The 144,179-nt window shown below is 46.8% G+C and overlaps 1 protein-coding gene across 1 annotated transcript; it reads right to left on the reverse strand.

Annotated features, from left to right (window-relative positions):
• Positions 1 to 37,520: 37,520 nt before the first annotated feature.
• ST8SIA2 (ST8 alpha-N-acetyl-neuraminide alpha-2,8-sialyltransferase 2) lies at positions 37,521 to 105,291 on the reverse strand. The gene is made up of 6 exons (XM_086711480.1): positions 105,035 to 105,291; positions 71,883 to 71,945; positions 68,007 to 68,135; positions 63,851 to 64,108; positions 57,816 to 58,109; positions 37,521 to 42,004 (listed from the first exon to the last, which is right to left on the reverse strand). The coding sequence occupies exons 1-6, from the start codon at positions 105,130 to 105,132 to the stop codon at positions 41,719 to 41,721; spliced, it is 1,128 nt and encodes a 375-aa protein (XP_086567606.1). The 5' UTR covers positions 105,133 to 105,291; the 3' UTR covers positions 37,521 to 41,718.
• Between the last annotated feature and the right edge of the window lie 38,888 nt (positions 105,292 to 144,179).

Raw genomic sequence — 144,179 nt, forward strand, 5'->3', positions numbered from 1 at the left:
CCTAAGCAGCTAAGGCCAGGGAGTTCGATTTGGGCTGAGAAAGAGCGAAGTCTGGATCGGAAGGCCAGCTTTGGGTGGCAGGAGGAGGAGGACTTGCTCAGAATGCAAGGTCAAAGACAGTACCTTTGAATTGTCAGCATCTTGAAAAGGGAATTTTAAGTTGGGGTCCAGAAAGGGTTGTGGCCAAATCCTTGATAACGCCCTGCTACTGAGTGCTATGCCAGGAAAATCACCTCCTTAACTGCCTTGGCTTACTTTCCAGGCTTGAACTAGGTATATCCCTGGTCAATACACTTTAAGAGAGGTAGTGACAAGCTGGGGTTTTCAAGAGTAAGGTAAACAGGGGTCTGGATGTGTGCCATAGAAGGAGCTGGAGATATTTGCTCTGAGGACAAGATTCAGGGGGCCAAGGTAATTGTGCATATAGTGCAATACTATGTAAATAACTGGGGAAAGAATCCAGTCTTGCACAATTTTAATTAAATTTATTCTTAGATACTGTCTATATGTTGACATATGCTGTAAATTGCGTACTGTTCTAAATAGCTTCTTCTGAAAATTACATTTTGAACAGTTATTTTGCTGGTACATAGAAATGAAAAATATTTTTATATTTTGATTTCAAATCTGGTAACCTTAAACTATCATATTAATTCTAATTATCTATAGATGCTATGTATTCTACATACCTAATAGTATATTCTGCAAACAATGATAGCTTTGTTTCTTCCTTTCCAATCCTTATTTATTTTCTTGGAGAAAGAAAATTCCTTTTATTATTCTGGGTTTTTTTTTTTTTTTTGTTTTGTTTTGTTTTTTTGAGGCCTCAAGAGCAGAGGGTCAAGTTATTTATGCTTCTTAGTTCATGGTGAATGGTGAATTATCATAATTGATTCATGCAAAGCACCTCTCTTGCATTATTTATTTATTCACCATTTCTGATACTCCCACTGCCCTCCCCATACTCCAGGGACAATGGCTTCAGCATGTTTAATCTACATGGTTTCCTTTGTATGTATTTTGGAAGATGTTATTGTTTGGTGGGAATATACTTTTAGTTTACACAAATATGTTGTATTATATAGGTCATTAGGTTTCTTTCTTTTTATATTAAACGTTATATGAAGACTTAATCCATAGTTTCTAATTGCTTCATGGTAAATCTATCGTATTTTGCTTCTTCAGTTTCTCAGTAACGCATGCCCAGAAAACCTCTTTGCCACATAAATAGAGCTACAGCAAACATCTCTGTAAATATCTCCTTATAGACCTGTGTAAGAGCATATTTGGAATCCATAGGTGGGAATGGAATCATGGGCTCTTAATTTTTTTTAAGTTTATATACTTATTTTTTAAAGTTTATTTATTTTGAGAGAGAGAGAGAGAGCAAGCTCATGGGGGATGAGCAGAGAGCAAGGGAGACAGAATGAAGAAGGCTCCAGGCTCTGAGCAGTCAGCACAGAGCCCCATGCGGGGCTTGAACCCATGAACTGTGAGATCATGACTTGAGCTGAAGTTGACCATGCTACCGACTGAGCCACTCAGGTGTCCCAGTTTATTTATTTATTTTGAGAGAGAGAAAGTGCAAGTGTGGGAGGGGCAGAGAGATGGAGAAAGAGAGAAAATTCCAAGCAGGCTCTGCACACTGTTAGTGTAGAGCCTGACGTGGGGCTTGAACTCATGAACTGTGAGATCATGACCTGGGCCGAAGTTGGATGCCCAACTGACTGAAGCACCCAGGTGCCCTGCATATTCCTAATTTGATGAAGTCGTCTGCATGGGGCTTCAGAACCCCTCTTGCCAGTGGTGTATGGTGTTTCTGTGTCCTCATCTCCTCCAACACATGGCATGGGCCATCTTCCTAATTTTGCCAAGCTAATACATGAAAATGGATATTTCATTGTTATTTTCATTTTCATTTCTTATCCTAATAAGTTTGAGCATCTCTTCATATACTTTTTGGTTTTGGGGTTTCTTTGTAGTAAAATTCTTGTTTATATTTTCCTCATTTTTCTATTGGGTTTCTGTTCTTTTCCTGTTGATTTACACACATTCCTTGTATATTCTAGATATTATTCTCTTGTTGATTTTAGACATTGAAAAATTGTTGATTTTATCAACATGTTTGCCTTATGATTTATACTTTTGAAAATTTGTTTATAGGGTCCTTCCTTGCCCCCAAACCACAAGAATGTTATTGTGCATTTTCTTTGATCAATTTTATGTTCATACTACGTTTCATATTCAGGTCTTTGATCCATCAGAAGTCCTCTAGTAGTAGGTTTAAAATCAGATTTAATGATCCATTCTTTTCGAACTGATTCATGGTGACACCTTCGTCACATATTCAATTCCAATGCATGCACATGTGTGTGTACATAGGCATTTATATGTGTGTGTGTATGCATGTGGATGTATACATAAGGTTAGCCCAAATCTGTAGGTTTGAACTGAGCTCTTCATTCTCTTCTATTGGTCTACTTAACTATTTTTTCTCTACTATCAAAATGTTTTTTTGTTAATATGTGAGTATGTCTTTGTAGACTGTCTTATGTAAGCAAAGACCCTTTATTAACTGTACTTTTTTTTAGGTTTGTTTATTTTGAGAGAGAGAGTGAGTGGGGAGGGGCAGAAGGAGAGGGAGAGAATCCCAAGCACAGAGCCTGACACGGGGCTCAAACTCATGAGCCATAAGATCATGACCTGAGCTGAAATCAAGAGTTGGATGCTTAACCGACTGAGCCACCCAGGTGTCCCTTAACTAACTGTACTTTTAAAAAATGATTTACCTACTCACAAATCTTTATTTTTATATGTATGTTTTAAAGTAAATTTATTGAGTTCCTTAAAAAATCGAAACAGAATTTTGATTGCATAGGATTTATACATTACTGAGGGCAGACTGTAATTTTATAATATTAAGTAATATCATTCAAGAAAATGAAATGCAATATCTCTGCATTTAATTAATTTTGAATATTCTTTACTGAATTTTAAAGTTTCACCATAGATGTCTTGTGTGTTCTTGGTGAACCTTTTTCTTAGAAACTTTCTAGTTGTACTGATTTGGGAAATTATGTCTTCTTATTTTGAAGTATATTTTCTTTATGGTTAGAAGGGTCATGTAGAGAAAGTCTCAAGCTGATGAGTCTTATAGGTTATGTCTCTCTTCTGGGCTCTAATTAGATGCATGTCTCTATATTTCTTATTTTTTTCTTTCATACTTACCATCTGTTTTTCCATGTGTTGCCTTTTAGATAATTTATTCAGCTGTAACTTCCAGTTAATTAATTCTCTCTTCAGCAGTGTCTAAAGTGCTCCACCTCTGTAGTGTGTTTTTAGAAAAGAAAAATTTCCCCATGTTATCTTTTTTTTTTGAGAGAGAGAGAGAAAGAGAGAGAGAGAGGGGCAGGCAGAGAGGGAGAATCTCAAGCAGGCTCCATGCCCAGTGCCAAGCCCAGTGCAGGGCTTGATTTCACAACTGTGAGATCATGACCTAAGCCAGAATCAAGAGTCAGATGCTTAAACTACTGAGCCACCCAGGTGCCCCCATGTTATCTTGTTTTTTAAAGTCAGGTTTATTGAGATATAATTTATAGCCAGTAAAATTCACCATTTTTAGTAGTTTGATATGATCAGTTTTGACAAAATTATACAATAGTGGAATCATCACCACAATCAGTGCATAGAGCATTTCCATCCCCTCAAAAAGTTTCCTCAAGATCTTTCATATTCATTTCTGTCTGTCCTCTCCCAGGTCCTGGAAACCACTGGTTTATTTTCTTTTTTTATAGTTTTGCCTTTTCCAGAATGCCATCTAAATGGAATCATATAGCATATAGCCTTTCATGTTTGGCTTCTTTTACTCACTTAGCATGCTTTTGAGATTCATCCATGCATCAATAGTTCATTCTGTTTTATTCCTGAATAGTATCCCTTTGTATGGATGTACCATGATTTATTGATCCATTTTTTTCAATTGATAGAATTTGGGTGGTTTCAATTTTTTGGCTATTATGAATAAAAATGCTATGAATGCTTGCTTGTAGGTCTGTGTGTGGACGTTTGTTTCACTTATTATGGATAGTACCTAGGAGTAGGATTTCTGGATTGTAGAGTAAATGTATGTTTAGCTTTAAAAAACAGCTGAACATTTCCCAAAGCTTCCATACCATTTTGCATTCCTGCTGGCAATGTATGAGCATTTCAATTCCTCCACATCCAGTCTTTTTTAAGTTTAGCTGTTGTAGCAGGTGTGTGGTGTTTAGGTAATATATTTGCAATTTCAGTTACTATATTTTTTATTTCTAGAGGTTTTATTCATTTTTCTTCAAATCTGGTTAGTCATTTTTAGATATGCTTGTTTATTACCTGACTCTCCTTTACTTTTTTTATGTTTATTTTTGATAGAGAGAGAGAGCGAGCACAAGTGGGGGATGGGAAGAGAGAGGGAGACACAGAATCCGAAGCAGGCTCCAGGCTTTGAGCTGTCAGCACAGAACCCTATACGGGGCTTGGACTCAGGAATGGTGAGATCATGACCTGAGCTGAAGTCAGATGCTTAACCAACTGAGTCACCCAGGCATCCCTCTTCTCTACTTTTCAAAAACATATTAAACTTACTTTATATTCGGCGTCCAATAATCCCCTTAGCTACCATATTTTCAGGTCTCATTCTGCTGTTTTTTCAGCTGACTCTTATTCGTGATTTCTTGCTATAGATTGTGAATTCATATGATTTGGACCTTTATCTGAGGAAATGCTCTGAGAGCTGGGTTGAAGATGATGTTCCTCAGACAGGGAAGGCATCCCTTGCTGTCAGGTGCCTGGGAAATCACCAGCCCGGGACTGTTTGAACTGCATTCTCTCCTTGAGGTTCTTAAAATCAAGCAGGTGTTTTAATTCAGTCTGTGAACATGCACGAGTCAGATTTGGGATTACAGAGTCTCAGGGGAGATGTTTTTTCTTCTCTACTCACCACAGAGATTTGAGACAGGTCATTTTCCTTGCAGCTCTTGACGGGTGGGTTTCTTTCTAAATCATTCTAACACTAAGGGATGGCTTTTGGGGTCCCAGCTTTTTGTGGAGGGTGTCAAGTTTCACGCTCGCTCTACGTTGAGGGAGCTCTGAGCTTTGCTCTGCCATCAGGAAAGATGGGAAAGGAATGGAATTGGGCAGGCAACCAACCCTGTGTACTGTAAACAGTATCCTACATGAAAATCACATTAAACACAGCCCAAAGTGAGAAAAAGCAAGGGCCAAGGAGTAGGAACAAAATCCTTACAGACTTACCTGAAGGCACGGTGTGAGTTGCCTCTAGCACCTCACTCCTCTCCTTTTGCATAAAGACTCACACATCATTTTCTCCTTCTCGAGATGAGTTCTTCATAGCTTGCCAATAGAGGTCAACCAGCAAAGCATTTAATCCCCCTCATTTTTTTTTCTTTAAATATGACTAATGTATGGTGGAATAATAAGGTAGAAATTAACACACTCTAACTCAGATGTGAGAAAACATGTGGCACCATCAGTTACTGCCGATTCTAGAGGAGATTGAGGACGCTTGCACTGTAACAGTGCTCTGTAAGTAGGTTTGTATTGCTTTCTTTCTTGCTGCCTGATAAACTTGTTAGGATAAATTACTAAAAACAGAATTGCAGGCTCAAATGTATGCTGATTTTTTTTTAAACATTTATTTATTTTTGAGAGAGAGAGACAGAGCACGAGCGGGGGAGGGTCAGAGAGAGAGGGAGACACAGAATCCGAAACAGGCTCCAGGCTCCGAGCTGTCAGCACAGAGCCCGATGCAGGGCTCTAACTCACAGACCGCGAGATCATGACCTGAGCTGAAGTCGGCCGTTCAACTGACTGAGCCACCCAGGTGCCCCTGTATGCTGATTTTAAATTTGGAGAGGTATTACCTAATTTTTCCTCAGTTACTGTCTTACCAGCAGAGTATGAGCATTCCTTTTCCTCCATATGTTAGTCACACACCAAATAAAATTCAAAAAAATTTTACACAGTCTTGTAGTCTTGTAACAATGGTCATAAGTTAGTTCTAACTCTCATCTATAAATATCCAATCAAATTCTATGTTCAGCCTCTACTGGGCCAGTTTTTTCTTCTTTCAAGTGCTTTTCTCTATTCTCCATCTTTTCAAGATGGCATCTGGGTGTAGGCATAGGTGTTTGTGATTTCATGCTAGTATGCAGGCGACTGGTTCATGGAGGGTCCTTTTGTCATCGTCTGAATTCTTGATGGTCCTACCAGGGTTCTTGTGGGCCTTGCAGATATTCTCTTCACTTTCCATCTGTCCATGGCTTGGGCCATCTCCTTATCAATTTCTGCCTTCAGTGGCACCTTGCCCCTCACCACTGCACTCTCATGGCAGGCCTGCTGGCTTACAATGTTCTACTTCCTCCTGCTTTCCTCAGTGGTAAGCCAGGGTGAAAGTTCTGGCTGCTCTCTCACTGGGGAAAGACACTAATGTGTCCAACTTACACTCTTGGAGGCAAGGCAGCCCAGTACATAGTGGGTGTAAAAAAGACATCAATTTTCCTTCCCTTCTTTTTCTTCAGTAGGCAGTCACACGTCTGGCTCCGATAGTGGGTTAAAGGAAAGGAAATGGGTCCACTGCTCAGAGATAACCACTTCTCCCTTTCTGATATTTATCCACCTCCAGACATTTTTCTGTGACTACATATCTACTTTACGGTGTGGGTAGAGGGAACCTCCTTTCTCTGCTGTTTGTGGTTCCACATGGTAACACTTGGACTAGAGGAACACTCTAGCCTTTCTCTAATGCTTCACTTAGTCCTCTGAAGAGGAGGGGCTTGGAGATGCTGGGCCTGTAAAAGTCACTACCTCCACTTGCCTGAGACATGCAGAGAGCCCCCATTCTGCCTTGGGGCTCCCTACTGTGAGTCTTACAGGGACAGGATCTGGTCCTGCTGAGGGAGCCTGCTTTTGCCCAATGTTGCCAGTGATCCAGTCAGTGGTGGGGCTGTGTACTGGGAAGCCATAGTCAGTATTTCTCTCTCTCTCTCTCTCTTTCCCTTAATCCCCTATGGATGCATTAAATTGTTTCCATATTTTACTATTAAAACACAGGCTTTGTAAACATTCTTGTACGTATTTCTTTCCTACTTGTCTGATGAACTCGTTAGGATAAATTACTCAAAGCAGAATTGTAGGGTCAAATGTATGGTAATTTTAAATTTGGAGGGGTATTACCTAATTTTTCTAATTACTTAATTCTTTCGTCAGCAGTGTGGAGTTCCTTTTCCTCTGTACCCTCGCCAACACTGGCTGTAATTAATTAAAAAAAAAAAATCTTTGCTCATCTGCTAGCTGAAATATTGTTTTAATTTCCATTCGTTTTATTACTAGTGAGCTTGAACATCTTTTCCAATTTGTTTTTCTTCTTTAATTTGCTTGTGTGTGTTCTCTACAAATTTTTCCATTAGGGTGGTTTTTCTCCCCCTTCTTTGATTTGGAAGAGTTATTTTTGTGTTAGGGATCTCCATCCTTTGTTGATGGCAGATTAGAGTGGTGGCTGAGAGCTTGGGTTTTCGAGATCAAACTAAGATATTTAAATTCTGCTGTCACTTCATCTGTAAATTAGTCCATATTGGACAGGTAGAAAACATTAGTCTTTTCCTCTCAACCACACCCCTCCAGGGACAACTGGGAGAGATGGCATTGGTAGCAGCCAAGAGGGTTGGGTCTGTACATAATAGTGACAAATCCAGAGAAGGCAGGAAGCATAAAGAGAAGAATCAATGGAGGAAAATGGAAAGAGAGACGATTGAGGGGAGCAGCTCCACTCTGGGGTGTGGGGAAGATAGATGGGCCAAACAGTTTTTTAAAGAACGTTTTTCTGAGTGTTGTAACCTTTCCTTTGTAGACTCTGGTTCCTCCCCCTCCCTGAGCTTTTTAGTCAATAAAATTCTTTTCTTGAGCTTTGATACAGAGCTGTATTTCTTTAGTACTTAGCTCTATGTGACACTGGATTTAAGGAGAGCCAGAAGACTCATTTGACCAGGTTATTAACTGAGATGGGGCAAGTGAGGTGCATTTTGCAAACATTTTCCTTTATCTGTTCTTAGTCTTTGTACTGCGTATGACATTTTGCCATGAAGGAAAAAATTGTTTTCATTTTAAATATTTTAAAATACTATCTCCTAAACTTGTGTCAGTGATGATGTATTTGTCTGCAGGTGACAGAAGACACAATGCAGAGGAGCTTAAACTGTAATCAGGGGTATTGGTTAATGTAAAGGTAGGTCTAGCAATGGGGTGGGCTTCACATCAAGGACTCAGATCTTTCCACCTTTCAGAGTATCGATAACATCTTAAGGCTGATTTCTCTTGTTATTCTAGGACACCTAGAACTCTCCTCTTGTTTCGTGTTCAGGGCAGGAAAAAAGGAGAGAAAGTCTGACTTGCCCTGTGGCTCTATCTTAAGGAAGTTTTATTCCAAAAAACTTCTTTCAAACATCTCACTGTATCTCAGAAGGCATAGGTGACCTATCCCAGAAGCCATCATTGGCAAAAAGGAGGGGTATTATACTCTTGGCTTACATCAGGGGTTCTCAAAGCGTGGTCTCTAGAACAGCAACGTCAACCTTCCTTTGAAATAAAAGTTCTCAGGGCCTCACTGCAGGTCTACAGAATCAGAAATTCTCTGATTTAATAAGCCCTCCAGCTGGTTCAAATGCCCCCTCAGGCCTGAAACCCACTGGCTCAGGGCCCACCACTGGAGCTGAGTGGGTATGTCCCTTGAATCACATAGAGTAGTTAAGGGAGGGATGGACTCCTGAGTAAAGCTGAGATTCTGGGAGGCAGGAAGAGAGAAATGAAAGCTGGAGAGGTACCAGCAAAGGTCACTACATGGGACAAATGGCCCATAATTCAAACCCAGATGACCTTTTAAATGCAACTTGTTAAATACAAAAATTAAACAGCACCTGGGTGGCTCAGTCACTTAAGTGTCTGACTCTTGATTTCGGCTCAGGTCATGATCTCGCAGTTGTGAGATTGAGCCCTGCTTCGTGCTCCACACTGAGCATGGAGCCTGCTTGGGGTTCTCACTCTTCTTCTCTCTTTGCCCCTCCCCCGCTTATTCCCTCTCTCTCAAAAAAAAATAAAAAAATTAATACATGCACTTAGTAACGTTTTCTAGTTGTGGAAAGGTATAGGTGGGCATACTATACTCATGATTCTATACTTGCTTTTTTCATTCAGAATGCCAGGGAGATTGCTTTATGTCCATAGCCACGAATCTCAGTCTCTCTAAAAGCTGTATATCATTCCATTTCATGAATGTTCCATAATGTATTCCATCAGTCTCCTCTACCTTGAAGTTTTTTCTAATGTTTTGCTAATATAAACAAGGCCGCAGTGAACATCTACGTCCACACATCTTTGTTTGAGACCAGATATGTACAAGTGGAATTTCCAGCTCAAAGGGAGAGCCATTTAGAATTTTGATAGTTATTTGCAAATTATTCCCCATTGGAATGATACTAATTTGCACTGCCACCAAGAATGTATGAGACCCATTCTCCGCCAGCTCAAGGTAGTACCACACATCTAGATTTTTGCTTATTGGAGAAGCAAAAAATTATTATTTTAATGTACATCTTTTTGTCACCATTTAAATTGGCATATACTTATATATAAGGAAGGTTGGGTTAATTTTCCATATTTTCTTATGCTTAAAATGTAGTTTATCACCTTTCTCGAGGGGCCAGCCACACAGACATTCATATTTATATGGTTTCTGCAAGTTTCTGGCTTCAGTGTCATGCAAAGCAGGGTCTTCTGAACTCCATGATTTTGAAGTGACTTTCTAATAGAAAAGAGATTAAATAAAGCATTTCGGGAGTGATAAAGAAGGTCAGTGCTGTTCCATTTGCAAAACTCTGGCTTGTGGAGAACTTTTCAGGCATACATGTCTTAGGCGCAAGCAGGATTCTTTACTATCCAAATGCCTGGGTAAAAAAGCTTGTCAAACCTTCCATTGAGCAGGGACAGGCTGTGGCAAGTCTGAGCTTTCGGTGGAGACCTGAGTTCTCTGTCTGTAGGACGAGGTGTGTACAGTGTTGGCTCTGGTGGGATCCCCCCCAGGACACCCCCCCCCCCCCCCCCCGCTGTTGTTTGCTTCCCATTCCTGGTGCCTCGCTGGTCCTCTGCAGGTAGCTTTCAAATACCAGCTCCTCTGGGTCTTGTTAAAATACTTTATCAATGCCCATCTTTCTCTGCAGGGGTGACCTTTAACTCAGCTTTGCTGTCACTACCTGACTTGGATAACCTCCAAAGGAAGGTTGCCATGGCGATCCTGCATTCAGCTCAACCAAATCTGGCTTCTGTATCTTATTAAATGTTCCCTAAAAAGGAAATCACACAGAGACACGGGCGATGAGGGTCATTCACATGTAGCCATGATGTGCTCTCGCCTTGTCTCGCTCCCTGATTACCAGCCTCTCCTCCTCTGCCATGAATCCGGTCCCTGCCCTGCTTCTCCTTGCCCTAATCCCAGCTGTTGTGGTAAATGCTTACATTTTAGGGGGTGAAGGGGTGGGGGATAGTTAGGCAAATGTCAATTTGCCTTTTAGAAGCCATTTTTTGCAGCTCAATTCAAACATCACTGGCAAATGTCAGAAGTGGATGTATAATGAGGCCGTGTTGGAGACACTAATTGGACGGATCTCCTTTTTCCTCCTTTTTTTTTTTATTGTGTTTTTCTTCTTTTCCTGGGGACTCTGTTTTCACTGTGACTCTCATTAAATCTGAGGAGATAATCTCCTTTAAACTACAAGCTCGGTGCTTCTTGTAAAGGGAGAGGAGCTGGAATGCACAATGACTGCTGGGGACTTTCAAGAGGTTGTTTTGTATTCACCCCATGGTTAAAAGAAGAGGGGAGAAGGCAAAAAATATGTGACGCTCACAGAGTCTTCAGGAGGATAGATCAGGCTCTCAATCCCTTGCCAACAGTCAGTCTGGCGAAAGGGATGATTGGGCATCGGGGAAGATAAAGGTCGCTCCTGGAAAGGGCACGTGCTGCCATCAGTCTTCGGGTCCCCCTGCCTTTAGAAGCAGAGGCCCCACATCTGCTCTGAGAGGAGGGGAGGCCTGACCCTCTGGCCAGTGCAGAGACGAGGGGCTGGAGATGTGGGCAAACTCTGCTGGTCCTTACCTCCTCCCAGAGTGTCTTCCCCACCCTGACCCCCGTGTTAGTCTGCTATAGGCCTGCCATAATGAAATACCACAGACTGGGCAGCTTAAACATTTATTTCCTCACATTTCTGGAAGTGGGAAGTCTGAGATCAAGATGATGGTACAGTTGTTTCCTTCTGAGGCCTCTCTCCTTGGCTTGCAAATGGTTGTCTTCTTCTTGAGTCCTCACGTGGTCTCCCAAGTGAATATCTATGTCCTAATCACTCCATCTTATAAGGACACCAGTCAGATTAGATTGGGGCCCACCCATATGACCCCATTTTACCTCTTTGAAGATCCTATCTGTCTCCAAATACAGTTGCATTCTGACGTGCTCGGGGTTAAGACTTCCCCATAAGAACTTTGGTAGGACTCAGTTCAGTCCCAAATAGTCACCTGCTCCTGACCAGTCATCTTTACTGGGCTACCCTTGCCCCCATGCTGTGTTTCTTGAGGAGAATCGCCAGGATTCTGTTCAAGAAGCATGTCTCAAAAGCAAACCAGAAAACTGGTACAGTGTCTGGAACCTCATTTTTACTAGATGTTGGTTGCCATTATGATGAAATGCTAACAAAATTTGATGTTTAAATAATATAATGATCTGCGGTTAAAAATATAACAAAGCATAGGGGCACCTGGGTGGCTCAGTCGGTTAAGCGTCCGACTTCGGCTCAGGGCGTGATCTCACAGTCTGTGGGTTCAAGCCCCATGTCGGGCTCTGTGCTGTCAGCTCAGAGCCCGGAACCTGCTTCAGATTCTGTGTCTCCCTCTCTCTCTGCCCCTCTTCTGTGGTCTGTCTCTCTCTCTCTCTCTCTCAAAAATAAAATAAACATTAAAAAAATATAACAAAGCATAATGTTCCAATAAATAGGAGTTGTAGGTGAGGTCACTCATTACACTCTCTTTGGGCTCTCGGATCTCTCCTGTTGTACTCCACAGAGCCCTAATTAATACGTTGTGTACAGCATGATTATTGTTCATTCGTTTCTGGTGTTGGAAGCTCCATCCGGGCAAGAACTGTGACTGTTTTCTTCACTCTGTATCCTAACCACTTTACACGGCATGTACTTGAAAATAAATGGTTACGGGTACCTGGGTGGCTCAGTTGTTTGAGCGTCCGACTTCGGCTCAGGTCATGATCTCACAGTTTGTGAGTTCAAGCCCCATATCAGTCTCACTGCTGTCAAGCCTGTCAGCACAGAGCCTACTTTGGATGCTCCGTCCCCTTACTCTGCCCACCGCCCCCTTCCCCCTGCCTGCTTGCACTCTCCCCAAAATAAGTAAATATTAAAAATGCTAAAAAAATATGGTGAGTCTGGAATATTACTCAGCCATAAAAAAGGATGAAATCTTGCTATTTGCAATGACATGGATGGAGCTAGAGTGTATTATGCTAAGCAAAATAAGTCAGTCAGAGGAAGACAACTACCATATGATTTCACTTAACAGATGAACATATAGGAAGGGGGGAAGAGATAGAGGGAAACAAACCATAATAGACTCTTAACTATAGAGAACAAACTCAGGGTTGATGGAGGGAGGTGGGTGGAGACTGGGCTAGATGGGTATTAGGGAGGGCACTTGTTGTATGAGCACTGGGTAAGTGACGAATCACCGAATTCTAGTCCTGAAATATTGCACTGTATGTTAAATAACTAAAATTTAAATAAAAACTTGAAACAAATAAGCAAACTAAACGGTGAATAAGTAAGTTTATATGCATTCTTATTCCTCCCTCTGTTACAAAACAAATGGCCACAACTCAAGTGCTTTTCTGGTAAGTCAGTGTCCAGCACCCCCACCCCCACCCCATCTGGGAAATCTACCCACAAGTGCTGAAAGGGGGACCCTCCACCAGAGAGGGCTCCCCACCTCCTCCAGCTGCCTTGGCCCAGAGTTAACCACTGACTCTTCCCTTTGTCTTCTAAGAGATAAACACAAACATGGATCTGTTTTAAAAGCTTCACTTGAAGCTTGAAGGATTTGTATTAAAGAAAATAAAACCTTAGAAGTGGTCCTGGGGTTTCACTTCCTCAAAGTTTGTTACCTCCAGGTGTCAGACCTGCCTCCGGCTCCCTCCCATCTCCAGAGCAATCTATTTGCTGAGCCTCAGGCCTGTCCCCAGCTTGTGAGGCTTCTCCTTGCACAGCTGAGTCAATCTGGTGTTATCCACTTAGCCCCCTACCTCGTTCTGGAGCCTCCCCACCCCTGTGCCTGGGAAGGTCAGAGCTGGCATCAAAACTGTCTTCGGAGAGGTATCCCTCACCTTCTGTGAAGATTTCCTGTTAGGTTATCACACCTGGCGACCCACATCCCAATCATAGCATTGGCTTCTGCGTTGTTAAGCACTCCCCATTTCAGGACACTTACATGGAGACTTGGGTCTGCACCCTGGAAAATAGCCACTGTGGTGACTTTTCCCAACACCAGGCAGGTCCTGCCCCAAAGAAAAACCACAACTTCTGCCCAAAGCCACTAGAAATTAATGCTCCAGGTTTTGGCTTCTAGCTATCTGAGCCTCAGAGATATTGGGGTTCAGTGTCTGGGGCTCTGGTTTTGCAGGTCTCTTTACCCATAAATTAGGGCCAAGGTGGCACTCTAAGACATTAAGGGATAGTGGGTTGGCCCAGAAAGGCTCAGCTTTTAGCAAGGGGCAGTGGAGATGCCCAGGGGGGGTGTGCCTGGCACAGAAACCGCCTGGTCTCTGGCCCCGAATGCTTATCTGGGGGACTCAGAACGTGTCCCCGTGCAGAGTGAAGCCTGAGTGGAGTGGAGAAAAAGAGAGGGTCCCAGAGCCAGTCTTAGGTGGTCATTACCCTTCCCACCCCTTCTCTTAACTCTGCAGATACAGGACAAAATCGGGGCTCACTGGGTCAGTTCATAGAGACAGGTCTTCCCTGGGGTAGAGGTAGCCGGGGCTTATGCCCCTCCTCAGAGGAGGTGAGGAGGGGGTCTTGGAGAACCCCTCCCCGGCTCTGCCTGCCCAGGAAGAGGAGTAAGGAGATGGGCTGGAGGTGAAGCTGGTGATCATGACATTGGAATTGGCTGAACTCTCTTTGTCATTTGCTTTCACTGTGTTCCTGACCCTGTGCCGAAGGATTGCACACAAATGTTCTCATCCCATTCTTACAGGTGCCTTTGAGTTAACAGATAGAGAAATGGGAGACTCCAGGAGACCCAGATCACACTGCTAGCTTGAGGCATGGCCAGACTTTAAACCTTGATTCCCTGATTCCCAAACTGGCCCTGTCCAGGGCTCTGGCCCACAGGTTCTCACTACTCTCTCCTTTAGTGGGTAGAGACAGAACTCTCCTGAGCCAGTTTTGAGAAGCTCATACCTGAGAGGTGGAGACTGACAAATAAAAACGTCTTCAGTGCAACAGGAACCGCAGTCTCAATTCCCTGGGTCGTAGGAAGGACCCCAGGAGTCTTGGGGTGCCCATCCTGAGCACATGGTGTGCGTTGTGTCAGATGAAGGAACACGCCGGCTGCAAACATTCCAAGTTCCTTAGGAGCTGGCCACGTAAGTGGCCGGGAGCTCTGGGGGAAGGCCAGCGCCATCTGCACGGGGACATTCCTTCCATTCTAGTTTACAACCTGCCTCATCAGGAAGGGGTCCTGGGTCGTCCCCACCACGACCACAGGCATCCTTGTTTCCCATCCTCTCAGGCTTGGTTCACCTTCAAAAGAGGGTGGAAAACAGATCCCAGCCCGGGGCTGCTGCTGTGCGGCCACCTGGAAGGTGACAACATATTTAAAAAAAAAAATTTTTTTAATGTTTATTTTTGAGAGAGGGAGAGAAACAGAGCACAAGCAGAGGAGGGGCAGAGTGAGAGGGGGACACAGAATCCAAAGCAGGCTCTAGGCTCTGCGCTGTCAGCACAGAGCCTGACTCGGGGCTCAAACTCACGGACCGTGAGATTTTGTTGTGTTCTTGTCATTTAACAATCCCTGTCTTTGTCGTCCCTGCCCCACCTCGCTTACCTTGCAAACCGTGGTACCAAGTCACCTCAAAGTAGACAACATCAGTGGGGGCCCACAGGCAACTGCGTTCCAGGGGAGGCAAGAGCCCCAGGCAGCGAGCGTGTTCATGGGCACACCAGGGGTAGAGCCTGGAGGCTGGGTGACTGCCCCCAGCACCCCCTGGCCCCATGAAGAGCGAAATCATTTCCAGACCTTCCAACAGGCATAGAAGCAGGGCAGAGCTGGCCCCAAGGGCATTGAGGAGAGAGAGGGTCAAAGGGAATGTGGGCAGACATCTGGCAGTTGACAGCAAGGACCAGATGGTGACACCGCAGAGGTCCTCAGGATTTGGGGGCCATCACAGGGAGATGAGGACATTCTGAACTAAGTCAGATTTTCTCCCAGCCTTATGGAGTGATGGCTCCAAACAGAACTAAACCCGAGTTACGAGTTAGGGAAAGACAAGCAGGTCTCCTTATTTGCACACCGAGTGGGGGACCACAGTTCATGTCTGCCACCCATGTTGCCAGACTTAAAGGCCCTTTCTTCAGGGGGCAGGACTCTGGCCTTTTCTACAGACTGGATGTTGGAGAAGGAAGCAGGGGCTGGTCCTGAATTAGGGGAGGGGGATACAGCCTGTATAGGAAGAGGGTGAGTGCGGATGGGGAGGGGGCGCTTGGTGGGCGGATGCAATTTTGTGTCTTTGTCCCAGGGGAGGTGGGGAGGGGCAGAGGCCAGCGTCTCAGCATAACGTAAATTACCCAGACATGGCCACCACAAGGAGCTTTCTTTTGGAGGCAGGAGAAAGCTGGGAGCCTGTGCGTCAGGCTGCCTTCCTGGGCCTCCAGCTCTGCTCAGCATCTCCTACTTCTCGTGCGGCTTCTTTGCATTTACCGGCCCTGTGGTGGCATTTCCTGGATCAGCTGCTGACAAATAGCTTCTCAATGAATGCTCTGATGGGTGTGTTCTGTGATAGGGAAACCTGAAATAAATTGTGCTAAGCCTTACATTGGGTGTCAAAATGAGGAACGAGGAGGAACCAGAAAAAAAAAAAAACTCCACGATTTTCCAGTAAAAGAAATCTACATTTCATTTTCTCAGAATCCATTCTTTTAGAATGGATACCGGGGAGCTAAAACTGTCTTCTTTTAATTTCCTTATATCTTTCACTTGGATCTTGAAAACACCAGAAGACACATCACAAACCGATGCAGCGGCTTCTTCTGTGACCTCCTTCCTATCAAGCACCGAGCAAGGCACGGTCACCTTGCACATGATGCTTGGTCTGCTACCTGAGCGAGGGCTGCTCCAGACAGAGGGCTCAATAACACTCTCTCTTGGAAATGATGCAGGTGGGGACTCCCTTGAACTCCACCTTCTGTGATCATGTAGGATGATACGGTTCCCTTAATGCATGCAATTATGAAAATGGCTCTTGTTAACGACGAGCCTGGCTGCTTTCCACAACAATTCTGCTTCCTTGCAAAAAGCCAAGAGATGTGTCCATGGCTGGTCTGTCAGGACTCTTACAGGTAGAAGGTGAAAAATGGGTCTCCAACTACAGATTTCCAGCAGATTTCCAGATTTCCTTCTTTCAGAGAAGGAAGCCATGAGCCCCCCACTCGCTTTTCAAATGGAGGGGTTCTCTTTGCCGATTTCATCTGGAGGGGAAAAGGTCTCTGTTGCTGAAATAGGTTTGAAAACCATGTGACTAGGAAGCCCCGCATGGACAAAAGCCTTCACTCCATAGGGAAAGATTGAGTGTGGGGTTTTGGTTAACTTCAGCCTCAATCAGAAGTGTCTTTAAAAAAAATTTTTTTTAATGTTTTATTTATTTTTGAGAGAGAGAGGGAGAGAGAGAGACAGAGTGCAAGTGGGGGAGGGGCAGGGAGAGAGGGAGACACAGAATCTGAAACAGGCTCCAGGCTCTGAGCTGTCAGCACAGAGCCCGATGCGGGACTCGAATTTGTGGACTGCAAGATCATGACCTGAGCTGAAGCTGGATGCTTAGCCCACTGAGCCACCTGGGCACCCTGTTTTTTTTTAAACGTTTATTTTTGAGAGAAACTGCACAGGCAGGAGAGGGACAGGGAGAGAGAGAGGGAGAGGGGTAGAGAGAGAGGGGGACAGAGAGTCCCAGATGGGCTCTGTGCTGACAGCAGAGAGCCCAATTTGGGGCTTGAACTCTCAAACCCTTGAACCCTGAGACTGTGATATGAGCCAAAGTTGGATGCTTAACCGACTGAGTCACCCAGATGCCCCTTGATCAGAAGTGTTTTTTTTTTTTTTTAATTTTTTTTTTCAACGTTTTATTTATTTTTGGGACAGAGAGAGACAGCATGAACGGGGGAGGGGCAGAGAGAGAGGGAGACACAGAATCGGAAACAGGCTCCAGGCTCTGAGCCATCAGCCCAGAGCCCGACGCGGGGCTCTAACTCACGGACCGCGAGATCGTGACCTGGCTGAAGTCGGACGCTTAACCGACTGCGCCACCCAGGCGCCCCGAGAAGTGTTTTTTTTTAAAGGTAATTTTTTTAAATGTATATTTATTTTTGAGAGAGACACACACACACAGCATGAGCAGAGGAGTGCAGAGAGAGAGGGAGACACAGAATCCGAAGCAGGCTCCAGGCTCCAGGTCTGACAGCACAGAGCCGGAAGTGGGGCTTGAACTCATGAACCATGAGATCACAACCTGAGCTGAAGTCAGGTGCTTAACTGACTGAGCCACCCTTATATAAGGCGCCCCAGAAATGTCTCGATCGGAGTCGTATTACAGTGTTGAGGAAGCCAGTCCCGTCCAGGTGGGAATGACGCCATCGATGTTTTGTGTAGGCTTCTGCCCTGTACTGCTTTGACCAAGGACCATGACTAGGGAGCAGTTGATTTTCTTGTTAGCCCTGGTTTGAGTGAACTGGCACTTTAGGCATGCTGGGCTGTCCCATCACAAGATGCAGCAGCCCACGTGGGTGCTCACAGAGGATGCCACCCCACCTTTTCCTGTTTGATCCCAGCATAGGCTTGGGGCAGGAACACTGGTGTTCTTGGCCTGCCGTTCACTAACTCTGTGACGTTGGCAGCTACACTTTCTTCATCTGAAAAGTGGGGAGGACAGAACTTACGAAGTTCTTCTAAAACGGAATCAGATCATTCACATGTAACGCATAGCATGCTCTCTGGCACAGATCAGAGTTGAATTATCATCATCATCATCACCATCATCTCAGGAGTGGATGGCCTGTGGGTCAGTGACTGAGCATCACAGGGGCTGCAGGTGAGCCCTCTGGGACGTGAAATGTGTGACATGGAAGCACAGCGCAATTGTTCAAGGAAGAACTCCAAATTCTCTCTTGCTACATTTAGGAAGGGCAAGTCTGCCCACTGGTCCCTTGAGGATAAGCAGCCCATGGAGTTTTGCTGGAGGGGCATGAACAAGAAGACCCCATGATGCATTTTTGTTTACATTGAAGTAAAATTGGTATACAACATTATATAAATTTCAGGTGTACGACATTATAATTTGACATCAGTAATACTACAAAGTGGTCACCATTAAAAGTCTAGTTACTGTCCATCTGCTATGGACACTCACCACCTATTTCACTCCCACCCTCCCACCCCAGTCCCCTCTAGTAACCACCAATCTGTTCTCTGTCTCTATGAGTTTGAGTTATTTTGTTTGTTCATTTGTTTTGTTTTTTAGATTCCACATTTGAGTGATACCATACGATATCTGTCTTTCTCTATTGGACTTGTTTCACTCAGAATAATGCCCTCTAGGTCCATCCATATTGTTGCAAATGGCAAGATCTCATTCTTTTTTTTTTTGGCTGATTAGTATTCCATTGTATATATGAAATGTGTGTATACCACATCTTCTTTATCCGTGCATCCATTGATGGACATTGGGATTGTTACCATTTCTCCTGGATATTGTAAATAATGCTGCCATGAGTGGTGGTGCCTATATATTTTTGAATGAGTGTTTTTGTATTCTTTGGAGAAATACCCAGAAATGGAATAGCTGGATCATATTGTAGTTGTATTCTTAATTTTTTGAGGAATCTCCGTACTGTTTTTCATAGTGTCTGTACCAGTTTATATTCCCACCAGCACGTATGAGGGTTTCCTGTTCTCCACATCTTCTCCAACACTTGTTATTTCTTCTGTTGTTGACAGTAGCCATTGTAACCAGTGTAAGGTAATAACTCATTATGGTTTTGATATGCATTTCTGTAATAATTGATGATGTTAAATGTCTTTTCTTGTGGCTGTTGTATGTCTTCTTTGGAAAAATGCTTATTTAGGTTCTCTGCCCTTTTTGAAATTGGGTTGATTGTTATTGTTGTTGAGTTGTATGGGTTCTTTATGTATTTTGGATACATAATCCTTTGTCATATATATGACTTGCAAAAATTTTCTCCCATTCAGTAGATTGCCTTTTCATTTTGATGTTTTTTTTTTTCTCACTGTGCAGCTTTTTAATTGATGGAATCCCATTCACTTATTCTTGCTTTTGTTTCCCTTCTCTTTGGAGTCACATCTATAAAAATACCACTAAGACCAATGTTAAGGAACTTATTACCTATATTTTCTTCTAGGAATTTTATGGTTTTAGATTTTGCATTCAAATCTTGAATACATTTTTGAGTTTATTTTTGTGTATTGCATGCAATAATGATATAGTTTCATTCTTTTGTGTGTGGGTGCCCAGTTTTCCAAACATCATTTATTGAAAGACTGTCCTTTCTCCATTGTATATTCTTGGCTCCTTGTCATAAATTAATTGCTCATATATGTGTGGGTTTAATTCTGGGCTCTCAATTCTGTTGCATTGTTCCGTGTGTCTGTTTTGATTATTGTAGCACTGTTTTTTTAAAAAGTGCTTATTTATTTACTTTGAAAGTGAAAGGGAGAGAGAACACGTGTGTGTGTGTGACTATGGGCAGGGCAGAGAGGCAGGGAGAGAGAATCCCAAGCAGGCTCTGAGCTGTCAGCACGGACAGTCTCATGAATTGTGAGATCATGACCTGAGCCGAGGTCAAGAGTCAGATACTTCACCAACTGAGCCCAGGTGCCCCATTGATTATTATAGCTTTATAACATAGTTTGAAATCAGGGTGCATGATGCCTCCAGCTCTTTTCTTCTTTCTTAAGTTTGCCCTGCCTATTTGGGATCTTTTATGGTTCCATGCAAATTTTAGAATTATTTGTTCTAGTTCTGTGAAAAATGCCATTGGGATTTTGATAGGTATTGCACTGAATCTATAGACTTTTTTGGGGTAGTATGAACATTTATAACAATATTCTTCTAATATGTGAGCATGAAATATCTTTTCATTTATTTGTGTCTTCTTCAATTTCTTTATCAGTGTTTTATAGTTTTCAGTGTAGAGGTCTTTCACTCTCTTAGTTAAATTTGTTCCTAGGTATTTTATTCTTTTTGATGCAGTTGCAAATGGGATCGTTTTCTTAATTTCTCTTTCTGATAATTTGCTATTAGTGTACAGAAACTCAACAGATTTCTGTATGTTGATTTTGTTGTTTTTTAATAAAACATTTTTAAATTTTATTTTAGAGAGAGGGAGAGAGAGTGTGAGCAGGGCAGAGGGGCAGAGGGAAAGAGAGAGAATCTTATTAAGCAGGCTCATGCTCAGCATGGAGCCCCATGTGGGGCTCGATCCCATGATCCTGGGATCATGACCTGAGCCAAAATTGAGTCGCATGCTCGGCTGACTGAGCCAGATGCCCCCAGATGGGTCTTGTTCTTGCTTTTTTTTTTTTTTTTTTTTTTTTTTAAATCCATTCAGCCACTCTGTGTCTTTTGATTGGAGAGTTTAGTGTGTTTACATCTGAAGTGATTATTGATAAGTATGTGCTTATTGTCATTTTGTTAATTGTTTTCTGCTGTTTTTGTAGTTCTTTTCTCTTCCTTTCTTTTTCTCTTTCTTTTCCCCCCGTGGTTTGATGGCTTTCTTTAGTGTTATGCTTAGACCACTTTCTCATTTTCTTTTGTGTATTTAGTATAAATTTTTGCTTTGTGGTTACTGGGAGGTTCACATATAATTTCCTAAGTAAATAAAGGTCTGTTTTGATTTGATAGCAACTTAAATTTGATTGCATTATAAACTTGACATTGCCTCCCATTTTATATTTTTGATGTCACATTTCCCATCTTTTAATTTGTGCATCACTTTACTAATTATTATAGCTTTAGTTAATTTGACTATTTTTGTCTTTTAACCTTCATAGTTGCTTTATGAGTAATTGATCGTACTACCTTTACTATATATTTCCCTTTCCCTTTTCTGGTAAGATTTTTGCTTTCTTGTATTTTCTTATTATAAATTAGTGCCATTTTCTTTAGTCCCTTTACATTTCTTGTAAGGCTGGCTTAACGGTAATGAACTCCTTTAGCTTTTGCTTATTTGGAAAACTCTTAATAATCTCTTTTAATTCCTGAATGATAACCTTCCTGGGTAAAGAATTCTTAATTGGAAGTTTTATCCTTTTAGTACTCTGAATATGTCATGACAGTCTTTTCTGGTTTACAAAGTTTCTGCTTAAAAGTCTGTTGATAGCCTTATGTGATTTCCCTTCTATGTGGTAAGTTTTTCTTTCTGCTTTTAAGATTCTCTCTTTAACTTTTACCTTTTTAATTATAAAGTGTCTTGGTATGGCTCTTTTTAGATTCATCTTATTTGGAACTCTCTGGGATTCCTAGACCTGGGGTGTCTCCTTTAGGTAAGTTTTGGGCCATTTTTCTCAAATAAGTTTTCTGGCCCTTTCCCTCTCTCTTCTCGTTTTGGGACCCTTATAATACAAATATTATTTCATTTAGTACTGTCTCAAAAGTCCCTTGAATTATATTCATTTTTTAAAAGGGTTTTTTTTTTTTTTTTTTTTTTCCTGCTCGGTCTGGATGAGTTCTATTTCTTTGTCTTCCAGTTTGTTGATCTTATCTTTGGCCTCATCCAGTCTGTTGAAACCTTCTATTGTATTTGTTAGTTCAGTTATTGTATTTTCAGTTCTGTAACTTCTGTTTGGAACTTACTTATATTTTCTAGCTCTTTATTGATGGTCTACTTGGCTCATCCATTCTTTTCTCAAGTTCAGTGAGCATCTTTATAATCATTACTTTGACTCTTCCTCAGGTAGGTTGCTTAGTCCATTTCATTAATTTCTTTTTCCATTGTTTTGTCTTGGTCTTTCATTTGGAACATATTCCTCTGTCTGTTCATTTTGCCCGACTTTCTGAGTTTGTTTCTATGTGTTAGGCAAATCAACTACCTTTCCCAGTCTTGAAGGAGTGGTCTTGTGTAGGAGATGTCACATGGAGCCCAGAAACATAATCACCTCTGACTATTAGAGCTAGTCACTTAAAGGGTATCCCCTATGTGGGATGCACATGCCTGTCTGCTGTGGTGGGGCCACATCTGTGGCACAGAGGCAAGTAAGACTGGTACCTGCTTGGCTGTAGTGTGTAGTTGTGCTGTGGTGTAGGGACAGGAAGGGCTAGTAATTGGCCCATCTGTGACTTGCTGTTGCACTGGGCAGTGTTTTCAGCTGGGTAAGCCCACCACCTCTAGCATGTTGGGGAAATAGTTTCAAAATGGCATGTGCCAGTGCCATCATGGGCAAAATAGAATGAAGTTGCAAATATAGTGCCTTCCAGCGTCTCTGTCCCCAGAGGAAGTCCTAATAGTTTCCTGCCTCTTTGGCAGGTGATTTAAGGTTAATAAGTGGGTCTTTTTCACATATGGTATAGGTACTTTTCAAATTGATGTTTTGTGCTGAGTCCTAGGGTGAGTTCCTGTGCATGAGCCCTTTAAGACTGGGTTGTTTGTTCCCTACAGTTCTATGATTTCCCTGGACATAATCCCCAGTGTTTTTCAAAGCCTGCCATTTAGGGGGCTTGTTCCTCTTGTGCAGGATCTAAGGGTTGAGATGCCTGATGTGGAACATAAACCCATTACTCCTCAGGATTAGGTTCTATATTTTTGAGATCCCTCCCAATTGTGGATTGAAATGCCTGGGATGGTTCCCCCCCCCCCTTTTTTTTGTGATATAGTGTCTCTCTTTCTCCTACCTGTCTTGATGCTATCCTTTTTGTCCTTTGTTGTGGATCCTCTGTTTACTCAGTTTTCTGGTCTTTTTCAGAGGAAAGTATTCCATATGTAGCTGTACATTTATTGTGTCTGTGGGAAGGAGTGTGTTCAGGATCTTCCTACACTGCCATCTTGCACTCAACTCCCCATTAGGCAGTTTTTAAAAGAACATCTACTTGAATTCTCTCTCCCAACCTCATCTTAGGGAGTTGAAACAGGATCAGCTGTGCCTAGTGTTGTGAACTTGATGAAATCTGGCCTGTTACAGAAGCCAAAATGCTTAGTGCATTTCCTGGGGGGAAACAACACAAAATAACAGAGAGTGGCTTGAGAGAAGGAAAAAAAGCATTTATTCCTTCAAGGAGAATGTCAAACATTCAGTCCAAACACCCCCGTAACTAATTCATTACTTTACACCAAGCAGACATCTTTTAAATTAGGCGGAATACAAATGAGTCTTGTTTTGTGCCATTAATTTCAATGGTTTTACACAATATTTGAATCACTGGTTTTTCTTCTCCTTTGGAGGCAGACCAAGTCAGGCTGAATCTACTCGCATTAAAAGCCATTCATGGGACCCAGCCAGCCCCATCTTGCAGATGGAACGCCATATGTTTTGGCTTGCCCCCACATATGGAACAGTGATATTCAATCCAAGAATAGAATGCACTATTTCTCTACGTCTGCATTGTCGGTCACCTCTAACCCATAAGCACTTTCTGTTCTGGACAGAGGTAGGCAAGTTTATCTGGAAAAGATTCAGAAAGATGCTGAAAGTCTGAAGAGATGGCTTTTGTTTTCTCTGGCTCCTTCTAGACCCAAGACCTCAAATGCAATCAGTTCTAAGAGTTTAGTGCATCCATAATATGGCACTTGGAAGTATTCCATTTTTACTTTTCCAAGAATGTTAGGCCTTTTAACTTGAAAGCATAACATTTGACTTTTTGTTAAAGTCTGAAGACTATAAATAACGAGTTAGCTTGTTCTAGTCCTTTCAAACACATTTGAACTTAATTTGATGCTTCTTGGGGTGATCTCAGAATGGAAAAGCAGAAGTACTGTGGCTCAGGAGAGACTGGTAAATATGGCATCTAGATCATATCTACAACTAGAATAAGCCTTGAGTGTTTGGAGAAACTTGACAGGAGAGACAGAGTAAAGGTAGTAAGAAGGAAGGGCTCATTTTCCTGTTTACCCACGTTGCTGCTGACTAGCTGTGTGACTTTGAGCGAGTGCTGGGATTACGTTCCTCACCTATAAAATACGGGAATTAGGTAGAATTGGCAATAGCAAATGGATTTCATCTCTCATGGTATCTTGCACTGGTGGGTACTGGCTGAGGCTTAGTGTGCATGGTGGTGAGGTGAATTAGATGTTCGCTGTGAGCCTGGGGCCTGGAGGTGAGCATGGCCACCACTTACTTGGTTTAGAATTGAATGTCTCCAAGGTCCTTTCCAGCAATAACCTTTTGTAACTATGATTCAGTTTGTTCAACAATTGACCTTGAGGATCCTGGGCACCATTTGGAAACCTCTTAGTGACTGAAGAAGGCTGCTCGGACTTCTTCAAAGCATTCTCAAACATGAGGAATGCCTGTACACAAACCCCTATGTCCATCTGCCCATTGCTGTGAGGTTTTCCTGCCCAGACAGGGAATAGTTCCAACAACAGACCGTTTGATGTCATGGAAACACAGATGCAGCTACTCTGGAATTCTGATTTTAATGAGATTGTAAACCAGAAGCAAGGGTTAGATAGTGGAATCTCATCTTGTTTCAGATCCCCGAGGTGTGGCCCGTCTCTTCTGGTAGCTCTTTGGGTTCCAGTCAGCTATAATCATGGCCTTTGAGTTACCAAATGTCTATTTTCTGGGTCCTTGGAGATTGAGCTTTAAGAAATCTAGGCCCTGAGATTGCCTGACCCTGTAGAACAGGCTTTCAAGCAAGCTGCCTGAACCATTACCTGTAACGGTACATTAAAATGTGACTTTCTGGGACACGTGGGTGGCTCAGTTAAGTGTCCGACCTCAGCTCAGGTCATGATCTCACGGTTCGTGAGTTCGAGCCCCGTGACAGCTCAAAGCTTGGAGCCTGCTTCGGATTCTGTGTCTCCCTCTCTCTCTCTGCCTCTCCCCCACTCGCACTCTGTCTCTCTCTCTCAAAAATAAATAAATATTGAGAAGAATAAAAAAATAAATAAAATGTGACTTTCTATTTCTCTTTTCGCTGAGATGCCACAGGCCAGGAACATGACTCTCACATTCCAAAGCCAGGAGCTACACATCCACTCAGGACTTGCAAAAGGGCTGACCTAAATCCAGTGTCCTGATCCTTAGCCCATTGCCCATCTCAAGGCCCTATAATTGTGGAAAATGGCAATTGGAAAGAGGATATTTGGGGGTAGAGTTGGTAGGTGATATGACCCGCCCCATACCCCAATCCACACACCACAGGGGAGAGGAGGCAAAAGAAGTAAGAAAAGCCTCTGGAGGACCACCTGGAATGCTGCTCTTCCTTGGAATTGGGTGACACAGTGGACTGTGACCTGGTACATGTTGGAGTTATTGATTAAGGATTAGAGATGAAGTTATAGATTGAGGCACCAGAGCTGGGAGGATGGAGGCTGCTGGCAGGCAATGTTGTGAATTTTCTGTGAGTCCAATGGGTGTGAGGAGGAGATTTGGTCTGGAAACTTTGCCCAGGAGGTACAATTGGAAGGATGATGGACCCGATGCCTGGTGATCCTTGAATGCTCATGTGTTAGCACTGTGAACGAAAATAGCATTTGAAAACTCGTGTGTCAGTGTATGTGTATATGTGTGTGTGTTTGTGTTAGTCATGAGAGACTACACTTATGCTTTTCTTTTTTTAATTTGAAGATCTAATTGGCTTTGTTAAGTAATTTATGAATTGGGTAGTATACCATTCAGCAAGTAGAGGGGAGCTCCCATAGACTTAAGTTTGGAAACAATCTCCAGTTCTCAGCCACTTAACAGAACATACTTAGTGAAGGTTACTTTAGAACTCTGCTCTGCACTCAGTGTCCCTGCTTGAGGGAGTTTCCATCATTCTATTGTTGTTTCATCTGGGTCATGTTGTCTATTTGGGCACAGTACAGGAATAGTCAACCAGATGGCTGTGTGTGTGTGTGTGTGTGTGTGTGTGTGTGTTTGTGCTGGTTCTTATATGTCTTACTCCAGAAGTACTATGCCACTTCTGCCTAAAGTCAATTGGCCATATCTAGTTAGAATTAGGTTCTGCCTCACTGCAAGTGGGCTGGAAAATGTGGGAGAGCAGATGGAATGCTTGTTGACCAGCACTGCCTTTGCCACAAGCTTTTTAACTGTGGGCTCTTGTACAGTGATCTGGCTGGACCCCAGTGTTAATATCTTTCTGTATTTTTCTCTTGAGATAGATTCCAAAAGAAGTTCTTCTAATCTCTTACCTATAGAGTGACTCCCCATATCCAATGCTCTGGAAGGAGGAAGAAGGCTAAAATGGGGTTTGTGGAGGGGAAATCTCTACATTTCATATGCCCAGAATCACTCAGTCCCTCTGTCCTGTACCTTTGCCTGGTATCCCCGTTCTTTGGTTTTATCCTCTCCAGTGCTAGATTTGTGAGGAGCTGTCATCTAGTTTCCCAGAGGGCAGAGGGAATCAGAGGGTTTAATCACTACTGTAATGTGTCTTAACCATTTTTCCTGTTTTTAGCCTCATCTTCACCCCACATTCACAGGCACCTGGTGCCACCTTTCCTATGCCAGCTTACAACGTAGTCAGGTCAGTCTGTATTAATCCCTCTGCTTTTCATCTTCCAAATTTCTCGTTTTCTTTCCCATGATTTATGTGCCAGAAGATTTGCATCCTTTTTAAAAAAATTTTTTTAGTGTTTATTTATTTTTCAGAGAGAGAGAGAGAGAGAGAGAGAGAGAGAGCGAGCACGAGTGGGGGAGAGGCAGAGAGAGAGGGAGACACACAATCTGAAACAGGCTCCAGGCTTCGAGCTGTCTGCACAGAGCCCGATGTGGGGCTTGAACTCACGAACCATGAGATCATGACCTGAGCTGGAGTCAGACACTCAACCGATTGAGCCACCCAGGCGCCCGGATTTGTATCCTTTTTAAAAATCATTTTAGGGGTGCCTGGGTGGCGCAGTCGGTTAAATGTCCGACTTCAGCCAGGTCACGATCTCGCGGTCCGTGAGTTCGAGCCCCGCGTCGGGCTCTGGGCGGGTGGCTCAGAGCCTGGAGCCTGTTTCCGATTCTGTGTCTCCCTCTCTCTCTGCCCCTCCCCCGTTCATGCTCTGTCTCTCTCTGTCCCAAAAATAAATAAACGTTGAAAAAAAAAATAAAAAATAAAAAAAAATCATTTTAATAGGATTTCTAAAGTCAATAGAGGTAAATGGATGCTTTCAATCCCCATGTTTATGCAGAAGACCTGTTCTCACAATTTTTAGAAATCTCCCTTTCTTGTTAAATGACAATTCCTGGAATCTTACATACATCTTATCATTTAAAATTGTTTTTATTGGAACTTGGGACAGCCCTGTCCTACTCCCATTCAGGAAGCAAAACAGGGCACTTTACTCACCCTGCCTTCCTTCTCTGTAGCAAGAGTGGTAAGTAGGTATCTTAGCTTTGGAGTATTTTTGTAGATGACAAACCATAGTTAATTCAAAGGAGCTTGGTAGAGTAGGACCACTGAATGTGGAGAGAGAGTTTTCTTTTTCATTACCTGGAACACAAATTCATCCACCACATATGCCCTCAAGCCCTAAAACTGTTGTGCTGTGACTCTGGTACCATAAACCTTCAGGGTAGCATATTGTGGCTTTATCATGGGCTTTTTCAACTTGGAAGAAGCATAGTGTCTCTTAATGTTTTAAGAGTTTATTTAATGGTTTATGGAAAGCTTGATGAGAGCCCACTTTGTTCTCTTTATAGGGAGTTATAAAAGACCTTATTTCCAGAAACACATCGTAATTTATCTTTTTTTTTCTCTTGTAGAATATGGCAGAATGAAAGGAGATTTCAAGGGGAGGGGCGGTGTCTATGGGATACAGAGACACTATATTGAAGGTACAGCCTGAAATAGACTCTCCAGTAGAAATGGGTCATTGTTTGTGCTTTTCAAAGGGAGGATAAACACATGCTTTGTGCTTGGAGTTTGTTTAGAATATGGTTGAGACTCAGCTAATCAACTCTGCTTTTAAACCTACTCTGGGTACATATGAGTCATCCTGAGCCCATCCCCTATCTACAGATTTACATGTGAATATTTGATATGATCCGGTCCCCTGATGTACAGCTAAGGCCCTTCTGAGTTAAGCTCTGGTGGCAGCTGCCCTGTGTTCAGCATAGGAAACATGAGCTGGAATTATAGAGCCATCTAGGCCAGCTTCCTGTCACTGGCACATGCAGGAGGAAAAATTGGGTTTGAATCTAGTCTATGACTTAGTGCTTCCCTGGGAAGCCTCTTTATAATTCCATAATGGAAGTCCCATTGTCCTTAAAATTCTCTCTCATGATTGGCAAAGATAATGCCTGAGTCAAAAGTAGGCAGGGCTACCTTCTGTGCCCCAGCTCTTGAGAAAGGCTAGACCCCACATTGTGCATGCTGTTTTTAAATAGGCTGAGTTCAAAGTCACCATCTGTTGTAGACAGAAGTGTAGCTCGTGTCTCCCTTTGGAAATGCAAGCAGGGATGAGCTCTTTTGGCATCTGCGTTGTTGGGTGTGAGGTTGTAAGCACCAGCAAAGCGCCACCACTTAGCCATGTGTCTCTACGTCTTGACTCACCTTGCTCCTCCTCCTTTTCATCAGTCTTAGTGATTGTCATGTCAGCTTAGTACCTTAAATATTTTGGGAAAAGGTGCCACTTTGTAGAATGGGCTTCTCTTCCGTCCTCCACCACCACCTCCAGATATAATTCAGGGTAGGTCATCTTGTTAACTTCTCCTTTCTTTTTAACCAAGCAGGCAAATTTTGAGGCACCCCGCTATTTACCATGCCCCATTTATTCCTGCCATCCACCTCTTCCTGTTGTAGGTGGGGGCTCAGATTTAGGACCTTGTCACATATCCTTTATGCTCTCAGGCAGGGATAGGATAGCATGTCTCCTGGAGATTCTGGTTAGCTTGGTGGGATCCCGACTGATGACATCATTAGGTGCTGAGGCTGCTCCTCAGATCCAGGACAGGTCTTTTTTTCCTCCAGGGCTGAAGAAAAAAGTGCAGGATCCTGCTCACCCAGCTCAGTGATACTACTTTTATCCTTAGCTCCTCCTTTCTATCTGCTTGACTCCCACTGGTGAGAAGCTGGAGGCCCCTATGTTCCTTGAGAAAGAGCAGGAGGAAGCAGATCAGTGCCTCAGTGGTCTGCGTAGTTTACAGCACTCTTGGGAAACTGTAGCACTTTGGGTGGGCACCTGCTTGCCTTCTTTCCCTCTGGAATGGCAGAGACCATTATCCACAGATCAAGGGTCTCATGAATCCAGGTAACCTCACCTGGGGCAGCATTTCAATGTAGCGGGGAGGCCAGTGGCAAGGTTTATTCCCTTGGTGGCTTTCGTAAATTGGTGGGGATTGGCAGGAGTGTGGCAGTCCGCTGCCCGAACCTTCCCCTGCTCCTCGCTGCTGCCAAGGAGGGTGGAACCATCCAGAGGGCCAATCAAGAAAGTCAACATCCAACTACCAAAATCCTACTCATTCCTCAAGCCTCAGCTCATCTATCCTCCCCTCTGTGAAGCCTGCCCTGAATATCTCCAGTTGCTTGGACTGGCGTTTCCCTTGTATTTCATTCTGCCATTGGTTGTGCAGAACTGTCCTTCCCATCAGACCTGAGCTTCTGGGGGCAGGTTCTGTGTCTCCCACAGTGCCCAGAGAAAGCTAGTTCATTGCTGGCTCTCAGTGTGTCTGATGATGAATGAACAACTACAAGCAGACACAGGCACCACTTGGGGCCCTCTCCTTGCCCTGCTCCTACTGGTGAGCTCACTGGTGGGGGCCGTGTGCTGCGTATGTGGACTACACCCCCCAACTCCCAGAGCCGGAGGGTCACCAAGCTTCCAGGGTGTGAGGAGGTAGGATCCAGAGGGTCCCAGCCCCCACTGGGGTCCTGTGTCTGTAGAGGAAAGGAGTGTTGTCTTCACAGGCACGAAGACTCAGTCCCTAGGGCGTGTTTTAGAGTTCCACTGCCCCTCCGTAGTGAAGGTCATCAAAGAGAATGGACAAACAGGACAGGAAGGAGCTGACATGTGCGGGCTGGCAAACTGGCAACAAGGGGAACAGTCACTTACTGTAAGAATTCAAGCACTCCTCATTTGAGAGCTGCCCCTCCAAGGGCCCTTCTCTTTGGTGTGCCTTCCTGCCAGCCAGGTTCCTCCCTCCTCTCTTTCTGCTCTCCCTGGGCAATCTGCTCCTTCCCCTCACATGTACCCTTACAGTGCTGTGCTGTGTGTCTGCCCTCCCTCTGGCATGCCCAACACTGGACTGTGAGCCCCTCAGGAGTGAGCACGGGCTCTTCTTGTGCCCTGACACCCAGAGGAACTCCCCAGTGTTTCTTGAGTGGGTGAAAAGATGAATGAGTGAGTGATGCATGCATGCATGCATGCATGAATGAATGAGCAGACTCCACCTGCTGCATAGATTAGGGAGGGAGAGATACATAGAAGGAATTCTCCTTCTGAGTTAGATCCCAGCGCTGCCATACTAGCCATCTGACAGGCATGGGCCTTGGCTTTCTCATCCATAAAATGGGGATAGTACTATTGACCCCAGAGGGCAAAGTGCCCGATGCGGCAATGAACACACGGTAGATACTCAACAAATGGCAGGTCCTAAGACTACATGACTGGGGGGGGGGGGGTCGCAGGGACACAAAGGCACTTAGAGAAAGCCCTCTTCTGGTGTGCAGTGGGGAGGGAATTTAGGGATTCTGACTGGCATTCAAAACCCATGGTAATCTGCTGCACTACTATGATCCCAGCTGTGGCTGTCAGGTAGAGGAAGGCAGAGGAATGGACCTCTTTTGTTCAGGTATGGAAACCAAGGCTGGGGAGCCCATCTGTTGAGGAGCTGGAGAGAAGTGGTTTCAGGAAACTGGGAAGCATCGTTCATCCATTCATGCCAGGCCCTGCCACTCACTTCTGCAACAGCTAAGCAGACAGGCCGAGCCAGGCGGGGACCAAGCAGAACTCATCACAGGCTAGGCTTCACCCGAGTGGCCTGAGTGCCCTGGAGAAGGCCTCGCTGGCTTTGCGAGGTGGGGTGGGGGAGGGCTCAAGGTGCCTGGTCAGACTTAGTCACAAGGGCATCTAAGCCAAGCAAATTTTCATTTTCCCAGTTTGCTGATGGGGAAACACAGACAGGGGATGAAGTTGCTGGACCCAGCAGCTCAGACAGGACGCTGTGGAGGAAAGGTTGGGGCTGGGTCATCTGGGGTGCCCCAGTTCCCCAGTGCTGCAAAGCAGGTCTGGAGGTCCCTTGTGTGCTGTAACTCAGCCTCGTGTGAATGGTTGTTTTGAGGCAGGCTGTTAGAGCAAGGGTCTTGGCAGGACAGCTGGTGACATCTGGCAGAGTTCACAGGAAAGCTCCATGACCTTTTCCATGCTCTGTCTCTTCTGTTCCTGCTCTTTACCCTCTCACCTCTGTCCACTGTCCCTTTCCAGGCTAGCCGCTGACAGAGGGCGCTTCCACATTTTCCTAGCAGCCTGTGGCTTGGCTGTCCCCCCATGTCATCCCCGGACACGGGCCAAGTGGCTCGGCGTGTGCACAGGGAAATGTCCAGTCCCCGCTTCCTCGCCAAGTTCAAAAAGCAACAGCTGCATCCACAGGGCCCTGTGCAGACAGAGCCTGTCACTGTCACTGTGCTAATGAGCGTTTCCACTCATTGGGCCTGGTGGTGACAGCTGAGGGTCAGCGGGGGCTGGTGGCTGTGACTGGTGTGGGAACAGCACCTGTGGGAAAAGGCTGGTCATCCAGCAGTGAGGCTAATGCAGCCCCCCAGGCCACTGAGATATGCTGACCAAGGTGATGGTGAGGGGCTTCCCGCACCACTTTGGAATCTGTGGACTTCAGTTCAAATCCCAACTCAGTCACTTCCTGGAATTTTGACCCCTGGCAAATTAATAAACCTTTGCCTCAGTGTCCTCATCTGTGAGGTGGGAATGATGATAATGTCCACCTGCAAGGACCACTGTGAGGAGTTAGTCCACGTAAAGCATTCAGTTAGTGGTCAGTGAACCTTGCCTGCCTTTTCTGGTCCTCTGCCAGCCCTCTGCTCCTGGCCCATCTCCCACCCTCCACTTGTGCCTCACATATACTCGTGAAGGCAATCCTTTCTTACCACCAGTCCTGGCTGATTGCCCTAAGATGCCTCTCCTGCTTCTTAGGTCTCTTGATGCTTCTGCAGTTGAATGCACCACCCACACTCACATGAGCTGCACAGAACATCTGCTCTGGGTCAAGGGTGTGTCCACAGGAAACAAGAGGGGGGAAAGCCAGCCACCTCTGCAGGCCTGGCTGCCACAAAAACACCAAGGAGAGGAGGCTGTGCTGTCCTGCCCTGTGATCCAGATGCTCCAACCGCTCTCTTGCCTGGAGGGTCTGGGAGCAGGGGATGATGTGGGAAATGGTGAGGGGCCCTGGCCAGTCAGAGTGGACTCTGGTCATGGTGCTGGAGCATGGCGCACTCGGGAGGGCTCAGCATGGTAGCTCGTAACCAACTGGCAAGGAGGTAGTTTTTCTTTTCTTAATTTTTTAAATGCTTATTTATTTTTGAGAGAGAGAGACAGAGCACAACTGGGGGAGGGACAGAGAGAGAGGGAGACACAGAATCCGAAGCAGGCTCCAGGCTCCGAGCTGACAGCACAGAGCCCGACGTGAGGCTCGAACCCATGAACCGTGAGATCATGACCTGAGCCGAAGTCGGACGCTTAATCAACTGAGCCACCCAGGTGCCCCTTTAATTTTTTTTTTTTTTTTAATGTTTAAGGAAGTACTTTTAACAGTTGACATTGTTGTGCAAGTGTGTTCTGGGTCTATAGCAGCTGTGCCCATGGGAAGAGCCAATGCAAGCTGTAGGCCGGGAGGGGTCTGGGTGCTCCTGAGCCCCTTCCTGTATGTGGGCTCAGCTTGTGTCTAGAGAGTAGGGGGTTCGAGGGGCCTGTGCTACGTGTTGGCTTTGGCATCAAACCATCTGCTCATGAGCTTTGGCATCTTGCACAAGTTTTTAGCCTCTGAGACCTTGGTGATCTAATCTATAAAATGGGGGCATGAAGCTCACACGGCTGTTGTAAAGATAAGTGTTACAGAAAGCACAGGGCCCAGCATGCAGGGCCCACAAGGAGAAATGGGTGCAATCTCTGTTCCTCTTCAGGAGGCCCCGGTGTTCTTCCCATTAAGATAGGAGTCCTTCCCACTCTGGGGGTCAGTGGGGTGCAAATCTTCCTTAAAGCACTCACTCCCTGCAGCCCGGGCCCGTTTGTTCATTCAGGCCACAAGACTTTGTTAAGTGCCTTCTCTGTGCCAGGCATAGTTCCAGTGCTGGGGATGCTTCAGTGAACATGCCAGGCAGGCCCCGGGCCTCACAGAGCTTTACATTTGGGAAGGGGAGGCAGGTGAGGCCAGGCCTTTCCTCCTGCTGCAAGCACACAGAGATCTCAAACCCTGGAGGTGTTTCATCAGCAGCAGCATCGACAGAACCCAGCAGCTGTGACAGAACCAAGCTTGACATCGAGGAAGGAAAACTCCAGAAGCCAGAAACAAAAGAACGACCTCCAACCAGCGGCCTGAGGGAAGTTGCCATGAACTGGTGCAGGGATTCCTGAGCTGGGTCTGGGTCAGCCCTTCCCGTGGGGGTGCACCTCAGTGCCCCCTGGGGGCCTTCTAGAGACGCCAAGGTCTCATCTCAGAACCAACTGTATCGGCATCCTGCTGGGTGCAGGGCTGAGGTACCAGCCATTTGAAAGCGCCCCCAGCTTCTGCAGTGGGATGGGGCTGGGGTTCTCAAGCCTGCTCAGACCAGAAACGAGCTGGGATCCCGGGTAGGGCAGGAGTCGTGAAGTTCTCTGAGTAGGTGAAAAGGGCACCGGAAAAACTCCACTCCCAACTCGGCTAACGGGGTAAAATGCTGGCCACCTGCCCAGCTGCTACCCAGCCACCTACGCGGCTGCAGGGGACAGAGTGTCGCTCCTGAGAGTGCAAAGCTGGTTTGTGCCTCCTAAGAGTGCCAGAGAACTGGTCACATTGCCAGCCTGTTGCCAGCACCCGGGGCAGACACATTAACAACAATGATGAAGGGTGGACATTTCTCCCTCCCGGGGCACAAGACATTGCTGTCAGAAACGAGTTCCCACTGAACATTCTAGAAAGGCAGGCAGGCAGGCAACAAACAAGGGAGCAAATGCCATTGTTTCTTAATCCTGGCTGTGCACCAGAAGGAGCTTTTAAAAAATACTGATGTCCCCGATGAGTTTCTGGAGAAACTGATGAAACTTATCCAGAGTGTGGCCTGGGCATTGGGACCTTTTATGACGTTTCTTGGAGCTGAGAACTACAAGATAAATGAGACAATTCAGAGAGTTTATAGAGGCTACCTAGCAGGATAATGCGATAGGTAATAGAGAGTAATTAGCTGTGGGAGACCAGGGATGGACTCCCCAGGAGGTGAAGTTCAATTTGCAACTTGAAACATGAGGAGGTGGCAGCTTGCAAGGGGCAGGGGAAGCTGTGATCCAGGTAGAGGGAGGGAACTGTAAGTGCAAAGTCCCTGAGGCTGGAATGAGGCCGGTAAGTTTTAGGAGAAGCCGAAAAAGCTGTGTGCCTGGAATGGCATGAGCCAAAGGGGACGGGGTTTCAAGCCCCAGTAAGCCATGGAATTTTGCAGTCTCGGAAACGTCAGCATTTTTTTTTTTCTCCAAGAGCTAAGGAAAGCCACTAACATGTTTGAGCAGGGCAATGACATGGGGAGATTCCTACAAACTCATAGCTGCACCCATTTCATTTGCTTTATGGCACTGAACCTCCCCACTCCCCTCACCCAGCTTCTCTCTCCACCCCGTTCTTTTTTTTTGAAAGTTTATTTCTTTATCTTTGAGAGAGGGAGAGAGGGAGAGAGAGAGAGAGAGAGGGGGGGGGAGGGAAGGAGGGAGGAAGAGAGGGAGAGAGACACAGAGAGAGAATCCCAAGCAGGCTCAGCACTGTCAGTGCGGGGGCTCAAACTCATGAACCATGAGATCACGACCTGAGCCAAAAACAAGAGTCAGACGCTCAACTGTCTGAGCCCCCCCAGGCACCCCTCTACCCGGTTCTTTATATGCATTTTCACAATGACTTGGTGAAAGAGGTAGGTAGGCATCTTCTCCAGTTTACAGAAGAGATGGCGCCCAAGTGGACTGGCTTCATCTTGACTGTGTCTTGCTGCTCTGAGTGCAGCCTTCTGCGATCATCTGGTGCAGGTCCCAGAGCTCTTGCGGGGAGATGGGTTGCTCCTGAGCTCACGCAGCAGCCACAGTTGTTACTGCAGTGAGTTACATTCTTGTCAACCCCAGGCCCTTGCAAGGGGAATGCACAATGCTGGCTTTCCTTGAGCAAAGCAGCTTGCCCCAGAGTGGTCTCCTTTGCAACGTCTACCTTCCATGAAGGGCTAATTATTCTCATTGCCAGTCGTCTCTTCACAGACTCTCTCTGGCACTCCCCTGTGACCACCTCGTTTTAGAACATGAAGGTGCTTTGAACCAGATCGAAGGGGTGTTTTGTGGAGCCAACCCCGACTTGACTCACCTCCATGTTTGGCCACGGAGTCTGCCCTGCCAGGGTCCACGCAGCCACTGAGCGGCTTCCCCACTGCTTGGCTGTGGGCTCTCATTTTATATTAATTCCCCAAGTTCTGGCTGCTCACAGCTGGTGCTGGGTCAGTTTTGGAGAAACCTCTTTAATATTAGAACATCATGGCTGGAGCATTTGGGTCTTTCCTGACATAGCCCTTGGATCCCCTGGGAGACCCATTTCTCACCCCAGGTTCTCAGGAGGGGAGGGATGGCTGAGGAAATGGAGAGGAAGACTAAGAACAGCCACAGGGGACCCTTAGTGTCCTCATTGGGTGGTTCTGTTGGGTTCTGGATATACACAACGGGGGTGATTCTGGAAACTGGATGATTTGGGGATAGATGGCTCAATGTGTAGTATGTAGAATACGGCCCCACCACCAGGACCACTAATGGTGAAACTCCTGCCCTTACCATGAAGCCCAAGGGCAGTAATTGCTTCCGGATAGACCTCCTTCTGCTGCCTGCCTGTTGCTGTGGATAACCTGCCACTGGAGCAGAATCCCTTGGGATTTTGCTTCCCAGAGAAATGGCATAGGGTGCTCCCCACCCTCCTCCCTTTCTGCCATCCCCCCACATTGCCCCAGTCAAGGCTCAGATACCCGAGAAGAGCTGCAACCCGGCTCCCCAGGCTCACCCTGCTCTTGGTGGATGCCAGAGGGAAGAGCCCTGCTTAGGGGAAGCAGAAGGAGGCGGATGGAGACGGGAAGAGATGATTCCATCCAGCAGTGCTGGTGAGAGACAGGCGGGCTAGGGCAGGCTGTCAGTGTCATTGGGTATGCTATTAAGGGCATTCATGAGGCAGCACACACGTCTGGAGTCCCATCTGACTGGCATCAACAAATGTCCCTGTTCTGTTCATTCTGGAAGGGGGGCTTTAATTAGGCATGAAGAGATTTATCAAACGGCGGCCCCTTGGAGCTGTTGGTCTCTTTGCCATCTGGACGGATGGCTTCGCACCCTGTGACAACAACAGCGGGAATGATTTATGAGGTCCCACAGGGACCTGGTAAAACCTGAATGGCTTTGTGGGTGCCTCCAAAAGGGGGGAGGCTTTGCCTTTGTGGGTGCAAAATCTGGGGTTCATGTTGAGGTTCATGTTCATTTCTGACTCTGTGAAGGCAATGCCCAGACCTCTGGCAGCCAGGACTGTGCTTAAGGTCAGTTTCCTGTTTGCAGTGACCCAGCCACAAGGATTAACAGAAGATTCCATAAGGGGGTAAGACCTGAGTGCAAATTCTGCCAGTGAGCTACGGGGCTTCATGCAGTTTTTTGCCTCAGTTTTATGACCCATCCAATAGGAATAATGATTTCTGCATCTGCCCAGTTCATATGATTTTTTTTGGAGGTTCTTATGACATTACAGATGCAAAATGACTTCATTAAGTATACAGCCCTCCACAGGCATTCAGGATTTAATCCAACAAACATTTATTGAGCAACTGCTGTGTGCTATGCACCTCTCCTGGTGCTGTGATGGACACAGATGAGTAAAACACAGTCCCTGCCCTTGGCGAGCTTACAATCTAAGAACGGTCATAGGACAAGTGCACGATAACTATAATACAAGGCAGAGTATGGTAAGTGCCATGAGAAAGGTACAAATAAAGTGCTATGGTGGTCCAGCGGAGGGAGAGATCCCAGTGGTTGGTAGATCAGGGAGGGCTTCATGGAAGATGTAGTTTCTGAATGGGCCTTGAAGGGAACAGAAGAAGAACAGCAAGACCAAAGGCACAGAGACAGGAAACCCGGGCACCCCTTCCAGAAGTAGCAACAATTCTAGATGGACCAGTGCAAGGTGTAAAGAAGGAATGGGGTATTACTGGGTGGTCTATAGTGTTAGGGTGAAGACTTGTACTTTATTTTGTGGGTCAGGGGAATGTTTAAAGTTTTGTGAATGGCTGGAGATAAAAATTGCCATGCAGGTGCAGGACGCCGGGGGTGTGCCAACGTGCCCAGAGTGAGGGCAAGGGAGCATGCTGCTGCAATTGTGTGAGCCACGGGGAGGCACGGACAGAGCTGGTGGGGAGGGGTGACAAGGGGACCCCTGGAGAAGAGTCGAAGATGACTTTTGGGTTTCAGACTTGGGTGGTTGAGAAGGTCGTGGGGCTTTTCTCATGAAGAGAGAGGATTGTGGCAGAAGGGGGGGCAGACGTGATAAACTTGCCTTTGGGTGCATGAGGTCTATGGCGCCACCAAGGGGTAGTGTGGGGATGCCATGGAAGGCGCCCATGTACAGAGTGTCCATGTGGTGGGGCAAGGTGGAGAGAAGGAAATGATGGTCTGACCCTCCTCGGGTCCTTTTTGGATCCAGGTAAGGGTGGCAATAAATAAATCATAAATACATAAATAAATAAATACATAAATACATGATGAGGCATTGGGAAGGGAGGAGAGCATGGCATCCTGGGCACCAAGGGGACAGGGGTCTCCAGGAAGGGTCACTGTGGAACCAAGCCATGTGGGGAGCTTGGGGACAAGGGGTCTTTTGATGTGGCCACGTGGAGGGTGCTGAGTTGCAGGTCCCTGGAGCATGGAGGCCAGGTTGGGGGGTGCACAAGCACCAGAGACCGCTTCCCAAGGCTGGTAGTGATGGGAAGGGAGGGAAGAGGCCGCAGAAGCCGGGATGGGTGGTGTGTGCTACTGGAAGTGAGGACAGAGGTGGCAGAGGAGTGGCTGGGGAAAATGTCACTGGTCAGAGGACAGATGTCACTTCCTCCCAGAAATGGGAGGAAGGAGGGGAGCGGGGAGGAAAGAGAGCAGGAGATCTGGAGGAGAGATGGTGTTTTAGATGGCTCCATCAGCCAAGGAGGTGGCTGCTGGAGGGCGGTGGTCATTTGGGGACTTGAGGGGCATGGGGGTCTCGGGGGCTCCAGGGTGGGTGATGGCAGAGTACTGGGGACTAACGGTCAACAGGAGGTGACTGGAAGGGTCTCCTGCTCCGAGGATGGCCATGCCCACTGTCGTCACAAGGTGGTGGACCAGGTGGTAGGGACAGGATGGAGGCTGGGACTCGGGGCCACCCAGGCTAGCTGGCCTGTGCCATAGGCTACGGTGTCGCCTCAGTCAAACTGAACTTCTCTGAATGGGCAGAGGGGGCAGGCTGCCTCCTGACTGTGCGCCCAGCTGGAGGAGCAGGAGCCGGTGGGGGAGCCCAGACCCCTGGAGCTTCTGCCATCAGTGGCCAGAGCATTCTGGTGGCGCAGGACCTGTGAGCTGGGGAACAGAAGGGTGTGGATGGTCCTGGCTCCCCAGCCCTTCTCTGGGGAGAAGCTGAGGACAGGTTCTCAGGGCTCCTTCTACTTCAACAGCCGCCACTGTCAGTTTAAAGGAGCCACGACAATGGGACAATATGGGACAATGGGGGACAATGCTCACTATGGGACAGAAGGAAAATCATCTCTTCCACGGAGCTCTGGCCGGTACACAGAGCGCAGGGCCAACCCCAGGACCTGGCATCCCAGCTTCCCTAGGACTCACCACTGGAATGTTCTGGAGTCCAAAGCCTTAGTTAATCCACCGAGACCCAGGCAATTCCACCTGTTCCCCAGGGCATTGCCAGCTTCAGACATTAAATGTCTTCCAGGGCCTTTGAGATCCTCAAGATGAAAGGCCCTGGAGAAGTGTAAAATATGATACTAATTACTTCCATTTCTTGTGAGGGAGTCCAACCACTCAGTTCCCACAGAGGCTGTTAGGGCTGTTGCTTTTTAAAATATTCATTTTATAACGCAAATCCCAAATCTCAGACTTCAAGCATCAACGGCAAGAACAACAAGGGAAGAAACACAGAGATGCAGGGTGGCAATCGTAGTCGCGGTTTGGAGCTGGGGTATCCACGTGTGGGGGTTGATGGTTCTGAGTACCCTCCCACAGCCTCTTCTTCCCCTCAGTCATGAATTTAGAGCCAACGTCCTGTTCTGAATTGCCGCTGATTAATTATGTCCGGTCTCATGTGCTTGGGAGCAGATCTGGGTTGCTTTTCTTAACTCCCTTCACCTTCAAGATAATGGTTTTTTACTTATCTTTCAAATATGTTTGAAAACACTGTTATTTATCAGGTGAGGGAATACATCTAACTAATCAGGCCGGCTGATGCTTGTCTATATGTGACCTCTGATTCTAGCCCCTAAGTGATTGGCATGGAGCCCAGATTTCCCCAGGGAGATTGTGTCCACTATTTGGATACTGCATTTGGCTTTGGGTTAAAAAAAAAAAAAAAAAAAAGTCTTAACTATTAATCTTAATAGGGGGCAAGAAGGATCTTCGTGAAATTCTAAAATCATTGCCTCCGTGGGGGAGGGTGGGCCGGTGGGGGTCGAGGTGGAATTGGAACCGCTCCCTGCAGACTTGAAAGCCTCAGTGTTGGAGCTCAGCGCCGGCTAATGTGACCATCAGGATAGGAAGATGATAAGGAAGTGACATTGACACAGGCAGTCTGGCTGCACAGGCCCCCCGAGTGCATGATGCAGAAAGCAAACAGAGCAGTTACAGAGAAATGAAGCTGGGTGCTTAACATTTTTTCAGGTCTCACGCTCTGGGGCTCTGTGAGGCACCCAGAAAGGCAATCATGTATATTTTAAAAAGGGTGACATTTATCTTGATGGTGCCCTTTCAAGCTTTTGCCATGGCTTCCCCGGTGGCAGAAGGGGACAGTCCGGTCCCTCCAGTGACATTCTAACAGAGCAGGAAGGGGGCTAACCCAGAGGGTGGAATCCCAGGGCCCCTTGCTCCTTGGTGGACTCTACTTGCCTTAAAGAACACCCACCAAACCACCACATTCTGGACACGCTTCTGCCTTACTGTGGGGCGGAGTGCTCCCCTGAGCAGGAGGTCTCAAATTTTGAAAAACGTAAGGCTCTTTAGTGTCATCTGCCTGCTCTGTCCAGGTCCTTGGTGGTTCTTGCAAAGCCAGAATGTGCACTGACCATAGTTTCTTCTCTAGCCTTCCCTCCACAGCTGTGGAAGCCTGGCTGGGACAGGTGGGTCCACCGGGGATCATCCCTGGGAGAGTTAAACTCCAAGTTTGTGGAACAAGGCCCACGGCTCTGAAGCGGCTTCTGCTTCCCAGTGTCCCTATACTCCTCTGCCAGGCTGGACCCCTCAATCTCCTTCTCCTCTGTGAACAGCACCATTTTAGACTTGGGTCAAGATGTCCCTTCTGGGTCTTGGCTCACCCAGGATCCACATATCTCAGAGGCTTGGGGCAGCTGCCAACAGGTGGCTCTCCATCCATCCATGAGCCCAAAGATCTCTCCAATCCAGGAAGCAGTTTGTCATCCAAAGTCATGGGACTGGCTTCTTTTTCATGTCAAGTCCTTCTGCCCTTAAAGATGGACTGAGTCTCCATCTGGTTTGGGTGGGTTCTCCACACCTTCTTCCTGTGGCTTATCTGCCTAATGCTAGATGAACACCACACAGTTATAAATACTCAGGTCAATATATATATGCAGGTATAGATATATATATTCTGGTCACTGTTTTACACTTGAACAAAGAAAACCACTAGCCTGCTTGTTGTATAATTTGTACCACCCCGACTCCCATCTGCCTGTGGTGTAGCTGGCAGGAAATGTGAGCCACTGAGTCCCACGAGGTGCCCAGCTTACGTGGCCCCGTCACACTGGCCAACAGTCAGTTTCAAAGCCCCCTGCTCATGCAGGCTCTTGAGGGCCTTGAACTCCAAAGGCATGGTGTGGGGGCTGGCCTGGGAGGTGTAGCCATACTTGAGGCTGTCGTAATAGTGGTACTTGACGGGGTTCTGGTTCTGATCTAGTGGAAAGGGCCAGAAGCCATAGAGGTAGATCTGGTTGCAGAAACGTGTGGCCAGGGTGTACATCAAGAGACCGGTGGTGGGTCTTTTGATGTGGACTTTGTTGGTCAGCCAGTATCTGAAAAAAAAAAGAAAAAGTGAGGAGAAACAAAAAAAGAAACGTGAGCTTGTGAATCACTTTTCCAGGAAGGGAACAATTTCTTTATTTTTTTAAGGTTTGAAATGTTAGATTTTCTTCTTTCTTTCTTTCTTTCTTTTTCTTTCTTTCTTTCTTTCTTTCTTTCTTTCTTTCTTTCTTTCTTTCTTTCTTCCTCTCTTCCTCCTTTCCTTTCCTTTCCTTCCTTCCTTCCTTCCTTCCTTCCTTCCTTCCTTCCTTCCTTCCTTCCTTCCTTCCTTCCTTCCTTCCTTCCCTCCCTCCCTCCCTCCCTCCCTCCCTTCCTTCCTTCCTTCTCAAGTTAGTTAACATTCAGTGTAGTCTTAGCTTCAGGAGTAGATCCCAGCGATTCATCTCTTACATATGACACCCAGTGCTCATCCCAACAAGTGTCCTCCTCAACGCTCATCACCTATTTTCCCCACCCCCATCAACCCTCAGTTTGTTCTCTGTATTTAAGAATCTCTTGTGGTTTGCCTCCCTCTCCATTTTTATCTTATTTTTCCTTCCCTTCCCATATGATCACCTGTTAAGTTTCTCAAATTCCACATATGATTGAAATCATGTGATACCTGTCTTTTTTTGAGTGACTTATTTCGTTTAGCATAATACCCTCCAGTTCCATCCACATTGTTGCAAATGGCAAGATTTCATTCTTTTTCATCACTGAGTAGTATTCCATTGTATATATACACCACATCTTTATCCATCCATCAGTCAATGGACATTTGTATAGTTCCATAATTTGGCTATTGTTGAAAACACTGCTATAAACATTGGGGTGCATGTGCCCCTTAGAATCAGCATTTTTGTATCCTTTGGATAAATTCCTAGTAGTGCAATTGCTGGGTAATAGGACAGTTTTATTTTTAATTTTTTGAGGAACCTCCACACTGTTTTCCAGAGTGGCTGCACCAGTTTGCATTCCCACCAATAGTACAAAAGGGTTCTAGGAAGGGGACAATTAAAAAAAATTTTTTTAATCTTATTTTTGAGAGAGAGACAGAGTATGAGCAGGGGAGGAGCAGAGAGAGACACACAGAAACCGAAGCAGGCTCCAGGCCCTGAGCTGTCAGCACAGAGCCCGATGCAGGGCTCGAACTCACAGACCTGAGATCATGATCTGAGCCGAAGTCGGACACTTAACCGACTGAGCCACCCAGGCGCCCCTCCACTGTGGTTCTTCTGCTTGGTTTTCAAACTCACTGGGGTGTGTGGCATAACCTCTTTCTTTCTTGTAAAAGTTTCTCTTTACCCTAGGCTGAATCCCTTTACATGCAGTACATATGCTTCGGTGGAAAGACAGAATTCCTTACCACCGACTCCTCACGACCATGTGTCCACGCCAGACGCTGACTGTATTTTTCTGACCTCACACCCCATGAGCTCCACCTGCCGTTGTGAGACACATGCACTCCCCAGCCACAGTGCGGCTCCTGATGACACCTGAGCACAGTGATACGTGTGACTGTGTAGTCACACACACCAACTGAATTCACGCCAGAAGTAAAAGTATGCCAGACAGAACATTTACATGTTGCTGGAAGTTGAAACTGCTTCATTAGTCACAGTGGTTTTTAGCTAAAAGCTGGGTGAGCAGGGGGAAGGTTTTCTTGAAGCTCAGGTATGCCCTGTCTTTTGCAAGTGGTTCTTTCTGCAGCCCCCAAAGGGAAACCCCAAGACATTCCAAAACGTTAACCTTAAAATCCTTTTTTTTGTGGGGGGGAGGAGGTATTAGCCGTTGGCTCAGACAAGCTTACAGATTCCTAATAACCCATATAATTTCAGTATATCAGGAATATTTGCTATAATGAAACCTATTTCCAGGACACCCCCCACCTCCCTTGGTCCATCCTGTCAGGGTGGGTGATTTGAATCTCCCCTTAGAGTTTGCTGGTGGAGGCTGTGGTCCCAGGTGGCCAGAATCAGAGCAAACATGATTCTCTGGAGCACCGTGTGCTCCGGGGGGAGGTGGGTACAGGCAACTGCTGTTCTCTCATGAGCCTGTCACTTGAAGACCACTGTGCTTGGGTCTCTTGTTTCATCCTGTCTGGGCCAAGCAACTTCCCTGCGGCTGAATTTTTCAACCCAGAATCAGAAGAAGGGGACACAGGCAGAGAGCAAGACAATGGCTCCACTAACCACAAACACAACTGGGAAAAAAATAGGGGGAAAACCTGTGTGGACATCGCGTCCTTCATCATTTCTTCCCTGCACGGCTGAGAAGCTTACTCCCAGCTGATACGTGGAGGTCATGGAGCTGGCTCAGGGCGGGCGCTTGGTGCTGAGGTCGAGGCTCACCAGAGAAGGTGTCCTTCCTTGTATGTTCAACGGGGCTGAGCTGAGCTTGGAAGGGCCCCGGGGGAGCGGGGGCAAAAGCAGGGAGAGTACAAGGAGGAGAAGAATCCCAGCAGAGTAGCAGCTGATGTTTGGATCGCCCCACACATCTTTAACAAAGCGCTCATTCACCTTGGCGTAACTACCTCTGATAACAGGGAGCTCTCCCACTCCTGTGCTAGCCTGTTGCATTTTCGGTTCTAACTCGATGGTTTCGACCTCGGCTGTCCACTGAATGGCCTGGAGCTTTAAGAGCACTGAACCTGAATGCAACCTCTAGGTGCAGACTGGACACTGGGAATTTTAAAACCTTCTCCAGTAGTTCAAACGTGCAGCCAAGGCTACAAAGCCCTGCTCTCACTGGTAGGTGGTTCTGCTAAGAGGAAGGTATATTTAGAGAAAAGATGGGCAATGAGTGAGTCTGAAAGGAATAGTTGTAGAGTTTTAAAGACGATTGAGCCCAGAGAACTCATCTAGCCCGGCAGCCTGGCAGGGGATGTGACAGAGTGAGCTGGGAGCTGGGATGTGTGTAGAGAAAACCAGTGCCCACCCTCAGGCTTGCCAGTGATGGGACTGTGGCATCTAATAGGGCACTCAGTTTTACCATTGTCCAGTATGGTGGTGCCGAATTTTCTGATTTTTTTTCCCAAGAGTATCAGAGATCTGGATTTTTATGCAATTTCTCGAAGCTTTTAAATGTTGGCAACTAATTAAAAAAACCAAACAAACAGGGGCTCCTGGGTGGTTCAGTTAAGCATTCAACTTCGGTTCAGGTCATGATCTCACAGTCCGTGGGTTCGAGCCTCATGTCTGTCTAAGCACTGATTGCTCAGAGCCTGGAACCTGGTTCAGGTTCTGTGTCTCCTCTCTCTGCCCCTCCCCTGCTCACATACACTCTTTCTCTCTCTCTCAAAAAAATAAAATAAAATAAAAACATCATGTGAGGCCCTATTGGGTGAGTCAACAGACTGTATCTGTGGGTAATCGATGGGTCTCCTAGATTGAACTTGACCTCTTCTTTCAGGTTCCAGGGGAAAACGCAGCAGTCCTAGATGTGCCTGAGAAAAGGTTAGATAGAGCTTAGATAAAACGCTGCCTCGCCACTCCTGGTTTTTGGGCCTCTTCCACCCTAGGGTGATTCTGAGAGGGTCGAGGCCAGGACAGAGCTGGCCACAGAGGCTGTTGACCCTACCCAGGGGCGTGTGAGCCACTGCAGTGTCCCTGCACGAGAGCATAGCTCCATTTGCTCCCTGAGCAAATTGAAGCCCTAACACTGGCCACATGCCAGATTAAGGGATTTGTGGTTTGTTTATTTTCTGATTGTAAGACCTTTTGCCTGAGAAGGCTTTTGGATATGAATTTCTTTTCAGGACATCAGTGCTGTGCTCAGAGACGGGCAGGGAAGAGTTTGATCAGGAGGAGGTCTGAGGTTACACAGACACATGCTCTGCCCTCCCTTGCAGATGTGACGTTCATCCCCACGTCTCCTTGGTGAACAGTCTTTCCCCTCCCCTCGCCGCCCCCCTCCCCCAAACTAACCACATGAATCACATCTTCCTGGAAATGTTCTTTTTGTTCCATTCCTTCCCAGTTCCTACTGAGGTAATCGCTTCCACCTATTATGAACATTGCTCCTGCTTCTCCTGTGGTGCTTATCAATCTGGCCTGATAATTCGCTAGTGTATGGGTTGGTCTCCCCCCCTAAACAGTGCTGGAATTTCCTCGAGAGCAGGGGCCGTGCCTTATACTCCTGGTAGGAGCTTCAGAGGCACCTGGCTCATTGCACGGGGCAGCCAGGGCACTGTGGTGAGGACAGCAGCACTCAACAAACACTCCATGTGCCCTCCTACATCTCCCAGTATCCCTTGCAATTGGACAGGAGTCATGTGACCAGCTTTTGCCAATAGGCTGTGACAAGAAATGTGTCCCTTGGGGGCCAATGTTTCTTTTTTTTTAAATTTTTAAAAAATATTTATTTATTTTTGAGAGAGAGAGAAACAGAGTGCGAGCAGTGGAGGGACAGACAGAGAGGGAGACACAGAATCTGAAGCAGGCTTCAGGCTCTGAGCTGTCAGCACAGAGCCTGATGCGGGGCTCGAACTCACAAACTGCGAGATCATGACCTGAGCTGATGTCAGACACTCAACCGACTAAGCCACCCAGGCGCCCCAGGGCCAATGTTTCTTAAGAGCTGGCCCTCCCTTCTTCTCTTCTGCCTTGGAGAACCTCAAAGCCTCTCATAAAGACGGTGTCAGCCTAAGAAGGAAGAATCCTAGATCCCTGAATCACTGGCTGGAAGAGGCTGGGAGCCGACCTGCACCACACCTTGCACGAATGAGCAATGAGCTTCAGTTGTGCTAAACCATGAAGGGTCTGGGGGTTGTTACTGTAGCACAGCCTAGAACCACTATTATCCTGGCTTCCATTGTGCTCAGCAAACGTTTGACTCAAATGGAACTGGAAAATACAAAGAAGTCAAAAAGCAGAAAGGGGGAAGCCCCGCAGCGCACACGGCCTTGTACCTGTGGCTGGCGGGGCCGGGGCCGGAGATGCCTGCCCTCTCGGATCTGCTGCCAGCCTTTCCACCGAGAGTCAATCACTGGGGAAGGTGTTAACAGCAAAGGAGGCTCCAGATTGAATCGAGAGCTCAGGGGCACAGAGGGACCCACTTAATTCCCATCCTGCAGCCATGGGTAAACAAGAACACTCCTGAGCGATGTCTGACAGGGACACGGGGGTGCCGTTTAATGAGCAGCTTGTAATAGAAGCTGGCTGAGTCATGTGGGAACAAATCACCCTTGATTTCCTTTCTATCTCCTCAGCCGCTCTGGCCAATTTAGAGACTGTGTGTGTGGCCGACTTGTACACTATTTCCTTCCTTAGGATAACAGCTGGGTGTTAAAACACAAACTAATTAATTTTGCCTTCCCAAATGAGGTTAGCTGGGTGCATCCAGGATGTTGTATTGACAATGCACCTTTAATATCCCAGTCTTGAGATTTTAATTAGAAGGCAAAGTAATCTCAAAGAAGGCAGTAATTATTTTTCAAATTGGTTACCCCAATTGCCAAGACGATTAAGCGCCGTATTTTATGAGCATGGACAGCAATAGATGAGGATTGCCAAAATCATCTCCAAAGCACATTTGTCCTTCTTCCTGGCTCCCTGGGCTCGGGATGTGGCAAACGCAATGGTTGCCGCTGTTGGAAAAAGACGCCAAAAGGGCTTTCTCTAAGACACTAAAAGCACTTTGTGGGACATAGCTCATGTTGTCCTTAAGGAGCAGGAATGCCTTACAGGTAGTTACCATGGGACACTTGGTGTCACTTTGTGCAAGGTCAGCAGCAAAATAGGGGACAAGACCCTCAGACTCCTGGTCTCCCATTATGCACATCAACAGCTTGGGCCCTGATCTGAGGGCCCACAGCTGTTTTTTCTGACCACAGCCCTCTGCGTAGGGCTCTGGTATCCTGGGGAACATCTCAGGATGAGGCTGCCCAGCTTTGTGACGATGGAGAGCTGGGGATTTTGTCTCAAAATCTGGAAGGGGGGCAGTGCAGAGCTAAGTCCTGTGGATGGTTGAGGCCCATTCCTGGTCCTCAGGCCTCCGTGCTTACCCAAGCCAATGCTCTTCAGTCGAGTCAGCAAGGTTAACCTCAAGTATGACCATGCCACCAAAAACTCCCCAGTGACTCTCGGAGTTCCCGGGAGAATGTCCAGTGGCCTCAGCCAGGCTTGTGAAGCCCTCGTGAGCTGGGCCTGAAATCCCTCCTACCGCCTGGCATACACAGCCACATGGCTACGAGGTACTTCTTGGTTTCTAGCAGGACATCACCACCTCCCAGTTCTCCTGGCTGGCAATTCCTTCGTATGGTCTCAGCTTCGATGTCACTTCCCGGACCTCCCCAGATGGGTCTGTGCCTGTGTGCTGTTCTTTCCCTAGCAGAGCGCTTATCACCCTATGCTATAATTATTCATTTACTTGTCTTTCTCCTCCCCTACAATTAAAAATTCTGTGAGCAAGTGGACTGACTTCCTGCTTCTTTATGACCCCAGATCCTAGCATAGCTCATGCACAAAGTGGGTGAATCACAAATCTTTATTCAATGAAGCAATGAGTGGAAACGAGCAAGCAGAGGCCAGTGATTCCCTGTGGGGGCACTGGTCAGAGAAGTGAAGGAGGCTGGCCTTACCATAGACCCTTCTAGGCAGCCACCAGGTCTGCACATGAGAGAGGCAGGCTAACGGTATGATGCCAAAAAACATGAGGAGAAATCACGATGCTGATCCCTTCAGGGCTTCCTCCTGCTACAGGGAGGGCCCCTTGGGGAGTCAAGAGACTGTCGCTCATGCACAGGGATCACCCTTTGGCCCAGCAGGGACAGAAAGACTACCTCTTGGGGGCTGAAAACTTGTGGCTGGATCCTGGAGGTTAAATTGACACCACTCCAGACAGGAAAAAAAAAAAATAATTAACCTCATTCATAACTAAAGGAATCCAATTTCACACAACAGTCAGATGCCATTTTCCGCTGGATTGGAAACATAACAAATGTTGATAATATACCACGTTGGCAAGGTTATGGAAAAACAGGAATTTTCAATAATCGTAGGTGGGAGTGTAAATTGGTACCTACCTCTAGTGAGGGCAATTTGGTAACCTCTATACAAACTAACAATACCCACGTTCATCTCTTTTTAGCGATGGCACATCTAACGAGCAAGCCTATACATGCATGTATGTGTGCACGTGTCAGTATAAGATGATCACTGTAGCAGTGGTTATACTGGGACAAGATTGGAAAAACCCACGACCACCAATGGCTTCTGCTCACAGAAATGATTGCCCAGACACTGTAAAGGAGAGCTAGGTGCTGTGTACTGATGTGGAATGATTTCCAGAATATATCAAGGTATGGTGCTTAAAACACGCTCCCTTATGTTTAAAAGTGGCTATTTCTGGAGGAGTATACACAGAAAACCAGTTTAACAGGCTGCCTCTGTGGAGGAAGGCTTGCTTGCTTTTCACTTTAAATCCTTTTAGACTGTTTGGATTTTTCTTTTTACTATGTGCATTTGCTATTTAAAAAATAGAGAGACAGTCTATGAAAAATGACTTAATACCGCAGACCTCTCTCCTTTCCTCCATGTCACGCCATCATGGAATATACACTCCACGTCCCTGGAGGAGAAGGGAACCCGGCTCCCGGACTGGCCCTAGGGACACGTTCTTGGGACTGAGACGGGCATGTGTGGGAGGGGCCACCTCCCAACTGCGCTGGTCTTGCCTCTTATTCTCTGCACCAGGCTTGCTCTCTCACCCATCCAACCTCAGGCTTCTCCAGGCTGCCAGGCAGCAGTGCCCGCTCTGAAGATCTGCTCCAGCCCTGGCTGGGATGCCCGCTGGATCACTGCCATCCTACGGCCTACGTTCAGCACTTTTGGTGCCCAATTAAGCATCAATTCACAGGCTTCCTCTGCACCAGGCCCACGGTTGGGCAGCTAAACGGGCCAGGCAGCAGGCTGCTTTCCTGCCCGAGGGCCACCCTCTCAGTGGGTCACAGCCTTCCGAATTGTTGTCATTGAATCTGAGCCATTCACTACCAGCTGCGGACCAGAGTGTTCCCCATCCTGCAGCCACGTTCAGCTGCCTGGGTGTCCTTCCGCTGGGTTGATCATCTCCCTTGCCAGCAGCCAGCCAGGGCACTGTGCCACCCTGCAGTGTGGCAGAGCCAGAAGCCCTCTGGAAGAGCTGTTCAGTCAGGGGCAGGGCCAGTACGAAGAGTCAAGGGCAGGCTTTCTTAGCACCAGGCTGCCCCCTCCCTGCAAAGCCCCTGCCCAAGAACTACCCCAGATGGGCAAGCATCTGCAGAGTAGTCAGTGGTTAGAGAGTCTCCTGGCACAGGTGCAATGAATCAAAGACTCTCTGAGTGGAAAAGGTGACCATCTAGCTCAACTGTTGTGGGCTGAATGATGTTCCCTCAAAACTCATCTGTGGAAGTCAACCTCAGAATGTGACCTCATCTGGAGATAAGGGTCTTTACAGAGGTAATGAAGTTAAAATGAGGTAATTAGGGTGGCCCTTATTCCAATGCAATGGATGTCATAATACGCAGGGGGGATTTGGAGACACACAGGCACACAGGGAGAACAATGGAGCTGGTCCTCCACGAGAGAGAGGCCTGGGACAGATTCTTCCCTCAGAGCTCTTGGAAGGACTTCCAGTTTCCATATCTGTGAGACAATAATTTCCTGTTGTCAATTTAGGTCACTCGGCCTGTGGTCCTTTGTTATAGCAGTTCTTACAAACTAATACACTAACTCTGCCTGATGCAGGTTTCCCAAGTCATGGCCCACCAAGAGGCATTCACTGCTGCCTGAACAAGAGGCAACCAAGCTCATTTCAGATGACCTTTATTTGTTGGAATGTTCTTCCCAGTGTCCAGATGAAACCTGACTCCCTGTATATCCCTTCTCAACCCTAGTTCTACACCTGGAGCCTCACAGGCCAAATCCTTGAGCCCCTCAAGGGCAAAATCCTTGCTTCATTGACTTTTGTGTTCTCCCAGGACAGGCCTGGAGCCTTCTGGGAGCCTATAAATACTTGTTAATCAGAGAAAGATTGTTCTCATGCTCTTTGGAGACTTCTCTGTCTAAAGCTTTCAACTTTTGAACTTCTCTGCCACTGTGGTCCTTCTCATGCCTGGGCCTGGGACCTAAAACATCTCCAAGTGGGATTTGACCAAGGTCATTGCTGATCTCCCAGACTCTCGAAATGTTATACATTTTGTATAAGATCTAAGATTTTAGATTATACGGTTGTTTAGAACTTGAGTACAGAATCTCGCATTTATCCATATTAAATTCCTCCCTCTTAGACTGACTAATTGTTTCAGCCCACCAAAAGAAGTGTGGATTCAACTCTGAGCCCCAAATATTAGGAATGTCCCAAAAGTCATGTCTTCTGTGCATTGGCTAAGGAGACAACTGATGCCTTCATCTAAGCCATTGGTAAAAATGGGGATAGTTGGCAGGATGGGAGGCTGGTGGAATGTTCTTAGAGATCCCCATGAAATCAACCTTTAATTAATTAGTGTCTTTTGGGTGTCAGTGGTCAACAGACAGTGGTCAGCCTATCTGTCAAGGACATGAGAGGAGGGATGGCAGTGGAAGAGTAGAGACAACTGAAGCCTATACACATGGGTTCTAGTCCCGCCGCTCTTCATCTGAGTGACCTGGGGCGATCCACTTAGCATTTCTGAGCCTGTTTCCTTGTGAGGAAAATGGGGATGAAAATAGCGTCTATCTTACAAGGCTTCTCTGAGAAGAGAGTTAACATTTGCTCCCTTTTACTCCTTGAACCATCCATCAGATCGCAGTTCTTTCTCCATGCTGCTCAAGAAATACTTTGTCAAAGTATTGATCCTGGCTCTACCTGTCTGCCATCCTCCTTGGAAAAGCAGAGCAGGACAGTGTGCCCTGGCGTTGTCCAGTGAGCACAACTGCTCTCGGTGTTTACTTCTTCAGGTGTTCATGAGCCATTGATTGCACTGCTGACCTTTTTAAAATTCTGGCTTAGGGTTGACAACAAGCCCAGTGGAGTCCACATTTCACCCATGTTTAGAAAATTGGGGCAAGGCTGGGCTGTTCCAGACTGTCCTTTTCCAATTTTTGTATGATTTGGAGAAGATCACTGCCAGCTTCTCAGTGGTCTTAGTGTACGATTTCTCCCGGGATGTTAATTGGTCTCGGTTTTGTTGAGAGTAGAGGTTCTCAAACTTACGCCATGCATCGGAATCACCTACTGGGTTTGTTAAAATGCAGATTTCTTGGCCCCAGTCCTACAGTTTCTGATTCAGTAAGCCCGGTTGGGCCCGAGAATTTGCATTTCTAATAGGTACCCAGGTGATGCTGATATTGCTGGTCTGGGGACCATGTTGAGAACCACTGGTTTCAAGCAGTTGGGTGGCATTGTAAGTAATGATACCAAAGGCTTTGTTACACTATCCACAGCTCTTCTTTGCTGAGAAGACAGATGTAGAAGAGAAATCAAGAGTCCAGTTTCCCTCTGTCTTTTGTAGCCTCTGCACCACCTGCCCTTATCTTTTTGGTTTTCCTTACTTGAAACATAAGATGCCCTTTCTGTTGTTCTTATTATTTTCTTAAGCTCAAACTCAGGCTTTGGCCTTCCTGACATTATTCTTCTAGGGCCTCTGTCATTATTCCCTGGTTATTGTAACGGGGCAAATGGATCGGGGGCGGGCGGGGGGGGGGGTGGTGGTGATCCGGAGCAAGGGAGGAGTCCTGAATCTGTCTCTTGCCAGCCATGGGACCTTATACAAGTTGCTTACCACCCGAGGCTCAATTTTCTTATCTTTAAAATGGGATATTTGTAGTAGCTCTCTCATTACGTGACACAATGCTTAGCACGGTGTCTGGCACAGAAGTGTTAGGGATGGTTACTTGTGGCCCTTGTCTCTTTTCCTACATGTCCTTCTTAAATCTGAGGTCACTGGGGACCTGTTGACCAGTCGCCAGATGCTCTCTGAGTATCAGCACTGTGCAGCAGGAAGTGGCATCACCCTGGCCTCAAGGCACTTACACCTGAAACAATTAGTGACCAGAAGTAGGTTAATAATCACAAATGTGTACTAGGAGATTGTTGAACCAGGGAAACTGAAACCATGGTCATTTGGTCTCTTGACATGGCTCTACCATGTGCCAGGTGTTAGTGCCGGATGGACTTAACACAAGCAGCATTGGCTCTAGAAGTGATTTATATACATGATTTCATGTGGTCCTCACAATAAGCCTATTGGCGGTTACTAGAGCATCCCACAATTTTTTCCCCATGAATGGATGGACTGCGGACACTAAACCAGCCCTGGGAGCACAGTGACTTGCATGTGGACATATCTGGGCATTGCAAGCCACCTAACAGCCAAATGAATGAGGGAGGGCAAAGACCAAGGTGAGGTCAAGGGGCAAACGACACTGAGAGCCTCAACAGAGGGTTCCACAAGACTGTGTCAAGCCTCAGGTGCCAGCGGGTGTTTGGTGGGACCCTGAGGTATTCTCACCTTTTGGTGCATTGTGCCTGGTGGGAAAGCTGCCCCATACTCAGAACTGCCCTGTGCACTGCGCTCATATATGCTGCTGCCCACTGTGGTCTCCTAACACCGCTTCCCCAGTGCGGCAGTGCCCGGCCCACTGAGCTCACTGGACCCCCGATCCAGACCGGGCTGGGTGTAAATTTGCTGCATCTCATGCACTGGCTAGAGTGGGGTGATGTGCTTGAGTGCCTGGCTGTGCCTCTCACTGGCTGGGTGGTCTCCCACAAATCACCCAACCCATCTAGGCATTGACTTCCTCATTTGAAGAACGAAGACGCTAGGATGACTCAAAGTTCATTCCCACTTGACATTCCCACCAGCAGGGCACAAGGATTCCGATTTCTTCACATCCTGACACTTGCTATTTCCCACTTTTTTGATAGCCATCATCCTAGTGGGTGTAGAGTGGTACCTCACTGTGGTTTCGTGTTTTCCCAATGACTAGTGATGTTGAGCATCTTTTCATGTGCTTTTTGGCCATCTGGACATCTGCTCTGTAGAAATGTCTATCCAAATCATTTTTAAATTGGGCTGTTTGATTTATTTATGTTGCTGAATTGTAGGAGTTCCATGTGTACTCCGGATACTAATCTCTTATCAGATATGTGATTTTCTCCCATTTATTTTCCCATTTATGTGATTTTCTCCCAAATATTTTCTCCCATTCTGTGGGTGGATTTTTTTTTTCACTCTTTTAATATATTGGCTTTTTGGTGCAGAAGAAGTTTTAATTTTGATGAAGTCCCTTTTATCTGTTTTTTTTTTTGTTGCCTGTGTTTTTGGTGTCATTCTTAAGAAGCCGTGGCTTAACCTAAGGTCATAAGGATTTTCCCCTACATTTTCCTCTAATAGCCACTTTCTTATAATTGTACACTTAAAAGCGGCTAACATGGGCTACTATATAAAAAAACAAACAAACATAACAAGTGTTATCAGGGATGTGGGAAAATTCAATGACAAATGTCAGTGAAAATGTGGAGAAACCAAGACCCTTGGGCACTGCTGGTGGATTGTAAAATGGTGCAGCTACTATGGAGAACAGTGTGGAGGTTCTTTAAAAAATTAAAAACAGAACTACCATATGATCCAGCAATTCTACTTGGGTATGTAGCTGAAAGAATCAAAAGCAGGGTCTTGGGGTGCCTGAGTGGCTCAGTTGGTTCAGCAACTGACTTTGGCTCAGGTCACAATCTCCCAGTTTGTGGGGTCAAGTTCTGAGCTGGGTTGTGTGCTGACAGCATAGAGCCTGCTTCAGATTCTCTGCCTCCCTCACTCTCTGCCCCTCCCCTGCTCTCTCTCTCTTTCAAGAATAAACAAACATAAAAAAAAAAAAAGAAAGCAGGGTCTTGAAGAGAGAGCACACCTATGTTCATAATAGCACTACTCACAATTGTCAAGAGGTGAAAGAAAATTAAATGTCCTTTGATGGGTGAATGGACAAACAGAATATTACTCAGTCTTCAAAAGGAAGCACATTCTGACATATGCTACAGTATGGATGAACCTTGAGGACATTATGTTAAGTGAAAATGAGTCAGTCACAGCAAGGCAACTGCTGTGCGAATCTACTTGTAGGAAGTATATAAAGTAGCCAAATTCATGGCAAGTGAAGTAGAAAGTGGTACCAGGGGCTGGAGGGATTGGAGAAAAGGGGACTTTTTCTTGTTTCATAGGTACAGAGTTTCAGATTTGCAAGATGAAAAATTTCTGGAGATCTGTTTCCCAACAGTGTCCATATACTTAATGCTACTGAGCTGCCTGGTTAAAACTGGTTAAAGTAGTAAATATTATGTTGTATATATTTTATCACAATGAAAATGTTTATCCCCTCCCACCTCATAAACAGAATTTAATTATAGATTTTTAAATAAGGAACAAGATTATCCTGTGAACTAGTTTATACTGGAACTTTGAGGTGAAGAACTCCCGACAGGTGACTCTGACTTCATCCATCACTGTACTACAGGATCCTTTATCAAAATTGAGCCTAATATGGCTCCTTCCTGTGGTTTCACCTTCTGGTCCTACTTCTACTTCTTCCTTTTAAATATGGTCTTTTTTTTTTTTTTTTTAAGTTTGCTTATTTGAGAGAGAGAGAGAGAGAGAGAATGAGCAGGGAGGGGCAGAGACAGAGGGGGACAGAGGATCTGAAGCAGCTCTGCACTGACATCACAGAGCCCAATGCAGGGCTCAAACTCAGGAACTGTGAGATCATGACCTGAGCCAAAGTTGAATGCTTAACCAACTGAGCCACCCAGGCGCCCCCTAACTTCTACCTCTTAAGTCTATAGGTCAAGTCTAATCCCTTGGTGGGTGGTTGGTGGCAGCTGGCATGGTGGCAGGAGCTATGGTTGACTGACTGTGTGTCTCCTTCATCAGCACAGGACACACACTCAGATGTAGGAAGTGTTCCCCAGTGAAGGGACAGAAAAAACAGGGCTCAGGCAGACAATGGGCCTCTTCGACTGCATGAGTAGCAGAGCCGGGATTTGAAGCCAGGGCTCCCTAACTCCAAAGCCCACAATTTTCATGCTAGACGGGTCTGCCTCTGGGCCAGGTTCCTACTCAGCCATCTTTTCTGTGATCCCTTGGTCTTTTCTCCTGGGGCTTTTTTCCACGTGCCCCCTGCCCCCACCAGCCCACTCCTCCTCTTGAAGCAAACCCCAGGTAAATTCCCACCAAGTCCAAGGCAAGCCCTCCCTCTCACTACAGATGCTGCCCACCTTTCCTGTAATGCCCTCCTGGACCCCAGACCCCACAGAGGGAGAGGCTCATTGGCAGAAATCCATTCCAAGGCCCCTGAAGCCCTCTCCGCCCCCCCACCCCCCACCCCCCACCTCTTTTCCTTGCTAAAAGCAGAAGGCTGCCCTGTTCTCTCTCCTGCAGGATTTCCTCCCGGGAGTTGCTGCAAGAGAAAATGTTGCCATCCCAGGATTAACAGCCTGTTTGTTTAAAGGGCCTATTACTGGTGCTTAATGCTATTTTGACAGATGAAAGTGAGTCAATTATAGCTGGAAATAGCTCTGGCTGTGTACGTCTCTTCCAGGTAGTGGCCCTTTCCCTGTCTAAGGGACTGTTTCTCTTTACCAAGGGGCAGTCCTTCTTCTTTTCTTATCCTGTCTGACCTCCAAACCATGCAAAGAATTTCTTCCTTCCAGGAAGAGGCAACATTTAAGGCCTGGAACCTAAATCCAAGAGATGGGGGTTTCTGGGGGCAAGACCCACGCTGTGACAGGGGTGAAGTGGATGCTGAAGGAAGGCCTGACAGGTGAACCTCCAGGATAAGGGATGTGGCCCCAGTGAGCCCTGTGTCCATCAGGAGTCACTCTGCTCCATGAGCCACGAGCATAGCTGCCTCTTACTGAGTGTCTCTTTAGGCCTTTTTGGGGGGCAATGGGTTTCTGTGTTGACACCCACCCTAAAGAGACCAGAGCTGGTCACAGGCTTGGGTGCCTCAGGGGTCACCTTGGTGAGGACAGCAAGAGTCCTTTGATTGGCTACAGAGTTTCCCAGGGTCACACTGAGTTATGCTCAGGCCCCAGTAAAGAGCATTTCAATTTCACAGGGGGTCTGTACAAGGGGCTCGCTTATGCCCAGAGCAGGACAGTGAACTCCCGCCATGTGACTGGATGGGCATCTGGTTGTAGGGCCTGACCCAAGCTGCAAGGTCAGGAGTGTGCAGGGGCATGTTTGTAACAGGCATCTCAAGCTTAATATGCCCCAAATCCTTCTTCCTCAATACCCCCAGGCATGCATGGGGTTCTCCCCAGCTCTCCACTCACAGAAAATGGTGCCACTGTCCATCCACCTGCTCAAGCTCTAATCCTAACTGCCATCCTGGATGTTTCTCTTTCTCACACCCTGGAGGTCTTTAAGCAGAACCCACCAGAAAATCCTGCTGCCTCTCCTCCAAAGCATTCAGCAAATCTGAGCCAATTGTTGCCTCTCTGCCACCAGTGTCCCAGTCAAACCACAGTCAGCCCCAACCCAAACTATTGCAAGAGCTTCCAACACATGTTCCTCCTTCCATCCTCGCCCTTCATGGTTTATCACTCACGCAGCAGCAAGGGGAGGACTGTTCTCAACACAGCTCTCCAGGCTGGCACTACTGATTGGTCAAAACTGGCACGCTAGATGGAACCCACCTGCCAGCGCCCCTCCTTCCTCCAGGTGGGAAGGCTCAGAAAGGCCGGGGACGTGCTGAGGTCATACAACCAGTGAGGGGGGGTAAGGTGGGGTGGAAATGCCTCTGGGAAAGGAGTATTGCCCACCAAGCACCTGTCATACTCGGTGACGGCCCCCACCCCCAGGGAGAGGCCGCTCACCCGCGGACGGCGTGCAGCAGGCGCAGAGAGGGGTATGCGGTTCGCACGTTGACGCGGTGCTTCAGGATGAGCTCGTTGACCCACTCAACGCGCTCCTTGCCGCCCCTGGCCATGAAGGCGGGAATCCACAGGATGCTGCCATTGAGACTGTGCAGTCGCTGCAGCAACTTCTCCCGCCAAGTGGCGTTGACCAAGTCCTCAAAGGCCCGTTGGATGACGGAGGGGTTCATGGTCACCAGGTCTGTCTTGAGCCCCACATCCCGGGCATATTCCTGCACGGGGGCCAGGTTGCACCTGCCAGGGAGAAAAGCATCATGGTCCTTTGGGGCAAGATGAGACGCTGTTGCTTGTATTTCATTTTGTCCAACCTTTGCCTCCCCTCACCTCTTCCTCATCCCCAAAGACCCAGGGCATCTTCCAGCACCCACCCGCCCCTCCTGTCACCCGTGCTCCTTCTTCCCTGCCACACGTATTTGCTAGGCTCTTTCCACACACATACGACTTTGCTGGTCCCTGGGGCTGTACAGTGCCTGCCTTCTGGAGTTGAGGATGTAGCAGAGGAAGGAGGCAAGTAAGCCACCCTCAGCTCACAAGATGACCATGCTGTTGCAGGTGTGACCTGGCCACGTTAGGTAACAGTGAGGGCTCTGAAGGCACACTCCTACTTCTTACCTGTGTGATTCTGGGCAACCTGCTCAACCTCTCTGTGCTTCCTAAGAGCTTTCCCTACAGCTAAGGAATATGCCCAACGGTTTCTTTAGCTATGATAGAGATTGCAACAGCACCCCATTCCAGGGATTAAAGGAGTCATTGCATATCGAGTACTTAGGACCCTGTTGGACCACACCAAGATCTCAGTAAATGCAAACTATTGGCCTATTAATATTCCCATATTAGTATGGGAAAGAGGAATGTTTGGTCGTGTTCCCAGAGGTGGTAACCACTGAGAGAAATCTAGAAGGATGGGTGAGCATTAGTCCATTTGTGGATGAGGCAGTTAGAAGAGTGTTTTTCCAGCTTTCCCGAGCAGTGGAATCACTTCAGGCAGTAGTTAAAAATACAGATTCACTGTGTCTCTCACCTGGGCATCCAGGTTCAGCAGGTGAGCCTAGGAATTGATACTTATTTTTACAAGCTTTTCAGGTAATTCTTATAACCAGGAAGTTTGGGCAACATCAGGCTCTGGCATTGTAGGCACAAGAAATGTATGTAAGGGCATAGAGGTGTGGAGCAGTGTGGGTGTTAAGGGGAAGGCAAGCGATTTGCCTTCTGGGGCATATTGTGTGGAAGAGATGAATCTAGAGAGGTCAGCAGGGCCTATATGTCAGGGATTTGGCTCCAAGGGCAATAGGGAGTCACTGAAGATTCCCGAGCAGGAGAGTAACAGATTTGCATTTTAGGCAATAGCTAGACAACAATAAGATGAAGTTGTACAGGTATTTAGAGTGGATGGAATTGTATCTAGGAGGACAAACTAAAAGGCCATTGCAATCTCTTGCTGAACAAGCCTGGGACTCTGGGTGGGTGGCCTCTGATATCTCACCAGAGGCCTGCTTTGTGGGGAACTCTCCCACCTTCACAGGTCCAGCTTGCATGTGCACACTGGGGCTTCTTGCCTGTGATGCAAGCTGATCAGACTAGGGTGGCCAAGGGCACTTCTGGGGAGGCCTTGCTGCTATCTGCCTGGAAGATTTGTTGGTGGAGGAGCCCTTTGACCAGTGGAGTTAAGTCTGAGAAATTAGAGTAAGTATTTATAGAATAGAGGCTGGAGACATGAAGACCAGGGTCACAGGTCATTGCCAAATGATGAGATCCAGAGAGACACCACTTACCCTCCTTTCAAGCCAGGACTTTCTTCCTTCAACAATTGGGGAGAAAAAGTAGGATCATCAGAAAGAAAACTAACATCCTGGGCCTCCGGGTGTTTGCCAGCCCCTAGTCCTTTAACACAGGTCTGCTCATCTTATTCTGGCTCAGTATTAATCACCCTCACTTTACAAGGCCCAGAATGTGCCAGAGTCCCAGAGCTAGTAAGGGAATCTCCAGGATTCAGTCTCTGGTGTGTTGGGCTCAAAAGCTTGTTTGCTGCTCAGACTAGACCCCCTAAAATGCCCGCTCTCCCCATTCCCACCCTGGCCTTGCTATCTCTGACTGTGGTTACACATTGCAAGGGGGCAGAACTGACTTGAGACACCTTCAGGGGCCCCTGCTGCAGACCTTAGAGGAACAGAGCATCTCATCACGTCCACCAGTTAGACAGTTACCCCTATTGTCCTATAGCCCAGGCTTCTAAGGGCTTCCTGAAGGCCTGGGGCCTCTTCCAGGCCAACCACCAGGTCCTGAGAGCAGGGTCCTCAGTGCAGTTCAGGTGTACTGAGTCTATCGTGGGCCAGTGAGGGCTGTGGGAGAGGCAAAGAAGGAACTGATGTGGAGCCTGACCCCAGGAGGCTTCTGGGGTGGTTAGGGGAGAGGAACCACGGAAGTCCTTACCCAGCTACAATACTGGTCACTCGGGATATCGTCCAAGTAAGGTGCGATAGACTCTGGGGAGCCCTAGGGCTTCAACCTCCCTGGGGCAGGCTCCCAACCTCATTCAACATGGGACCCGGCTAATGGAAGGTATTCCAGGGAGGGGAAGGCTGCAAAGGCCAGGATTTTCCCGTGACCATGTCCAGGGCCACTTCTTGAGTGAGGATGATGGAGACATTAGAGTAAGTCTGCTCAGCTCTATCTTATCCCACAGCAGGCCCGGCCTCCCAAAGCAAATTCTGGGTGGGCTGTGGGTGGGCTGGACAAGAGTCCGTCCATTCCAGAAACAGGCATGTCCACAGGCACAGGGTGAGGCCCACAACCTGAGCCTGGCCCAAGTGTGCCATGGACCTCTGGTTCTCTCAGCCTCAATTTCCTCCCTGCAAAAGCCAGCGCAAGATAGAACATTCCTGACAGGGTTGTTGCAAGAATAAAATAAGTTAATAAACATGAAGTGCATAGATTTGCACCTGGTGTATGCTAAGTAACTAATGAGCATGATGATAATGATGGGGATTTATCTGTGAAAGGGCGTTTGTTCATAAGACTCTCCCTATTGAAAGTGTGTGTGTGTGTGTGTGTGTGTGTGTGTGTGTGTGTGTGTGTCCATGCGCACACATGTGAATGTGAGCAAACAGTGAAGTTTTGATCCCTAAACATCTGGGAATATACTCTGTACATATATGACCCTGAGTTAGGTAGTCTCTTCAACCTGCCATTGCAGGCTCACGGGGACCCTGTGGGGACCAGCCCTCCTGTCTGGCCCCATTTCCCAGCCACACCCGAGACAACGTAGGCTCACTCAGGCACCAGCTTCCATGATCCATGAGTCTAGCTTCTTGCTTCCATGGCTTTCCTCACACTACGTCCTCATGCTCACCATTTTCATGTGCTAAACTCAGCCACCTTCTTCCAGAAGCCTGCCCTCAGGTCCCCCAGGAGGCTGCGTAGTTTGCAACCTCATTGCATTTTGCATGGGGGTGTCTTCCCATGGTTCAGTGTTGAGTTTTCTGAGAGGGGGCAAGGTCTTGTTGTCTCCCATGCAGAAGAGGGGCCCAAATGACACAGAGCAAGGCAAAGTGATTGAAGACTTCAATTGATGGAGACAAAGAACATCCCATCAGAACCCTCCGGGCATCTGTTCTCTCAGCGAAGCTGCTACGAGCCTGAGCCCGAGCCCCTCATCTATGCCAGGCACAGGCTTGGGCTGGCGTTCAGGGATGGACACAAGCAGTCCGCTTTAGGGGAGCTCATGGTCAGTGTGAGGCAGGTGGGGTGGAGACACAGGGTTCACGGAGAGCTCTCATTTGCAGAGGCAAATGGTACAGGAGAGATGGTGTGGAATTGTGGGGTGACCTCCCTGCACCCCAAGGGAAAGGCAGCGGGGAGATGAACACTTGTGCTTTGTTGTGGGAGACATGGCCCAGGCACACTCACACATGCCAACTCAGGCAGTGGCCATAGCATCACACCCCGTTTACTCTTTTTGGGGCCTTTGGCCTGTGGGATCCCCCCGGGGGAGGACACGGATGATCCTCCAGATGGGAAGAGCCCAGAGGAATGGCCCCACTGGGGCGGAGGAGCCAGTGCTGCCACTCGGCACCAGCCGGGGTCTGTACCCGGAACAGCTTTGTGATCTTGTCCTAAAAGACCACTCAAGTCCACTCCCCAAACACACAGGTGTGTGAGAGCCACGTGCAGAGTGTAAAGCTCGAAGGACAACTGTGCGTTGTTCTGAGGCGCTCTCTCCTTGGTGCTTCAGCTCCCTCTTTTCTAAGCACGTGTGGACGGGTGTGGACAGGACCCCCGGGAGAGGCAAAGCATGGCTTTCCAAGTACAGCCCGCACAGCAGCAGGGAGGGCATTAGATATGCATGGTCTTAGGCCCGGCCCCAGACTGGATGACTCTGCCCTTGGAATAAGCTCAGGGGGCTCCTGTGAAGGTCAAAGTTTGCTGGGTCTGGCCCAGAGCACAGCCGGTATTCCTAACAGAAGGACCTCAGAGACAACAAGTCCAACCCGCTCCATTTACAGAGGGTGAAACAGAGGTCCAGAAAGGGCAGTGACACACTCCCGAGTCGTGTGACAAAAATGAGCCACAGAGCCAAGATGGGACTCTGACGCCACACTGCTCATCTTGCTGTGTCAGTGCCCACAAGGGAAAGTTCTGGCTGGAATCAGCCGTTGCCTTTGGAAATTGCTAGGGCAGGGCTAGTTCAGAGAAGGAAACCTTGTCATCAAAACTAGTGACAAAGGCATGGCTTATATGTGTGACACCAAATCAGAAAGGCCTCCCTCCATGCTGCCTGGCACCCCTGCTTTTACCCTCCGCTTGCACCTTTAACACCTCTGTCCCCTTCGCTCCCCCCGACCCTCCTTCGGCTTCTGTCAGACATTTGCTCCGCTTTCTGCCTGCCTTCTTCTCCCCCTCTGTCCCTGAGTCTTTAGACCGGAAGGACTGAGCCACTGGCTATGCCAGGCACAGACAAAGCCTGGGACACTAACACAAGTTCGGCTGCTAGGTTGCGGTGGCTCTTCCATGAGAGTGGACGCAGGAGTAAACACACCTTCTAAAATCCCATGTCCCGAGGCCCAGGGAATTCTGTGATAAAGGCCATTTCCCAAAGCCTCAGGACAAGGCTCTCTTTGCATCAGGACAGCCCCGATGGAAACGTGAGATGCCATATGCACTTCTGCCAGGGCTGGGGCACTGTTTGGGGACGAAACTCGAGGCTCTGTGTGCCCTACTTCTGACCAGAGGACAGCAAGGCCTTGTTTCCAAGTCTGTCTGGGTTGGGGGTCAGGTATCAGGGCCACTGGCAACTGTGTCCAAATGTGTCCCCGGAGACTGAACAATGAGAGCTGATATTTCAGCAGAATGATGGTCAAGTTGAAGCCCAAGTTTCTCTGTCGCCCCTTCACTTTCCAGATTTTGACTGCAGGATAATAGTTACGAGCAGAGCACCACCTTCACGAATACTTAAAAGAGATTTGCAAACTTGAACCAACTAACTGGTCAGCCCAGGCTTTATCTAAGGCTCAGCAAACTTTTTCTGTAAGGACCTGATATAAAGGCTTCTGGTATATGCTCTCTCTGTTGCAACTCTTCAACCCTGCCCAACTAATCGAACTTTGCAGAGAGAAAGCAGCCATTGAGGATATGAAAATGAATGGGCATGACTGTGTTCCAGTAAAACCTTATTGACAAAAGCAGGCTGTGGGCCATAGTCTGCCTACCTCTGTGTCAGATTAGAGATTCTCAACCTTGGCTGTTCACCAGAAGCATTCTGGGTCACATGCCCCTGACCCTTCAGGTTGATTTAATCGGACTGGGGTGCAGTCTGGACACCAGGACTTTTAAAGGCACCTGAAGAAATTCTAATGTACAAGGTTGAGAATGGGGACAAACCCAAGCAGTGTCTCTGGTTGCAGAGACACTGGGACAAGTGGCCAGGCTCAACTTCAACCTGCCTGTCGCTCTGGGCCCAGAGCCCCTGCAGCCGTTACCTTATGACAAAGCTGTGCGTGTCAATCTCCTGCCCGCAGCCACTGTTCAGCAAGACCCCCGAGTTGCCCACGATGGCACAAGTCTGGAAGTGCTTGTTCTTCAGCGGAGACGTTCTGGGGAGCAGATCGTAGAGGTTCTGGGACACGTTCATTGTGCTGTCACGGTCGAAGATGTAATGAATAATGTCTCCGGGCTTCAGGGTCCCCTTGAGGACAGAAATGTCCTTTTCAGCATCCAAGAACTTCAAGATCTGCTTCCTACAAACACCAAATACACATGAAGAAAAGGTCTTCCTGTTGTCCTGTTGCTAGTTGCCCTCTGCCCTGCAACCCGGCTTTCCCAGTCCTGTGTCACCCTGTGGCCTGCTGCAGCCAGCCCCCGGGTGAAGCTCAGTTCGGAGGCCCTCTGAGAATGGGTTCCAGGTGGGGAGTATCAGAAATGACCCTGAGGCAACAACGGGCGTGGCCAGTCTGGTTGCTGTGGTTACGCCCTCTTCCTGTGAGAGGTGATAACTGCCCAGAGAAATGACTCCATTAGGACACACTGTGCGCTCATCACAGAAGACCCTGGAAGGAAGGGTGACCTACTGCTCTGGTTTGCCCAGGACCTGCGTTTATCACTGAAAATCCCACATGGCAGGGAACCCGTGTCTGGGATAAACCCAGACAGCGGTCAGCATACATCACACTCTCCTCTCAGTAGGATTCGGGGCCATCATCTGACAGGAGGTCCTGAACCAGGATGGCACCTGTCCCTCACTCCTCAGTGGTCTGTTTTCTTCTCTGCGCAAAGGGTTTCCTATGGGGTGAGTGGGAATGGATACTGTGAGGTGCATCAGCTGCTCTCCCTTTGAGAGACTGAGCATGCCGCCTGATGTCCCTGAGCCGGTCCATTCCACGCAGTGTGCTGCCTGAACCCACTGCTGTCTAGTTTGGAGTTTGTAAATATTGATACCTGTCTTGCCCCTCTGAGCAAGTTCCTTTGTGCTGTTTCAGAACAAAGGTGAGCAAATGACAGCTCTCTAGGCTCTAGGATGAAAGTTCTAGAATCATCTGGCAAAGTACACAGTTGGAACGGGGGATGGTCAGAAAAAGGATAGATGTCCTCTTAGAATCACCTGGGGAGATTTACTGAAACCACTCAGGCCAAGGTAGGGGATCCTAGGTGGGGGTGGGGGGGAGCTGCAGTGACATGAAGAACTGTCTAAATCTCCCAAAAGATCTTTAGAAATGATTCAAGTCGGGGTACCTGCGTGGCTCTGTTGGTTAAGTGTCTGGCTTCAGCTCAGGTCATGATCTCGTGGTTTGTGAGTTTGAGCCCTGCGTTGGGCTGACAGCTCAGAGCCTAGAGCCTGCTTCAGATTCTTTGTCTCCCTCTCTCTGCCCCTCCCCTGCTTGTGCGCGCGCGCTCTCTCTCTCTCTCTCAAAAATAAATAAACATTAAAAAAAAAAAAAGAAATGATTCAAGTAATAGAAAGAAACTTGGTACCCACACTAGCCTAAATGCACTTCATTTCCTACAGCAAACCCCTATCTAGAATAGATACAATGATGGCAGTCTTCTTTTCCACAGAACACTGGAGGGATAGAACCTTCCTGCACTTGGCAAAGGTGAGAATTTGCAAGACGGTTGCCCCATTGTGCAGATGGTAACACTGATGCCTGAGAGCCTGTGAGATGTGAGATATTTACAACCTGCAGTGCATCCCAGTAGGGTGCTCACTCAGTCACTCAGGGGACTATAAAGAATTCAGAAGTTCTGGGATCCCACCTGAGAAATCCCAACTCCAAGAGTGGCCCAGGTCCCAGCATGCTTCCCAAAGCTCAGCAGGTGACTCCAGCATGTGCCCAGGGTTGGGAGCCTCTGGAATAGCCAAGGAGTAACTAGAATGCTTGGCAGGGCACCAGCTCTCTGCTAGTCTTTCCTGATTAATGACCGGGAACTCTTGCCATCATGCAGGGGAGACACCCTTTGCTGAATAATTTGTATCTCTTGATAGGAAACAGAGGCATTAATTTTATTTACCACCCTGCCCTTTACCAAGGATTATACAATTTGGCAAACTGACACAGTATGGAAATTGCTACAGCCTCGGCAGTCACTTACCCCACAGTATTTAAAACTAAGGAGAGCCCCCCAGAAAGTCCATAAATAAACACCTCTGTGAGTGAATTAATTTATAGCTAATTATGAGAAATTACTATCAATTATTAAACATCATTCCAAATCACTCCCAGCATCTTTTATTAAGAATAATTTTGGTGATTAATTGAAGGAAGTTAAAGGAAATTCTTTTCCCCCTTGGTGAAGGCACATTGCTCCTGCCAGGGTGGCTGTGTGTAGGCTCCCATGGTCTGGTTTTCTCTGAAAGTGAGGTGTGTGTGTGTGTGTGTGTGTGTGTGTGTGTGTGTGTGTGTGTGTATAGTGTCCATTTCTCTACGCAGTGGCCGAGAAAGGGCCAGGGAAAGGATTTCACTCATAGGTGGTGCAGTGGGTGAACAGTGCCCACCCGCTAAATATATGTCTGGTCCCTAACCCTCAGAACCTGTGATGTGGCTTTATTTGTAAAGAGCATCTTTGCAGATAATGAAATTAAGGATCTTGAGATGGTCCTGGATTACCTGGCCCTAAATCCAGTGATAAGTGTCTGTACGAGAGGCAGGCTAGGGAAATACACAGACACAGAGAAGAAGACCATGTGACATGGAGGCAGGGATTGGACTGATGAGGCCACAGGGTGAGAAAGGGCTGGAACCTTCACCTGCCCCACCCCCCCCCCCCCACCCCCAGCATCTGGAAGGGACAAAGAAGGATCTCCCCAGGGCCTGCAGAGGGAGCATTTGGAACTCTAGCCCCAGAGCTCGGAGAGAATACATTCCCATTGTTTGAAGCCCCCAAGTGGGTGGGAACTGGTTACTGCCACAGCTGTTCTCACTGACTGATCCAAGGGCAAGTGAGGAAGGCCTGCAGCTGGTCCACCCAGGGGGCCCCAGGAAGGGCACTGGTGAGGGTGGCAGATTGGGGGCAGCAGAAGTCTGTTCCTTCAGATGGCTTCTCAGCTGCCATCTGGGTCTCAGGCCTCTCCAGCCCCTACACCCTCTCATGTCCCCACACAAAACCTTGAGAGCTACGGGGTGGAGGCATTTCCATTTTGACAATGAGCCTACCTGGAAGGGGCCCCCCTCTCTGTGTGGTGACACTTTGGGTAGCTGGGCCCCCTGTTCTCCCTCCCCATGGTGGAAGGCCTGGGAAGGTTGGCCACCATAGTTGAGGCTTTCCCCGTCTGGTCCAGGCGACTGTGCCCACCTCACCACCCGTATCCCCTACCTCCTACTTAGAGCTCCAGAGGCACTGAGCGCGAATAGCGGAAGTCAGCCTGTGTGCAAGCGGGACGCAGCTTGGCAGGCCTGGCAAACCCCTAATTACCGCTCAAAACACATTGCTCCTTTCTCTGCTATCCCTCTCAGCTCCCTTACAAAATGAAGTGTGCTCTCTTCTCAGCACGATCTCTGTATTTCCACCTATTGATGAGAAGCAACACCATCTGTGTACGTCACGTGGCCCTGTCCTGTCTGACATTTGTGTCTCCCTGCTAGCATGTCTGATTCACGTTAGCACCCTGGGCCCCCAGCACGATGCTGGGGTTATACTGACCACCCTCTGCTGGGTCAGTCATGGCTACGTCAAAGTCACGTGGTCCAAGTGCTGGACAAGAGCTGCTCTCTGGCTAAGCAGCCTTCTCCCTTGGCAAACAGGTGTCGTGTCACTCTGGGTCATGCACAGAAAGGGGGCCACGGGTGCCAGACTGGCCCAAGCAGGAGACATATCCTGCCAGAGAAGGACTCCTGCCTGTGGTCTCTAGCCCCCAGGCTCCTGCTGCTGCTGGCCCAAGAGCCTCACTCCTTCCAGACCCAGGACCCTAGCTGGGTGCTCCTGCCCCCTCTCAGGCCCCGGTCGCTGCATACACGTGCTGGCCGGCTCGGCTTGTCTCGGGTTTTTATTTCCAATTGATCGCTTACAGATGACACCTGCCTCGGCGGGCGGTAAACATTTTATTTCTATCCTGACTTCTTTAGATGATGGAGAGTGGCAATTTGCTGGCTTGTGCTGAAGAAGGCCAGGTCTGTCTCTTGTCCTATTGGTAATTACCACTACCTGATCCTTAGAGACAGCGTCTGGTTGTGCCTCCACTTGGCCGAGGCGGGCTGGATGTTGTGCTTAATGCTTTCATTACTTCTGTCAACAACAGCTGGCGACGAGGAACCATTTATTACAACTTCAGCTCTGGATGGGGGGGAGAAAAAGGAAGAGGGTAGACATGATGTGTTAGCATGCCGATGACAAGTCTAATAGTTTTGTTTTTGCACGGGCTTGGATGTAAACTTCGGGAGAGCAAAATTGAGGTTATTACCTGAGAAGAGAAGGAAGTCTGTTTATCCTCTGGAATGCCCGAGCTCTCTCCCTTAGGTATAAGCTCCTTACGCTTTGGAGACAGGGAGGGGGTATTAAAACTATCTTTCTCCCCACCCTCCGCCCCACCGTCTCCTCCCAGGGAGATCTAGCTGTCACTGTCAGAACGGTAATACGTCTTCTCTCGAGTTACTTTTGTGAAACTCCGCAGTTGCATTAGCAGCTGGGTGTTATACGATGGTCTGCAAACTTAATAAAGAGAAAACAAAAGCTCATGCCAGGGGAATGAGATGCAGCCTGCGGCTTCCCCCACCTCCCCCTTATCTTATCACTGCCTCGTTTGTACTCTCCGATGCCACCTCACACATCCGCCTTGTTCCAGAGTTATCGGTGTTGGGTCTGTCTCTCCCACTAGGCTGTGAGCAGGGGAGCTCCCTCATTCATTTCTTTATTCCCCGATGGTATAACATAGCAGATGCTCAATAAATAACCATTTGTTGAATTTGAGTTTGAATTTCACTCTGGGGGGAGCCTGGATGTGTGAAGGAGCTGGTTGGCCCTGCCTGCCTCGGGGCAAATCACAATTCTGGCTGCGCACGGTCTTTCCGCCTGACGCTGGAACGCCAGGCATCTCAGACCCACTTGAATTCTGAGGGTTGCAATCTATGCTAGTAGGTTTCTAAGAAACTAGGTTACAATTACATCTCTAAAGGCAGTGTGGTAGCCAGCCTGCCTCTGTCGGATATGTACAAATGCAGAATTTCCTTTGCTGTGGATTCTCCCCCTTAAGTGGATTCTCCCACTTAGAATAAGTGGGTTTGTGATGCCAAATTTTGGAGCTCTAAAAAATTCAAACCAGGGGTGCTTGGGTGGCTCAGTCGGTTAGGCGTCCGACTCTTGATTTTAGTTCACGTCGTGATCTCACGGTTGTGGGATTGAGCCTCATGTTGGGCTCCATGCTGACAGCTCAGACTCTGCCTGGGATTCTCTCTCTTCCTCTCTATCTGCCCCTCACCTGCGCTCTCTCTCTCTCTCTCTCTCTCTCTCTCTGTCTCTCTCTCCTTCCCTCCCTCTCTTTCTGCCCTGCCTCACTTGCACTTGTGCTCGTGCACGTTGTCTCTCAAAATAAATAAATTAAAAAAAAAAAGAATTCAAACCAAACATCTATGTCCTCGGCGTTTATCTCAGAGCACCTAAGTTAAAAAAAGCTGCAGGCCTTTTAAGGAGGTATACAGTCAATGCTCTATTTTTCTTTTTGTAGGTAGAGAAGTTGGGGGTGCAAATTTTCTCTGCACGTTCTCCCCACACACCTCCATTTCTCTATATTCCTGACTCCTCTGGATGATACAGCTGGCCCTGGATTCAAACATATGTAACTTTTGCAGAGGACTAGAAAAGGAAACCAAAGACCCTACCCTTGGAAATTTTGCTGTTTTCATGAAAGGGAGCAGAAGGCGTAGTGAAAAGATTTCACAGGCTTTGTGACTGTGGGTAAACCACTTTACCTCTCTGAGCTTCAGTTTGCCCACTTATAGAAAGAAGGTGTGGAAGAGGAAGATATCCACCTCTAAGGTTCTGGAATTCAGTGAGGACCATGGTGTCACCTGCACCTGTCACTGACTGCACTCTCATGAGGTTCCAGCAGGAGCTGCTTGTGGCTGTCAACCTTTGGTACAGCCTACTTCTGCACAGGGCACAGGCAGGAGCAGTGACACTTGGGACCACAGCTTCAGCTGTCACACCCGAAGAGCCCAAGCTTTACTGCAGCTTACATCAGACGGTATCTATGATAGAAACACTTGACTACTTGTGATGGGGAGTTGTCTTCTTAAGAGGCTAGCTGATGTTCTCGTCAGTAACAGGTGACTAGAACCTGGCATCTGTGGCCTAAAGTGGACTCAGTCTAAGGTGAAGCTCCTCAGAAACTGGGGCACATTGGGTGACCCCAGGCTATCTCAGGCAAGAGGGATCTGCAGAGGGATCTGTCATGGCTGCTTGCCCAGAAGGAGTTTCCAGGCTTCTCTGGGACACAGTGTGGTGGAGGCAATAAAGGGAAGGGGATAAACACTGGCGTGGCTGGGGGTAATGTTCTGTTTCTGTCTCCACTTCCAAGTGAAACTTCAGAGGGGACATCATCTACCACCACCGGCCATGGTCTTCCTGGACTAAACCTGGCTCTGTGGCTATTGAGCTGGGGAACTTGGTCAAGTCACCTCGGGTCTCTCGCCTCTGCCTTCTTCTCTATAACATCGAGGGGATGGATTAGGTGACCCCAGGAGCCACTTCAGCTCACTGGTTTACGTGCTGTATGTTGCACCAACACACCTGGATTGGTGGGTTGTTCTAATTGAGTGAGGAAACTGAGGCTCAGAGGGGAGAGATCATTTGCCCACAGCCCCAGCTAACAAGCATGGGGACTGAATCCAGGTCTGCTTGGCTCCCAAGACTTTTCTTCCCTCTTCTCACGCTATTTCAAGAAAGGTTCTTCCACCCTGAAGTTACCATGGGACACAGGGTTCTCCCTCGGGGGGCAAGATCTTTTTTCTCCAATAGGGGACATCTTTCCATAGTAGAAGAGAGAGGAACTTAGGGTCGCATGGCCTCCTTTTTTATTTCTGCGTTTTACCAGGCACAGTATAAGCTTCATCTGTAGCTCCCAGGTGGTTAAGGGGTCATTAGATATCCAGAAGCAATGACATCAGGGAGAGAGGGTCAGTTTCCTGAATCATGTGGGGTCAGGGAGGGACACAACTGATAGGTCTAATAGGGTCAAGAGACCTAAAAAAATTTACGGAAGAGCAAATAACAGACCCTGCTCTAAATAATTTAGGTCTTTCATTCCAAGACTGACCACCAGGAAGTAAAGCAAGACCTTCATTTTCAGTAGTGGTTGTCTATATTAAGTAACTTGGCATTCTTTTCTCCCTTCTACCATTCCTTTAGCTGGAGCTCCTAAGACTGTAAGTCAGAGCTATGGAGCAGTTGTCATTAATGGAGAATGAGGACTCAGAGGCATGGTCCAACCATAGCCAGTGGCAAGTGTGAGTCTGTTGGCTTACAAAACATGTGCTCACGCCTCCATACCCAGCTGCCCCTGGCCAGGGATCATCACAGGAGAAAATGCTTTTTTGAGAGTTTAGATTGTGCATTCAATAATCAAGGTTAACATTACTGAGTGGGCTCCCTAAAAATTTTAAGAGATCTTTGTGAAGTTCCCGAATGTTTTATTTTCTGTCTTAATCTCTTGGACAAGCCACCTACCACAATGAAATGGAGTGAAAGTCCGGATTCTCTTCAGAGCCTCCACCGTTCAGCAAAAATGCCAAGTTTCTGAATAAGCACATTGACGGCTCAAGTGCTCCAAAGAGTGTGGGCTCTTTTCCAGAAAGCAGCGCTTACCCATCTCAGTTTTCCACCTCTGAAGCCTCTAGACCTTGGGCCATCTCATGGGCTCTTCTATCGACAGCTCCTCCCCAAAAGTGATTAGGGAAATGCAAAGCCAAAGTGAAACAAAACAGATCTATTTGCTAAGGAAGAAGGGCACCATCCAGCAAAGAGGAGAAGCAGATTAATAGCTGCCTTACAGCAAAAACAAATGAACACAAAATCTAATTTACAAACCTATTAGATTTGCTATGTAAGCTGTTCACAGCTGATCTGATTGTACCTCTGCCTCCAGAATCCCTGCAAGACAAAGGAAATGCATTATTTATAAACCCAGCTCTTCTTTGTAAAGCCCTCTTCAATCACCAGGAGATCCTGCAGCCCGCCTGGAGAACTACAGAGGGAGAAGGAGATCTTACTTTGGCTTCTCCAGGATGGGTAACGTCCTGGCCCAGCTACAAACCCAAGCAATTTTCAGGGAATGAGGCCTCCCAGATCCTCCCTGCCTCCCACTTGAACACTGTTTGAATCCGCACAAAGATTTCCACTTGAGACTCTCATTTGACTCTTGAGACAAACTCCTCTGAGATTGATCTCCAGTAGTGAATCCCACAGGACAGGTACACCTCAGCATGTGCTCTAACATGACTCGTCATGACTCAGCATGTGCTCTAGTATGACTCAGTATCTGTTCTGGCATGACTCATCATGACTCAGCATCTTTCTAGCATGACTCGTCATGACTCAGCATGTGCTCTAGTATGACTCAGCATGGCTTGGCATTCACGCTAGCATGATTCAGCCTCTGCCCCTAGTCTTCTCTTGCTCTCACTCACATGTGTTAGGATGGTGTCCATCACATTCTTTCCAAAACTGAGACACCAGAAGTTCAACAGAGGCAGCAGTGATCGAGTCAGTCATTGCCTCCAACCGAATGTAATAATGATTTGCTTTTTGGTGGCAGAAAAAATACTAAGCGGTGTCACTTTGTGGGGGGAGCAGGAGCTGGGGGAATAATGGAGTCCTTTGCTTCTTCTGGCATATCAAGTTTTGGAATAAAAGCTTTCTAAGGCCCTTTCTAGCCCCCTGATCCCTTCAGTTCTGGAAAATTCCATTCTCAGGGGACTCTCAGGCCATGAAGTTTCACCCCGCTTTGCGATCATAATGGGCCAGGGAACAGATGAATCCATCCATCCCCAGTACCTAGTCCACTTTGCGCTCTGTGTGTGTTTTTAAAAAGTTGTGAGATGAGTTATTTTTATTAAATTAAACAATTTTTCCCCACTGATCTATATAGGCCATGTGGTTTGAAGAGCTATTTCTTCATACTTTTCTCATTTTTTTAAAATTCCATCTAGCTTTTTGGTCAGGGTGTTGGTACAATCCAAAGAAATGATTAAATTACTAGCAAAGCTCTGTGTTTCGAGGGATCCTATGATTTAATGAGAACTCTTCAGGGGATGTTAATGCCTATCTCTATGCTGGCTTTACATCTGAATTTTTCTGTCTGCTTTCTTTAGGGTTAGCATATCTGTAAGTATAAGTCTGTGTGTGTGTGTGTGTGTGTGTGTGTGTGTGTGTGTGTGTGTCTGTGAAAACATACATGGCTTTTCCTGATGGACTGAAATGTCTTTTTAGCATTACTTGGCAATGGCAGTGTCCTCCTACTTAACAGCCAGCCAGACAAGGGGAAGCGTGCTATGTCCTACCCAGAGCCTCCTCCCAGCTCTTCCCTCGGGTCTCAGATTTCATCACTTCCTGTCTGGTTCTTGATTACATGGAATATCATTTGTTCTTCACATTTTAAATCAATGTCTCATATTTCCTTTTTATTCCTTCTGGTTTCTCCCTGGGATGACAGATCTTTGGTCCTTGTAACTCAGGGCTCTGGCCCTGTAACTATAGCTACTCAGGTCAAACCCCAAGGGCTTTCCTGGGTGTACTGCTGTCCACATGTCACTGACCTTTCACACCCCCACCCTGACCCCCGTCCTCAAAATCAGTACTCCTTGTGGGGAGAAGAGACCTGCATGGCCAGATATTAAGTCAAATGCAGTAATTCAAACTGTGGTAATAGCTCAAGACTAGTGAAATGTTAATGGAACAAAAAAGATCATCCAAAAAGGCTACATATAAGAATTGATTTACGACTTTAAAAAATCATGATCAATGAGAAATTCAACAAATGGTTCAGAGTAGTTGGTTAACAACCAGGAGGTGAGGTGGAGGGAAGTCAGTTGAGTGTTGCTCTATTCTACACCGTGAAATAAATTTCAAGTGATTTAACTAGTGTTTCCTAAACTTCAGCCATTCTCATACCCCTATCACCAGTTTGCTGGATTTTGTTTATCACTCACACCATTATCTACTTAAGTTTTAAAATGGACTCATCTTTAAAAACTCCTTATCCTAAGCAATGCCATCTGTGAAAATACAGGTTTGATATGATGGTTATATATCTATTTGACAACACAAAATCATTAACACAAAAGTATTTATCAACGGAATTCCTAGAAGCATCTTACATTATCCCCAAGAATACTTATAGCACCCTCTGGGAAAGACTGAATTGAATAGTTACATATTTAAGGAGGGTATCCCATAAGAAATTGGTAAGAAAATGGATGAGAATATTTATCATATACTTGTTGAGGTATGAAGAGTGTATATGAAGGACTTTTTACATTCAGAAGGGTAAGAAGAAATCATGAGAGGAAATACAAGACAGATTTGACTTCATAAAAATGTAAAACTCTGCTTGTACAAAAAACAGTCCTCAACAAACTCCATGCACAGTGTCTTTCATGAGATGGAAGCAGGCACCAGGTGAGAGAGCACTGTCTGTATGAACCCTCTGGCTTAATGTGACCCGAGTTTAGAGAGGACCATATGCCAGACAACAGCTGCCCCTGGTCTTTCTCTTCACCTGCCTCCAGGCCAGGTGCTGAGTGGCACCCAGATTTGCCAACGTGGCACCACACCTCCATGCACTCTTTCTACCAAGCCTTCCTCTACCTCAGGTCTTCCTAGCTTTAGCACCGTTGACATTTGGTTGGGATATTTCTTTGTTGGCGGGTTCTGGTGTAGGGTGTTTAGCAGCATCCTGGCCTCCATCACTTTCGGCAAGTAGCAGGCCTCCCGCCCTACCCCTTAAGCTGTGACAACCCCAAATTGTCTCTGGACATCACCAAATGTCCCCTGGGGCCGTGGGGCCAAATTGTCTCCATTTCAGGATCTCTGCTCTAACTCCTGTTTTCTGCCTGGTGCCCCTGGGAAGATGAATCCCCCACCAGCCAGCCCATCCACATCACCTTCCCATGCTAAACCCCAAGCCAATGCCTGCGCCTTCCTTCTGAACCATCTCCATTTTCATTTCTCCACCATCTTTTCCTTCTCCCAGAGCATTCAATTCTCTTATAGCATTTGTCACCTTAGTTCCGTATTTAATTATATCATGGACTCACAGATGGGAGGCTTTAAAAAAAAATCTCATTTGTATCATCTAAACTCCTCTTCTTAGAGTTGAAATCAGGGACTAGAGATTTGGTCCTGGTTGCAGCTTTCTTGGCGGCTCACCACACTAGAATGTAAGCCCCTGGAGGGCATGCATTAACCACATCTTTTATTTTCTGTATTCTGACGCTTTGATGTCTGAGATCTTGTGGACTCTGGAGGGACTGCCCCTCCCAGGGTTAGCCAATTCCTAGGGACAGTAAACAACTCACCTGGGAGTGCAAACCAACCAATCTGGAGCCCACACCCCTGCCACCTCCCTTACTGGAGTCTCATACTCTGGGCTACTATTCCCCTGCCCTAATTACCCCAGAGCTAGGTGTCAGATTCTAAGGACAGCCCTTATGTCCCAGAGCTTGCTGACATTATTCAAATTAGCCAACCCTCAGCCTGCTTGCCCTGCCTCACTCTTCCTTCTGGTGAGAATGACAGTAAAGGCTCTTGTCCACAGTTTTCCCCATCTTCCTGCCTCCTGAGTGACCTGATGCTCGTCCATGTGGCCCTGCATGGTGCACCATGTCCTCTCCTCTTAGGGTCTAGGAGTATAACCAATATCTTTTTAATGGCAGTTGTCCCCTGATCTGTTGGCCTGACCATATCTAAATAATAATAAAACCTATATTAAAATGGGGGGATCCTGCCTTGTTCACCTTCACAGCTTTACCCAACTGGGGCTCAGTGAATCAAATCTGACTTCAAGATTTAGTGGGACTTTTCTTCCAAAGTCTTCTCTTCAGTGTGCACACTGTGTTCCTGCATATTATTTCCACCTGTACCAGACATAGTTTTGCCTCTCACATGTCCATAGAATGGGGCAGACAGACATTCAAAGAAACAGACTGCAGATTTTTGGCTCAACAAGAATCACATGAATTAAGAAGGGATTTTTTTTTTCCTCATTAGGTTTTGCCTTCAATGTTATTAAAATAAGCTTACATTCCTTATGCTAGGGGAATGCTGATATCTGCTTGGGTGAGTGACATAAGAAGGTGATCAAGTGGGAAAGGTTTGCTAAAGATAATTCACAGTGTGCTTAAGTCATAGAAACAAAGGCGCTTAGATCATGCAAAGGAGAAAATATATGGGAAAGCACTCCGCACACATAAAGAACCCTATAAAACAAGGTATAATACTAGTAATAACCACTGTTCATTTGACCCTGCTAAATATTCTCAGCCACAGCGACAATAGAGATTGACTGCTTTAAAGCTCTACATTTTAGCACAGTGATCTCCCTTCCACCACTGACCTAATACTTCCTCTGAGTATAGTGTATGTGGTCAACTAAGACAATACATCAAAATGGCATATTAAAAAAATACATCATGCACAGTTAGCTCTGTTTTTAGTGAAAAGCAATTAGCAAACCTGAAAACTGCATTTCTGTGTTGCCTCTTCACCCAAGCCCAGTTGTTTCTGGGTAAGGTAACACCCGGCATGTTGGAGTCTTGTAGCTGTGTGAGAATCTCCTGTGTTCTCTGTTTTTCACTGCAGAGTCAGGCTCAGTAAACAAACTGTCGGCTTTAATTAAGAGTCTAGACCCAACTTAAGCAATTGACTAGTCTTGAGAATAAAAGATTAAACTAAAGCATAATTCATGAATTTGCAGATGGTTCTTCCTTCAGAGTTTTGGGAGGATATTAAATGTGTTGTTGTTGTTGTTTTTTAATTTTTCCTTAAAACCACTTGGGGTTCCTACTTGTTGACATCCAAGGGACACACTATAAGTATATGGCTCCACAGACGCGTGGTTGGGAGGACAGTCACGAAAGGGATGAATCATTTGGGATCAATCACATGGACCGAGCTAGGGCTTCCCTACAGAGTTCAAGAGCAGGTTTCTTAAAAAAAATATTTTTATTGTGCTAAAATGTGCTCCCATAAAACTCCCATTTTAACCCTTTTAAAGCGTACAATTCAGTGGCCTTAGTATATTCACAAAATCCTGTAGCCATCAGCACTATTTTTCTCCTCACACAGAAACAGGTTTTTGTTTGTTTTTTTATCACCTCAAACAGAAACTCTGTACCCATTAAACAATATCTCCCCAATCCCTCCTCCTCCCAGCCCTTGGCAACCTCTATTCTACTTCCTTTTTTTCCCCCAAACATTCTTTTAATGTTTATTTATTTTTGAGAGAGAGAGAGAGAAACAGAGCGCAAGCAGGGGAGGAGCAGAGACAGAGGTGGACACAGAACCCGAAGCAGGCTTCAGGCTCTCAACTGTCAGCACAGAGCCCGACATGGGGCTCGAACTCACAAACTGTGAGATCATGACCTGAGCTGAAGTTAGTCGCTTAACCGACTGAGCCACCCAGGCGCCCCTCTACTTCCTATCTTTGTGAATTTGTCCATTCTAGATATTTTATATGCATGGAATCATATAATATTTGTCCTTTGTATCTGGCTTCTTTCAATTAGTATAATGTTTTCAAGATTCCTCCATGTAGTTGCATGTATCAGAAGCCTGGCTTTTGATGTGGCAGTTGTAAGGAGGCAGAACGTTATCGAGACCAGAGAAGAAAAGACCCCTCCAAAGCGTTCATGTCTTGATCCTTGAGCACCTGTGATTAGAATAGGAGCAGAGGTTCTACCGGTTGACCAGTGTTTGAATGGCTCGGGGGCTCTGTTGCCCAGGAGCTTCCTGAGTTTGTTGCCAGAAAATTAAGCTTTGCTGTCCATCTCCTCCTCCATGGAGCTCGTTGTACTTGGCCAAGTGCTCAGATGGGCAAGGGGCCCGGCCTTGTTGATCCAGTGCAGATCATCACTATGAGTCTGGCAATGAAAGTATCTTCAGTTGCCCTAGCACAGTGGGAAACATGGCACCCCATCCTTTGGACTAAGCCAATTTGCATTCCTGAAGATTCTCTGTCACTGGTCTCTGATTCACTCTAAGCAGAAGGTAGTTGCAGGCCTTCTTGTCCATAGGCTTAGTAATCCGCTTTGGGTTGGTTGCTGTGAGACCATCCCCTACAACCTGTATACTACCTGCAAGCTTTCTGGTCATCTTGGTCTAAGGCATCTTCAGCAGACACCACTGGGTAGTCCTTGATGAAGTACTTGCACCCAGTCACCAGCTAGTCAGGAGTGAGGCAATGGCTGGGGTCATCAAGAAACCTGAAGTTCAAGGTCATACTTTCCAAACTCTAAGAACTAGAGGCTATTGCATTCACATCATTCACCACCATGTAAATGTAGCCCCCTTTTCTTTCTTTTCTTTTCTTTTCTTTTCTTTTCTTTTCTTTTCTTTTCTTTTCTTTTCTTTTCTTTTCTTTTCTTTTCTCTTCTTTTCTTTTCTTTCTTTCTTTCTTTCTTTCTTTCTTTCTTTCTTTCCTTCCTTCCTTCCTTCCTTCCTTCCTTCCTTCCTTCCTTCCTTCTTTCTTCTTTCCTTCCTTTTCTTTTTTTCTTTTCTTCTTTCTTTCTTTCTTTCTTTCTTTCTTTCTTTCTTTCTTTCTTTCTCTTTCTCTCTCCCTCTCTCTCCCTTTTCTCCCTCTCTCTCTCTCTCTCTCTCTCTCTCTCTCTCTCTCCCTCTCTCCCCCTCTCTCTCCCCTCCCCTCCCCTCCCCTCCCCTCCCGTCCCCTCCCCTTCCCTTCCCTTCCCTTTCTTTGCCTTCATAATGTGGGGCCTGAATTCACAACCCTGAGATCAAGAGTCAGATGCTTAACTGCTCGGACCACCCAGGTGCCCCAATGGAGCCAGCCTTTCTAGTCACATTTCATTGCAGCTCCAAGGTTCTATATTCTCCAGGATATGAGTCAGCGAACTTTTCCTTTGAAGGGTCAGACAGCAAATATTTTAGGCTTTGTGGTCCAAGAGGGAAAATTGAAGAACTTAAACAAGAGAAAAAAACAAATGTTCACATATTTCTCATTGATTAAATAGAAAAAGTAATTGAATACTTTTTTTTTTTTTTTTTTGGTATAGGTCTGTCAATGAGAAGAATATAGTTCTTTTTGGGGGAGATTAGAATTTGCCTAATTGAGGTTCAGAGTTAATAGTCTTCCTGTATCATTCCTCCACAAAACCTTCCGTTCCCTTGCTTCTCCACCACACTGTTATCTTCCCTCCCATGAACCCACTGGAACATGAGACTCGAATCTCTCAGACTTCTACTCTACCTACCCTTACTCTGTATGGGGATGCGGGTTGAGAACACAGGCTCTGGGATGACTCCCTGGGTCTGACTTCTAGCTGGACTAATCGTTAGTGGTGCGACCTCTGACTATTATTTAACCTATCTAGAAGCTTCCGTTGGGTTCCCCGTCTACAAAATGAGTAACACTACCTACTTCATGGGGTTTCTGTAAAGATTGCATGTGCTAATGAATGCAAGGCTTTAGAACACTGCAGGACATATTATAAAGCACTCGATATTAGTGTTAGACTTCCTTTGATTTTTTTTACCCTGGCTTTTAAAAAATGTCCAAGTATTCTTGGCTTGAGGGCCACGTGATAACAGGTAGTTGGCTGGATTATGGCCTGTGAGCCACACTTTGCTGACCTCTGCTCTAGGAAGTCAAGAGCAAAATGCCCCTCATCCTGCACATGGGAGGTGTCTTTGCTATATTTGTTTTTGATGATGTCCTTCTGATTGGGCACAGCTCCAACCAGGAGGACTATGTCCTCCCGCACTGCCAGCTCTTCCCCACCGTGACAACTACCGTGGATCACATAGAAAGCAGGAACTGACCAGTCACTTCTGGATTGCCAGCCAGGACTGCGTGTCACTGTAAAGGTCACAGCAGCTCTGACTTTATAGGCAGCAGGTGACGCTTTGGGTATGGTATTTCCATCAAATTTAGACTTATTTTCCATGCCACCCATGTCTGTCACCAGTTTGTCCCTCCCCTCTGGTTCCATGAACTCAGCTTCTTGCTTATCAGGTAAGCCTAAAGTTTTACTGATGTGCCCAACAGTCTCTGAGACACCTTTTCCTGTACAGCAAGTCTTACTGTACAGAAGCTCTTGAACCTCACAGATACTGAAACACCCTGGGCACAGAGCTCTGAAGACACCTGTGTGGGGTTCCACCTTGATCGTGGTGTTGCCATGGCGATTGAGATATCTGCTGTAGATGCCAGGGAGGAGGGTTATGTCAGCAAGCTCGCAGGTGTCGCTCTTACACCCCTGTGGGTGTCTCTCTTATGCCCCTGCGCTCTCCCTGTTGGCTACTCAGCTCCCTTCTCTGCTGTCCTCACTTTACATATTAGCTTATTATTAAATTATTAAATTTTATCCATTTGCTTTGATTTCAGCAAACTTTTGCTTGTTACTCAGCTTCTGTCGGTGTACAAAAAGCAACCAGCTCATGGCTCTTCCCTTTGCTCAACTTCAGAAAACATCTGTGTGAACTTAGGGCTTTGATTATGTGCCAGCCAATTTCCCTCATCTTCATATAAAGGTGCGGTGAGGCATCTGCACATCAAAATTCAAGTAAACAAGTCACTCGGACGCCAAACATTTTGTACCATGTTTATTCCTGATCCTTTCTCATCGTCAGACTGTCCCTTGTAATGGGGTGGGGGAGAGGGGGGCCATATGACCTATCATCCAAACCAGATCCCTTTCAGAGTACACTGAGGCACCGATTACCAATCCATGTGGGTCTCATCGATGGTCCAATCCACACCCATGCTATAAAGGCGATGGACTTTATAATAGAAAGACTTCTAAGAGAATGCTTCATTCCAAAATCCTGAGCACTCAAAAACCCAGAAACCAAAGCAGCTGTAAGTCAGAGAGGAGACATATTTATTGTGTCGCTTGAGCTGGAAATAGTAAAGCTGTTGGCAGAGAAGACTTCTGTAAGTTGTTCATGGCTATGGAGGCTTTTCTGAGTCCTCCGGACTCCTGCCCCCATTCTGAAGACCCCACTTTACAGCGAGCCAGTGCACTTGTCCTACTCAGTGTCCTGGTTGTATCTGCACCCAAGTGTTCCCTACCACTTGCAGTGTCGCCTAGCATGTGGCTTTGCCAGAACGCGGCCAAGCATAGGACAAGGTCCTGCTCATCTCCATATTGCGAGGGGTGGGTGTGTTTCTCCTGCACATCAAACATGCTCTGGAGAGTGCTGCTGAATGAATAGATGAGTCATAAAAGCTAAAAGTGTCCCTCTGCTGTAGAGAAGAGGATTCAGCCTCCCAGAAGCATGGCTTGGGGAAGAAGAAGGGAAATCCCAGCCTCACCTCCAATACTACTGCCCACCTACCCATGTTCCCCCAGGGGTGCTACAGTCCCAGGGCCTTTGCACTGGCTGTGCCCTCTCCCTAGAACACTCTTTTTACAGATATCTCCATGGCTCTCTCCCTGCTAGTTCAAACCTTGGCTCGTATGTCACCTTCTCAGAGAGACCTCTCCATCCATCCCATAAAATAGCATCTGCTCTGCTCTTCCCACCCCCCTCTCCCATTCTGGCCCTTCTCACTCCTGTCTCCTTTTGTCTTCTTATCACCATGTTTGTGTATTAAGCGCCCTGTCTGCTTCTGCCCCTGGAATGTAAGCTTTGTGATGGAAGTGTTGTGTCTGTCTTGTTGACTGCTGCGCCCCCAGTGTTGGGCACAGCGCCAGGACGTCATCAGGGCCCAACGAATATTTGTAAATAGAAGGAGCCTGCCCCCTCCCTTCCTTTGTTAAAACAGAGAAGCTGGCTGATCTCTTATCCAAACCCACTGCTTCCACCTGGGCTCTGAATTGCATTGCTTCCTGCCTTTTGAGACTCTTGTTCTACTCTTTCTTTTCCCTTCCTTATAGTCAACAGCCTCCTTTCAGCTCTGTAATACTTCTGATATTTATCTTATCCATTCTATATAAGACGACACCCAGGCACAGAGAAGTTGAAATACTTTTTTTAGGGTAGCACAGGGACAAAGTAGGGACACCAGGATTTGATCCCAGTAGACTGGCTCAGGAGCCCAGCTCCTGAGTTACTGGCTCATACCCGCTAGCATTTATATACTTATATTTGCTTTTCTGAAATAAACACCCCAACCTTAATTTGACATTTCCCCTCACTTCTTTCTCTGTGTCTTGCCAGCACTTTGCAAACTTCTTAATGCACTGTCTATACTAACCATCTGTGTTCTCATTCCATCCCCTCCTGGCATCATTCCCATCTGGTCTACGTCCTCATCACACCATCAGAAGAGCTCTTGTGTGAGTATCTCGCAATGGACGTTACTCATTCCCCGTCTTATTTGAACCCCGTCATTGTGTGACGCCAGTGGCCGCGTCCTCCTTCCTGGAGAGGTAAAGAGGTGAAGTCAGGGCTTCCTGGGTCTGGCCATGGGACAGACCTTCTCCCTCTGGAGGAAATATGCTACTAGATAATGACATGATGAATGATCCCCAATGAAGAGATGGGTTAGAGTCCTCAGGGCATCGTTAAGATTCCTTCTGGCTCAGAAAATCCATTATTATATTAAATCATCTCCTCTGAACACTTTAAGGTTCCACTTTACAGTGACATAAAATCCCTCCTTGATTCTCACTGCTCCCCTGACAGGACGCCCCCAATTAAAAGTCTTGATTTTTCTCTATATTCAAACTCAGCAAGGTTTTGTCCAGCAGTATTTTCTATGGTTTTTCTCACAAAATATGAGTTATGTAAAATTTTCAAACACACAGTATAGCAGAATATGTGTTTTTTTTTTTCCCAAATGAAAAAGTCTCTTTTCCCACCAAAATTTACTTCCTAAGAGTGATGCTTTCTCCAATCCAGGTGATAATCCCTGTCCCAGGTGGACACGTTAATAAAACATCTTCCTGGGGCGCTTAGGTGGCTCAGTTGGTTAAGTGTCTGACTCTTGGTTTCGGCTCAGGTCATGATCTCATGGTTCATGGGTTTGCGACCTGTGTTGGAGTCAGCGCTGACAGGGTAGATCCTGCTTGGGATTCTCTCTCTCTGTCTCTTTCTGCCCCTCTCCTGCTCACGCTGTCTCTCTCAAAATAAATAAATAAACTTAAAAAAAAAAAACATATTCCTGGGACGGGGATGCAGATTCCAAGAGATCGGTGCAAAATATTAGTAACCTCATCTGCCTGAGCCCACCATGTGCCAGGCTGGGTACAAGAGACATATTAATTTCCATATTTTGGTTTTAAAAATAAGATCCACTGGGCCCCAAAAGATTTGGCCCAGTGGAAACACTGACAGAGCAGGCATTGGGATCTCCTGTGACCACAGAAGCCAGTCCCTGACCCCCACCCTTCACCAGCTGCAAGTAAGGATTTAATATATTGTCAAGGGGGCTCCAGGGGGTTAAGGGGAAGCAAAGGTTAGCTCAGCAAGTAGTCTTGAGGCAGCTGGTGAGCTAACTGGGGAAATACTCAAGTTGGATTCTTTACCCACACTGCCCCAGTAAAGACAAAACATGATCCAGCCATTGGAAGCTACAGTTAGGAATGGTTTTATATGAAAATTCATTCGATCCTACTGTCTGAGTCCGTTTGGGCTGCTGGAACAACACCAGAGACTGGGTGGCTTATAAACAGAAATTTATTGCTCACTGTCCTGGAGGTTGGAAGATTGAGATCAGGGAGCCAGCACAGTTAGGTGAGGCCCCCTCTTTGTTCTAGCCTCGCGTGGTGGGGAAAGCGAGGGTGCTCCATGGGGTTTACAGAGAGGGCACTCATCCCATCCTGGGGGCCCCACCCTTGTGACCTGATCACCTCCCAAAGGCGCCACTTCCTAACAGCATCACATTGAGGGTTAGGATTGTGACCTGTGAATTTGGGGGAGGACACACGCACTCAGACGGTTAGCGCCTCCCCTGGCCAGTTACTTAGCATCCATCATCGGCAGTCCCTGGGCCACCTGCTGCAGACGCAATGTTAAACTTGGCTGTCATTTTTCCCTTTCGCATTGTGTTGGAAATATACTCTTGCAAAACCTGAGGCAAGAGGTTGGCAGCTCTGAAGACTTCTCATTTCATTCATGTGGCCTGCTGTGGATAAATCCGTGCTCTTTAAAGAGAAGCAGAATGCCCGTCCACCGTGCCGTGCTTTGCTCTTGAACCCACCTCGCCAGCACTTGAAAGGCCTCTACCTTAAGCCGGCTTTTCTTCCTCGTCTTTTGTTCACTTCTTGATAGAGCCACATTCAGAAACAGCATCCCCATTAATGCCAGCTGTGGCCTTTTCCCGAGGAACCCCCCCGAGGGCACCAGTGTTACAGAGGACTTTGAAGTCATGTTTTTTTCTGGGTGTCAGATGTGTCCCTACCCTGCCTGCCCAGCGGTCAACAGCAGGGAGTGTTTGTGTCATACAGAAGGAGGACAGCCACGGGGCACCTGGGTGGCTCAGTTGGTTAAGCGTCCAACTCTTGGTTTTGGCTCGGGTCGTGATCTCGTGGCTTCATGAGTTCGAGCCCTGTGTCGGGCTGTGCACTGACAGCATGGAGCCTGCTTGGGATTCTCTCTCCCCCTGTCTCTATGCCCCTCCTCCACTTGCACGCTCTGTCTCTCTCAAAATAAATAAATAAAATTAAAAAAAAAAAAAGAAGGAGGCCAGCCAGGACCATCAGTTAGGGGACTAGGGTTTCTGGCTCCTGATGGTTCTACCTTCGCAGCTCTAGACCTCTGTAGGTCTTGATGCCCTTCTTGATAAAGTGGGGTCTTTTTGTGGGACTGCAGTGACATGTACTGGACACACAGGAGAAGCAGCCATGCCTCACGTTGGCTGGAGTTGGGGCGGGGGATAGGCCACAGTCCTCTCCACTCCCCATTGTATTACACTGAGCTGCCTCACTTACGTATGTGTCCCACCTGACTCTGAAGTTTGAGATCCCTGGACCGACTCTTTGTTACTCAGGTAGCAACGTGCACGTCATCTTCTCCATTAACTCCCCTGATGCAGAAGCCATCTTATGCCAAGCAGAGTAACCCTGCCGGACCTGATGATGTGCAGGGAGTGGCTGGGGGGTACTAATTTCTTGCTCCTCAGGGACAACTGACAAGATGCTTATTGACCAAGTCAACCGTAGACAGAAGAGGAACACCCAGGACCCTAGCCCTTTGCCCCCGGCAACGTGTAGAAGACGAAGCTGCTGGAAAGGAATATCTGGGAGCCTTGTTCTTCCTACAATACAGTGCAAGGCTGCTCCCTGAGGCTCACTGATTGAATCGCCAACTGACAGAACAGTAAGAGGAAGCCAGCCCACGCTCCGGAAGGATACTTAGCCCCACTGTCTTCAGGTGACAGTCGTGGCCTCCATTGTCAACCCCGCCCTGTGTTCTGCAGGAGTCTGGGACTCTGGGGAGGGATCGTGGTGGGGTTCTGCTCCTTCGGTCCTCTCTGTGAGCCCACTCTTGATTGCCTTAGAGAAAAGCCCAGAGGTGGTGCTCAGGGTGGAAAACACGACCTCCAGCCGTGCTGAGTTAGGGCATGGAAAAATGAGTCCACTCAACAAAGATCACTGAAGCTTGTAGCAGGTGGGTGTGGGGTAGGGATAGGCGTAGGGAGGATGGTGGCAACAGAGGGTGTGTCAGGTCGATCTAGAAACAGGTGTCTGCATGGGGGCTTAAGAAGAACTTTGTGTGGGTGGACAGAGCCCAGAGGAGGGACCACGCAGAGTTACTACTGCTGGGCGCCTAGCATGCAGCACTCACCGGCCACGCCCTCGCTGAGGATTTTCTCCTTCCATCTCTATCACAGCCCTGTGAGCTGGACATTTTTGGTATTCCCATTCAGTTAGAGACGGTAAGCATTGAATCCAAGGATTTACGGCAAGGAGGGGCTGGAGGCAGGATCTGAACCCGGCTTTGTCTGACAGATTGTCTCCAAATCAGGAACGTGGTGTAAGGGGCTGGGGTGAGGGGGCAGGTAAAGCCTGGCAAAGCCTGAGTGGAGTCCAAACTGGGGCTTAGTGTGACCGGAACAAACCCAGAAGAGAATCCAGAGAGCAGGGCCAGGCAGTCGTTGTACCTGGGACACTACACCTGACTCCAGACAGATGCCCAAAAAACGTCACCGGGCAGAGTGGAGAGGAGGAAGCATGAAGCCAGGTCCTATAACGGGTGTGCGCACAGGGGTCTGGGACTGTCCATCCGACTGGATTCCTACCCTTTCATTCTAGAAGGCTTTGGCCCTCATGCATGGAATGTTTCTAGCAGCTTTTCAGGGAGTTCAGGCTGTGCCTGGTGTCTGTTGTGAATATGCACAAATGAGAGGTGCAACGCTGCACTAGAAACTAGCCCCTCCTTTGCTTTTCCTCTTGCCCTGAGCCTCAGTCCAGACTTCCAGAGGGGGAGATTGGGTCCTGGGAGCATCACAGTCACAGGCCTGTCTGCCTCCAGCGTCTGGGCTGGTGGCTGTGCATGGTGCTCTGGGAACAGTGGTTCAAGGTACAATTTTGGGCTTTGTACTGGGGCTGCTTGAGAGCACTACCCTCTCCCCACTTCTCCTGCCACCAAATTCCCATGGAATATGCCAGGGAAGAAGCTAGGGTGAAGTGGAGGGGGAGGGGCTAGTCTGCCCCTCCCTGGAGTTGAGAATAATCCACAGGCAAAGAGAATTCCTCTCCATGTGACCAGAGCGGACTGACAAGTGGATGGGGAACGTAACCCTTTTCATGCTCTGGTAAAACACCCCGGCATGTGAAGGGTTTTGTATGGCATGTTTGGAATGGGGAGGAGTGGGGACAGGGCACCTACCACCGCCTGGCATTTTTTTTTTTTTTTTTTTGACAGAAAGGCGTCTTTGATCCAATGCTGTCAAAAAATGAATAGCAAAAGAACACAGGCTTTAGGGTGATTCCCTAGCTCCGCCTTCACAAGCAGAGTATTTAAGACTGAGCCTCCTCACTCCTTCAAGGGAGTAAACTCTGAAGAGTCACTGAGATGGTGAATACATACAAACAGCTTGGCAGATGCTTTGTTTTATTTTATTATTGTTCTCGTTAAAACTTTTCAGAGAGGAGAGGTTGGTCACGGCTGAATTCCTCTGCCTTCCTGTCATTTTGTGCCAATGAGCATGCGCTTACTGAACACCTACTATGTGACAGGCTCCTGAGCTGGGCCCTGGGGGCACAGTGGGGATAGACAGGGAGCTCCCCGTTTGAAGGTGCTTAGCATCTCCATTTGGAGATGGGAATTGCACACATACACACCCGAGGAAAGCAAATGCCCCGGCAAAGGAAGAGTGGCCCTGAGAACAAAACAGGGGGAGTGGTGAGCCTGTGGACTGGCGGGCGACTCGGCAGTGGTTGGGGAAGAGCTATTGAAGGAGCCGCATTTTGTCAGAATCCTAGAATCTGATGAGGAGCCAGCCTTGCCAAGGACTGTGGGAAGAGCCCCAGGCAGAGGGGTCAGCTGAGGCCAGAGCATGCAGGCAAGAAGCTCCTGATGGGTCAGTGGATCCCAAATCTTCCCTCCTTTAATTTTTTTTTAAATCTTTATTTATTTTTGAGAGAGAGAGAGAGAGAGAGAGAGAGGCAGAGTGCGAGTAGGGGAGGGGCAGAGAGAGAGGGAGACACAGAATCTGAAACAGGCTCCAGGCTCTGAGCCATCAGCACAGAGCCCGACGCGGGGCTTGAACTCGCGAACCGTGAGATCATGACCTGAGCCGAAGTCGGATGCTTAACCGACTGAGCCGCCCAGGCGCCCCTTCTCTCCTTTAAAATTCATGTTTCTGCGGGGCGCCTGGGTGGCGCAGTCGGTTAAGCGTCCGGCTTCAGCCAGGTCACGATCTCGCGGTCTGTGAGTTCGAGCCCCGCGTCGGGCTCTGGGCTGATGGCTCGGAGCCTGGAGCCTGTTTCCGATTCTATGTCTCCCTCTCTCTACCCCTCCCCCATTCATGCTCTGTCTCTCTCTGTCCCAAAAATAAATAAACGTTGAGAAAAAAAAAAAAAATTTAAAATTCATGTTTCTGGACCCTCCCCACTCCAGAATATGGTCTCTGAACCTTCATTCCCACCCCCCTCCTCCTCCCCACCTCTGATACTGGGCCTGTTTTCACCTCAACATTGTGGCTTTATCGTAGAACCTCCCGTTCCTCCTTCCACTCCTGGTTTCTCTGCCTTATTTTTACAAACGCATTCTTCCCTTTGTAAAATAGTGTCCTCCTGCCTGGTCTCCCCGCCCCTGACCTGCTTCTCCTTCCTTCTCAAACCTCTGGCACGGCCAGACTGTGATCACTGCTCCTTTGATCAGGGACCTCTTTTTGTTTGTTTTGTTTTGAATATAATATAATTTATTGTCAAATTGGCTGACATACAGTGCGTACAGTGTGCTGTTGGTTTTGGGGGTAGATTCCCGTGATTCGAACTCTCCTTCCACCTCATCATTGTCTCACAGGTCACCAGGGGCCTGACAACAGCCGAGACACTCATTCCTGTGGTCCTCCTGCCAGGAGCACTCACCTCTCTTGCTCACTGCCTTTCCTTTGGTTCCCCTCTCATCTTTCTGCCCATCCTTCTCCATGGCCTTTGCTGTCTTGGCCTCTCCTTCCCACCCTCTAAATGAGGGCAATGGCCAAGGCTTAATCCTAGGGTCTCTGCTACTTTAGGGATTTCATCTCTACTCGTGGCTTCAGTCAACGTCTCCCTACAAATGGCTTCCAATTTCCATCTCCATCTTCCATGACCTCCCTCCTGAATATAATTCTCTCATGGATTGGTCCCCTGTTGCTCACCATCTCGGTGACCACAGACAATCTCTCACCATCTCAGCGCCTTTGTGGCCATACTTGAAACATAAAGGAGAATGGACCACCTGGCCTTTTGTCCCTGTGCTCCAATAATTGGTGATTCAGTTATTTTTAAATGTCTTCATTCCCACATAGATACACTCCATCTTGTTAAGACCATGATGTTTAAGACCAAGCCATTGTCCCGGCCACCACTGATGGTCCCCAAAGTGCTGTCACTTCTTCTCTGTACCAAGATGCCCTAACTCTGTCTTCCTTTCCATTGACATGACCACACCCCACACCCTCCAAGCTGCTCCTGTAGATGACCTGACTGGTCTCCCCAGCCTGTCCCCTTCTGAGCAACTCACATATTCTCTGCACACTCCTGTTCAAAACCTTTCAGGGGTCCCCACTGTCCATAGCATCTTGTCTTCAGTTTTGTGGATCCCTTTGAGAATCCTTTAAAATACATGTATCCTTTGCCCAGAAAAATGCCTACAATTTCAGGAGGTTCACAGATCTCCTGAGATCCATCACAGACTCTTTAGAGGTCTTTGGACCCCAGCTTAACCTGAAGTGACTCCCCAAAGAACCAAGTGTGAGTTCCTCAGCACAGACAGCTTGGCTCTGAACCCTCTGACCTGGCATATTTCCCTCCACCTCCAGGCACCCAGAAGCCTTCACTCCCGCCAAGCCCCTTGCTGTCACTCATACCTTCTTTGCCTTGGGCCATTTTCCCCATCTGGATCACCACCTTCATTTTTTTTTCCAGCTAAGTCCTTGGACCCTTCCTGTAAGTCCCACCCTGATCCTGTCTCCTCTAGAAAATGTCTACCTTGTCCCCAGCCCTTGGTGGGGACTCCCTCTTTGGAACTCCTATAGTACGAATCATCAGTACCGTTAGCATAATAATGTCACTTTCATTTTTATTACAAGGCAGGGCTCACTGCTGAGGACAGGCTCTGCCGTTGCACACCCGAGAGATTGGTTGGTGACGATGAATCTTCCTGAAAACCAAAGGAAGAAGGCTTTTCAAATCCGCCAACCTAGCTATGTTCGATAATAGCTTTTTCGTATTTTATTACACACACTCAGGCGCTTTTCTGAAACATGGAATATTGAGCATAATTTATCTGGAACGCCAATCCTGCCATAATAGAACGAGTCTCCAAGTGGTGCTGGAAGGTGGGAAACAACAATGCTGCTGCACCTCTCTTGCAAGTTTATCAAGGCGCTTCGTTGAGATGTGAAAGTGTCTACTGCAATGCCTCGCGTGTGGCAGGTGCTCAGTGTGTTAGCTTGCCCGCTCTGACAGTGGCCTTTTTATTCTATTTAATGTAGAGCAGATGGTGGGTGAAAATAGACCAGCACCTATTACTGCCCCGCTCTAAAATTTCAGGGCAAGGAATTCAGAGGCATAGCAAAAGGATTTGCTATTTCCAGGGAGTCTGGACTCCATCCAGCAGGGAAGCTCATCCAGGGAGGCACCCAGTTGTGATGTGTGAGTTCATCGAATGTTCATTGTACAGATGGGGAAACTGAGGCCCAGAAAGCTTAGGGCCTGCCGTTAAGGTAACGGCCCGGTGGTGGCGAATCCACAACCAAAGCCCTGTCTCCAAATTGTTGCTCACTCCAGACACGCCTGTCATCAACCCCTAAGGATTCTCTGCCCCGTCACACCACAAACGCCTTGAGTCCTTTCTCTGTACTGGGTTCAGCTTTGCACGGTGCCAGCATCCAACAGAGGGCTTGTGAGCACCTGTATACACTGAGTCGGATGCATTTTACTCACACAGCTTTGTGATGACTGCACGGAGCTCATGGTCACTGTCACAGAAAAGTAGGCACCAAGGAGCCTCCCGGGGCTTTTCTCCAGGGGCACTGTGAACGCCTAGTAAGGCTGCTGTTTCTGCCCCGGCCCCGCATCGGGAGCAGATGGACTTTTCCAGCAGACTGGCCCGTGGCGCATAGCATGCCCTGGTTACACTGAAATGTTGCATGTGAGAAACTGACACTCGAGCCTGTACCGTGTGCCCTGCACTTGAGACACACTGGTGAACGGGACAGAAACGGATCCTTCCCTCACGGAGATCATCTTGTGGCAGATGAAAACAGTAAGAACAAAAGTAAACAGACCACTGCCTCGTCCAGGCTGAATGACCCTCTCTGCGGCTAATCTCCGCCTGTTTCCAAGACAGAAAATAAAAAACAACGCTACACAATGGGACTCTGATGAAGACTAAGAAATCCAAAAGTCAACACGTTTTACTTTATTTTCTCTCAATTGATCTCAACTCCCAAATGTTCCAGCTTCAAAAGGTAAGATTAGGTACCATTAAGCCAGTCGGACCAGCACTGATTTAAAAACCCTCCTTGATGCTACAGGATGGAAGAGGTTGCAGACCCTTATTAATCTCCTTCTTTATCAGCTTAATCTCAGCCTGCCAGGAGCCAGCCTGTCTGATTCCCGATTCTGGCCACATCCCTCCAGTCCTCTGGCTTCTGTGTACCAGGCCACGGAGCCGGTATAGAACCGTGAATTACCCTGCAAGGAATACTTTAGCAGGGGGCTGGTCTTTCTTCATGGAATCAGGAAGAAGGAAAGTGGGGCTTCATCTATAAATAAGATAGAACTCTAAGGATTTCACAGAAGACAGTTCTATGGCAGGGGCTCATATAACTCAATACATTTCTCACCTCTGGCCATGGAGAGAAACATATACATGATCTCAGGATGTCGATGTCAGGGGCCTTTCTGAACCCCAAGGAGCTAATTCCCTCCTTTCCTTCTTTGTCTCTCCAACCCAGCACTTACTCTCTGCCAGGCACCCTGCAGGGAGCTGGAAGTACCATGGAGCCCAGGTCTGAAATGGTCCCAGCCTTCCTCGGGCTACTGTCTAGCAGGCAAGAAAGATACCATGCAAGACACACAAGACCCATAAAGCCCAAGGGATTGTGCAAAAAAGCAGGAGAGCATGCCCTCAGACGGCAAGATAGGGGTCTAACCTAGTGGCATTGCTGGGGGTGGGGAGGTCTCTCGAGTCGAAATTGTCCTTGTCTTTTGAGTCATTCACAAGATTGTTTCGTCGGACCATTCCTTATCTGCACGCTGGGCAGTTTCCCAGGCACAGTGAGAAAATGTATCTGTCACTAGGTACTTTTCTGGGAAGACGAAACTCACTTCTTCTCTACAGGAATTTTGCAAGGAGTTGTCGAAGGTTTGCCACCAAAGGGGCAGATAGTGACCAGGGGGAAGAAGTAAGGCTAGCACGTGGTCGCTGCATAGATGTCAATTGTTTCCTGGACCCACCTTCACGTGTTCTGCCAGCTCCACATTATTGACTTAATACTTTACTTTGCAATGACTCGCTTAAAAATTTAAATGAATTTATCACAAAAGGAATCTTTATATCACTGCCATAAATAGAATACCAATATCCCTTGCCCCGAGTAGAAAGTAACGGCAAAAATAAACGCAGTTAAATTCTCTGCTACCGACCTGCCCAGAGGCTGTCTTTACCTGAAGGAGCAGGTTGGTTCTAAAAGGCTCCGTTATACTTGTCTTAGATCGCCCCCAGAGGCCTCCTCCCTCAAATCTTCTGCTTTCCAGAACAGAGCACAGTTTGGAATGAGACTGTAGGCTGGGCAGGTCACCAAAAACACTCGGGAACCCCAAGAACTCTAGGGGAGTGTTATTGTATATGCCAACTGTAAAGGGAGTGCCATTTGCTGTGTGAATGACCACCTCTCAGTCAAGTCATGAGGGGGCCTAATGATCCAGTCGAGGAGTGCTCTGCTGTCCAGCTTCTCCAGAAATTTCAATCACGTGCTCTAGGCCTGGGTCAAAGTTGTTTCTGGTACAGACCGGCCGCAGCCTCCTTAAAAACTGATTTAGTAAGCCAGTTAAATACTTGATTAGGATTTCTCCTTGCCTTGCCTCATCTGGGAGATGGTCAAAGAGAGAGAAGCAGGTTAATCTCTAGGGCTAAATTGCCAGCACCTGGGAAATGGCCAGCTAGACCTTGAGAAAATTCAGTTCTTTTTTTTGTGTTTAGTAAGTAGTTACTTTATCTCAGTCTCAGTTTACCTCTCCATAAAGTGGGTTTTGCAGGGGCTTTATAATCAATGTGTGAAACAATGTATGAAAGGCTCCCGGTGCATACACAGGCATCCAGCAAGTGGCTATAATTATGATTAATGTCTTTTGACATCCATTTGAACAGAACTCTAGGCCAACTTTGTGATGGGTAACAGGGATCCTCAGACAGGTTTCCCCTTGTCTCATGGGCCTACATCACTGCCTTGGGCTGCGACTCTGCAGAAACCAACTATTCCCACCAATGGAGGGAGTGTATACACAAGTTACCTGGGGTCTTGTTACAATGCAGATTCCATTTCATTAAGTCTGGGTCTGGGGTGAGGCCTGAGATTTTTCATTTTCACCAAAACTCCAGAGGATGCCATGTGGCTGGTCTGAGGACTGCCCTTTGAGTGACAAGCCTCTAGCCCAGTGGTTCTCAAAGGATGGTGCCTGGAAGGACCAAGGGTCCTTGGGACTTGTTCGAGATTTGGATTCTCAGACCCCACTCGGGACCTGCTGAATCAGAACCTCCGGGGTGGGGCTAGCAATGTGTGTGTGTTCTTACACCCTCATGTGATGCTGAGCCACAGCTCTGGCACTTCCCGTCCCTGGAATCCACCCACAGCACTTGCTCATTCCTCTTGTGCTATGGGAACCATGTGGCCTGAGCCTAAAAGGGAAGAGACAGCTGTATCTCAGCCCTTCCTAGGCCAGAAAGAGCCAAATCTCTGGGCATTAGCATGTGGGGGCTCTTTTCTGTTTTCAGATTCACTGTTGACCCCCAAACACTAGATCAGGCGACCCCAATGCAGGTGGTAAGGAAAGGGGCAGCTAGGGACCTAGTTCTGCTAGGGAGGATGACTTGGCTGTCCACCGCCCTACTGTCTTCCCCCACCATTTGGTGCCTTACATGTGGCTTGGGCTTTTACGAGACCTCATGGGCTCCTCCACTGAATGGAGACAGGCAGGCAGACCAACAAGTATTTACAGAACACCACGCACACACAAATTATGCGTTTGCACTTTCCACAATCCTAAATCCCAGGTGTTGGGTATTTGCTCACCTGCAGCAAGTGTGTCCAAATATAACAAACACCGGTTTGTATTTCTGTAAATCTACGTCTACATCCCTTCTTCTTTTTCGCCCTCTACTTCCTCCGCACCACGCTTTTAGTCACTATATTATTTTTTGAACTAAAGCACGTTCCCATTGATGTTGCTCGGTTAATATCGTAACTACCCTCTTAAAATAAATCAATGGGTGTTGAGCACCTGCCAGACACTCTTTCGGCGGCTCGCATCTGTATGTGTGTTTTTAATTGTGGTAAAGTGCGCATAACATAAAATTCACCATCTTAACCATTTTTAACTGCACAGTTCAGTAGCGTGAAGTACATTCTCGTGGTTGTAAAACCAGTCTCCAGAGTTCTCCTCGTCTTGCAAAACTGAAACTCTGTACCCATTAAATAGGAGCTCCCTCCTCCCCCAGCCCCAGGCCACCACCTTGCTACTTCCTGTCTGGATGTATTTGACGACTCTAGGCCCCTCCTGTAAGTGGAATCATACACTATTTGTCTTTTTGTGACTGGCTTATTTCATTGAGCATCATGTCCTCAAAGCTCATCCACGTTGTTTTCTTCCTTTTTAAGGTTGAGTAATATCCCGTTGTACGTATATGCCACATTTTACTTATCCTATCATCCACCCATGGACATCTTTTGGCCACCGTAAATAATACTGCTGTGAACATAGGAATATAAAATACCTGTCCAGGCCCCTGCTTTCAATTCTTTGGGGTAGACGCCCAGACGTGGAATTGCTGGATCGTACGATAATTCTATTTTTAATTTTTTGAGGAACCACCGTCCTGATTTCCATAACGGCTGCACTATTTTTCATTCCCATAGTCCGTGTTTTATTTAATCCTCAGAACACGGTGAGTTGGATATTATTGACCCCATTATTTAGATTAGGAAAGTGGAGCTCAGAGAGGTGAGGGCACCTGCCTGCGGTCACACAGGCAATAAGTATTTCTCAAGAGACCAGAGCCTCAATGTTCCCACAGTAACCCTCAGGTTGGCAGCTGAGAGAAATTTACAGGGAAGACCTAAATGAGTTATTCTGACACTACTAGAGGTCGGAGCTTTGGTGGGCAGCACCAGGCAGGCTGGAGAAGGGGCCATGGTGCTTTGGCTGGTTCCACCCCCAAGGCTGGACCACGCGGGCCCATGCAAGGTCGTTTGTCAGCATGCCGTCCTCATGCACAGCAGCACAAGAGGCATCCTGCCCAGGGCCGGGATAGAGGCACCATTGCAGGTTTCTCTCTTGCCCTTCTCTTTGCTTCTCCTTGGAACTAAATCTACCCATCAGGGTATAGTCAGACATCACCCAGGGTCCTCTTAGCACCAATTCCCAAATTTTGGGAACTGCAGAGGTTCAATAGGAGAGGATTTGCTTCTCACAGGAGAACGGCAAATGAAAGCCACAGGCCTGATGAATTTACCAACTCATTTTCTCTGGATATCTTCTGCCTCCTCCCTTCATTATTTAAGCCACGGTGGCATTTACTGAGAGAGAAGGTGTGAATTAATCCTGGGTATCGCTCCTCCGAGTGCAGCCAATGTTCTTGTTCTTGAAATCGGAGAGGGGTAACTAGCGACACACACCCACGCCTCACCGGGCAGAGTCTGAGCGCGGCTGCCCCTTCCCCCAGCATCTGCCGAAATGGTGCGCCCAAGGGCAGAGGCCATCGCTGCGTTTCGGAGGCTCACCTCCCCTGCCGTGAGTCTAGTGTGCAGTGTCAGATGTCCCCAGTCCCCTGTACAAACTGTGTGGCACAGAGTGTACAGAGGAAGCCTCGGGAGCTGGAAGACCAGGACCAGCCGCCTTGTAGTTGCCGTGCACAAAAGCGGCTACAGCCTGCGTGGGCCGTGGAATCAGGCAAACCGGCCTGGAACCCCAGCTCCTCACTTTCCCCACCTGCGGGACCTTAGTAAATCCTGGAACCTCTCCGGGCCTCCACTTCCTCCTCTGCAAATGGGCAAAGAGGGTGGTTGTGAGGCTTCAGCGGGTGACCCGTGGGGCTCTTGGCAGAACGGGGGCCCAGAGGCAGCCCCCAGGCCACGGGACTCCTTGGGTGGGTACCTCCTCCCGGCAGAAGCCTGTCCCCTTCCCTGGCAGCTTCCTTCCTTTCTCGCCAGCCACCCCCCCCCCCCCCCACCCGGCCTGAGGAAGCTGAAAGCCCCAGCCCTTCTGTCTTTCCCCAGAAGAAAATTGCTCCAGGCCTTAATCATTTGTGTTGTTTCTCTCTTCCTTCAGTGTGTATCTGTCTGTCTGGTAATGAGACAGGCAAACAAATGCCGTGCTCCAGAGCCGATGTGATGAGACTCGGCGGGGCAAGCAAGTGGCTGGGGGAGGCAGAAAGACGGAAGGCAGAGCGGAAGCACCGTTGTGCCACAGGGTGATTCGACGCAGCAGTGGTCCTTAGGCTGCAGGATGCTGTCCCGGCCTTGGCACTGGCCCGCCGCCCCCCGGGTCTCTTTTGGCACTGGTGCTTCCCACAGACCTTTGTGTTTCCCAGCTTTAGCCTTAGGAGCAGGAGCATGCCTGCTTCCCTACTGGATGCTATTTAGCACATCGTTTCTGGATAGTTCTCCTTGTTTCCCGGAGCCTGGGTTCAAATCCCAGCTCTGCACAGCTTACTGGCTGTGTGACTTTGGCCAAGTTGGTTAACTGCTCTGTGCCTCAGTTTCCTCATCTGTGGATGAGGCAGTAACACAGCCCTCACAGGACTTCTGGGAAGGCTACAGGGGTGAAGAAGGCTCATGGGTCTAGAGTATCATTCAGCGCAGAGCAGACACCCACAGGTGATGCGTTATTCTCTGTTGGCTTCAGCCTCTGACAGAAAAGATGTGTGAGTAGTGAAGCCATGCTTCCAGAAGCAACCACCTCCCTTTACCTTTCTTTTTTTTTTTTTTTAATTTTTTTTCAACGTTTATTTATTTTTAAGACAGAGAGAGACAGCATGAATGGGGGAGGGGCAGAGAGAGAGGGAGACACAGAATCGGAAGCAGGCTCCAGGCTCTGAGCCATCAGCCCAGAGCCTGACGCGGGGCTCGAACCCACGGACCGCGAGATCGTGACCTGGCTGAAGTCGGACGCCTAACCGACTGCGCCACCCAGGCGCCCCCTCCCTTTACCTTTCAAGGCAAACTCGGACCCCAGTATGTTTGATTTCAGGGACGGGTAATGTTTCCCCCAGATTGGGACTTGGGGAGTCACAGGGTTATCAACCTCTTTGGCTAAGGAAGACTGTCACAATCACTATCTACTGACACCCTCTTTCAGGGAGGAATACCCCAAAGAAAAAAGGACGTCATCTCTGAACAAAGAAGAGTCATTGTCAGCAATGGTGATGAGCAACTTGAAAAGAACATAACTGTCATGGATGCATTGTGCTTTTTCTCTTTTTTCTTTCTCTTCTCCCTTTCAGATCACTGCCTGTCTGCAGATCAGCCTTCAGGACCACTGATCTAAGGATCATTTCGACCCCCTAGTCATTTACTAAGAGGCTAGAGGGGAAGGAAAAACTTTAAGCCTCAAAAAGGGGCTACAGGCAGGGCTGAGGGCCTCCATGTTCCTCCAATAAGAACACAAAAGTGTTCGGGGAAAGTCTGGGTCAAAGCAAGAGCCTCCTTGTTTGCAGAGCAAAGCAATTTAGGACCTCACACCCACACCCACCCCGCAAGGCGGACGCTGGATTTCCAAGAGCAGCGAATCAGGATTCCAAGTGGACAAGTGTCCGGAAGGGCCGCTCCTGCTGGCATGTCACCAGGATACATGTCTCGTCACAGCCACTGCTCTCTCCCCAGATGGAGCAGTTCCCCTTGCCACTGTGAAGTCTGTGACAGCTGAAGCCGAGAAAACGCGGGGACAAACAGGTCCCGTCAGGACACCGGGCAGCTTCCTAGCCTAGTGACGAATTGCAGGCGACTGGGGAGAATTTAAAACCAACCCAGCTGCCACCCAGGAGAGTGAGTAATCTCAACACTTAAGGAGAAGCCCCAGACCGGCAGTCATTCAGACACAGGAGACAGTTTTCCTGGACCCAGATGGCACCCAAGTGTCTCACCCTGGGGCTTCTCTTGGACAAATGGACCTACCCCATCCCCTGGTAGGAGATGGCCACCTGATATGTCCACCCCTCCTGCGCCCCCCTCCCCCCACCATGGCATTTATGTTCATTCTGTCTTTCCATCTGTCTCCAGAACTTCCTCCAGAATCTCTGGAGCTTCTCTAGGGTCCACACAGCTGCCACAAATCTTGACCCATCCATCACGATTCCCTGGTTTGCTCAGTGTTTGAAAATCAGAACACCAGTTAAAAATTCTTAATAACAAAAGTCTTGGAGATCACACACATTGGCCTGACCTCACGTCTCTTACCCTCTCAATGTTGCAAACATGCAACTTCCAGCATCCTCTCTGGGGATCAGCCCTTGGAAGGAAATAGTTGGCTCTAAGTGAAGTCTGCTCTTAGCACCCGTATGGAAGCATTAAGGTGATACAGGTGCACAAGGGCTGGCACTTTCTCTCCGGGCAAAAGGACGACGTCTGGGGGCACTGGCACTCTGGGCGGTGGCAGGGCTGGAAGGGGCTCAGTGGAGGATAAAGAGCTAAACAGAGGCTTGGAGGTGGGTCTCTACAGCTATGGTTTTTATCTGAACTGGCAGTTCTGAACATACCACCAGGTCTCCTTCTTTTACAAACTAGAAAGGCTTTTCCATTGGCCCGCCTCCAACATTCTAAGATGATGAACAACGCCCTTAACAGGGCTGTGCTCTCCATGTTGGATGCATATGGCGGAAAAAGCAGGACGTTCTGACTAAGTGGAGGGTGTTTACTTGTTATTAGACTAGTATAGACCTTTGGGGGCAGAAAGACTGAAAGCTTATTTTCGCCATGTCCTAGGCCTGAACTTGCTCATCCAAAAAAATATATTATGGGCTTTATGCACTAGACCATATGCTTATCACCAGGGGCCTGGGGGCAGGGAGAACTAAAACAGAATCGAGTCTCTCTTCATTGGCGTGGATACTGGCATGACAGCATGCTAAGGGAACACACAGGAGGGGCAGCTACCGCGGACTGTTCAAGGAGGGTCTGGGGTCTGGAAATGCTTTACAAAGGAACTGATACCAGACCTCAGCCTTGAAAGCGGAGGCAGGGGAAGGAAGGATAGGGTGGGGTGGGACTCAGGAGGGCTAGGATGTGCAAGAAGGCTTTTCCAGAAAGGAGAAAGAACATGTGCAAAAGCATGGAGGCATGGAGGCATGGCTCATCCCGGGAAATTGTAAGCAAAACAGAATGGCTGGAACCCAGGGAGGCTGAAACAGGAGGCAGGGGCCAGATTATGTATTACCTTGTACACCGTGCTAAAAGCCATGAGAGCCCTTCTGGAATTCCACTCTCTCTGAGAAGTATTTATAATTGGCAACTCACAACATCCCCAATTTGTAAAACCTAAATAATTTTTAAAAACCTAGCAACCCTGCTTTATAAGGGGAAAGAGGCCCTGAGTGGTGAATTGGTTTCTAAGACGGATCTGTATTTACAATTTAAATTTGATGCTAGGAACAGTTGGCAAGAGGACTTGGAGCAAGTGACTTAAAAACCAGAGCTTTCTCTCTTATTTTACCCTCCAGTCATATTTCTACGCGAGGTGAGGGAAGTACACCATGACTGGGGAGAAGAATGAGCTTCTTCCAAAAAAAAAAAAAAAAAAAAAAGAATGAAAAAAAAAGATTGTATCGTCTTGAGCAAATATGTATGCTTCTTACAAAGTGCCTGCACTTCAAATGTTCAAAGAGGAGAGCTTGTTTTCTTTCACATCAGCCTGGACTCATCCACCACCAAAAGGTGCACCTCACCTCACTCTTGGCTGACGGCCACAGTTGCTGCCTGCTCCCAGATCTGGTCACAGCCAAGGACCAGAGGTAGAACCCCACCCCTGCCCCCCAACTTGCCTTTACTTTCCCCAGACATGGTCTGATGTCTCCCTGAGGTGCACTGGGACCCCTGGCCAGGGTGTTGGATGTCTCTTCCAATAGACCCGTTGTTAAATATCTTTACTATCACCCCTGCTCCAGGCCCCTGGATGCCCAATCATATGGCACATAGATGCCAGCATTCTCTTTCAATTGACATCTGAATCAGATTTGCAGAGGGATGAGAGTTTTCCCTCCGGAAGCTTTAGCCAAGGCCCCAGCTGTGAGTCTAGGATGCCCATGCCTATGGCATGGGAGCTTGTCTGGCAAGCCAGGGGGATGGCGCCATTACTGAACTTGACTAGACCAATGGGGCATTTTGGGGAGACAGGCGCTCAGTGCTTCCACAGTCTTCTTTTTTTTTTTTTTCAACGTTTATTTATTTTTGGGACAGAGAGAGACAGAGCATGAACGGGGGAGGGGCAGAGAGAGAGGGAGACACAGAATCGGAAACAGGCTCCAGGCTCTGAGCCATCAGCCCAGAGCCTGACGCGGGGCTCGAACTCACGGAGCGCGAGATCGTGACCTGGCTGAAGTCGGACGCTCAACCGACTGCGCCACCCAGGCGCCCCTCCACAGTCTTCTTTATTCACCTTCCCTCTTTATAAGGTTCTGAGGCCAGACCAGTCTCTCAGGAAATCTCTGGGCCTGTGGAAGATCCCTGGGGAATGGGTTAAGTTCTGAGACACACTCCCTACTATTGGCACAGGGGGAAAGAACCCACAGGGCAGGGCAGTCTAGGAAGGTGGTCAAGAGCACAGGCTGTGGGGTGTCTGGGTGGCTCAGTTGGTTAAGCATCCAACTCTTGATTCTGGCTCAGGGCCTGATCTCATAGTTTCTGAGGTTGAGCCCCACGTGGGGCTCTGTGCTGACAGTGTGGACCCTGCTTGGGATTCTCTCTCTCTCTCTCTCTCTCTCTCTCTCTCCTTCTTTCTCTGCCCTTCCCCCACTCGCTCTCTCTCAAAAATAAATAACAATTTAAAAAAAAAAAAAGGGCACAGGCTTTGGCTTCTCACAGAACTAGGGTCCCTTGCTTGATCACCAAACCTCTCTGAGCCTCAGTTTCCTCATTGATAATTTGGAGACAGCCACAAGTACCTAGCTTAAGGAGGTTCAGTAAGGATTGAGTGAAGTGGTACTTTAAAGCAATTAGCCCATGTTTGACACAACAGAACTCAACAAATAGTAGCTCTTGTTGCCAGTGGGAGGTGACCACTGGGTGGCCATGAGGATAACATGTATTAACATCTATGAAGCACTTGGAATGGCCTTTGGCTCCTAGCAAGCACTCAGTAAATCAATAAATGCTAATGATCGTCATCATCTTCATCTTCACCATTATCACGATGACTATTATTATTGCCAGTTACCTCCTTTGAAACCAGAGACTTTTATGTTCAGGGAGATCCTCTGGGGAGGAGGGGATTGGGTTGCAAATATGGAGATCTGTGCGGGCCTGGCCTCTCTTTACCAGGTCAGGGTGTGATGTTGGATAGGTGAAGTTGCTTCTCAGGGTCAAATTTACCCTAACTGTAAAAAGGGAGGAGGTTTCCTAGGGGGAAACTCACACTTCCTTTCCATCCTAAGGCTGTGTGGGTGTCTGCTTTGCCCAAGGATGCCATGCATGGTCATCACTGGGCCAGTGCAATAGATGTGTATTGAATGCTCTGTGTGCTGGGTTCTGGGGACACCATGGTGGGCAAGACAGCTGTGCCTCACGCTCCTCTCTTGTGGGTTACATGTAAGACTAAAGCTCAGGGGACAATCAGAAAAACATTGTAGCTTACAGCTGGGTCTAAAAATTGGGGCATGGCATGAATCCATGGGGGCTGTTTTATCAAAGCCCCATCCAACGTTGGATGTAGAATTTGAATTTGCTCTTTGTTTGAGTGCTTTGCAGAGAATTCATCTTTCTACATTTCCTTTTCTCTTCCAGCCCCAGGGAGGCATTTTCACAAGTGCGCAAGTTAGAAGTTGAAAACCATCACCAAGGAAAAGAAACGAGTCTCTCAGAAAAAGCTTCGGGAAGAAAATCCTGCCCCTCATAACCCATCATACGATTACTTGGGCAGGACAGGACCTCTGAGACTACCAAACCAGAAGCTTCATTTTACAAGAAAGGGGATGGAGAACTTAAGAAAAGTGTATCTCAGTTTTTTCGACCTGATATGCATATACAATTCTCTTTCCTTGTTCACTTCTCATTCCTTAATCCTTTGAATATTTACTCCAGAAAGACAAGTCTTCCTTCCTTTTTTTCTTCCTTTTTTTCTCCTCCCTCCCTCCCTCCCTCCCTTCCTCCCTCCCTTCCTTCCTTCCCTCTTTCCTTCCTTCCCTCCCTTCCTCCCTCGCTTCCTCCCTCCCTTCCTCCTTCCCTTCCTTCCCTTCCTTCCCTTCCTTCCCTTCCCTTCCCTTCCCTTCCCTTCCCTTCCCTTCCCTTCCCTTCCCTTCCCTTCCCTTCCCCTTCCCCTTCCCCTTCCCCTTCCCCTTCCCCTTCCCTACCTCCCCTTCCTTCCTTCTTTCCTTCCTACCAAAATCACAAGGTCCCCACTCTTCACTGCCTTCCAGAAACAGCCATCCTTTTACAGAACCATCGTCTTCTCCGGCAGGTAATTTTCCATCTCCCCTAGCATAGGGGAGGTCAAGTTGGGGAAGGGTGGGCATGCCTGGTATAATAGCACCATGGTCTTCAGTGTGATTCCAGGTCCCCCAGGAAGACAGAACCCTACTCCTGGCGCCCCTTACTGGCCACTGTGCCAGGGCTCTTAAACCACTGAGCCCCTACTGGTTACTCGAAGATGGGCTGGTTCCAAGGGTTATATACACGACTGGGCTTGAAACCTGGCTTTGAAGCAGATATCAGACCTGTTGGGATTCTAGTCTTCTGCTCCATGTCCTTCTTCCTCCAGTCACGGCGAATCCTAGATACGGCTCCACTCCACTTAAACACTTGTGGGGCAGCCTGGGGGAGGGATTGAAGTGGGAGGATATTCTCAAGCTTGGGTCACAAGTGGTCTAGCCAGGGGTCACCCTGAGGACAGGGGCACCAAGAAGGAAGGATAATGCCACAGAAGATAACACATTTGACCTGTCTGACAGTTTTCCCCAGTGTCAGCCTAAACAGGGAACCTCCCAATGAAACAGGTCTCCAGGGGCACACACATAGCAGAAAAGCCCTGGGTTTTAAATATATATGCAAATGTCCTTCTTAGCTCAGGCCTTCTGGCTTATTCCTGGATACACTGTTGGAGTAACCTGATGTGGGGTGTGGGGGCTCTATAAGGCATTTGGCAGGAAAGTGCAGCATTCTGCGCAAAGTGATTTCCTGACTGTGTTTGAAAAATTAAAAGTCCCTGGCATGTAGAAGCTATTCAGTAAAAGTTTGGGGAATGGATAAGCCAGGGATGCCTGAATGAGTGCAGCCCTCCTTAGGTTTTTATAGTAGAACAATGGGCAGCTGCTGATCCGTCCCTCTCACCTGGCAAGGTCAGCAAGTGGTTCGGGCCACGCAAGCCCACATCTGGGAGGAGAGAGGGAGAACTGGGAGGAAGGCCCTCCCCACCGGGTCATCCATCACCCCAAGACTTGGCTTGCCTGATTTCCTTTCCGACCCTGGTTTTTGAGGCGAACAGCTCCGGAAAGTAGCGTGTTCCTCTATCTCCGCTTGGGAGCACGTCATGTATTAACTGAACAGTATTTGTGAAAGTTTGCGGAGCTCTTGGGGAAACCGAGGACGAAGAAGAGGCAGACAGAGGGGTTCTTGAAGTGCTGTGGAGTTCACAGAAGGAATTCTTGGGTTCCTGAGATGGGAAGGGGCAGGGAGAAAAGGAGAGAGTAGGAGGTGGGCGCTTCCCCCGTGTCTGGGGTCTGGGTCCTTAGGGCCTTAGGATCCTGGCATTCCCCTTTTGAGGGACGTGTCGGCATAGCGGGCCCTAAACTCGCTGTGATAATGAAGGCAACAAATGGGACAAAGGAGGGGGCGCGCGCGGCGCAGACTCGAGTAGGGCTCCGGCTCCGCCGTAGCTCCAAAGAAGAGGGGACCTTTTGCCCACTCGGCGACCTCACCTTTTCCCTGCCCTGGGCCAGGAAGCTCTCCACAGGGCCCCTCAGAACCCTAGCTGCCTCCCCACCTGCCCGCCGCGGGTTGGACGCTCTTTGTGGCGCTGAAGCAGAGAGACCGCGAGGAGCGTGCGGGAGGTGGCCGGGCGGGGCGCGAGTCTCAGCCTCCGGGACCCACGGCGGGTGCGTCCCGAGCCGCAAGTGCGCACTCCTGGAAGTCCCGCGCCAAGGGCAGGGGCTCGTGGTCCCTCCCCACCTCTGGAGAGATCCCAGAAAAGCCGGGGCGAGACAGCGCGCCTGGGGCCCCCCGAAGACCCCCCGGCGACGGTACAGACTTTCTCGAAAGGTCTCGGTCTCGGTATCGGCGCTGGGAGCGCACGGGAACCCGGGGGCGCAGGGGGCGCCGCGGGGTTGGCTGAGCGTCCAAAGCCAGGCGACAGCGAGAGTCTCAGCGCAGCCCCAAGCGCTCCGCCTCTAGCGGTACCAGCCGGCGCCCCAACGCCGGGCTCCCGGGCCGGCGGGAGGATCGTGTGCCAGTCCGTGGGTACTGGGGACACTCCCCTTCCCGGGAGCCAGTGCAGAGCCCCCGCCCTCCGCTCCGACCCGGGGATCCCCTCCCCCAGCGCAGAGATCCCCGCGCGCCCCCTGCCCACTTTGCCAAGGCGAGAAAGCGGCCGAGCTGGAGACAAAGAAACTCCTGCCTCCTCCACTCTCGGCCCCTCCGCCCACCCCAGACACTCCCCGGCGCCCTCCCTCGACCCGGCGACAGCGCCCGCGGACAAGCTAGGGAAGGGGGGTAGGGTGGGCGAGTCTGCTCCCTGACGCGGGCCACCTGGAGGCTGCCCGTGCTCCCCGCTTGGGGACACCCCACGGCAGCCGCGCCCCCCATCCTCCGCTCCCCAAACCGTCCCGGTCCCCCGGCACCGCCTCCCCGGGCCGAAACCTCCCCCCCACTTCTCCAGCTGAGCGTTAGGGGGGCGCGGCGCACACAAAGCGGGTGTGGGGGGCGGAGTACCGGGGTGGGAGAGATCCCGCCAGGGCTCCGCACGGGCCTGGGCGCAGCTATTTACCCGATTTCTTCTTCGATCTCCGAGATGTCCGCGAAGATGAGGAAGACCACGAGCAGCGTGAGCGCAGCCAGCATCCAGCTCCGGAACTGCAGCTGCATGGTGGGTTCGCGCCCGCCGGGACCCGCGCGGGCCGGCGCGAGGAGCGGGGGCTGGAGGGCGCAGCGGCGGGCGCCGGAGCCTCCGCGCGCGGCGCGCAGCGGGGCAGACACCCTGCGCTCCGGGCGAGTGCGGGCCAGCGGCGGCGGCGGCGACAGCGGCAGACAGGGGTTGCTCAGGCGCGGCGAGCCCGCTCGCTCCCTCTCCGCTCCTGCCCGCCCCTCCTCTCCCCTCCCTTCTCCTCCCTCCCCTTCCCCTCCCCTCCCTCCTCCGCCCCGCGCGGGGCTCTGAGTGCAGTTTGACAGCTTTGCTCCGCGCCTCAGCTCGCCTCCTCCCACCCTAGTCAACTCCAATGTCCAGCCATCCGCCTTTGCTTCTCCCGCCTGGTTCCTCTCTCAGCTCCCGAGGGCGCTGGGATGTGGCCAGAACCCGCCACTCCCCGCCTAGGGAGGCTGGGCTCGGGGCACCGCGGGCGTCCGGGTACCGCGCGGAGCCCAGGGAAGAGCGCGCACCGCCCGGCGTCCCCAGACGGCTGGCAGACGCCCTCCCGCGCTCGCTCTTTGTCCAGCGCCCTCGCTTCCTTGCAAAGTTTTGGCGACACAAAGACCTACACCTGGGGACCTCGGCGAGGAGGCGGTTTCAACCAGGCAGATGTTTCAGCAGTTGACGAATTAGGAGGGGTGGTGGGGGAAGGGGAGGAGAGAAAAGATACCTAAGATAGGCCAACTTCGGCGGAGATGCAGATTGCAATTTGAGGGTCAGGTGCTCGGCCCGTGAGAAACCACCCCCTCAGGGCGGTCATCTTGGTCACCACTGATACAGCCGAGAGTGGATCCGGAGAGGCTCCCCGAGTTGCCTGAGGTCACACAGCCTTGGCTAGAACTCTGGGCTCTTGCGGGAGTGGCGGCTCTACCCACAATGGCAGACTCAGCGCCCACCCTGCCTTGGCCCTCGCCCTTCTAACTCTGGGCTGGGCTTCCTCTCCCCAGCTCTTATACCCTCTCCTTGCAAAATCAACACCCCCCCACCCCCGCCACCCAGTCCTACCTTGATCTAAAGGCCTCCTAGAAAATATGGCTCCCACAAAGGGGTAATGCCCCCCATGCCGAATATTTTTCGCTTCCCCAGCCTTAGACAATTTAACTCAAATTACATTTTGCACCAACCATTAGCCTGGGAAGGGCCCCATTAAGTTTTACTGGAATTAGATAATTACCTAATTTTTTTTTTCTTGCACTAATTGTAACAATCCTGAAATCAGGAAATGTAACTTCCCAGAAGTGATGGTCGGGTTTATGAAAGGGTCTTTGAGGTCTGAGTTTGGGGAAAAGGGTCCTGTTCAAGAAGCTGTGTGGAATATCTTAACTGCCTGGAAAGGACTGAAGAATGGGGGGGGGGGTGCAGATTGGCTATTTCTTCAGGGCCACCAGTTCAGAGCCCGTTCTCAGAGGGTTTGGGGAGGGGCTGGGAGTGGCTAAGTCCTTTCAGGGTCACCTTGGGGAGGTAAGAGGGCCTTTAAAGCACTGCTTTTGGCCAGAGTCCTGCCTCTTTGTGTTAGGAAGGAGGGACAGGACCAAGGCTTCCAAGCTAGGAGGCTGCTGGACAGCTGTTGTTGATCCTGGAAGTGGAGATAAGTTCCGTTCTGCAGGAGGGGTTCCATCAGCCTGCCCGGAGAGCAGGAAAGGGAGGCAGCCCTTAGAAAGGGGGAGAGCTTTGGTTGTGGGGAGCAGACGTCTTGTCCCCATTGGAGGGGTGTACCAATGCCCGCGACAGCACTTAATTTCTTTCCCAGCCTCTTGCACCTCCATTCCTACAGCGAGCTTCTCCAGAATACCCCATATTTTTCTTGGAGTGTGATGTTGAGGTACAATGTTGGATGTTCATCTCCCAGTCCATTAGAGGTGGTAACATGCACCAAAAGAGGGTTTACCATCTGTGTGTGTGGCTGGCCACATGGTCTAACCATCGCGTCTCCACATCTTCTGATCGCCTTGATCTTTCCCTCTGTCTTGCTGCATGGGTGGTTAAGGAGTTGTTGAATCGCATTTGTTGTTGTTTTATTTTTCTGAGATGAATGGTTGTGATATCTGAACAGGGAGAGGTAAGAAAGAACAGGTTGTACCTGCTACGCTACTCAATATTTCAATCACTTATTCATTCAGTTCATTACTCAGCAATGTTTATTGAGCACCTACCCTGTGCTAGCCACTCTGTGCTTCAGGCTAGAGCTATGAAGAGGAGAGAGAGAGGGAGAAGGAGAGAGGGAGGGAGGGAAGGAGGGAGGAAGAGAGCGAGAGCGAGAGCGAGAGAGCGAGAGAGAGAGAGAGAGAGATATTTCCTGCCCTCTAGTGGCTCATGGTTTAGGAGGAAGACAGATGTAATTATGGTATGGGATGAGCTACACTATAGCTATGGTCTCCTGCATAGCTTATAACTAATTAATAAGATCACACAAGAGAGCAAGAAGAAACTGGCTGGCCTCTCTCTTCTCTGCTCCCTGCTTCTCTACCAGCTACACTCTTACTATGCTGAACAGCATGGAGAGATTATTATGATCCTAAATTCATCCAAATCAGGGCCTTCCTTCTTTGGACTCACTTGAGACGAGTCATTAGGACTGGACAGGAAACGTGGACACTGTTGGACAGTTCCATCCCTTATAGAGAAATGCTTGTAACCAGACCCACAGAGCAACATCTTCAACTACACCTGCTGGGAAAAAACTGGCTATCCTTGTTATTGAGGCTGTCCTTGTACTGAGAGTTACTGGGACAGGATTTTATTTGGAGGGTGATAGGGCACCCTCATGACAGTTGACCGCAATGCTGTCTGGAGGCAGTTTGAATCTGCATGGCCCCGTGCACACTCACTGCCTCACAGCTGTCTCTGAACACTGAGTTTGTTCCTGGAGTCTGGAAAGAGGGAACATGATTGCATTGGCAGTAAGTGTCATCGCTGCGGATGCTGAGTTAACTGCCACACGCACACATATTTGGCTCAGCCATCCTGACTGCTCCCCTCTTTCCGACCCCTCCGTTTAAACAAGTCCCTTTTCCTGCCTTGGTCTTTCCAAGAAACTGGGAAAACCCACAGTGATCACATCTTTAGGTTAAGTTCGTATTTGGGTTAAAACACAGGTGTTAGATGGGAGTGACAGCAAATTAAAAGTCTTTACCACACATTAACATTTTAACTCACATTAATGGTAGTATATTCGTTATCTGGGCAACTGATAAGGCCCTAGGAAGTTCATATTAATGAGGGATAGAGTAACAGGAGGTTCTGCAGAGCCCCCAAGGCACCTAGTGGATTCACACGTAGCAGTTAGGCAGCCCTTCCTTGTCTCTGACTCTGTCTAAGGGCGTGCTTCTCTTTCCAGCTGCTGACCTCAACAGTGGGGGCCCCCATCCAGAGCTGAAGTTCATGAAAACCCCAAAACCGTATGTATCACTGACACATCAACAAACTCTCTATACTGCTCACCCCAGATATGGCGAGTTTCCATCCGAACTACTTCCTGGGGGCAAAAAAGACACCTCTTGGCAATCGTTTTGCACAGGTACCATCATCTTCACTTTACACGTGAGGAAACTGAGGCTCAAAGGAGGCTCGATGGCCCAAGATAGCTCAGTTGGCAGAGAGGGAATTGCAATGCAGTTGGCCTCCTCTGGGCTTCATTGACTTCTGGGATTGTGGGAATGCCAAGGTCCTCTCAGCACTTTGGGCAGTTCTAAATGGATGTATAAGTAGGCAGCATCTTTGATTCTAATGGAATCCCCTTCAGCCTGGGTATGTCAGGATTCAGGGAACAAATTTATCTTCACTCACAGTACACCCTCCATCACTGGTGAGACTGTAATCATAAATCTCAATTTTTATCTCTCCACACAGAAGAAACCAGTCCTTTTAATCTAATCTTTTAAAAAAATTTTTTATTTATTTTGAGAGACAGGTGAGGGGAGAGAGGGAGGAAGAAAGAGAATCCCAAGCAGGCTCCACGTTGTCAGCACAGAGCCTGATGCGGGGCTCGATCTCATGAATTCTGAGATCATGTTCTGAGCTGAAACCAAGAGTTGGATGCTTCACTGACTGAGCCACCCAGGTGCCCCTTAATCCAATCTCAAAAAACAAAACAAAACAAAACAAAAACCTACCCTAAACCCCTCAATAATAAATAATAATTTTCTTATCCAGAATTCTGACCCAGTCCTGAACACCCTTGAATTCATTCAGAAAGCAGTTTAGAACGCTTAAGGAAAAATTAGAGTGGTAATAGCCTTGCGTTTTCGCATCTCTGAAGGAGGAGCTATGAATAGCCTAGTAGAGGGGAGGGGGCTGTTTAGGAGGGGGTAAAGAGTTTAGAATATCATAGTTGGAACAGACTAATAGGCTATTGTATTTCTGCACCTCCCATAAGGAGAGAACCTGCCTTCCCTTTTGAAATTTACACCAAATTTGAATGTTCTCACAAATGCAACATTTCCCTCTTCAAAATCAGAACCCGTTGATAACAATATGGGAAAATAAATGGGCACATTTGCATTCCATTTGTAGCTTTTGTAAATAGCAAAATTGTATATTAGCTAAAGAAAGAAAAGAAATATACCCAGGCAAGTGCTGTAAATGTTTCTGGGATTATCTGCTAGAGACCTTGGGAGGGACTTGGAATGGGCTCCACAGGGGAGCTGGAGGTAATAGCAGAAGGTGGGGGGTGAGGGAGGGTGGTGGTTCAGTATTTTGCTGGGATTTTTCCAAAGTCTTCAGTCAGGATTAAAGGTGGTTTTGAACCAAAACATGAAGTCAAGGACCAGATGGCAGAGATAAATGAAAAGGAATGTGCTCTCATGATTCTCAACAGTGCTTGAGCAAAATTACAACTGGGATGTCTGAATCAGCTCGTCCAACTTTGCCCAAACGCCAGCATGACTCCCTCCCCATGAGCATCCAAGGAAGCTGGCCCTTGTCAGCCATCCCTGGCTCTCCCTCTTGTATCACTTTTCCTAGCCTCTGTTTGGATCACAGACCTCTCCATTGTCAGAGCTGGAAAGTTGGGTAGAGAGCATGCCCCCTGTCCATTCACTCACTCAGCAAATATTGCTGCATCACCTATGGTGTGTCTGGAATTATGCTAGAAGCCCGCGCGGCAGTGGTGAACTGCAGGCACAGTTTCTGCCCTTGTGGAGCTCGGGGTCCCATGGGATTTTACAGATAGAGAATGCTGGGACCCAGAGATCAAGGGACAACCTGCAGGCCCATTGCTAGTTTTAGAGTTTTAGAGCTGAGAACAGGATCCTCTCTGTTTTGTCCCCTAGCTAAACTCCATGCCAGGTGTCCCACACATACACAATTTCATCTCGTTTTTCATGACATTTCGAGGAGATTGTAAAGTCCCAAGGGGTAGAGAGCTTTATTCCTCTTCTGGTCCCACATTATCTAGTGCTGTAGAAACCCAATGAACACCGGTTCCCCCCATGGCCAATTTCAAGCCACCAACATCATGTCATTGAAGGCAATGTTGGGAAGGGTGTGCAGTGGCACACCATGGTATAGTATGTCCATCACATACGTATGATAAATGAAATCATTTCAAGGGCATAGGTAGTAGTAAAAGTTAGAAAATAAAATTAGGAAGTGATGAGTTCTGAGTATGTATGGCTTTTGTGTTTAATAAGTTTATTTAGTGGGAGTTTACATGGCTCTGTTTAGCAATCAGCATGGGTCACCGTCAGCACAATACTGGTGACCAGTGGCAACAATGAACTTGGTGAGCATGCTTGGTGAAATACCATTTTTTTATTAAATTTTTTTTTTTTTTTACATTTTTATTTATTTTTGAGAGACAGAGCACAAGTGGGGGAGGGGCAGAGAGAGAATGAGACACAGAATCCAAAGCAGGCTCCAGGCTCTGAGCTGTCAGCACAGAGCCCGACGTGGGGCTTGAACTCACAAACTGTGAGATCATGACCTGAGCTAAAGTTGGACGCTCAACCGACTGAGCCACCCAGGTGCCCTGGTGAAATATCATTTAAAGAACATTTTTTAAAGTGTTTATTTTATTTTTGAGAGAGAGAGAGAATGAGAGAGAGTGATTGGGGGGGGAGAGAGAGAGGGAGACACAGAATCCTAAGCAGGCTCTAGGCTCTGAGCTGTCAGCACAGAGCCCAACGTGGGGCTTGAACTCACAGACCAGGAGATCATGACCTGAGCCAAAGTCAGACACTTAACTGACTGAGCTACCCAGGCGCCCCGGTGAAGTAACATCTCTACAGCAAACTCCAGATGGGATAGTCTTCAAAGCGGTGGCAGCATTCAGTGGAATATTGACCTGCTAGGATCTTGGCATAAAGCAGTGGCCAAAGGAGAGTGCCCTGGGACCCAAATGCATTTCTTGCAAAATGTCCCTTTGGGCGTCGTCTTCTACCTCTCCCTGCCTCAGAGTCTTTGTGGTTGCACTTCCTCTCTCCCCAGTTCCCCCAGTCTTGTTGGACAAAGCAGACTGGGAAACTGCAGGAAGATCTAAAGACAGTGGTTTTTTTGGGCTGCATGAGTGTATTTGGATTAGGTTAAGCGGCAAGCAACAGTGAACCCTAAATGGCAATGGCTTATTCGAAACAAGTTTATTTCTCTGTCCTGTGCAAATGCCCAAGGAGGCAGGCAGGGCTGGCTTTTGGCCAGGGTGCTCCTGACGTCCTTAGGATTCAGGTCCTTCCAGCTTTCCCTTTGATGAGGCTCTTCCTCATGGCTCTTCGCATCCAGATTCCAAGCAGTAGAATGGAGGAAGAGATAAAAAAGCAAGGAAACTTCCTGAAACCTACCACACGGTGCTTCTGCTTAGTCCCCTTCAGCCAGAAAAATGCTGTCACACGGCCTCACCCAGCTGCAGGGCAAGCATGAAGCAGACCTTGATTCTGGCTCTCTGGGCGCTCAGCTCAATAGTCCATTATGGAACAAGGGCAGCACAGATGTGAGGGGTAAGTGCCGGGATCTGCCGCAAAGGCAACGAAGAGACCACTCACCGCAGGGTTTTTCTCTCCCGTCTTCAGCTCTGCACACCAGTCCTCATTAGCCCTGCCTTCAGATAATTGTGCGGACTGACCAGAAATGCCCGAGTCCGTGGCAACAGAGCTGTTTCTGAAGCTGAGTTCCACGTTGTTGATGTCTTCCTGTTTCTCCGCTCCCTAGTTTGCCACATTTATCTCTTTGTTATCGCCCTAGGGAGGCAGCACAGTGATCTGAATTAAGCAGATCTTTCTATTCGAATGCTTTGACATCTACGGCTTCCCTGACCCTGGAAAGTACCCTCCGAGGACTAGTCAATTCCTAGAGATAGTAAGGGTTCTGCCTGGGAGTATGCCTTTCGTATGCAAACCAGCCAATCCAGAGCCCAGAGCCCATCCACCTCCTCTGTGGACTCTCATTCTCTGGGCCACGATTTCTGTGCCCTCATCACCCCAAGGCCTCATACCAGACAGCCAGAAACAGCCCCTGTGCCCCAGAGTCCCCTGAAATTACACAAACAAGTGAATCCTAAGCCTGACCCACCCACCTGTTCGTTCCCGTGAAAACCACAATAAAGGCTCTTGCCCACGTTTTCTTCCCACTCCTTTGCCTCCTGAAGGACGCTGTGGCCCCGTGTGGCACGGCCTGTGCTCTCCTTGCGGGAGCTGTAACAAAGGATCTTTTCGATGGTCACGGTCTCCAGATCACTGGCTTCACCACAGCTGAATTATAATAACACCTACATTTAAAGACATGGTTTGGGGTAGAGCTTCTCAAACTATTAGTGGAACAGGACCGGGGTTTTTATTCGCTTTTATTTTTTTTTTTTTAAATTTTTTTCAACGTTTTTTTATTTATTTTTGGGACAGAGAGAGACAGAGCATGAACGGGGGAGGGGCAGAGAGAGAGGGAGACACAGAATCGGAAACAGGCTGCAGGCTCCGAGCCATCAGCCCAGAGCCTGACGCGGGGCTCGAACTCACGGACCGCGAGATCGTGACCTGGCTGAAGTCGGACGCTTAACCGACTGCGCCACCCAGGCGCCCCTTTATTCGCTTTTAAATGTCATTGATTGCAAAGCACCCACTAGTGGGCATTTCACACCGAGCGCCGCTCACCATGCCTGTCGAGCACCCCTAAACCCTCTTCATCGAGGGGAGTCCCTGATCGCACACACAGATGCTGCAAAACGTGGAACTGCTGTGAATGTTTCTAAACATTTGTCTTTGGCTTCTGTGCTTGTCTCAGCATGGACCAGGAAGGTACAGTTCACACACCAGCGCTGGCCCCTGTGCCACACATTGAAAGGTCCTGACAGGAGCTGATTTTGAGATCACACCGATTCCTGTTTGGAACTTCGCTTTTTCCGTGATATTGATCTAAGTTCCTGTCTTCTTGATATTAAATGGGGGAGATAATAACACTTACTTAGCTCATGAGTTTTGGTAAGAAGTTAACTCAAGTACTTAGGAGGATGCCTGCATAAAGAAAGTGTTCGTTACAGCCGGGCTTTTGTTTATTATTTAGGATAATGCAAAAAGAGAAAAGATACACAATATGTAAAATGCAAGGCGTGGTTATCTCCGGGTGGTGAAATTTGGGTTGCTTTTTATTTTCTCCACACTTTTTTCCACTTTATACGTTTTCTACAATGACCATAAATTACTCTGTGATCAGGAAAAAAAAAAGTCATTACAATTTGTTGCGCCTATTTTCTCTGCCTTGAATTTTTTTCTGCCAGAATTTAATATTCTTTCTTAATAACCCAATAGAAACACACGTATTTAGTAAAGAAAATTGGTTTTGCAATTTCTTTCTTTGATGTTTTGTGAGCAGCTGCCTAATATTCATACTGCCGTTTCTGGTGAAGGAAAACACAATCCATAAAACTCTGCCCACCGGCATTGGGAGCCCTGGAGATGCTTTCCTCTCGTTCTCACCTGATGCCACCCGCTCAGCATGGAACCCGGACTTCTCTGTGGCTCTGTGTCACAGCCAAGTTCCAGCTTCTGGACCAAAGGGGTGACTGGTGTGCAGGGAGAGAAGGAAGTAGCCTCCCACCCACACGATGCTTCAAGTCACCCAGCTCCTGGGGCTGAAGGGACTGACTCTCCTCTCCATTCTCACCATGGCTCACACTCTGCCACTGAAGGTTTTGTGCAGGCGACTGTACTGAAGATGTATTAAAATGAGGGGCAGAGGGGGAAAGACAAACACGAGGGACATAATCACGACATCTTTCCTTTTCAAATCCTCACACATAAAGTCCTTGCATCTCATTGTACACAGCTCTCTTTGAGAAGAATGACCCTCACTTTGAATGCAGCTATGTGACCACTTCCTATTTTGGAATATCTAACCCCTCCCTACTTTTTTTTTTTTTTTTTTTTGGTGGGAAGAAATTTATTGAGATGAAAAAAGAAGGCGATAATTTAAGATCCCCCAGACTTTTTTTTTAATCTGAACAGTAAAATCCAAATTGTCTCAAACTCTTCCAAATTCTAAAGGCATTATTACTACATAACATTTATTATCGTTAACATTTTTGGGAGAAAGATTATCTTTACGGCTTAGTAGTGTTGCATGTTTCGTTTTGTTTTGTTTTGTTTTGTTTTGTTTTGTTTTGTTCTTGTTGTTGTTACAAATATCCTTCAGAGTGCTTTGGGATCCCGTGTATAACTAAAGCTTAAGAGCAGATGTTCACCAACAGGGAGATGATTTTGATAATTTTAAATGATTATGGAGATTTGTAGCTGTGTATCTGCCTTTATATCCACATATTATTGGTAATAGCTAGCATTTATTTGCTTCCAAGCCCGCTGGTCAGTAACAGAACCCCAGTCATAGCCTTGATCCAATGGAAGAAATATGGTCCATTTTGCAGGTTTCTGGAAATTCACTGACATGACAAGTAAGTTCTGGGTCATTCTTTCTTCTGAAAACAGGTTCGTAAATTTTCCTGAGTGGCCCTGGGAGCAGCCATGGCCTCCAGCCACCTGACATCACCAGAGGTAAATTGGGCACATAACAGCAGTCCCTGTGAGCATTTAAGTTACTCACATACTGAGTCAGAAAAATGCTATGTGATTTTCCCAGTACAGCAGAACATACGTCCAAGAGAGATTAGGAAGGCCAGCTTGATCTTTCAGTTTTATTCCAAAAGGAAAATGCCAGGGTCTCAGATCCAGAAAGGCCCCAGAGAGGCTTATTATACTTCTCTAAATGCCCATAAGATCCTTGGCCAAACTCTCTAAATTTTACCAGAGGGACACACTGGCTCACGTCCATGGATTCAGCTGTTTGTGTGGATTGTGGTTCTTGAGTGCTCGGGGGCGGTCAAATCGGACGACGAACCACTGACAGCTGGATTCAGAACACTTTCTTTACAATATCCTTCCTTTTGCCTTGTTCTCTGTGTGAATAATCCCTAGTGTGGACCATTTAAGATGAGTCTTGTAGTACTTATTTGGCACTTAATTTTGTACTTAAAAGGTATAAAGGGCTTCATCTGGCTTTTTCTTTTACTTTTTTTAAAGTTGATTTCTGTATTTTGAAAGTGAGAGAGAGTGGGGCAGGGGCAGAGAGAGAGAGAGAGAGAGAGAGAGAGAGAGAATCCTAAGCAGGCTCCATGCTGCCAGTGCAGAGCCCGATGTGGGGCTCAAACCCACTAAGCCATGAGATTATGACCTGAGCCAAAACCAAGAGTCAGACGCTCAACCGACTGAGCCACCCAGGCATCCCCATCTGGCTTTTTCTTTTTTTTTTTTTTTAATTTTTTTTCCAACGTTTTTTATTTATTTTTGGGACAGAGAGAGACAGAGCATGAACGGGGGAGGGGCAGAGAGAGAGGGAGACACAGAATCGGAAACAAGCTCCAGGCTCCGAGCCATCAGCCCAGAGCCCGACGCGGGGCTCGAACTCACGGACCGCGAGATCATGACCTGGCTGAAGTCGGACGCTTAACCGACTGCGCCACCCAGGCGCCCCGACCCATCTGGCTTTTTCTAAGGAGCTCCCACAGTTCTAGTATTGCCACCCTACCTTTCCACCTGAATTGCCAACTTCTTGGTTCTCTTTTATTTTCTGTAGTGAGGCTCATTTCAAAAGAAAACGTTCTCTTATGGTTCCAGGCTCAGCAAAGGGGGGGGCACATCTTCCCCTCCTCTTTCTTACTTCCTGTTTGCTTGCCCCAGGGGCAGGCGTCATCCTTGCAGGATGAGTGTCCTCATGGCTTAGATGGAGCCTGGCCCTGGCAGAGGTGTGTGCACAAAGGAAGAAAAGAACAGCAGCACTATATTCATTTTAAGATCCATTAGGGGCATGCATTGGGCGAGGAAACCAATGGGAAAGAGGAAGCTGATGGAAAAGAACTTCTTTTTCTCTGTTTCTAGAATGTAATTGACCACAAATAATGATGTGGTGGAAATCACTAAGCAGCATCCACTTTAAAAGGTAGAGAAATGTAAAAAAAATCATATCCAACAAACATTTTCGTTGTCATTTCCAAAGCGTAGCTAAAAAAAAAAGATAATTGCTTAAAAAGATAACTGCCACTTTGTTCCTTTTTTCTTCTCACAGCAGAGTACCTGCTGGGATCCAGGACTATAGCACGTAGCTAGCCATCGTGAGAGCCAGACGCTTTGTGCAAAGCAGGAATTAAGTATCAATAATATTGATGATTCATCATAATTTGCTAGATAGTAGAAAACCATTTTACAGTTTTGCTTTCAGAAGCCAGTAAAGAGAAGGCTTCCGTTGGGAGTGGTTAACCACTCGAAAGTGATCCTTGTCCACTGACAAAACACGATGTAAAAGGTATTTTGAGAGAAGACATTGAGAAGAGAATAGTTTTGATATTTGTAAAATAGTCTCTGCAGAATCAATCCTTCCTGTGCTGTCATACAGGTTGGGGATTTATGGGCCGTTCCGCAAAAGGAGGAATTTATCTCTCTTTATCCCTCATTTGATTTCTTTCATGCGATCAATCCAGGATGTTCTCATCCTCACTCATTTGGTTGACTTTTCTGGGCTTTTGCAATCGCTGAGAGGGGCCACCAGGTGGCGCCGTGCTAGACAAGGGTCTCCAAAAATGAAATGGAATTACAGGGCTGAGCCTGTGCGGGGTGGATCCTGGGCCAGGGAGGGTCAAAAAGAGAGATTGAGGGAATGTGAACAGAGAGAGCACAGGAGCACCGAGGGACAAGAATCTTGCATTTTGCTTATTGACCTGTGTTTGACTCACGGAAGCCAGTTTCCATCAGCCAGTTTTCAAGCTTGTAACTGGGATTGAGATGAGAAGTAGACATAGCATCTCCAGCAATCAGTATTCAAGACAAGCAAAACAGGAGATGACCATGGATCACCTAAAACTGGTTGGAAGATCCAAGTTATCTCTGCAGCGGGGTCCTTTTATTAATGCCCCTTCCAGCCTTGGTGGAGGAAGTAAGTTTGAGCAGTTCTTCAGATAATCCATAATGGAAATCAATAATAGATGGACACTTTGCACTATCGGTGAAAATCAGTGCAGTGACCCTGATTTGGGCACAACAACAGTAGATGTGCATTTCCAGCTATTCAAATTGAAGAGTTAGAAGATATGAAATGTTTCCACTTTCCCAGTTATCCCGACATATAATTAGACCAAGAATCAGCCTTTCTCTTGGTGCCTTTCCCCCCTCCTCCAAGGAGGGTACATAAAACTGCAAATCTGCTCGCTTCCTAGGGAACGGAGGACGGGGGTGATATTAATACGGCATCCATGTCCTTACAACTCATGCACTGGCCATGAGGCAGTATTTGGTATCATCCCTTTATGTGCCCACCACTGTGCCCAGTGCTATGGTATTAAGAAATAGAAATCAGAACTCTTCCCCCAGAGTCTTTGGAAAAGATCCCTGATTCAATTATGGGGTGACGCTTGTCACATGTTGCACAGATATAGCTGCACCCAACCCCTCATTAACTTAATGGATTCCTATAGTCAGTCCCCCAGGGATGTAGAATTGAAGCTACTGCAATTCATGGTGAGTGCAGAGTATTTATAAGTGTGTCTCCCACTGCTCCCAGGTTCTGAAAGCAGGAGAGCTCTGGTCCTGTGGCAGATAAGGAGGAAGTGAACACTGTTCCCACAAGCTGTCACTGTTTGTTCATTCATTTATGCTTTTTATGACACCTCGTTTTGCTTCCCAAGAAGAGAAGGCTTATTGATTTTTGCATTTTGTCCATCTTGGAGTTCCTGCTGGCCCATTTTGTATGACTTTTTTTTTTTTTTTTTTTTTTTGTAGTAAGGATGTGTTGCTTTTGGGTCACCTGTCTGAGGCAGTTGGCTTTGCTTAGGCAATGCTTTTTTTTTTTTTTTCTTTCCTTTTTTCCATGTTCAGAGGCAATAACTGTTCTCCACTGTCTTTCTCTGAAGTGTGAATCATGGGTCATAAACTCATAGCCCAAGTTTAATCCGAGCCTCCCAAATATTTTCTTGGACTAGCCAAGTGTTTGAAAATGTTTTTGAGACTGAAAACCTCGAGGGGACCACAGGCTTCCCAGCTCTCAATAGGCTCCACCACTCCCTGTCATTGTACATCTAGTCTGATTCACACGCTGTGATCTCTGCCTGGCTCCAGAGCCATCTGGGAACTGGATCAACATGAAACCTGCATCATTAGGAAAAAGAACCTAGAAAGTGTGTACCTCACTAAGGATGGGTTAGCACCTTCTCACATAATAGATATTAAATGGGGGAGAATCCCCTATACTGTTCAGAGAGGGTAAATTGGAACAGCACCTCTGGAGGCCAATTTGGCAATATATGGAAGCCCTGTTATACGAGGCACTTATACGAGAATTGATGATCAGTGAGAATACAAGTGTGCAGACCCACCAGGAAGGAGGTCTGCACCTCCTGCACAGTCTGCATGCCCTGGAAGCGGTTAGCAGTATGATTTACAGAGAGGAGTGGAGGCCTCTCGTTAACCAAACAAGTCCATTAATTGGAGTTGAAAACATCCCATAACATAACAGAAGTGTTTAAAGAGAGAATTCCCTCAACCTAACAATCCCACCCATCTCTAGAAATTTTTTTTCCTTAGGAAGTACATAATTGAATGTGGACACTAGACACATGATGTTTATGACAATGTCATTTATAGAAATGAAATATTGAGAATAACCTAATGGCTGGCAATAGGCCTTCATGAACAAATCATGTGACAGCTATCCAGTGGAATACAATGTTGTCACTAGCAATCATAAATAGGTGATATTTATGTCACCATAAATAGGTGATATATCGAAGTTGTTTTTCATTTTAGTAAGTTGAAGATTATAGAACAATATGACCCCAGTTTTGCAACTATTAACATGCACATAGATGCATGGTGTGGTGAGCATCCTTCAAAATGGCACCCAGGGATGTCTGCCTCCTGGTGTTGCAGCCTTGTATAACCCTCTTCCTGTGAGAAACGTGTTTCTAACCAATAGAATACAGCAACACTGAGGGGATGTCAGTTCTGTGATTAGGCTACAAAAGATTGTGACTTTTGTCTTGCATTTGGGCTCTCTATGCTGCCTTTTTGTCTTGTTCACATTGGTGAAGACAGCCACTATGTCAGAAAGGCCCACCAGGCAGGGAACGGGGGGGGGGGGGGGGTGAGGGTGGAGGTGGTGGCTTCTAGCCAGCAGCCAGTGGGGAACTGAGGCCTTCAGCCAGTAGCCCATAGGGAACTGAATCTTGCAAATAACCATTGAGTGAGCTTCCCCTATTGAGCCTCCAGATGAGACCCTACTCTGGACAACATTTTGATTGCAGATTTTGGGAGACTCTTAAAAAGAGGATCCAACTTAGCTGTGTCTAGATTCCTGATTCACAGAAACTGAAATAGTAAATGTGTGTTGTTTTGAGCTGCTAAGCTTGTGGTAATTTGTTACGTAGCAATAGATAACTAACACCCCAGGTGAGAGATCTAGAGGTATATATAGGAAAATAGTAGACGTCAATGTGTCTGGATGGCATAAATCCAGCATTCTTAAAACGTTTGGGGGCTACACATCACTTAGATGCAGCACTGACAGGCTTTTATATTTCATTCTGATGAAAACATTGAGATTTTGACATTGTCATTGAGTAAACAGAAGGGTGACTTAACAGTTTACAATTTATTTGGCTGATTTCATATACTTATGACAGAGCTATCATGTCTCTGAGACACACTCTATATTTATGGTGGAAATTGTGATTTGGGGTGACTTTAATTCACATTTCCCCCCTTCTCTTCATTGTAGGTTGTGTTCTCTGAAACAGAGTTTGGTTTGCAAGACGTTCATCAGGGTTCAACATCTGTGAAAGGAAGGGAAGGGAACAGGATTGGGCAGAAAAGAGAACTGAATCACAGTGTCCACTAATACACCTTCATCTAATTGGGGCTGGGAGGACTCTGGAGCAAATATTGTCCATCAGACGTGTCTGGAATGGGACTGAAATGGCAGAGCCTCTATAGCCCAGCTTTCTGGGCCACTGGATGCAAGCTGCCCCCAAGGGGAGTGACCTCTGCTTGGGGGCTGTCTGTCCCTGACACAGAGCAGGAAGGAGCTGACACTGGAGCTGCTAACTGCATTTTCTGGACACCATATCCTTCCTTGAATAGGGCTTGGGGCAGCTCATTTTTCTGTGAACCACAGTAAAAAAGAGGTAAAGGGAGCAAGGCTGGGTTGGGGGTTGGGAGTTGGGGAGTGGTGCTATGTGGACCTAACAAAAGCTTGGCCAACTACATGGGGAACTCTTGACTATGTTTGGCCAACCAGAGATTTTTTTCCCCATTGAGTGGAAAATGACAGATATTATACTCCTCACAATGGGTCATTGGTTGTATTACCCTAGGAAAGACATGCCCTTGGGTGAGGTCACTCTCTGCAGCTGAGAAAACCTGGAGGAGTTGACAGCTGGAAGTTGTCCTCTGAGAGCAACCTTCACAGCTGCAGGAACAAGCCTTCTCTTTCATAGGGATCTTAGTGGATGTCTCTGTGTCCACAGTCCACTATTTGCACCACCAGACTCACTTCTTCACATACATTCTCAAGCAGCTCTGCCGAGATCCCAGAGTGCTGCTCCCCTCCTGTGGAAAATTTAGGAGAAAAAGATTATAAGGGCCTATGACAGCTGGTCTTGGGGCCCCACCTGGAACTCATTGTTCTCTAGATTTCCCCCACCATCAGTTAGTACCTCTGCTGGTCTCAGTGGCTTACCTGATAAAGTGGTCCAGAGGTCTGAGTCCCTTGTCGCCATTCCTTCTTAGGCCAGGGCTGTGCACCATCCCCTCACCTTCACATTTGGAAGGGAAGACCAGCTGACAGGCACTGAGTAGATAACCTGGAGCTCTACCTCTCCTTACATTCAGGGACAGTTTTCTCTGTCAAAATGGTGATTCCTTGCTTTTCTTCTTTGTCTCTGTACTGAAGGAGTTTGAAGTGCTCATGTGGCAATCATAACTTACAATTCAATAGCATTCTTGCTCTGCCTCTGGCAAAAGTGTGCCCCTTTTGGCAAAAAGGACCTCTAACTCTGAAGAGCACAGTTACAGGGATGGGAAGCACAAAGTTCTCCAGCAGGTCACTGAGAGGGATGTTAAGTAAGATCATTCCTCCTTCCACCTCTTGGTTCCAAGACCCATGCATTCTTCTCATTGGGCACACAATGCCATATAAAGGTCTTTAATTTAATGTGTATACTGCATCCTGGAGAATGGTACCCCATCCTCATGAAGTATTGTGTTTAAGCGGTGTTTCAACTGAATATTCAACAAGCCATTCCGTTGCTCTATAAGGCTGGCAGCTTCTGGGTGGTGCATTATGTAATATGACCAGTGGATTCCATATGAGCCAACTTCCACACCTCCTTTGCTGCAAAGTGTGCCTCTTATGATGCAATGTTATGTAAGATCCCTCGTTGGTGGATCAAACATTTTAAGCCCTTGGAGAGTGGTGCTAGCTGAGGCCATGTGGACAAGAAAGGCAAAACTATACTTGGAATATACGTCTATTCCTCTTAAAAAGGATCTCTAGCTCTTCCAGAATGGAAGAATTTAAGTGGCCAGCTGTATATTTTTTAAACTATATTGCCATATTAGGCACTCAGGGTTTTCTCGGTGGCTGGCAAATGGACCCTCGGTAGCAGCAGTAGTTTACCAACCTTGGTAAGTGGGATCCCATGCTGTTGGGACCATGCATAGCATTCACCCCTCCCTCTGTGGCCACTCTATTCATGTGCCTATTGTATGAGCACTGGGGTGACCAATAACTCAGGGTGGATGATTCAAATGGCTGAGTCATTTTGTCTTGTTGGTTGTTTTGTGCCTCATTCATGGTAGGTGCTCATTGGTAGATGTTAACATTTGATGTAAAGATCTTCACACCTGTGTCCACTGCCATATGCCCATCCACATGCCACTACCCAAATCTCTTTGTTCTCAATCTCCAAATCTTTGTGTCCAGGCTCCCGACCACTCAGCCAGACTAATCACACTATGAGCCATATATATTCTCACCTTTGGCCACTTATCCTTCTGTACAAAGAGGACAATGAAGCATGCTTGTGGAAATGCTACTTGTCAGAAGAATTTTCCTCACCACTGTCTTTCAAGACTCCCTGGAGTGAGGCTCTAGTGCAACCATCATCCAGTTTTTGCTCACATCTATGTACCAAGCTGTCTTAGCTCAGACTACTATAACAAAATATCAGAAACTGTGTGGCTTAAACAATAGACATTTATTTTCTCACAGGTTCAGTTCTTGGTGAGGGCTCTTTACATGGCTTTCAGACAGCTGCCTTAGCTCTGTATCCTCACATGGTAGAGAGAGGAGTTTTGGTGCTTCTTCCTTTTTTATAAGGGCACTTATCCCATCACAAGGGACACACCCTCATGACCTCATCTAAACCTAATTACTTCCCAATGACCCCACCTTGAATACCATCACATTGAGGGTAAGTCTTCAACGTATGAATTCTGAGGGTATGTAAGCATGCAGTCCATGGTACTGATCCATCTATAAACCAAGGTTTGTTGTTTTCTTCCTTTAACCAGTTATACGTGGTTCCAATACAGCTGCAGACATGAGCTAAGGGAGGAGTCATAGACACCTGGGCAATCTGTTCCTGCAGCTTCCTTGTGCCCTCTGGGCACACTTCTTTTCCGTTTTATGATGGGCTGCTGCTGGGCCAGCCCAACCTTAGGACGTGGTGGGTCTGAGAGACTTAGATCATGATGGAAAGTTCTGGATCCACTCAAAGTATGCAGTGTTTCAATTTACCCAGTCTGTAGGCTGGAACAGTAATGTCAGGTGTGGCATATGATACCTCCAGAACTCGATGAAGCCTACCAGGCACTATGTTTCCTTCCTTCTTCATGGCTGGAGATATAAATGTAATACTTTATCTTTTACTTGGAAAGATGGAAGGAGATGTCTTGGCATGCCCCCGACCACTGTAACCCTAAAAATTGTATTGATGTAGCAGGCCCTGCATAGGTACAGTTTACCTTCCACCATCAGGACCATGTGTCATACCAAAGCATCCAGTGTGCTAGCCAACTCTTTCTTATCTGGCCCAATTATCATAATGTAATCAATGTAGAAGATATGAGGCTTTGTGGGATGTCCAAATCATCCCTATCTCTTTTATCAGGAGGGTTCCTATATCTCTGGGACAAAATGAATATATAGTGTTGCCCATTCCGTGCGAATGAATACTGTTTCAGATCCTCTTTTCATACCATGTACCTGAGCCCATGTTAATTTGCCCTAACAACGTCAATGTATTTGACATGACAGCTGCTATTAGGGGTACTATTGTTGAGTTTGTGGCACTTTATTGTCATTTTTCAGGATCCATTTGGTTTCTGCCAGGAGCCATATTGATGAATTCATTTGAGGTATGATGTGGATTTCATACCCTGCAATCTTTAGATTTTAGCAAACCTTTAAAGTACAAGATAATAAATATTTTAGGCTTTGTGGCCACACAATCTCTGTTATAACTGTTTGACACTACCACTGTGGTGCAAAAACAGCCATAGACAATATATAAGCAAATGAACATGGCTGTGTTCCAATAAAACTTTATTTAGAGAAAGAGGTGGTAGAATGGGCTTGGCCTATGGACTTTAATTTGCCAACCCCAGCTTTAGGTCTTTAAGAGTGTCACTAATTTCTACCATCCTAAAGAAATTTTACTATCTTGTTTTGGAGGAGGGTGTGTTAAACCAAGCAGTCAAGCAGTTCCTAAAATTTGGTTTCTACATTTCCATAAATTTGGTAAGAGAAAAATGAGGAAAAATGAATTTAGACAATTCATTAGTCATGGCACAATGTATTTGCATGGATTCCCATTCCACCCCCCCCCCCCCCCCCAAATACCATGGGGTGATGTGGAATGGATAGATGCCGCACACACAGGTCTGTGTCACAGCCAAGAAACATTAAGCTTAGGAAATGCTAAATCTTATAAGGGTTGCTGGCAAACATGCCCATCCTCTTCTCCAGATTAGGCTCATTACTCTGGAAGGTAAGAAAATCCTCTCCTGGGAGGAGGGAGATTTTATCATCCTGGAATGTCTCCTGCAGTTTCTATCTTTAGGGAAACACTCTTTCTAGCTTCTAAGGCTATCTGTTATAGAAACATTCCTGCACGGCCTTTGGCTTGAAAGATGAACAGAAATGTCAGAATTATGGGAATTACCTCCAAATGTGAATACCATTCCAGAAGCTTCCACTTGGTCTTCCCTATTGTGATAGTTCTCATCTCACAGATCAAGAACCCAATATGGGGGTTGCATCAACTCCCATGTATGTTAACCATAAATATGCATTTGGGGCCCTGAAGTGACTAGTAGGTGGGCCTATGGACCCAGAGGATCTACTGTAAGCCATGACTTGGCCAGGCTCCCACTTATTACCTGGACCCCATCTGATCCCTTCCCTAACAGAGCAGGAGAGGATAGTGATGCTTTAGGTTTGTAAGTATCTGTGTTAATTCAGACCTGTGTCCAACAGTCCTCCAAACATTTGAGTATTCCCTTCTCTAGGTGTACACCTATGCAAATTAATGGCTGTAGGTCCCTTAGGAAGTGGATATGTCATGTAAAGCCAGGAGACTCAACAAATTATCTAAAGAAGTCTCAAAGATACCATTTTCTAAGACCAGTGGTTCGGGAGCATCAGAATCACCAAAAAGTTCACTGGTTTTTACTCCTCTATAAGCCAGAGCTGGTGATAGGAGAAGCTGTTACTGAGCTGGGCACACGGAGAGCAATAGGGATGAGAGGGCACTGGAACAATGAAGGCCATGTGGGCACATTTATCATGATGAGGACCAGGGCAGGAGTGGAATCCAAGAGGCTTGACCCACAGAAAATTCAGAATGTTCTGGAGACAAGTAATAGAACACAGTGGCAGTAGAGATGAAATATATGGCGTCCAACAAGGGTACTTACTGCTCAGCTGTGAAACCAGAAGAAATCAAGGATGGATGAGAAGAAGACTGGGGGCAATCACCTCCATAAAATATTACATCTCCTTTCCCATATTCTTGGTTTCAGCCAATTTTTGATTGAAGAGGTACCTGAGTCCCAGGAGGAAGGACCCTACACTATGACATGCATACACATTAATGACTCCCACAGTCCTGCCCAATCCAATCTTACATCTGGATCCCTTGATCAAGCACCCATGAATATTTCCCCAGCTTCTGCAGGTGCATGCTGGCTGGGGCTCACAGTCTCCTTGATCAGCAAATAATTTTAAAACCTTTGTGGAACCCACTGCTGGCTTCCAGCCTCTCTTGAGTTGACTAAATCAAGTACATTTTGCATCCATACAGAATGAATTCAGATTTAACAGCCCATCTGATGGCCCAGACCCTGGGAGGTAATGCCATCTGATGTCTTTAGGAAGACAGTGAGTGACAGGCAGATCATGACCCCATTTGAGTGTGGCATTGACTTGTCCATTTTGTGCTCATTTTTGGAGTAATCTTTTTTGGCAGGCTCAGATTCATGTGGCCATCATAGTCAATCCATTTGCACAAATTCTGGCTTATTAACCTGAAACAATCAAGGGGAGGGAGTGTGGATCTTTTTTTTTTTCTCCCTGTTATATCTTTGAATGTTTCCCTTCTGTGAAAGTACTTATGGGAGGAAATTAGTAGAAGACCTTTGCTTTTGAAGGTACAAAGACCTGCCTGGGGCCTCATCCCTGCTTCTCCTAATAAGATCTCTTTTCTGATAAGAAAAGTCCCTTCCTGACAAGAGGCTTTGGAGGATAACTAGAGAATTTAGTTTATTTCTTATAACTGTAGGCGAAAAAACCCAGAGGAAGAAAACATACTGAAAGATTGTGGAGGGTTTGTCTGCGCATCGAAGACAGCACAGGATATGGTGATTGGTCGGCTTCAGGGGTAAATGGGTTTAAATGCCACCTATTTGTATGAGACTTTGGTCATTCTTGGTTATTCTTGATTCTTCTCTTTCCTTCAAGGGTATGTCCAGGATCTACCTAGGCTATTTAGGTAAAGAAGAAGAATTTCAGAGAGTTTACATGACTTGGCCAAAATCTCATGCTAATAGGTGACATTTAAACCTATTTACCTCTAAAGCTGACTAGCAAATCCTAGGCTGTTTTCCTTTCCCATGATAGACCTGCCATAATTTTGAAATTGGGAAAACAAGTTTGTATCTGCATCTCTTTCTCCATGAAGACTGAGGAGGGATCAGTTCAAGGTAAGAAGTGAGGCGCCCGTATGATGGGGTCATCTAGAGAAACAGGAAGTCATGAGACTAGGAAAGAGTGGTAGAATCCCTGAGCAGGGTCTGGGAGGCTGTTTGAGATTTGAAGCTAAAATTAAAAGGAGTCCAATCTGCACAGGCATGGGATTTTCTCCAGCCATGTTCACATGGGCCATTGTAGCTCTGAGAAGTCCCAGGAGCAGAGTTGCTGAATCAGGGATCATATTCACTTTACATTTTGGCGGCCATTGCCAAAGAGCTATGCAAATATCCTCTTCCATCAAAATGTTTCTCCACACCTGTTAAAATAACATTATATCAAACTTGTTGATCTTTGCCATCTGCTAGGTGGAAAGAAATTGGTATTTTGTTGTTTTAAATGAAAATCATTTCATTATATGTGTGAGTGAACATCTTATGTTTCTTCTGTGAACTGCTATTCATGATGGAAACTAGTTATGAATTTTAGGATAGTTGGATTGAAAGGAAGGTACATTGTCTAAGCAGCTTATCAAAAATATAAAATATTAAGGAGTAGGTCTAATACCTTAGGGTCAAGTCTTCTTCTGCGTTGGCAAGAAACATTTTGGCTGAGGCCACAACTCTTCTCAAAACAACCTCATGCCACCCAGGTCTAAGTAGCAGCCAACCAGAGACTGGTACCCGGATTCCCAACTCCCACTGCTATAATTCCATCTCTAACCACAGGCAAAATTTTGCCCATGACACAGTCCTAGGGAAACACTGAAAATGAAGAAAAAGCAATGAATAAAAGGAAAGGATAAAATAAATCCTCTTCCTTATAGGTTCAGTGGGAACTATGAGTCAGAATTATGCATTCAGCAGCACAGAAATGATGCTAATGAATGCAAAACTTATGAATCATGCACTTTTTAACCTGCTGTACAACTCCTTAAGAGAAAATAAGACTCCTAAATCTAGTAAGTTTGTCTATACCGAGACCCATGGTACATACACACACTGTACCCTTCCAAAATTTTTAACCTGGAGTGTGAAAAGAAATAAATCTTTTGGATTCCTTTTCCTTTTTTTGTGTGTGTGTGTGGGGGGGTAGGGTTAAACACAAGTGGGAGGAGGCTGAGAATCTAAGTCCATGCTTGGAGTGGGAGGCATGCTACGGACACCGAAGAGAGAACAGAGGGCATTGGGATGAGATGGTTGTACAGAGAAAGACACCCGTGTTGAGGGTGTGGATGTGTCACCAGGAGTCCAGGCTTGCCTGAGCTATGACAGTGTCTTCATATGAGTGTGCATTTTGCATTTAGGACCCCTGGAAGTGAGGGTGGGATGACTACTCAGTAGGTGTGGTGGACTTATGCCAGATGAGTGATTTTTCAATGATGTTCTCTGAAGTCCTTGGTGCTACTGTTGATTCCAGAGAGAAGTGAGACTCAAATGTGAGGGCTGCCTTAACAGAATCAGCTCTTCCCTTATTATCTGTGTAGATGGTGCTTCTGTCTATGAAGAAAAGTGTTCTGCATCAATAACATATGTGGGATGCTTCCCATGTGCCACGGACTATGTTGCGGTTTTCATGTACTTTAGCTCATTTAACTTGGGGAATTGTCCAGGTCTCCCAGTTTTGCAGGTGACAAAATTGAGACTCAGAAAGTCTCATGGCCTTCCTAAGACCCCCTAGCTAGTAAGTGGTGTGCTTGAGTGTTGTTGACTGAATGTTTTTACCTCCCCCAAATTCATATGTTGAAATCCCAACCCTCAATAAAATAGTATTTGGCAATGAGGCTTTTGGGAAATAATTAGGGTTAGAGGAAGTCATGAGGGTGGGGACCTTCATGATGGGCTTAGTACTTCTATAAGAAAGGACATCACAGAGTTTGCTCTTTCTCTTCTCCATATAAGGACACAATGAGAAGGTGGCCATCTGCAAATGAGGGAAAAGAGTTTTGATCAGAACTTAATCATGCTGCACCTTGATCTGTGCCTTCCAGCCTTCAGCGCCATGAGAAAATAAATGTCTATTGTTGAAGCCACCAAGTTTATGCCATATTTTTTTTATGGAAGCCTGAGCTGACTGTGACACTGGATTTCAACCTATGTCTGTTTGACCGGAGCACCCATATTCATTCCAGTGTACCCTGCCATCTCTCCAGGATGATCTATGATTCCACTAGGCCATTATTCTGCTAACATATCATGCAATAGTGGTAAAATAACTCATGACAAAGCACATGCAAACTGCCCTGAGATATCTCTAATATTCTTGGGATAGTTTTTGGTCTTTAAACTTGTCATAAGGATGGTGTTCAAAAAGAGACTTCTAATTCCCTTCCTTTGAAAGAAAGTAATCCACAATCAATAATTCTGCCATCCGTAGAAGTCCACCTATCATATGTGGTCCTGGGTTCCATAAAACTCTGTTTCATAGAATCTATTTAAAAATCCTAAGCAATAAAATTTCCCCTTGAAGACGAGTCCTTCTTTCACTATTTCCCAATTTTTGCCTTTGAAAAGTAGACTTTGTTGAAAGTGCACACAAAGCTTGTTCATGGTTGAGCATCTAAAGGCTGAGCCATATTGAGAGCTTCTCAGGTAACTCATCAGATCCAAAGTACCTAAGACAGAAGGAAATCATGCCTGATATTTTGCCCTGTGAGTGAAAGGGGGCTGAGCACCAAGTTTATTCTCCACTTTCCCTCTGGAGTGATCTTGGTTTGGGACACTTGCCTGCTAATAGCCTCAACTTGGGACACTAACTCAGGTTGGTCAGACCACATGGGTCTTTGGCCCTTGCCAGTGAGACCCTGCCTTAATTTTGATGTCATCCATGATACTGTCCAGCCACTCTCCCCCCCCCCCACTTTTCTCACTCCATGTCCAGCTTCTTGCTTGAAAAACTACTTTAATTCTCTAGCCTCCTCTTGCCTTCCAAAGAACCAAATGAGATTACAGATCAGACATCTCCAGAGCTCTCCTCCCACCTCATCACAGATAAACAAGGTGTCAGCAACTTCCCATTTGAATAAACACATTAAAAAAAAATTACCACATATTTGGAAACTATTTTAAATGTTACTTAAGGGGCGCCTGGGTGGCTCGGTCGGCTAAGTGTCCGACTTCGGCTCAGGTCATGATCTCACGGTCTGTGAGTTTGAGCCCTGCGTCAGGCTCTGTGCTGACAGCTCAGAGCCTAGAGCCTGTTTCAGATTCTGTGTCTCCCTCTCTCTCTGCCCCTCCCCTGTTCATGCTCTGTCTCTCTCCGTCTCAAAAATAAATAAACGTTAAAAAAAATTTAAAAAAATGTTACTTAAAAGTCTGTTACTTGGTTAACCACTGTATCATTTTGGTTTAGATTAATACTTTTTCCTATGTACATTAAAAAATGTAAATATTAAAAAAGCATACATACATGTTTGCATCCTAATTTTTTGAAACATTACAACATGGTATTTCCCAAGTTATTATGGTAACGTCCTAATACGTTTTTAAATTTCTGCATAGCTAGTGAAATAAGGAGGCTACTTGGTCTGGAGAGAAGACAAAAGGCTCTAGTGTCAGACAGACTTGCCTTCAAATATCTGCTTCCACTTACCAGTTGATGTGAATTATTTGCTCTCTCTTTTTCTTGGTTTCCTCATTTCTAAAGTGAAGTAATATCATCTAACTTTTATAGAGGTATGAGGATTCAATGAGGAAAAACACCTTAAGGATTGGCATTTTATACTTGGTTGCCATTTTCATTATGATTAAAGAGTGGATGCATGGTTCTGAGCTATTCTCCAATTCATGGGCATACCATACCTCTCCTCTTTAAATTTGTTCTTAGCAGGTCCCATGTTTCTCCATGAAACTTTGCTACAGGTTTAAAGAGCTAACAGAATTCTGTTTTCTGCCTACACTATTGCATCTCTGGGCAGTTTGTTCTGTTGTTAAACAAGTAATGATGTGAGCGAAGGTTCAAGCTCTTGGGACTCAAGGACGAGTTGGCCTCCTAAAATGCTCCAGGAGAGCATGGTGTTGAAAGCATTGCCCCTGGACTCCATTCTGTGATTGGAGAACAAAAGACACCAATTCAGTTTACCTAAAATTACTCCAAGAGAAAATACTTATAGAATGCTTTCTATGGACCAGACTTTCCTCTAAGTGGGGAATAAGACTAACCCTCTGATCTCTATGTAGAAGGAAAAGACAGACAATAAATTTCAGTCAGGTTTACCATATGGTAAGTGATAAAAAGTGAAAAGAAATTAGGGTGGGCCATCTTATAAAGGTGGTTTATGAAAGCTTCTCTAAAGATATAACATTGGAAAGTAGCCTGAAGGAAATGAAAAAGCCAGCCATGTGAATATTTAGTATAGTAGGATAGACAAACCTCCTTCTGCCCAAGGCTGAGGCATTTCCTAAGAGGTGGGAACTTCAGTGCTAAAAGCAGGATAGTTTTAGGCAAAACAGGATGGTTGGTTACTCTAGTAACAGTGTCCCAGTCAGAGGAAACAGTGGGTGAGAAGGTCCAGTGAGAGGCAAAGAATGTGGTGTATTTCAGGGATGTCCAGGAGGCTGATATAATGAGCACGTGGTAAAGCATGGGGACAAGCACAGAGTGAGAGGAAGGGCCAGGTTACACAGGTCCTTATTGGTTAGGGTAAAGGCAGTTGGATGAATGATCCCCATGTTCTCTGAAGGCCATTCTCATGCCTGCATAAACCCATACTCAAGGTCAGGGTAGGAAAGGAAAGGCCATCTGCAGACACCTTTTTCCAGATGAGGAAACTGGGACCAAGATGAGAGAAAGCAACTTATCCAGTGAAACTCAGGGAGTCAGAGGCAGATCTGGGAATAGACCCCAAAGTGAGGGCAACTGGCTAAGGAATTGGTCTTGACAGGGTTGCTGCAACTGACTTGGGTGGGTGGGTGTTGTCCCTTTCCTCTGGTCTCACTTGGGATGAATTAATAGGAATTTGGTCTCAAGACAATGGAAGAGGCCATCTAATTTATTCCTCTCAGTCAAGGCCATGGCAGGAGCACTGTGGGATATTGTGGGGGGACCTAGTATTGAAGGGGTACACATATAATGTAGAGTGCATTTGGAGACGTGTGGGATGAGATGGTGAGGGGAATTGAAAGCATAGCATGTAGATGACAGTTGGTAGAACAGACAGTATAAAGCTCAGATTAGGAGCTGGGGTTGGCAGTGTAGAACATTGAGTCCAAATACATGAAAGGCTGACATGGACAAATAATGTACTTTGTTTGATTTTTATTATTTTGTCTATCATTAATAATTCTATTGTCATGGTGCTACTCTCATGTTTTATTCCAATTATATTGCCCTGTAATTCCTTCATGCAGGGTTAACTGCCTATCTGTGGGGTAGCTTGGGACCTGAATCATCCTTTAGGAGGAAGAATCCAACCCCAGCTGCATATTTTAGGGGGCTTTTTCATTGCCCATTCCCCAACCCAGAAATTATTATTTAATTGCTCTGAGATGGAGCCATGTGATAGTTTGGACCACTGAGCAGAATATTTTTTTCCATCTTGTTGGTATCAGGCTTGGCCATAGGACTTGCTTTGGCCAATGGGATGTTACTGGACATGACATGAGCAGAAGCTTTAAATGTGCTTAGTTTGGCTTGTCTCTTGCATTCCAATGATCCATCATGAAAACATATCCTAAGTAGCCACTGATCTAAGGAGAATGAAATATACTTAGTGCTGACCTCAATGCAACCTGCAGTTTTTAGTATTTGCCCAGCTGAGTCCAGCTTAGGTCAGTCAACTCTAGTCCACCCACAGACCTGTAAGTGAGAAATAAATGCTGTGGCTTTATGCTGTTGAGTTTTGAGATGTTTGTTACACAGCATCATTATAGCAATGTCTTACTAATACAAGGCTTCAGTCCTCAGAGATTATGATTCAGTTGGCTGGAGTTGAGGCCCAGGCATTAGTATTTTTAAAATGCTGTCCAGGTGATGCAACCAAGGTTGATGACTGCCCATTTGGAATTTCTTTTCTGTTCAGGAATCAGGTGATGATATCGTTTCTTGAACTGGTATCTCTTTAAATCTGGCTCTAGAACCACATACACTAGAATCCCTGAGGTAGTAGGCCAGCTCTCACATTAAGAATGCAGATTCCTGGGCCCCTTCCTAGGCTTACTGAATCAGACTCTCTGCAGTAGGCCCAGGACTTTGCATTTTTAACACACTCCCCCTTGGGCACTTGTCAAACACAATGATGTTCAAGAAAGGTTGATTTAGGGATTCTTTCCCATTTCTCACCACCCTGCAATAATAACAGAGTTGATGATAATCGAAACTTTCTTGTTAAAATTTTAAACCATTTGTGCTTGTCTCTATGAACATCTGACTTGAGTCTTTCAAGTCTTTATATTGGAGGTCTCTGGGAAGGGAAACAGTCTCTGATCTGATTTTGATGTAATGGAGGAGGTTGGACTACATTATTTCTTGGGGCTCTGACACTCTGTGGTTTTATACCATTACATTTGTCATTACAATCTGTGTAGCAATGGCATGAAATGGACCAACGCTTAGCTACCAGAGGCAGAATGGTGCCAAAGAGGTATAAATAGGAAATCACAGACCTGCCATGGGTCTTGCCTCAGACATTAAGCCAAGCTGACCTACTGGGGCTCCAGACACCTTAGTCTCCAAGGCTGAGCTGTGGGCCCCACCAGGCCATGGCCCTTGCAGAGGCCACTGTGGGCTCTTGTGGCTCTTGTATGGTTGGCTTTTTTTTTTTTACACTGTGCTTCCTTTCTGCCCTGCTTTGAACTCTTCACTTTGTAGCCTGGACTCCAATCCTATTGCTGGTCCTTTGAACTTGAGGTTGAGCCTTGCTCTCCTCTGCATGTGAAGCTGAGCTTTTTCTTACAGACTCTGATTTGGCTCAAACCTTCAGTCCAGTGGTCTTCAGTCTAACCTAGGGAACTTCAAACAACCTGGATTCAGGCTTCCTCTTTCCCAATCATTCAGTCAGGATCTCTGAGGAAGATAGAGATGTTAGAATTTTCAAATGCCCTCCCCCACCCCCCCACCCCCACCCCCACCCCCAGAAGACTGAACTGGGCAGCTAGGCTAGAGAGAACCATTCTCTGGCAGAAACCACACCTCTCTGTGGCCCTCACCTTTACCTCCATTCCCAAAGCTTTGATTAAACCTCTGTTACCAGGGTGTTGCTTCCACCAGGAGAGTTTTAACATAGTAACCACGTTGCCATGCAATAAAAGAGCTTTCTTTAATGTTTATTCATTTTTTGAGGCAGGGGGTGGGGAAGGGACAGAGAGAGAGAGAGAGAGAGAGAGAGAGAGGGCTCCAGGCTCTGAGCTGCCAGCACAAAGCCCAAGGTGGGGCTCGAACCATGAACCGTGAGATCATGACCTGATCCAAAGTTGGTTGCTTAACCTACTGAGCCACCCAGGTGTCCCTAAAAGAGCTTTTTTAATCTCACTCCCAAACTAGTAGTTAACTTCCTCACCCTCAGGGAGTAGAGTTTGAAATATGCCATGATCATCAGGTTGCAGGCTGAGCACAGAGGCAGCTGGCCAAAGAAAACAGAGCGCTCAAATGAGAGAGACACAGACAGAAAGCTGTGGGGCCATGCAAAATAGGAAGCGAAGCCATTCCCTGTAATGAGTAACCAGCGGCAGGCGCTTTGCAGAGCAATACAGTTGATAAATACTCTGTACTTAAAGTGAACTTTGAACAAATGCATAAGCAGAGATTGAGTGTTTTCTGCAAAGAGAAGCAAGCAAGGGCTTCACACAATGAAGCCATGTCCCAGCACAGACTGAAGGGGAATAAGAATGGAGTTGGAGCCTCAGCAAAAGCAAAGTAGCCAAACATAGGCAATAAAATAAATTTCAAAAACCCAGATGAATCAGAGGGCAGGCGAGCTTCTCATGATACTAAAGAGAGGTTGCCCTCGTTTTGTAGTGAAAAGAAATTGAGATTCATATCAGAATATCCCTGTGTGTTATGTATAGTTTGCTGTATGCACCACGGCTTAAACTGTGTAATAAGTGGATTATCATTTTTCATTCCATTGGGTGGCTCATTGTTTTCAATTAATTCTTCTGTTGTCTTCACAAAGGCCAGAACTAAGGAATCCATCAGGCCCTTTTGCAGAAACATACCTGGACTCTGGGGTTTGGAGGCCCTGTCGGGGGCAGACGGGATGCGTATCTCCCCTTAGAGAATGGGTCTTCAGCATTGGAATGTCTCTCTAGAATGCTGTTTAGTTATGTCCGCACCAGCAGTCCCTAGAAGAGAGAATAAACACTGTCTATGAGAAAGGAAGAATGGAAAAACCCTGGGGATAATGCAGTTGGGACATTCTTCAGCCAAACAGGGAACCAGAAAGATCGGCAACAGGTACTAATTGTCAAACTGGAGAGGTTGAGGGAGTCAAGTGGAACATTTCAGAGCAGCCATGCCTGCTTTTCATTAAGATGGAAAACCAGATAGGTCCTTTCCTCATGCAATGCCAGCTGATCTCAATAAGGCAGCCCAAACTCACTGCCCATCAGTTCTGACAGGAACTAGCTGGTGAGAATAAGATCTGCCTCTCTCCTTTGTCAGGACCGGATATTGATTTGAGATTCTGGCAGGAAAAAAAAAAAAAAAAGCAGGATTTGCTTTTTTCTGTGATTTAAACAGGCGTAATTTAGAAAGAAACATCCGGGCTGAAGGTAGAGTGCTGTGAACAGAGTTCTCTTCCTGGCCCTCTGGGGAGGCCCCTTTCAGCTCCTCCACTGCTGCTGATTCTCTTTGGAAGAGTTTCTGGAAACTCTGTAGAGGAGATGTTTAAACGACATTGCCATTGAAAACAGATTAAGAGTGAATGATTACTTGGGAGCTGAGCTGAAACCGAGCCCTGCCCTGGCAATATGCTCGTGATAACAGCATGCAGCTACATGGAAGGTCTTCTTGGATTTTCACGGAAAAGGGCAGATTAAAAGCAAACAAAGGGATAAGAAGACCAAACCTTAAATAGCTAGACAGCAGCCGGGTGGTAGGAACAGCCCTTGCCAGGTCCTGTCTCTTGGGGCCTTTGAGGCCAAATCCCATTTCACACCAGATTTAATGGAGAATTCTTCTGAAAGTCAAAATCTACCCACTGCCTTTGAACATCTTCCTTTAAAAGGATGTTAATGAGCTTGACTTCTTCTGGACCAGGAGACCCCATTGCTTCCCCTGCAGAGTTGATACGTACCTAAACCTAACAACTATCTGAATTCATTCATTTGGAGATACAACTTCTTCACTAATTTTCTTTTTTTTTTAAATTCCTTTATCTGAGAAGAAAAGAATATTTAGACATTTAATTGGCATGTAATGAGATAACTATAACAAGTTAATTAGTTCTCAATTAAGTTGCATTTACCATACTTCCTGAATGTGTTCTTAGCAATTAGGGGCATCTAATGAACTTGCAGTAGCTGCCTGCTTCCCACAGCATACAGAGTGCTGAGAACATTTCTCCTCAGGTCTGAGGCAGCACAGCATTGTCTTCTTGAAAGCCAGAGTCCATGTACATATCCAACCTGTCTTAGGATCCATTGAATGTCACAGCTGGTCAATCAGCCAAACAACAAGCTGGACAAGTTCTATGAAGAGTGGAATGGTAATTGGAATCCAAGTGACACGAGTTTAGGTCTTGACTAATGCTTTCCAGTAATGCGACATTGGGCAAGTATCCCCCAAATTCCCGAGCCTCAGTTTCCCCATTGCTAAGCTGGGCATAAAAAATAGGGAACTGACTAAGGTTGCTGGGTAGATTGGTGAGAAAATGTAGGGAAAGCCTTGTAGGTCCTGTGTATAGTCGATGTTGATATTAGTTTGTAGATGTTTCTCTGTAGGCGCTGTGACTTTGAAGGTTTTGGGCAAAGAGGTTACTTGGCTAAGCCCTTTGGGGGTTAATTGTCATTTTCAGTCATTGCAGGAACCCCAAGTCAAACTTCACTATGCTGTTTGTGGAGAAAGCTCCCTGAAAGCATTACCAAAATATTATAGGACAGCCAGGGAATGTAGGTGGATAAGGTTAATTATTCATTTTATCCTGGTGAAGATAGCATTGTTCAGTAAGCTTGAGATAAGAAAAATGATTACATTTATCAGTCAAGCACAGGGGGTCAGTGAGGATGAAACCAGTCCCCTCTGGGGAGCAAATGAGATGATGGAGGGGTGAAGAAGGGGGTAAGGCTGTCAGGAAATCCTTTGTCCTGCAGCAGTGAGAGGGGCTCTAGAGTTTTGTCTCTCCCTCTCTATTCCTTCCTAGCTACAGGTTCACCTCTCCTTCAGCACCAGCTATGATTAAAAAGCCATGTTGAGGAATCATCAGAAGGAGGGAAAAAAATTTACAAACTAATTTGCATTTTAATGAATTTTTAATTGAACCAAAATCTGTTGTTTCTGTTTAAAGGTGCAGTGCTGACTTTGTGGTCTGTGCTGCTGAGGGCCAAGTGGGAACTTAATGTGATAAAAACAATGATAATGCTAAGCTTAATTAGGTTTGAAAACTTGTCGGGAAAGGCTGCAAGGAATCCGGGAATGGCAAGCAATTTGCTAGGAGCAAGCTAAGAAGCTGAATTGGATGGGTAGATGCCTTCTTTCTAAAACCACCAAGAATGCAGCCCATATCAGTCAGCTGATTTGGCCCTACCCAAGCTGGACCAGGGCATCCTCAAACTGTCCTCTCCTGTCTTCATGCTTTTGGGTTTCTAGGCATGGTGCTAGAGGCCAGCCAGTGGGAGGTGGATGGTAGATTTCTACAATGGCTTTGGTTTTTGTTATCACCAACAGCTTCTCCTTCTGTTTATGTCACTTAGCAAGATCTTATTTTGGGTCATACTAAGACACATAGATGGTGGTCACAGATGATCTGTGTACCCTTTGGGAGAAGGCATTGAAAGGAACTTTGAAAAAAAACCTGTCAATGTCTGGGATTTTACCCTACTTACAAGCTATCATGTCACTGTTCTATGGATGCTGGCAAAAGACATGAGACTCCTGGGTCAGAGACAAAGGACTTTATTACTTATGGCAAAGTCTGTGTCAGAGCTTCGTATTTGTATCAGTTCACTGTGACCTTGGTCCCATGGGGTTTGGGGGAAAATACCAGAGGTACATCTAGATGAATGCCTCATAGGCGGTGGATCATGTTGCAGGAGAGGAACACTGAGCTTGGAGGAGTCATTGCTTTTATAGAGAGGAGAAGAAAGCCTCCTTTGGGGAATGAAATGCTGCCTCTTCCCTCAAGGTTACTTGCTGCAGATAATAACCCTGAGAAGCAGCCCAGGTAAATAGCTGTCAGGGCCTGGCATTCCTCACACACCTAGGAAGAACATGTAGGGATGCTCAGGTCCATTGGGGTTTCCTTTCCCAACAACAGTGCCTATGTACTACTTTCAGTGTCAAGGCCATTGTCTCACTGGACTCAAATGCAGTGTGTACAGTAGGCACATTGGGAAGGGGTTTGGAAAGGAATGAAGTATTTGTTGAAATTATTACCTAGGTAGTCCTTGTGTTTGAGTATTTGTGCAGTGGAGGAAATTCTGGAATATTAACTGATGAGTCCCTGCTTCCACTTTGAATTTCCCCATTTGCTCCTTAAGGTCATTTTGCTATGCTTCCACTTTTTCTCACATGCTCTTTTCCCCCTCAACCCCAGCAGTCAGATGTGAGTCCATTTCCCTACAAGATGATGACTACAGTACAGCCAGAGGAAAATATATCACATGGTTGGTTTTTAAAGATTAAGGAACCACTGCCCAAGAGTGTGGTAAAAATTTTTTGGAAGATTATTTTTCAAGCAGCTCTTCCTCTTCTGTAAACACAGACTAGATAACAATTCCACAGGCTGAGGGGAGGACAGAACAGTCAGAGAGGAAGTGAGAGGTGTATGCCCTTGTGAGCTGTTCTCTCAGGCTGAGTAAGGGGATGCCTGCTTGATAGAACCCTTAGATGAGTTTAGGAACTAACTACAAGATGAGAAAAATGTCCTGGAAAATGTGGTAGAGAGAATCTGAGAAATACACAGTGTCTTATGATGTACAACAATAGTTGTATTTCCCCCATGCCCTAAAATCAGCTTCTGCACGACCCCTGCTCATCAGGGTTGACACAGATTTTAGTCTATCTTGTGAATTCCAGTTTGTCCATTCTCTCCCTCACTTTACCTCCATCTTCCCATCCCAATTGCCTGCCATGAGGACTTAAAGTGCAGCATCAGATAAGAAGACAAACAGCCTTACAGGGTCTACTTACAATTGTATAAGACCAAGTCCCTGCTGAGCAGACCTATCCATCCATCTGCCCACCTACCCACTCATCCATCTATCCATCCATCCACCCGTCCGTCCACCCGTCCACCCGTCCACCCATCCATCCACCCATCCACCCACCCACCCAAGTGGTTCTGCTTCTCTGTGATTTCTAAAGGTCACTCTCATTACACATACAGTTGACCCTTGAACAATGAAGGAATTAAGGGTGCTGACCTTCCACAAAGTTGAAAATTTGTATAATTTTTGACTCCCCCCAAATGTAATTATGAATAGCCTACTGTTGACTAGAAGCCTTACCAATAACATAAACAGTTGATTAACACATATTTTGTCTGTTATATGTTATATCTATTACATACAGTATTCTTACAGTCAAGTAAGGTAGAGAGGAAAAAATGTTATTAAGAAAATCATAAGGAAGAAAAAATACATTTATAGTACTGTACTATATTGATTGAAAAAAATCTGTGTATAAGTGGACCCATGAAGTTCAAGGATCAACTGTTGAAGAAAACATCTGGAAGGTGGTGGTCCTGTGAGCATGGGGAAGGAAAGCATTCAAGAGAATCTTCTCTGTACATCTGTCAATCCCTGAGTTCTTACCTACCCCAAATCCTTTGGATGCCTACATCCTCTCACCTTGTACAAGCTAAGATGGAAGAGGGAAACCAGGACATTTTTACTGTTGTATAGACCAGGGGGCAGGTTCATGTCTGGGACTCCTCCCTGTCAGGGGCAGGAACTTGTCTCAGGCAGGGAAGGCTGAGCAGCCCTTCTCAGCTGACAACTCTTCAAATGCATCTCTTACAATAATGAATCCAATCAAAGAATATGATTCACACCAAACAAACCTAATTATTTTCAGCATCTGTCTCTCTGTAAAGTGAAAGAACAGATATTTGCCATTTTTCAGTGGCCTCCTGGGAATTTTCAAAGACAGGTATGCAAAATATCCTTAACATTTTATTTATTTTTTTTCCAAATTAGTATCCAGTGTAGGGAAGACAAAATATAAAGGGTTGCCAGAGGAGAATTGGACACTTAATTAAGATAGGATCATTGGGTGCCTGAAAAATAATAATTGGCTACCTATTTCTCAAGGTGGCTATTAAATATTTTTTTAAATAATAGACTTATAAAGCATTTTAGCTGTTTTACATGTGATGAACATTTTGTTTTTAATAATCAAAGACATAATAACATAAACATAAAGCACAGAGAGAAGCATAAAAATTATTCTGATAAGACAATCTTTCCTATCTAGGCAGATTACATAGATGGTAAAGAATATTCTTTTATATTGTGGATAATGACATTGGTCAGTAAACTGAGGAAGTTAACCCTTCAAAATGAGAGAAGTTTGCCAAAATGTTAACATTTTCATGGCTTCTCTTCAGATTCAGGTATTATATAAACCAAGGCAAATAGAATTCGCTTTCCAGGTTTTGTCCTTCACTTACCCCATTTCATATTCTGGAATAGACTTGCTTGAAAAACAAAAGAACACAGGCACTATGGCTTCTAATATAGTCTCAACTGTCTGTATTAATTATGACTTGTAACTAAAGTAACTAACTTCTATTTTACAGAGAAAATTGGGGGGTAGATAATTGAGAACTGTCATATATGAGCATTTAGCAGACTAACAAAGCTTGTGATACACACAATATAATTTTATTTAGTCACGGACATCACTTTTACACATTACGGTGAATATATTTATTGACATGACCCAAAGAGATAGCTGTATAGCATATAAAAATAAGTAAAAGTACACAAACCATAAGTTATACTTTGTAATTAATGTTTCAGTATTCTATTTTAGAAAATAATCTAAGGACGATCCCTTAATTAACTCAGTTTGATATACTTTTTAAAGTTTTAATTCACCTAAAGATGTTGGAAATTATGTCTAAACTAGTTCAATATAAAATATAATTACTGTTGATATGAAAACTACATAGGTAATGACTCAATTTAATTGAACACAAATTTACATTATTTAAATAATCTTAAACATCATTGGGTGTAATGTTAGCTTATTTGTTTAGCAAACCTGTGTAAATCTAGGATACTTAAGATTTTTTTCCTTGCAAAAACAAACCCAAGTAAAATAAAATGTACTACTCATTATACTTAACACTGATAAATGAAAGAAAAGAGATAGCTGGTTTTTCTTGAAGTAATGTGATTTGCCAAAATATACCATAATTATGTGAGCTTAGATCCTTAAAATGTTTTTGAGCAACAATTTGTGTAAGAATGATTTTGTCATGTCTAGCCTATTAAAGTATCAGATATTCAGTGTTTTAATTTTGTGGGATTTTTAGGAATATTCCAGTTATGTGATTATTTATGTTTATAAACAAGTCAAAAAGAATGCTCCTTTAATTTAGGAAACACAGTTTAATTTGTCAGTGTTCCCAAAAGTAGGATATCATTTCACATTCTTTTTTTTTTTTAATTTTTTTTTCAACGTTTTTTTTTTTTATTTATTTTTGGGACAGAGAGAGACACGGCATGAACGGGGGAGGGGCAGAGAGAGAGGGAGACACAGAATCAGAAACAGGCTCCAGGCTCTGAGCCATCAGCCCAGAGCCCAACGCGGGGCTCGAACTCACGGAGCGCGAGATCGTGACCTGGCTGAAGTCGGACGCTTAACCGACTGCGCCACCCAGGCGCCCCTCATTTCACATTCTTATAGTGAGATGTCAAGGACTTTCTCAGTTATAGTCATAGGGAGTTTGTAGTTTCAGTTCTACAACTTTAGCCAGAAGTTAAAAATAAATATGAAACACAAGACTTTGCTAGCCTAGACTTTGAAGAGTTGCTCTCCTTCCTTGTGGACATGAAGTTCTTAATTGACCAGAACTTAAAATTAGTCAAAGAGATGAACAAATCAGATAATCTCTCATCTCTTCATTCATTAGGGACTAGATTTCCACCATTCCTCTCCAGACATTACCACATGGTTGAACCATAAAGCCAAAATCCTCACCATTATTGCTACTCCAGGGGATTAATTTATTGGCTCCAAGTGTACCAGAGACCCAGACAAAGGCACCAAATCAGTATAGTGGAGAAACCTTCTCTTTTTGCCTTCCCTCTTGACTTCCCAGCATGTTCAGGGAAAGCTTTCTGCTACTGTGACCCGCATCACACAGGCAGATCTGGACTAAGCTGGTGGTCCAGCATGGTCCTTTGTGATGGAAGGCAGCACAGTTGATCTGATGCTCTCAGTGTGATGCTTCTAGAGTGACATAGCAAATGCCACACTGGGAGTTAATTAACACATATCAGACTTGAAGCATTAGAAAGAGAGCCCATGGTTTTCCCATGATGTTAGAGTTGGTAGGGAACTTTGTTATCTTTGTATCCAATATCCTCATTTGCCAAGGGGGAAACTGAGTCCCTTAGAGGGCAACACTCTATTGCTCAGGCTCCCACACTAAGTTATGGGTATAGCCAGGACCATAAAATGTAGGTTTTCACTACAGGTGATGTTCATTGTAAGTTATGTCTTACAGCAGTGTCATTTTTCTGGTGCTGAAAACTCCTAAAAGTTTTCATATGTATTCAGCATCCTGATCAGTTATTTCACTGCTTGTGTTATGATCAGAGCTCTTTGATCCTGTAGAAGTTTTAGAAGAAAGCCAGGTACTGTATGCTCAGAAATGGTCTTTTTTTAAAAAAAAAAAAAATCAAAGCAAGGTTGATTAGAGACTAGGTAAGCAGATATGTCCCTCAATTTTGACTTAAAAGAGACTATCGATATATCAAAGCTGCTTAACCAGTCAGTTCACTATTCCTTGTGTCCCTAACATGTGCTGGTTTATGTACATAATTGCATGATAGGGGTAAGGTGGATGGTGAGGGAAGGGAGCATGAATTAACACTAGCACTAGACACTTCACATGCTGTCTCCCTAAGTCCTTGTAGGAATTCTATCAGAATCCTCATTCTGGTTTGTAGGTGGGGGGACACACATATCCAATGTCACAGGGCCAGCTTTCTGGGGAAGTGGGGTTCAAGGTGTCTGGCTACAAAGCTTGAGCCCATATCACTGCATCACAAGGCAGGCATGGACCTAAAAGCCACACTGGTTGGGAGGATTAAGTGCCCTCTTAGATACAGAAGCCAGGTGTGGAAGGAATGAAAATGTCCTCTATGGATTCTCACAGCAGGGAAGCTGAATGTATGATTGTCATTTGCCTGCGCTTTGAGTAATGGGAAGGAGTTTTGATTTGTAGAGATGGGGAAGAGAGAGATGCCTTCCATGTGGAAAGTACTTAGAAATTTGGACACCATAGGACAAGTTCTGGAAAAAGGTAAATAAATTGGTTGGAGTGAGTTACAGCAGGTTGGCAAAGGGACTTTGGACAGTTTTCCATTCATTGGGTTCTTTTCTACAGACCAGATATTCTACTCTGGGCTTTACATTCATTATCTCATTATCTCATGCAGTTAAATGTCAGTATTGCGATTTGAACTGGGATCTGTCCGATTCTTGACCCTGGACTCTTAGCACTATTGGAAAAGAATATTAGGTCAAAATTCTTGAAGGTTGTGAACATCAAGTTAAAGGGTCTGGATAGTATATTTTACATAGAACTTTTCCAAAGCTTGTTCTACAAGATGTCGTCTAAGATTTTAGCAGATGTTTCAAGAGGGCTAAGTGCATTTCTGTAGCCCAACTTATTGAGAAGATCCAGAAAACACAGGAAAACAAGTCTGTGTACTCCCTTTAATAGGCCACTGTCTTTTGTGAAACACAGAGAGGTCTGGTTTGCTGTACCTCCCCAAACTTATTCAGCCACATTTCCATGTTCAGAATATCATCTGTCTGTGGAAAGACTATAGTAGGCAGCAGCATGATACAAATATAGATCTGTATTTATGAAGGCATTTTAGGAAGTGAACAAGGCTGGACACAATGGTCCAGCTTGGAGACAGGGAGACCAGTAAGAAAGTAGTTAATTCTAGTGAGGGAAAATGAA

The sequence above is a fragment of the Puma concolor genome, chromosome B3 (genome assembly GCF_028749965.1).
Source record: "Puma concolor isolate L17-30 chromosome B3, mPumCon1.1.hap2, whole genome shotgun sequence".
In the NCBI taxonomy this organism is placed as follows: Eukaryota; Metazoa; Chordata; class Mammalia; order Carnivora; family Felidae; genus Puma; species Puma concolor.

Excerpts from the sequence above, each read along its gene's own strand:
- ST8SIA2 (XM_086711480.1), bottom strand. The coding sequence starts at position 105,132 with ATGCAGCTGCAGTTCCGGAGCTGGATGCTGGCTGCGCTCACGCTGCTC. Across the intron at positions 71,946-105,034 it reads GAGATCGAAGAAGAAATCGG|GGATTCTGGAGGCAGAGGTA; the intron begins GTAAATAGCTGC and ends TTTGTCTTGCAG. Across the intron at positions 64,109-68,006 it reads ACGCTGTCTCTAAGGATCAG|GAAGCAGATCTTGAAGTTCT; the intron begins GTAGTGGTAATT and ends TGGTGTTTGTAG.